Source organism: Rattus rattus, chromosome 6 (genome assembly GCF_011064425.1).
Source record: "Rattus rattus isolate New Zealand chromosome 6, Rrattus_CSIRO_v1, whole genome shotgun sequence".
Classification (NCBI taxonomy): domain Eukaryota; kingdom Metazoa; phylum Chordata; class Mammalia; order Rodentia; family Muridae; genus Rattus; species Rattus rattus.
Genome location: NC_046159.1, coordinates 58756005 through 58900183, shown reverse-complemented (window position 1 = coordinate 58900183; position 144179 = coordinate 58756005). Strand labels below are relative to the sequence as shown.

General features: G+C 46.5%; 2 protein-coding genes across 2 annotated transcripts; one reads left to right on the top strand and one right to left on the bottom strand.

Moving 5' to 3' along the window:
- Positions 1-4345: 4345 nt before the first annotated feature.
- Bmp10 (bone morphogenetic protein 10) lies at positions 4346-9892 on the top strand. Its single transcript, XM_032905087.1, has 2 exons — positions 4346-4679; positions 8961-9892. The coding sequence occupies exons 1-2, from the start codon at positions 4346-4348 to the stop codon at positions 9890-9892; spliced, it is 1266 nt and encodes a 421-aa protein (XP_032760978.1).
- Positions 9893-30363: 20471 nt separating this feature from the next.
- On the bottom strand, positions 30364-105992 carry Arhgap25 (Rho GTPase activating protein 25). Its single transcript, XM_032906153.1, has 11 exons — positions 105559-105992; positions 71506-71705; positions 65521-65608; positions 61441-61557; positions 45082-45289; positions 40759-40891; positions 38642-38715; positions 37169-37290; positions 36211-36407; positions 33713-34245; positions 30364-31103 (listed from the first exon to the last, which is right to left on the bottom strand). The coding sequence occupies exons 1-11, from the start codon at positions 105617-105619 to the stop codon at positions 30890-30892; spliced, it is 1947 nt and encodes a 648-aa protein (XP_032762044.1). The 5' UTR covers positions 105620-105992; the 3' UTR covers positions 30364-30889.
- Positions 105993-144179: the final 38187 nt, after the last annotated feature.

Here is a 144179-nt window from a genome sequence, read left to right as displayed (position 1 = left end):
TTTTTATACTTAAGAAGCATATTTGAAGAGAACGGGACATCTGTCTAAGATTCTGAACGTTTGTGGTGTTGACCAGCCCGGACCGAATTTAAAACGGGTGATGTTGAAAAAGGCAAGATTTTTGTTCAGAAGTATGCCCAGCGTCACACTGGAAAAGGGAGACAAACATGAGACTGGACCAAACCTCCATGATCTGTTTGGGCGGAAGACAGGCCAGGCTGCTGGATTCTCTTACACAGAGGCCAACAAGAACAGAGGCATCACCTGGGGAGAGGATACCCTGATGGAGTACTTGGAAAATTCCAAAAAATACATCCCTGGTACAGGAGGGGAGAAAGGGCAAACCTAATAGCTTATCTTAAAAAGGCTACTAAGGAGTAATTCCATCACCTTACTTATTACAAACCAAGTGTCTCATGGCTTTTAATGTACACCACAATTTAATTCATGCACCAAATTCAGATCATGAGTGGCTAACGGTGTTTTTGTTGGACAGCCCTGATTTAAGTAAAACTGACTTGTAATCAAAAGAAGAAGGAGAAGGAGAAGGAGAAGGAGAAGGAGAAGGAGAAGGAGAAGGAGAAGAGAAGAAGAAGAAGAAGAAGAAGAAGAAGAAGAAGAAGAAGAAAAGAAGAAGAAGAAGAAGAAGAAGAAGAAGAAGAAGAAGAAGAAGAAGAAAGAAGAAGAAGAAGAAGAAGAAGAAGAAGAAGAAGAAGAAGAAGAAGAAGGAGGAGGAGGAGGAGGAGAAGAAGAAGAAGAAGAAGAAGAAGAAGAAGAAGAAGAAGAAGAAGAAGAAGAAGAAGAAGAAGAAGAAGAAGAAGAAGAAGAAGAAGAAGAAGAAGAAGAAAAGCAGCAGCAGCAGTATATATTTGGAAAAAAAAAGTATTTCCTCTAAGAACAAGGATGTCTATTAAGCTACAGGCAGTGCACTCTCTTGTCCCATTCCTGCCGAGCATGTGCTGCTGAAAGGATGCCAAACGTAATCAACTTGACTTGAAGCGCGTCCCGAGCACCATTCCAAGGGACATCTCCACTGTCAGGTGTTTGGAATTCAGGCATACATTTTTTTCCCGAGATGTGACCTTTCTTTTCTCCTTTTTCTCTTGAGAAAGCTGGCTAGGGAAATCGTCCCTGTCTTTGCCACCCTCTAGGGTTGGAGCAGCGCCAGATGTAAGGATAAGAGAACATTCTCACGGGGGCTTCTCCCTAATCGTCACAGTTTCTCCTTTATAAAAGCTTTTAATCTGAACTTGCTATTCTGTGTGGAGAATGGCATAGGCAATTGATATTTCCAATAAGTGGCCCCTTACAGTTTATCAAACTTTTGTTGCTTCCTCTATGAGCTAGGGTAACAGCCATTTTTTAACTCATTTTTCTAACTTGTAAATCTTTCCCCAGGCTCCTTCTTTCTGTCTTTTGGTCTATACTTACCATGTGGTGGTGTAATGAACGTCACTGAGTTTTGATAGATCTTAATATTTGGCATGAATCTCCCACCTAATTTTACCACATCTACACAGCTGTTTTTAATCTTGTTCTTCAATTTCTCCTCTCTCAGGAGTCTTGAGGGTAGACATGGGATATTCACCCAGAGTCCCCCAAGTCAACTAACACTTGCTGGCAAGGACATTTATCAATGAAGCCCTTGTTAAGAAGAAAAAGCATGGGAAATCTAGTCAAAAAACAATTTGACATTGTATAAAATTGGGAGTTTTACCTACTAGCCAATAACTCCATTCCTGTGTTTGTTTTTGTAGAACGTAAATTGTATCCACACTGTCCAGAGTGACAGCTGCTAGCCTCACTGATTGAATAATATTGAAAAATAAAATATTTAATAGCATAGCTATTGAAATGCCAACGGTTGAAATAAAGTAAAAATCAGATTCATGACATTAAAATACAATTTTGGCACTCTAGCTGTGGTTCAGAGTCTGGTATCCAGGCACCTCAGGGAACACGGTGATGGATAGAAAGTTCTAGCAGTTGGCGGTCCTAAAGAAGCTCTTGAGCAGGAGAATAGCAGATCATTCATGATAGAACATGGAAAAGAGAGTTCTATTGACAATGAACAAGCAAAACCTCATATTTATAAAACTGGTACCAATTTAATAGTGAAAATCAATGAATAACAGTCATATCTGGGATCCAAACATGCGTGTGTGTGTGTGTGTGTGTGTGTGTGTGTGTGTGTATGTGTGTGTGTGTGTGTGTATGTGTGTGTGTGTATCTGCCCTCTGACCTTTGATATCAGTGCACCCCAGGAACTGGAGTGCAGCCACGTGTTCCAAGGCCCTGTGGCAGGTGCACATTGCACAAATGTGCCTGCCATTGAGAATTGTGGAGTGTGTGTTGAGGTGTGGTGTGTGTGTGTGTGTGTGTGTGTGTGTGTGTGTGTGTGTGTGTGTGTAGACAGGTGCTTGTCCTGATCAGCACATGATCCAGGAGAATTGCTGCACTGCTTCCCAGAACCTCCCATTAACCTCATCGGTGGTATAGTGGGCTGTGAGTCTGGGACTCGCCGTTTGTGCACCTCCTCAGGTTCGATCTATTTCCAATCTACGATCACCATTTTGCTACCTGAGCAGAAACAGGCACCGAAACATTGGATTTCAATCAACTGCCAGACAAGTAGACAATCAGCAGCTACTAAAGATATGATCCCTCCTAAGACAGCTGAAAACGAGACAAAACAAACAAAACAAAAACCTACTGTGAAAATCTAGGAGAGAGGAGAAAGAATCCATGGGCGACTAGAACTAGAGGAGGTAGTGAGAATGGTGAGGATCAGTTAGCCTATTAGGAAGAGCGCAGAAAAGCTTAACTGAGACTCTAAGTGGGCATTCTAGCACACCAACGGTTTAGGCACTGTCCTCAGAACACACAGGAGGCTGCCTGAAGAATTGCACAGAGAATGCACTGAGCAGGCAGAAGAGATTCCATTATAATTGTCCCTGCAGGAAATAACCCCTTAGAGCTGTCTACAAAGCCACTGTGACAGCACCGTGCCTCCCGCTGCCACCAATTAGCATGGCCTCAATGGTCAGCCTGGTTTGTTACTCCTAAACTGGACACATACTCAATTATACCAGCCCCACACCCCTCCCCCTTACCAAGATGCTTGGCATTTTTTATCTCTTTAGTAATGCTATGTGCTAAGCTGGTGGAGCTTTGGGCTTAGCCTTGAAGGTGAACTTGACAGAGGTTCTGGTCGTGTAAGTAATCGATATCTCAAGCATAGGACCTGAATGCACATCCAGGTACCTGCCTCCTCACTGACTACCCGGTACAAGTGGGCTGGGGTGGCTATTTCCATCCATTCCTGATCCAATGGAATCCAGGTTACAAAGTCTGGAAGTTTCTGCTCCACAATAATTAGACTGCCTGGGTTTAACTCAAGGCTTCATGACTGCACAGGTCAGTGGCTTCCGATCAGCCATGGGACCTCAGGACTCTGTGCACCTGACAGGGATGAAAACAGGGTTGTCAGACAAAGCACGCTAGATGGTTTCTGAAAACTTCATCACTCCCCTCCACTCCAAAACTGACTGTAATCAGGTGCTTACCTTCAGACTGATCAAATCTGTAAGAGAGAGAGAGTGAGAGAGAGAGAGAGAGAGAGAGAGAGAGAGAGAGACAGAGAGAGACAGAGAGACAGAGAGACAGAGAGACAGAGAGAGAGAAAAGAAAAGACCATGACATTCATTCTTTCCTGTTTCTAAAAGCAAATGCTTCAAAATTTGTTTAGGAGTGAACAATGTCTCCTTGACTTGACGTCATTGGCTATGTCTATTTAGTCCATCTTTGGACATGTAAGCCCCATCACTTGAATCAACACGCATGACTAATAATAAACATTCTGTTGATTCTTAATATCTGTCATACACACGTGCAAAAGTGAATCCCATAAGCCCAGAATCCAGGCATTCCTACCAAAGGAAGTCAAATGGGAAGAAAAGTAGCAGAGCCTTTGCAAAGACAACATTGTCCTATCTCTCACCAGTGTCAGAATGTAGAAGTGTTTACAAAATGCTCATTAAAAGAAAAGGGGGGTTGCAAGATAAAAATGAAATCTGGTGTACAAGTTTACACTGGGGAGATAAGAGAGGCTAGGCCCTATAGGGGATTTTGCTAACCAATTACTGCAACCTGACTTTTGGCGGGGAAGAGGGGGAGGAGGGGCAGGAGAGAGAGAGAGGAGGGGGAGGGGAAGACAGAGGAAGAGTTTCCATACTTGTGTCGTGTCCAGTGACACAAGACATTTACACTCCGCAAGATAAAACTGCCAGTTGCAGCTCAGGGGAGTTAAGCCTTCCTAGGTTGGCCTGGGGAGCTGAGCAGAGTCATGGGTTCTCTGGTTCTGCCGCTGAGCGCCGTCTTCTGCCTGGTGGCTCGTCTGGCTTCTGGCAGCCCCATCATGGGCCTTGAGCAGTCGCCCCTGGAAGAAGACATGCCCTTCTTTGATGATATCTTCACAGAACAAGGTGATATTGACTTCAACACACTGCTGCAGAGCATGAAGGACGAGTTTCTCAAGACGTTGAATCTGTCAGACATTCCCGCACAGGACACAGGCAGAGTGGATCCACCGGAGTACATGCTGGAGCTCTACAACAAATTCGCCACAGACCGGACCTCCATGCCATCGGCTAACATCATCCGGAGCTTCAAGAATGAAGGTAGGCTGGCTGGTGTTTGCACCTAGGAGACTGTCTTTGCGTTTTCTCAGGAAGAAATAAGGAGGCGTCCATGTGGGGATGAGGTGGGAAAGGGTGATTCGTGGAAACCCATGGCTCAGACACAGTGCATCAGCTGCACCACACGATCCTCCTAGAACTCCAAAAATGCTGTAAAGTATCTACCAATGAAAACCCACAAAATGCCCATCACTTTAATAGCACAACAGGTTCTCGATGTCATTTTAATCTGGACACTACATATCAAAAAAACCATAAACGTCGATCTGTTGTTCCATCTCCTCTGCCACTTTCTAGACGGGACTCAATTTCCACCTGGTGTTGATAAGAATTAGTAAATTACTTTTTAGATCAAAAATGATGAAAACAATAAAAATAGAAATTTTGGGCTTTTTAGTTGGTTCCAACTCTAGGCGAGTTTTTGTTTCTGACTTTATTTGGTCAGTGTCCTGATAGGACAGAACTGTATTTGGGAGATTCTTCTCGTGTTGTGTTGTGTTTGATAAACCAGGTTCCCATGTGGAGCATTGCTTATAATAAGACTCCAGGAAGTGCGCAGGTGCGGCGGACTGTGACTGGATCTCCATGAAGAGCAATATACATATTTCAAATTGTTCATTCCCCTCAGATTTCTAAATGAGTCAGTGAGCTAATGCTAGGTTTTTGTGGCAGTAGAAAAACGTAATGTTGACGGCAGAGACCGTGGAGATAAAGAAAATGGCTCTTTGTTATTTACTAATTGTGCTCTTAATTATTTACTAATTGTGCCCCTGGATGAGCTAAAACGAGATTTGAAGAATATTTACCAGACGCTCTTGGAAGCAGAAGGCGGTGGCACAAAACCGCTCAGGGCTGCCGAGCGTTAGCGGCTTTGGGAAGTTGTGAGGAGCTGGTCTAAGTGATTGTAGCCTCTGCTTCCTCCTGTAAAGCAGAAGCTGCTTGGTGCAGATGAGGGAATCACAGGCAGCTCTAGGTAAGCGAGGGCTCACGGTGAGGAAATGCTGGACAGACCGTGGCGACTTTCAATGAATTGCCTAATATTCTAGGAGCTGGAGTGAAGGCTGAGTGGATTTTCCTCTGGTAGCAAGATAGTATTTGCTGTTAGAATTCAACCTATGACCGCCATGTCCACTTAGTAACATATTTCTGGTAGAAACAGCGAACTGAAACTTCAGATTCCTTTGGGGGCAAGTCTGGGAGAAAAAGAGCAACCTCCCAAGGAGCCTGCCTCAGATTCCTGCTCTGAGCCATGGTCTAGCTCGGGCACGGTGGGGAATGCAGCCTAGCTCACACACAGGGCAAACATGGTCTAGCTTCAGGCACGGTGGGAATGCATGCTCCTTGCTTCTCCCATGGAAGAGCAGGTGATAACGTTGAGGATGTGACCCAGCTTACCATTACTGGAGATCCATGGGGAAGCCTCAGACTTGGAGACACCCAGCTACTCACCCCTCGCACCTCCGCCAGCCTAGAGGAAGACTCACACAGCAGAGGACCTGTGTGCCCTCAGCAGACTCTCCCTGCTGGCTGCTGTCATCCACATACTCACCTTTTGTGTTTGCTCAGTGCTGTGCCCTAGGCGATGACCCAGAGGGCTCCAAACCTAATTCGTGTTTGAACTAGTGCAGCATGCAAGGCGGAAGATGGGACTTCAGTTCTTAGCCTGGCTCCACCCTCCATATTGTCTAGGAAGTCAGATATGCACTCGATGGTTTGATTTCTTCCGGGTACACAACTAGAATAGGATCCACGTGTGCATTGTTGGAGGTCATTATAACAGCCACACAATTTGCAGAACAACCTGCATGTGAAACGTGTGGAGGACATTATTTTTCTTTCCCTGAAATGTGACTTCTCCATGATCTAGTGTTATATATGCAAATAATTATGGATAGTTTTATTTAGTTAGTTAAGGGTTGGTTGGTTGGTACGTGTATGTTGTGCTGTGTTGTCTTGTTTTAAGCTGGCTTTGAACTCATCATGTAGCCCAGGCTGGCCTTGAAATACTCATATTTAAGTTTTTTTAAAGTTATAAATAGCTCAAGCTCACCCACCCTCCTGTCCAAGCCTCCTGTCCAAGCTCTAATGTGAGCTTAGTTTTTAAAAAGTATAACTTCACTGGATTATAGCTGACATACATAGAACTATGATATATTTAACATGTATAATTTAGGTGCTTCTGTGTGTAAACATCCACCAAAGCCCCTGCCTCGGCTAAGTCAGTGAGCATGCCCACTTCCCCCAAGGCTTCCTTCATTCCTGAGGGGAACTGCTTCTCTCATGGAGGAGCAATGAACCTGTCCTCCCATTTCTGTCCTCTATGACAGCAAGTGCAGAGTGGGATAAGCTTTCAGAGGGAGACTCAAAGGCACCAATGTCTCAGGAAGGAGGCCAAAGGTGGAGAGTGGATATGAGGGAAAATGGCTTTCTCTTCAAGAATCAGAAGAACATCCTCAAAGGTTCACAATGAAGAGACGGAAGGAGTTTTGTTTTTTTTTAAGTGGGAAAGTTACTAATCAATAGGGCAAAATGCTCATTCAATTGATCCATAAATATCCATGAAGCAACTGTGGCATTCTGGGTACTGTGGAGAACGGATGGGAGCCATGGCTTGGCTGAGATTTTAAGCACTGGTTACAGTTGCCCTGGCCACACCTGTGAGGTCGGGGCAATCCCATAAATCGGTATCCCCCACACCACTGAGAAGATGCTTTCAGTAGCACCCAGAGGAAGCTGTGAGACATGTACAATAACTACATATTTTATTTATGTAAATTTGAGAGCCCATAGGACTATGAGCTTATGGGCAAGCCTTTTAGCTCTTTTCAGAGTAGATATAAAGCAATCAACTAAAGAAAGATGTCAAGCACAACGTATCCACTGAGGTCATGAGTTAGGGAAAGGTTAGGGAAAGGACAATAGAGAACGCTCCTTGCAGGTCTCTGACATCTTCGGTGTCACAATCCTTGGATACTCTGGTGTCAAGCAAACCATCTGGAGCACAAGCACACAGGAGCTTTGGGTTCTCTGTAAAATTCTCACGTAAAAAGTTAATATCGGGCCAGGCACAGTGACACATGCCTACAATGTCTCTAGGAAACAAAACACGAGAGGACTAGTTTCGAGTTCGAGGCCAACATGCTCTACATAGTGAATTACAGATCAGTCAAAGCCATGCAGTGAGAACTGTTTAAAAATAAAGTCAATATAGAAGTATTTGGAGACATGCTTCTGATATAAAGGACCTTTAACAAGCTATTATGTGAAGTCCCGGGTGGTTTGTGTGTGCCCAACTGCACACTGACTGCTAGCGAAGGTAGCAAAGTAATGTGTCTATCCTAAGACTCACCCTCTCTCTCTCTCACTTTGAGAGGACTACACACCTCAGGACCAATCCCTAAGACTCCTTGTTTTAAGATTGTTCTGTTGACCTTGCTAAACTTTCTTATGTAGGGAAAGGGTCAACAAACTTCCTCTGCAAGGCCAAATAGCTCATATCTAACCCTGCCTCTGCTGGGCAAAAGGAGCCAGAGACACTGCAGCAATACCAGAGCGGGGCTCTGGTGGAGTTTTCTTTCCAAAGCATGTGACAGTCCCAGTTTGACCTGTGGGTCCAAGTTTAACAACCCCTGGTCTATAGAGTTCTGTGAAGACCAGGGCCCAGCCAACTTCATGGAGGTCACCACCTGTTACAAAGATAAGCTGTGAAGTCTTCAATCATGAATAGTTGGAGAAAACAATCTTGACGATCCATTTCGTAGCTTGTTACTGGTTGGAAAAGCAGAAGGCTCTTCCAAAGCTCCAAGGTTCCTTCCAGTCCTGTCCCTATGAGGCAGCACAGTCTGGGTGTCTTACTCAGAGTTTTACTGCTGTGAACAGACACCATGACCAAGGCAACTCTTATAAGGACATCATTTAATTGGGGCTGGCTTATAGGTTCAAAGGTTCAGTTCATTATTATCAAGGGGAGAACATGGCAGCATCCAGGCAGGCAAGGTGCAAGAGAAGCTGAGAGTTCTACATCTTCATCTGAAGGCTGCTAGCAGAATATTGACTCAGAGGCAGCTAGGATGAGGGTCTTAAAGCCACAGTGACTCGCTACTCCTACAAGGCCCACCCTCTAATAGTGCTACTCCCTGGGCCGAGCATATACAAACCATCACACCGGGCAAGTTTTCTTTCCTTTTAATACTTAAATAAGCACCTGCTTTATTATGAAGCATACAGCAAGCCTGCTTTCTCATAAGTATCTTTCTTTTTCAGATCTGTTTTCTCAACCAGTCAGTTTCAATGGGATCCGGAAGTATCCTCTCCTCTTCAACGTGTCCATCCCTCACCACGAAGAGGTCGTCATGGCTGAACTGAGGTTGTACACACTGGTGCAGAGAGATCGTATGATGTATGATGGTGTGGACCGTAAAATAACCATCTTTGAGGTTCTAGAGAGTGCCGATGGTAGCGAGGATGAGAGGAGCATGCTGGTCTTGGTATCAACGGAGATCTACGGAACCAACAGTGAGTGGGAGACATTTGACATCACGGATGCCACCAGACGTTGGCAAAAGTCAGGCCCATCAACCCACCAGCTGGAGATCCACATCGAAAGCAGACAAAACCAAGCTGAGGACACCGGAAGGGGACAACTGGAAATAGATATAAGTGCCCAGAATAAGCACGACCCTTTGCTTGTTGTGTTTTCTGATGACCAAAGCAGTGACAAGGAGCAGAAAGAAGAGCTGAATGAACTGATCTCCCACGAGCAGGATCTGGACCTGGGCACCGACGGTTTCTTTGGTGGGCCCGACGAAGAGGCTCTCCTACAGATGAGGTCAAACATGATCGATGACTCTACCGCTCGGATCAGGAGGAACGCCAAGGGGAACTACTGCAAGAAGACTCCACTGTACATCGACTTCAAGGAGATCGGCTGGGACTCCTGGATCATCGCACCTCCTGGCTACGAGGCCTATGAGTGCCGCGGCGTGTGCAACTACCCTCTGGCGGAGCACCTCACACCTACGAAACACGCAATTATCCAGGCCTTGGTCCACCTCAAGAATTCCCAGAAAGCTTCCAAAGCCTGCTGCGTGCCCACGAAGCTGGATCCCATCTCCATCCTCTATTTAGATAAAGGTGTTGTCACCTACAAGTTTAAATACGAAGGAATGGCCGTGTCTGAATGTGGCTGTAGATAGGGGAGGAGAGGCGTCCCATAGCTTATTTAATAACTGCAAATGTGTATATTTTGTGTTCTATTTAATGAGACTATTTAATGAAGGTGTACAGATAATAGAGGTGCCATTAGGAACTGGGCAGGTCAGTGTGCTGTAGGAAATTTGCATTTTGCTGAATAATCCTGTCCCGCCCAGTTATCTTCTTTGGATTCTCCTTTCCCAGTGATACCATCTCTAATGACAAAACACAGGCCCGTACCACTTATCCCTTCAGTCTGTTTGGAAAGAGCCAGCCATACAGGAAATAGCGTCAACACGCAAATATTTGTGCACGTTCATGCAGGTACACGTGAACTTAGGAAAATCTTTTTGAGCAGCAGCGGCAGACCATATCTGTACATGTGAGTGGCTTCCCCCAGAATGTCTGTATTATAGGATATGGGATTTAGGCCCAGAAAGTTCATATTGGGAGTTTAGCCATCTAGAGAAGTGTATTTTCCAAGTGTTCTGGGAATGTAAATGTAGTTCTCTGCACTTGTATCCACCATGGCTCAGAGCGGTGGACTTGATGAGCCTGCTGCAGGTTCAAGATGTGGATGGGGTTGTCAGATCCGCAAAGCAAACAGCCATGCCAGGCAATGGTGCCAGAGATGCCCTTGGGATATCAAAGAATGGGCCCCTGGGCCGTGTATTCCTGAGGACAGTACCTGGTCAAGAAAGATGGGGGTGGGGCGATGGGGTGTTTCAGGACTGGTCCTCCCTTAGTCAACAGGAGGCAAGGCCACATGTGCCAGCCCTTAGTGCTACAAAGGGCCATGGAGGTGGTGAAGGGAGAGAGGGGGGAAGGGCACGGATGTCCTCAGATGTGGTGGTAAAACCATCATAATTCTAATGGGATAATTGCATCTTTTTGGACAAAATAAAAAGATCCAAGACTAAGAGGACTTGAGAAGGAAGCTGTTTGATGGGTGCAGTTGAAAATATTCCTCACTTTATGACTTCCTTCCCTAGCTGGCCACCTCTTCCTTCTCCTCCATCCTCTTCCCTTTGTTCAATTTCTGTCCCATCATGCCTCTCGTCTTCTTGTCTTTCTCTCCTTCATCACCCATGGTGGTGGGCCAGAAGGAGGCACCAGACATGCCATGACAGGGGCACCCGAAAGCATTTTCCCTGCATGTGAGATCAGCTAGCAATCTGACTTCTAGACTTATTCTGGAAATTTGAACTTGATTTGATTTGAGTTACCTTATGCTATGTTTGTCATGAGGCATTCAGAAGACTAGAGTCCAAGCAAATACACTCAAGCCCATGAATTAGCAGAGACACAAGCAGACGACTCAAACGTTCAGCTTGAACTTTGAAATCAGCCTTGATCTTGGAAGAAATCCGCCCCCATTCTTTTGGCTCCACCCTCCTTTCCATTTGAAATTCTTGACGGTCAGGTAGGTTGTAAGGACAGAGACCCTGGTGCTGGCCCTACTGTGTCCCACTAAGATCTTGGGCCTTGTGTAGGAGGAGCTGGAGGAGGCAGGTCCCAAGTCACCCCAGCATCACACAAGTGGCAGAGTGACTCCCATGAGAAGCAGGAATATGGCCCCAGTATATTGCCAACCTTACCCTATTGGTATATTAATAATAATTGATATATATGTTAATGCTGGGCTAGCTATTAACTTCCTTTCCATAAACTTCTTTGGCCTATATATTCAGATCATTCTGTCAAGGACAGGTATTTTGTGACTTTGGACTTCAACTCTGTATATCAAGTCAGTCAAAATAGAAATCTCAGAGAAACTGTTGCACTGGAAGTGGAATATCTTGATCATCAATGAGAACATGGTGAAGGACGTTGTGTTGGCTGAGATGACTAGTCAACTAAGAAGCATCCATGTTAGCCCCGTTCTGACACCATGTGTTCGAGTGCATGCATGAATCTGTACGTGCATAGCTGGCATTGGTTAGCCAGGCCAGCAACCCTGAGGAAATGGTACAGCCTTCACACTCTGTGGTACACCACACCTTCCCATACTCCACGGTACTGCGGATCCTTTCTCAAGGATGCTATCACAGACATAATAATACAATTTTAGCTTAGTAGGAATAGTTTATTCTAAGTTCTAGTCATGTCTCAGCTTTGTCATCTCAATAGTTTAGATTTGTCATGTGATGCCAAATGGCTTGCAGACCCCAAGAAAACAGGGCAGCCAGGTCCTCAGAACTGCATGCTTTCTGGCCACAGAACCGCCACTGACATTAACATTCTGATACTAGAGGTGTCAGCTCTTGTATCCTGACATACCCACTGTGCTTGCCCAGGCAGCTCCCAGAGAGACTTTGTTGAGCTACTGAAGAGAGGTGACAGTTGAAGCTGTCGGCGTACCCCACATGCTGCTATTAGAGCGCACATGTAGGCGGTGTCTTCGTGATGGTCTTCTTGTAGAAAGGTGTGCAGATAGCCGTGGGTTGGATGTTCAAGTGTTACTGTCTCCATTATTGTTATGAATTTGCTTCCTTATCAGAAAGTAGAGTGGCGAACGCCATAAATAGAAGCATTCCTGGGTTTCTGTCCTATTCTCCCTTCTCCCAGCACCGCTTGCTGCCTTTCCACTTCACTGACTTAACCTGAAGCCACGGAATGGGTAGGTTCTCAGGAAATGGAGACGTAACCGGTGCCTGCCCACGCCGGTCTTGTTTTCTTTTTATTTCTCATGCTTTGATGGAAGAAGCTAATAAACCCAACGATTCTTGAGGGAAACTCCAGCAGGGCCGCTCGGCAGCCCCACCTCCCCACCCCCACCTGCATGGTCATGTAAAAGTTTCTAGGCTTCTTACTATTTATTGGTTAATATATTTATTTTTGTAATATAGTGTAGAATATTAAATATTTTATTTTTATGCGTGTGACTCCCTCTTGAATAAAATAGCCTTTTCTGCAGCTCACAGTGTACCCTTTCCAGGAGTGGAGCTCACTTAGAATTTACACTCTATGCCCACCTCTGCTTTTTGCATCAAACTGTCCTGTTACTTTAAGGGATCCGGCCATGGCTTTGTGTATTTGTGTCTTGTGGGCAAACTGTGAGCCCCTCCTTGTATTTGCTGATTTGTAAATAGCAGAGTTTAACTGAAGTGCAAATGTTTCTGAGGCATTTTGTCAATAAATGGTGTGCCATCCCCTAAGTCACCATGGTTCACCTTATTGTGAGAGGGAAATGGTGAGTCATAGGTGAATACGATTGTTACTCCATTAATGCAAGTGGGATTTAACTCAACAACCCCCAAAGAAGGGGTCTCTTTTCTGAAAATGCCCATTACCTCCCTGATCTGCCAATGCAGGCAAACAATTGTACCAAAAAGTCAGTGCAGTGGCTCCTCAGAGTGGCCCTTCTAGCACCCCACCCTCTCCAGTGTAAAAGTCTGGGAATTTAATGATGAATTACTTTTTAAAAACGGTTACTAGAGTTTTACCATTTTTATATTCTTCCTGTGAAAACTATGTTCATCTGAAGGAATTTATATCTCAATTTTTCCCAAATTCATAAAGTGCTGGAGCGTGTAGGCAAAGTCTCTTGTCACTCATTTGTAGTGCGGTTCAGATCCCCTTCCGTCCGCAAGCCCCACTCCTGCCCACTTCCCTAGAGCATGTGTGGTAGAAAAGAAACACTGGCTTTCTGTGTGTGTTTTCTTGTTCTCGAAGACATTTGATTTTCCACTTGTAGCAAAAGGATGGGGACTAGCACATGTGGAAACGTATCTACTCGTAAACACCCGTGGAGAATGACCATCTACAGGAATCAGTCTGTTTCTATCACACATGCACATGGGTATTTGTGAGCGCCTGACCTAACCGCGGTGGGGAAATTGATGCTCGATCTCGCCAATAGGCTCCAGAGCATCCGGGAAATTAATTGATACTGGGACATGTCGATTCAGCTGAGCAGCCATGTTCTTCAGTAAAGCAAGTTCACCATTCATGTCCAGATTACTAGAAGTTAGACTAAAATGAATATGGAAATAAATATTTTACACTCTGTTCATTAAACAAACGTGTACAGTAGAGTCATCCTGTTAAATAAAATGGAAAATTATTTTGACAATAATCTTCAGCAGTTTATTTTGTAGATGCAATCTCTCCGTCTATTCTACCCGCTTGGTATATTTCCACATCCGTGTGTCCAGGTGAATACAGCTTCTTGCTTAATGAGTAGAAAAGGATTTGAAGAGACAGCGAGCTGCCCTGGGACTTTTGTCGTCTTCTCGTTTTAGATGATCCTGTGCAAACCCCAGGAACACTAGCCACAGAGAAGGAAACCAATTGGCTCTTCCTTGCTAACAACTGGAAAAATGCTTCTTTAAATCCTGCAATGAATTGGGAAACTATTCAGGTTAAATTCGATTGATCTTTCATTACTGAACTTCAGATGATCTCAGGGTTGAAAGGGGACCCTTCCAGCCAACGGGTCTGCTTTGTTCTCTTGATAGACATCAAAATGCAGGAGTGTCCTGACTTCTTAGAGGACTCTATTGCTGTTCTGTGCTCATTTTAACCAATAGTTTGGGTCGTTGTGTATGAAAGAACTGGGGAAGCACAGAAAGTCTTTATTAGAGCCCCAGGAAACGCACGCCAAGTATCTGAGCGTGTAAGGCATGAGGCTCCTTCCTATGCATGGGAGCATGAGGAAGGCTGGTGGAGGTCTAGAAGGGAGTTCATTCCCATGGCAGCATGCAGGGCTGGAGGGGTAGGGAGACAGCCTATGGAGAATGCAGTTTCTCCTGTAAGACCTTCTGCCTCTCCTGAGTGGACTCTAACATCCTGGCATCTGGCCTGGGTGATAGGAAGCTCAGCCCTTGTCCTCAGTCCTGGGAGGTGTGGGGTGGGGAGGAGGACAGCGCTCCTCAAGGGCTTGCGCTAGGCCTGGACTGAAGGAGCTAGGGAAGTAGTTCTCATGACTTGGCTTTGAATTCTTTAGCAGCCTATACATTCTTCTGTAAATAATTCCGTTCATTGATCCTCTCATGGTGTGGGGCCTGAAGCTTTTCTCCACGTGTGGTCTGACCTGGGCAAGGTCACTCTGACAGGCCACTTCAACCTGGATTTTTATTTTAAATCGAGACAGCTAGGAGGCTCTGGACAGAAACAGACTGGCAAGCTACTTTACAACGTAGCTTATAGCAAAGTCAGAGAAAATGATGTTCAGAGTTCACACACACACACACACACACACACACACACACAATGTTAAAACCCTGAGAACGACACCTGTATGAACTGATCTTTGTGGGTTGTGAGAAACAAGATATGGGAGCCCAGAATGTGACTCTGATCACGTGGACAAGAGCCCAGTTTTGCACAGAAGTGGCTCTTTGTAAATAAGGGGTATATTTGGAGGTGAGAGCTTGTTAACTTGGCAGTTATAAATGGATTATGTGGTTATCTTGGACTCACTCTCCTCAACGGTCAGCTTACAGAAATGGCTCCTGCCCTCTCTTCCCCTTCCTTGGTCTGTCCACACAGACCTCCTGTATCTCATCCACCCCAAGAAAGCTGGGAAGTGCATTTTTACTTTAAAAGGAGATGCTGAGAATTTGACAAGAGTTTAGACCACATGGCTCAAGTTAAGATTTTCTGATGAGGGGCACAAAGCAGTGTTGTCACATCACGAGCAATTTCATAGCAGAACACTGGATTTCCTTGAAGGGCCCCCGAGATGTTTTCAGCAAGCATACCTTCTAATTATTATTGTTGCCTAAAGAGCCTGATTAATCATGAGGAAACATCGCAGGAACCATTCTGCAAAACAGACAGTTCTGTTTAAAGATAAAAGTATAAGGAAAAAGGCGACATAGAACTGAGGAGCTGTGAGGGGTTAAAAGCAAAAAGTCCTGAGGCACCATGGATACTGCCAGAGTGGACCAAGAACCTCGGAAGGGGCAGAAAGGACACGTTGTTGTGGTTGTTGTGGTTGTTGTTGTTGTTGTTGTTGCTGTCATTGTTGCTGTCATCGTTGTTATGGTCCTCCTCCTCCTCCTCTTCCTCCTCCTCCTCCTCCTCGAGTTCTCTGCCATGGTGGTATGTCGTCTGACTTTATCAGCTACACCTTCTCAATGAAGCTTACCTTTACAAATCCGTAAGGTGACTTCACTTTCTCTGAGGAGGCTTGACCAGGCTCCTTTCTCTGTATTCCCTGTGAGGCCTAAGGTGTGTGCAAATGAGACCTCTGCCCTGTGGGCAAACTCAGCAGAAGGATGGGCTGGGAGGAGTGTCCCTCAGAGAGAAAACCCTGCTGTCTAAGGATGAACCACAGCCATCTTCCTGAAATAGCCAAGTTCATCACCCCATCCCCGAAAGGAAGAGTGCTTTTCAGGCAAGAGACCATCTGTTGCAAGTGTTTAAAGAACGTTCTCCAATCGCTGGGAATTTAAACTTCCTCACACCCGGTTCAACGTTTGATAAGGAAAGGGCGCTAACAGGATGGGAATTGAGTTACTATATTAAGAGATCCAGGCAGAACAGAAACCAGCCCCCTGAAGTTATTTTGTTTATGCTCCATCTGTTTTAATTAACATAATATTTACATGAGACCGACCTCTGATACGTTTTTTGCTGCAACTGTCACATGTTTTATTCTTTCCTTCTTTTTTGAAGTTTTTGCAAAAAAAAATTATTTATTTATTTATTTATTTATTTATTTATTTTACAAAATCTTGTGAGAATTAGACATAGCCTCAAAGCATAACATTCCGGTTTGACGCAGCGTGAGGTCAGACATCAGTTCCAAGTGGCTAGTGAAACTCAACCTAAGATAAATAATGTGTTTTTACTATAAACACTTCTCAAATATTGTACAAGGCGTACTTATTCTAAAAGACTTCAGTGTTTACCTCAAGTTCAGATTTAATTGCACGTTTTTTATTTGTGGAATCTGGCAGCCTGCGCACGATGGCTCAGAAGGCTATAGGAGTGGAAAGAAGATTGCCCGTGCACTCCTGAGGGGCTCTTTGGAGGACCCACAGTCAGCGCTCAAGGCTGAAGAGCGTTTGAGATTAGAGGTAGAGATGTGCTTGACCACAACACTACAAACCCAGGAATTCCTGATACCTTTTCGGGTCACTTCACATCCTCATTTCAAGCTTCTCTCCTTGGTGAATTCTTCGGAAACTTGCAGGAGGCCAGTGGCCCGAAGGCAAGTTGTTGACCCTGCTGTGTCCAACCCAGCTTCTTGTGTATCAATGTCCCAGTCTTGCCTGTAGCTGTATCTAGTTATTGTGAGCCGTTCAGTGTGACAAGCCACACCCAGGAGGCTCATAGATAATGACAACCATTTCTTCTGCTCATAAACCTTGGGTTGACTCAGTTGTGAGGGGACTTCTCTGAGATGTCCTTGGTCTGATGGTGGCAGAGAAACCATCAAGGCACCTGGGATAGAGTTTTGGGGGTGGGGGTTCTCCATCTTTTTCTCTCCATGTTCTCTCCACAAGGCCACCTTGGGGATAGCCCAAAAGCTCCAAGAGTGTATCTTCTTCCTCAAAGGCTAAGCCTTCCCCACTTCAGCATCCTTTTGGGAACGTGTGAGTCACTAAGCCAATTCAGACTCAAAGGGGGAGAACAGAACTCTGCCTCCCGCTGATGGGCAAGCAGATGAATTCAGGGAGGTCTCTAAAACTCAGTCAGGAATTAGGAGATCTCCAAAAGACGGTGACAGGCACACAGGTCACGCATGTGAATAAAAGGGTCCTAAGGTCCTACCATTTTCCATCAGTCCCGATCACCCACTTCTTCCCACCCCAGATTTCCCGGTTGGGGGTTTACACTTACAACCTTCAGGTCTCTTCTGTTTCCAAATACAAGGACCAGACTCCAGGACCACACCTTTGAAGCACAGCTCATTCCATTTGACCTGAGGGACAGCTGCCCCTTCTCCCTTTCATTTTACCTATCAGCTAAGTAAATTGAGATACATCAGACATGAGATAACAGTCACAAAAATCAACTTTTATAGAAGATTTGTAGGCATGGAATTTTCTAATAGCATAACAGTCTCTCTAAGTCAAACAATTTTTAGTTTAAATACTTGGTAACCTAAAAACATCTTAAAAATACACTCAAGCCAGAGGTATAAACCCCTTTCGGTGTGCATGCGTGTGTGTGTGTGTGTGTGTGTGTGTGTGTGTGTTTTGTGTGTCTGTCTGTCTGTCTGTGAATTTTCCTTTTTGGAAGTACAAAATTGTCACCACCACCACCACCGCCGCCACCATCACCACCACCAATAAATCAGTACCAGTATCGATCCTAACACTAGATTTCTCATCATTTAATATGAAGCCTCAGCCTCATGCAAACAGGATATTTCAGTGAAGTTTTGTCCTGATACCTGCCCAGTACCTTACTTTCTGATGAGGCATAAAACAATGAATTCCAAATTCTATGTACTACAATTCTTGTTGTCCCAAACTTTGGTGAACATGCTTGAACAAAATGGCAGGTATTAACAAATAAACCCAGCAAATAATGTTCTGTTTTATGCAGGAGCCACACGGTACAATCGAGTGCCGTCTGCTTGAGGACTTGCAAAGCGAAGAGCAAAGTGCTTTTGAGACAGCCCAGGGCGTGGTGTTGAAAAGCTCTGTGCGGAGAAAGCCAAGACTGACGGCTGTGTATCCCCTAGGACGTACAGTAACGAGTCCCATGACCTGTCACCTTTGCTTTGTTGTGGTTCGCCATGACAACGTCTTATCACTGATGGATGTTTTTGGCTCCAGAGCTGACACTTGAGGAAGTGGCTCTACTCAACGAACTTGGCCAACGGTGACTGGATATTAAAAGTCAGCCCCGGATAAGAGATCTCTGCAGGGCAAATATTGAGGGGACACTGTAAGCAGCACTCCCCATGGCCATCCCACAGATACCAAAACAAGGCATTGCTGGAAATCTGGTAACTCCAAAGCCCCAATATCACCAATTAGATGTAATTAATCAGTCACCTGCAGTGGTAGCTAATTGGTTTCTACGGCCAACTTAAATGCCTTAAAGTTACCACTTCGGTTTTTACATAGAATCTTAAGATGAATGCCTAGAGGGAGGACCTAGATGTCACTAGCTAACTCCAGCTCCCCAGTGACTCAGTCTGACCTGAGGCCCTGGTGCCAGACTCCTTGTCTTTGTGGCTCTGAGACTGTACAGTTGTTTTCCTGGCGTTGATTACAGCTCCCACCCCTTAGACCATCAAAGGATTCCAGGGCTCTTCATGGGCTGTCAGAATAGACAATCCCAGGAGCCAGGCAAATAATAGAAATGACACTGGAGAGCATGGCTGTACAATCCAGGTAAATGACAAGATCTCCCAGTTGTAAAGATAAAGTAGAAATGGGGGATTTAAGAATTGAGACTTGGAGCTGGAATGATGGCTCAGTGGTTAAGAGCACTGACTGCTCTTCCAGAGGTCCTGAGTTCAATTTCCAGCAACCACATAGTGGCTCACAACCATTTGTAATGGGATCCGATGCCCTCTTCTGGTGTGTCTGAAGGCATCTCATATAAATAAAATAAATCTTAAAAATAAAATAGTTGAGACCTTTTCAATCTGACTCCGTCAGTTAGAATTCCACAACGCACATGAATGCTTGCTCTTTGGTTTATCTCACTTGCTCTCTTTCTATCTAATCATTTGAGACACGCACCCTCCCACTGCTCTGATTCACTTTGCTGTTTGAGTCTTAGCTGCAGCTGACAGTCAGGCTTTGGGCGGATGTTTCCTGACCTCCCCACCCCATTCTAAGCAGTTGTCTGTTTTTCACACTGATGTGCTACCAGCATCCTTAAAGCCCCAATGAGCCTGCTGAGAACCCTGATTCTACCACTGACGCAATGGTCCTTCCTCTAACCAGGCATAACCAGGTGTTGCTTGCTTGTTTGTTTGTTTGTTTGTTTGTTTGTTTGTTTTGAGCTAGGTTGTAAATTGCAATCATCAGAGGAAAAGTTTTTGGTTTTTCTTTTTTTCAATTTTTTTCAATTTTTTTAAAATTAGAATACAATTATGTCATTTCCTCCATCCCTCCTCTCTCTAACCTTTTTATCCTCCCTTAACTTTACTCTGAGGAAGAGAAGTTTCCTGATCATGCAAGGAAAAACCACTCTTGGTCATATACATGTCATGTAGGGTAGGAAGTTCTGAAGCACTTTCTTCTCAGGGTTCTTTGATCCCTTTAAATATTCCATTACTCACCTTAAAGAGTTTGAAAGTTTTAAGGGTTATTTCCTTCGATATTTATTATGCTAAGAGCTAATTTTTAAAATGTAATCATTAATCTATAATAACAAACTCATTACATATACATATAAATAATTCATTTTGGTAACATTAAATGTGCAAATCAAAGTTGATAGAGAGGTAAGATTGGATTGGCATTGCTCCACAATTTTGCAAATCTTATAAATGTCTGACTGGGAGGCAGGTAGGTGTGGCAGCATCCCACATGCTGCATTTATTTTGAATACACTTTGTAAAGAAAATCTGGCTATGTATGAATTTGCAGTTGACAAAGGGAAATATTTTCGAAGTCTGCTTAGTTAGCTGCGTATCCTCTTCAACGGTAAACGGAAACTTCAGGGGAGGAGGGGGGGACAGTTTCTCAGATGCCAGATGCCTGGCAGAATCTCAAAGCACAGGAGCGAGTCCTGAGCAGTTAGTTACAACGAATCTCCTTGAATCCAGAAACACAGGAGTGAGTCCTGAGCAGTTAGCTACAATGAATCTCTTTGAATCCAGAAACACAGGAGCGAGTCCTGAGAGTTAGCTACAATGACTCTCCTTCAGCCCCCAGCACTAGTTTACTCAGGCTGATTCCAAACTGTCAACTGTCAACTATCTGACAATTCCAAATCAGTCTGGTCGCCAGCAGTTTAAATGTTGACACATTTCCTTATGTTATCGTCACACTTCATGTGACATCTGGAACGTTTCACTGCCAATTCTGAGAGAGAATGAAAGCATAAAAGCAAATTGTGTCCTCACATTGAAAGGAAATTAAATGTGAATCTATGGACCTTCCTGTAAAAAGAGGAGTCTTCTTAAGAGGCAGGTCCTTGGAACAACTATAGGCTGTCACTGATAGCTGAGGGGCTATACAAAAATTCCTCCTTTTCCTGTAGTTTGGTTTCCAACTCTTAAAGGGGAAGCCTTAGACTTGAACCCATGTCTTCCTACAGGAACAGGGTTGGCATTTGAGACAGAAACAATTGCCATGAAGACCTGTACCTCATGTTATTCTGGTTTTTAGTTTTTCAGTCCCCTTCAGCAAGTAACACTCACCCGACCCTCACACGGGACAAACCTAAAACCCTTGAGAGAAACCTCGAGAGGTCAGATCATCTTTCACTGTGACCTAGCAGATCCAAGTTTAATTACTGCATACTTCTGAGGCTGATGCCGTTACAAAGTGGGCTTGAATGTTTCTTCTGTTCTCCCTGTGGGTGTATCTGTTAGGGTGCTGTTATTGGTATTCCTAAATATATGTGATAGGGACAAATGTTTGTGACCCTCACGGAAAGTAGCAAAATTAGAAGAACTAGAGGTGGGATTAAGAAGGGGAAAGGAGAGGAGAAAACCCTCAAATCTGCTGGCCACAGTTTTACAAACGGAGGATTCCTGAAACTTTCAGTACTTGACAGTATTTTACCCAACGCCTTTCAAAGCTCATCTTACCAGGAGGCTGGAGAGGAAAAGTGAGATTCCCCACCGGTTCCAGAGCTTTTGGAAACATACAGATGTCCACCCCGCCATGGCGTGCTCCCTGGTCTCCTGTTCTGAGGTAAGAGGCCGAGCAAAGGAGCCTGCCTGTTCTTCTTGAACCCTAGCCTTGCCTCTTCACGGCTGCATTACCTTGTCAAGAGAATACAAGTGCCAGCCTCGTGGGCAAGTGTGAGGATTAACGGTGATAATCCTCAATAAAAGCCTGTGCCAGTAGTGAGGGCCACAGGAGCCACCTCAGGGCATCACCAGTGAGGCCTGTTCCCTCCGCTGAAGGCTCTGACTGCCTCGGTTTATGCAGATTCCCTGTGACGTGGTTTTATTCTTTTCCCACAGGGAAGGGCTTATCATACATTCATACATTTGTTTTTGACAAGGTCTCATGTAGCCCAGGCTGACCTCAAACCCACCATACAGCTGAGGGTGACTTTAACTTGCTGAACTGTAGCTCCATCCCCCAAGCGCTCAGACTACGAGTGTGTGGCCCTGCGCCTGCTTCATGCAGGGTTGAGGATGGAGGCCAGAGTTTCATGCTTGCTACCCAAGTGAATTAGCAACACCCCAACTTACCTTGATTATTGGTTTTAATGGGATGAGCTTCTTCATAAAACTTCCTCTTCTCTGCTCCCCTTTGCCTCCCCCACCCCGTGTGTGTGTGTGTGTGTGTGTGTGTGTGTGTAGCAGGGTTCATCAGAGTCCTTGGAGACCTCCTTTTGAACACTTTCAATGACAGCAAAGTCATTTCAGCTTCCTGGAGTAGGCACTCTGGAAGGGCAAGGGATTGGTCTGAAATGGTCTCTGGCAGTGAAAGTCCCATAGAAGGAGACACAGGAGAAATCTCTGGTATTTTCCAGTGACTGACTACTGGGCCACTTCTTGTTACTGTCTGTTCCCACTTGATATGAACAGCTATTATCTGCCATGTGCTGCTATTACCACAATGTTTGACTCAAACATACGGAGCCAGGAAACCATAGATGAGTCCTGTTAAGACCATGAGCTAAATAGATCTTTCCTCCCTGGCTTGTCAGTTTTCTTGGTCTCGGCTATGCAAACGCAGCTAATAGCTCCCATAGACCCCCCAAGTAGGTAGAAAAATGTGGGCATGGTTCTCGGAGGAGTGATTTTACCCCTCAGGTCTTCCTTCTTATCCTCCAGAAATCAAGTTTGGTTCACAGTTCCTTTCTATTTCTTTTTGAATCCCCCCTTTGATGTCCAGAGACATTTCACTTACAAACAATAAAAGAAAAAGAGCGTCAGGGTTATAGGAAGCATAGTGCCATCCGTGGGTTTATTGTGGACCTCTGTGTGGACCTCTTGGCTTCCAGTTAACTCATATTCATAGAGAAAATTGGGACCGGAGGTGGCTATTTCCTTTAGTGCTGTACAGATGAGGGGAATTGATGTCATGGCGAGAGAGGCTTCAGTGGTCTGTGTCTGAACACACAGCACAGTCTCAGTGGGCTCCCTGGTGTGTTTCTCATTGCCGTTCCCTAGTTGTCTTGGCACTTGGCATCTCTCCTCAAGACTCTACTATGACCGGTTAAGTGGGGTTTGGCTCTTGGTCAGGTGACTTGAGAACATTTTATCACCTGTTGAGTACTCAGATTTAAGTATTTGTGTTAGATGTGGCTTCAAACTCCATCTAGTTTCGTCCTGGAGAGGCTGAATGGATCTCCGAGACCAGGAAACATCTTCACGGCAGGCTGGCTGGGAACTACCGAAGCATGAGCTGACTACCGCGCCCACAAGTCACGCCATTCAACTTGAAACATTCTCTTAAAGTTTCGGTTTTACCCTAAGGCTGGCACCGAGACTTTTCACCGCTCACACAACACTGCATGCCCAGCGCAGTGCCTGGTAGAATAGGAGTCAAGAACTATTTGTTCAATGGATAGATAAATGAATATCAAAGATAAATACGATGTTTCTTCAAAAGTTGTCCTGCAAAGGACTGCTGCTGCTAGAACACATCAGTCTATGGGATACATATCCTGGCATTAAAAGTAATGAAGAGTTGGCCTCAGAGAAGTTGTTGGTATCAGGTAAAGGTGTCTCATTGGGAAACACTTCTGCTTATTTCCAGAGTCCAGAATATTTTTAAATTGAGTGAGGGAGGAAGTTGAATCCCCTGGTCCTCTCTTGGAGGCATGATTCTTTCCCTTCCCTACGGTAGGAATTCCATACCTGTACAATCTTTCCTGTCTCCACATGCACAGTCTCTGAACCCTGGGACCAGGTCAATTCTTAGGCACATGGGCCTCTGCGCCTGCCCAGTGTAACACACTACACTCTAGATTGATATGCGTCTTCCCAAATACACGGTTTCTTTTACTGCCTGGTATTCTTATTGACCTGCCAAGTTGTTAAAAACACTGTTTGCCTAGAGTAGACCTGAATTCCCAGAGTTAGAATGGCTGGAGATGCCCCCAAACCTGGTCTCGTTATACAAGTCATTCAGCCTGTCAGAGAAGCAGCCCCTCTCTTCACAGCACACACTTGGCAGCGTTTCCTGCTGCCCACATGAATTCCAGAGCCAGACAGCTGTGGGTCAGTGACTTCAGACCCAGAGGCTGCCTGTTGTGGTTCAGACTCTTTGACCGTCTCTTTCCCGGAATTTCCAGATTCCCCTGGTGAGAGAGAAGGAAGGTCAGGGGAAGAAAGGAGGTAAAAAGTGAGATAAAGATCTAGTCTGAGGTAGTACAGGTGCCTGAAGTCAGGAAAGAATGAATTCAAGAAATGCGTTTAGTAACAAAACCGATTGGCTTCATGAAGAAGCAGTTCTCCTGGGAAGGAAGGTGTGGGGGATTCCTGCTGGTTCTGAATGGCGGTTCTGTTGACCAAGACTGATGAATACACTGTCAGTGTGGGAATCTGAAATGTCCTTCATGGCTCATGTTGTAAATGCTTGTCCCATAGCCTGTGGTACTCTTCGGCAGAATTCTCATTGCTTCCTGCCTTCTTTACTTCTCCTAACTACCATGGAGTAAGGGAGTGACCCAAGCAGGCCCTGTAGTCCACAATCCCTCCAGGGCATCACCAGCTGTCGGTGAGGCCCATTTCAGTCAAGGGTATTGTAAACCCATTGTATGTGTTATGGGTATTCTAAGTCCTTTATGCTCTCATGCCCTGAGGCACTTGTCCATTTGCAGCACTCATCTGCCCCTGCAGGTTCTGTGGAAAATAAGGTCCCCTCTTCCGCATTGTATAGCATGTATGGCAAGCCTGCCCCAGAGAGAACGCAAAGGGTTACTCAGTATGCCTGGCTGTCACAGCAAAGGGTGATGAGACAGAATAAAAATGATTAAGATAAAAATAAAAAATAGTATCTAACACTTACTAAAGCTCTTAGTAAGTGCCAGGCAGAGTTCCAAGGGTGACACCTTGCTTAATCCTCATGACAGCCTTATGAAGTGGGCAATGTAGATTCCCTGTTTGTTCCTGCCTCTTTGCTAAGCGAGCTCAATTTAGTTCATCCCCATGGCAAGGCAAAGGAGCCAAGATTAAACACACAAACCTACCGATCTCGAGAATGATACTGAGAAAAGATTTCGGTATCCATGAGGGAAAATGTAGAAGATTCAAGATACAAAAGGCTGGGGGTGTGGCTGAGTTGGTAGAGAACTGACCCGGCACACGGGAACTCCTGAGTCCAGTCCCCAGCACCACATAAAACAAAGTGGTGCACACCCGTAATCCCAGGACTCTGGAGGCGGAGGCAGGATCAGGAGTTCGAGGTCTTCTTCAGTTACCTGGTGAGCACAAGGTCAGTCTCGGATATGTGAGATGCTGTCTTTTAAAAGAGTTCTTTTGGGGATACCCCTAACATGGAGACAAGCCTGGAATTTCTGCCTTACATATATAGCTCTGTTTCTTCACAACGTCTCCAATGCTACACAGGCTACCGGTGGTGAGCAGCCTGGCCTGTGGCATGATAAATTAAGCAATAAAGACCAGGAACTTCTGTTTGACAGATGTCCCTTCCAGAGTAATCATTTATCCTCCAGAATCCTTGGCCCGACTCCAACTCTTCTCCACATTGCTTTTTACCCACAGTAATAACTCTCCAGGCCATCATCAGAAGCCCCCTCATCAGCACCAGAAGATCCTTTCCACGTATCTACCATGGACCTCTACAGACAGATCTCTCTCTCTCTCTCTCTCTCTCTCTCTCTCTGGAATCATCTATGCTATCTATGCTTTAATAACTTAGGCCTCAGTGACTTAGTAGCTGAATAGATACATGCAAATGGAAGGAAAAGCGATGGCCCTAGACTCTCGTCTGTAAATAACCACCATCTGGGAGCTCTTGCTGTGTTCTGTGTGATTTCTCAGACCTGGAACTTAGGCTAAGCATTGCCGTTCTTGTTCTCTGTCCGTGTGCTTTGTGTGTGTGATGCTTGCTCTGCTGGAAGGAAGGCTGGCAACCAAAGCTACAAGAACACACAGCCAGCAGACTACCTCCCCGCCCTCTGTGGGTGTCAAGGGTCACTGAATTCCTCTCAGAAGTGAGAGCTGGTGAGATGGCTCAGTGGGTAAAGGTGCTTCCTTCCCATGCCTGCGTGATGATCTAAATTTGCTCCTCTGATCCCACCATGAAAGGAGAGAGCGGACAACTAAAAGCTGCCTTTTGACCTTTACACGTCCTCTGTAGCACGTAAGGACACGTTCACACACATGTACATGAGCACTTAATAAAAATAATAAAGTACATTTTAAAATGTAATGCAAAATAGCACTATGCTCCTCTAAGTTTGCTCTTGATACAGTTTGGGAATCCCCAGTATCATTAACTTCCACATACCTAGATCTCTCCAAAGTACCAGGTCTAATGCAGTGACACAGACACTGCCTGGGTCTCATAGGTGAGTAATGAGGCCAATATTAGCAAGATAATGTTACTAATAAACACATCTGCATCTCTGCTCTTCAAACCTAGGAGTTTACGGAAGGAAGGTTGAGCAGTGACTCCACACGCCTTATGCCAAACGGCTGTCATGTTATAGGACTCCCAGAGCTCACACTGCACGGAGGAGTTCACACTGCACAGGAGAGCTCACACTGCATGGAGTTCACACTGCACAGGAGAGCTCACACTGCACAGGAGAGCTCACACTGCACGAAGGAGTTCACACTGCACAGGAGAGCTCACACTACACGGAGGAGTTCACACTGCACAGGAGAGCTCACACTGCATGGAGGAGTTCACACTGCACAGGAGAGCTCACACTGCATGGGAGTAGCCTCTGGTCTCTTGTCCTCTGTTCCAAGCTGGCCAGATACCCTGGCTCTGGATTCCAGGCCGCGGCCGGAGTGTGCAGTATGGGCCAAGTGTTCCCTCTAGTGGCCGTGGTAGTTCTTACCTTAGTCAGCCGTAGAGAGATGGCTCATAAAACAGCTCATAAATATTGGTCATTTCTCCTTTGTATTCAGTCCAGACCTCCGGCCAACGGAATGGTACCTCCTACACTTAGGGTGGCTCTCCCCACCTCACAGCCTGAATGACGGGAAAGTGTACTGGCTGTCAAGTGTACAAGTGTACTTGGTTGTCAACCTGACTACAACTGGAGTTAACTAAAACCCAAAAACCTATGAAGGGACTTTGCTTCATTTGAAGTAGGAAGATCTACTTCTAATCTATGAGGTGGGAAGACAAACCTTTAATACAGATCTTGAATCGGAAGACACATCTTTAATCCAAATCTTGAGATGGAAAGACACATATTCAATCCAGACCTTTTGAGGTGGAAAGACCACCTCTAATCTGGGCCATGCCTTCTGCTGGAGGCCTATATAAGGACGCAGAAGAAGGAAGCTTTTGCTCTCTGCCGGCTTGCCCTCTCCTTGCTAGCAAGTCCATTCCTTCACTGGCATTAGAGCCTTCTTCTTTGGAGTTCCAGTTCATACTGAAGACCAGCTGAGACACTTGAACTGTGACTCAGAAGCTCCTGTCAGTGGGTTTCAGTCCACAACTGAGGTTTAGAAGGAAAGAGTCCTCGAAAGATGCTAAGAATCTCTGAGGGTTGTAGGTTCCCCACCTCCCCTTTGGAAACACTGGTCGGTCAGTTCATGTTCCTCAATTTCCCTGTCTACTGCTGCAGGTAGATGCCAGCTGGGATTGGCACAGCTAGCACTCCATTCTGGGAAACCCCTCCTCCTTTTATGATGCCTTTAAAAGCCACCCACTTTAGTGACAGTATCAACCTCCAAGTGTTCCCCGGCTCCCTGGTGAGCACATGGCCTGGTCCTTGCTGGTATCTGCACAGGAAGTGGTGGAACTCAAGACATTTACCCAGTGTGCATACTCATGCATCTTCCTTTGAACCTGTGGACCCCGGCCAGCAGTTGCCGAAGCTCTTTGTCTCCTTTCTTACCAGTCTCTAGCTGTCTCCTGAGTCCTATTTCCCTGAGCGGAGCTGAAGGAAGTTCATCAGCTAGCACTGAGGAACCAACTGAGTTCGTTCCTTATATCCCGGTGTTGCAGGCTCTGTACTGGGAATGCCACACTTGCTCTCCCCAGGTTCCCAGCCTGCCCAAATCTCCACCAGGAGGAGATTGTTACAGACAAAGCCTTGCACACACACACACACACACACACACACACACACACACACACACACACACACACAGACAGCACTACGTCACCACGTTTGCCTTCCACTTACAACAAATATTCACCAATGCATGCCCAATCCTGGGAGGGACAGGAAGTGTGGTAGGCAGAGGCCAGGGCAAGGCTGACACAAGAGAAAACAGGGGAAAGTGGGGGTGTAGCTGGAAAAGAGTCTATTTCCCACAATCCTCTACTGTAGGCAGGGACTCCCAGACCTGACAGAACCTTATGTGAGTCCCGATCCCTCTCCTGCGTGCCCAGTTTTAACAAAGGTGGAGTTGCTGCGCCGCTGTCTCAGCACCAGTGAGAAAAGGGGGAGAGGCACTGCTAGGTCAGAAGCCGGAAGGGTTTCAAACACAGCACTTTTGCTCAGCCCGGCTCTGCCAAATCCACACTCCCATATTTCAGACCTTGAAAGAGACTCCAGGGACCCTTCGTTGTGTTTTAGGAAAAATATCCCATGTGGAGTTGCAACACTGCTCCGCCAATGAGAGAGGACATGTGCCAGCAGAGCTCCTTCAGTCCCTCATCCATTCAAATCGGATGGCCTGTGCATGGTGCCATGGTGTGACTACAACTTACAGAAGAGAAGTTCCTAGGAAACCTGATGTTTTACTGCTCCTCTCTCTCTCTCTCTCTCTCTCTCTCTCTCTCTCTCTCTCTCTCTCTCTCTCTCTCTCTCTCTCTCTCTCCTATATATATATATATATATTTTATATATTTACACAGGCATGTATGTCAAAGGACAACTTTGTTATGTTTCTCCTATGGGTCCCAGGGATTTCACAGTCACACGGGTTTGTGAGCACTTTTATTCACACACACACCACACCACCCACGCTGTTCCACTTAACAGTGCCTCTCACTCTGTCTTCTTTGGAGGTACAAAACAACTCTGTGCTGTGCTGTGCTTGCTGTCCTGTGCACATGGCTGTGCTGTGCTGTTTGCTCTGTGCTGTGCTGTGCTGTGCTGTGTGTGCTGTGCTGTGCTGTTGTGTGCTGTGGTGATGCTCTGTGCTGTGGTGATGCTCTGTGCTGTGGAGATGCTGTGTGCTGTGGTGATGCTCTGTGCTGTGGTGATGCTGTGTGCTGTGGTGATGTTGTGTGCTGTGATGCTGTGTGCTGTGGTGATGCTCTGTGCTGTGGTGATGCTGTGTGCTGTGGTGATGCTCTGTGCTGTGGTGATGCTGTGTGCTGTGGTGATGCTCTGTGCTGTGCTGTGCTGTGCTGTGCTGTGTGCTGTGCTGTGCTGTGTGCTGTGGTGTGCTCTGTGCTGTGGAGATGCTGTGTGCTGTGGTGATGCTGTGTGCTGTGGTGATGCTGTGTGCTGTGGTGATGCTGTGTGCTGTGATCCTCTGTACTGTGGTGATGCTCTGTGCTGTGCTGTGCTGTGCTGTGCTGTGGTAATGCTCTGTGCTGTAGAGATGCTCTGTGCTGTGGTGATGCTGTGTGCTGTGGAGATGCTGTGTGCTGTGGTGATGCTCTACACAGCCTTCCTCCATTAGAATCATCTTTAGGGCATTGGGGCCTCCTATCTGTACTTTTTCCACTTTGAACAATAAACCATGGCCAAGGCAGGTGACATTAGGTATAATTGAGAAAACAGATAATAGTGCCTGATCCCCCTCTAAAGAATAAATAAATTCATTTTCATTTTGGTGAAGTAACAGCAAAAGCAATGATGATAATAACCAGTTATCCTGACTGCACTGTACAAATCCACACTCTTAAAGTCACCCCTAGTTGGAAACCTTTGCTCTTAGGCCTTCCAGACAAGTTTGATCCACTGGAGGGTAACTCAGGATGGAACTCAGCCCTGGTCACACAGCCATGGACCATGAGAAAAGATCCACCTGCTTCAGGCAGAAATGCCTTTTACTGTTTTTATGTATGTGTTTATTTATTTGATGTGTATAGGTGTTGGCTTGCATATCTCTTTGCACACCATATGTATATATGATGCTCCCAGAGGGTGTCAGATCTCCTGGAACTGTAGCTACTGTGGTTCTAAGCCAGTGTGGATGCTGGGTCCTCTGAAGGGGCAGTCAGTGCTCTTAGTCACCGAGCCAACTCTCCAACCCCCTTTTACTAATTCTAATCAAAGTGTTTCATAGACTGTCAACATCCTCGCTCAATTCTTGTTTTCTGTTTTCTTTATTTGAATATATACTTTTCCCACCAATTTTGCTTTCATAAATATTATTTGATTCTGGTTCCAACAGTCCAGCCTCTCCAAGCAGCCCTCACTTGGTTAGCACTGGAGAGCTAAGTATCATTTTCTGTCCATGTTCCAGAGCTGACCAGAGCCATCTGACCACACAAGTCAGCCACATAGAAAACGAAAAACTGAGGCCTTTGCCTAGCTCTGGCCTGGGGTCCTGAGATGTCACACACCTTAAATGTCTCCTTTGGACCTGGTCGTGCACTGGAAGACTACAGTTCACTCTTCCCACAGTGGAATAACACAATCCTTTGAGCACAGCACATGGTCACAGGTGTCCTGGCGAGTTCCTGCTCTCTCATCTTCCCTTTACTTGCTCAGGATTGTGGTACACCCCCTCAGATACCTTGTCCATCCTAGGAGGTGATCCTGCTTCCTGCTCATTAGGAACATGAAGAAATGGAGTGGAGTTGACTCTCCCTGTCACATGACTCAAACCCTCAAGCATCGGTCTTTGTCTTGGACTTCTCCATTGATTTCACAAACTCCTTGACTTCTTCTTCCAAGACTCTGTTCCTCTTCTCAACGTCCTCTCGGGAGCGCTCCACATTTCGAAGGCTGATTTCCAGGGCCTCGAATTTCTTCCTCTCCCTCTCCAGTTCTTCATTGAGCCTCACCACCTTAGCCCAGACATCATAATTTTCCTTCTCCAAGCTGCAAGGAGGGAAACCAAGGGAACAGCAGAGTGTTAATTCTAAACCCTTCCTCCACGGCCCTCCACCCACGTTCACGACCTCTTGTCCCTTTGCCCTTCTGAGACACACGATGCCAGTCCAGCCATTGCCTCTTGTGTATGTTCTTCCTTCCAGTAGAAGACGTCACAGAAAACTCCAATTCCCAAAGCACCCAGAGCCCCGCTGTTAAGGTGTTAACCCTGGTGACACCTCCTGGGTTACTGTGTTTCGTGTCAGTTTATGTATTGTATCATATCTTTAAACAGACAAAATGTTTGAAAGAAGGAACCATCTGTAATGGATCTGTGTTTCCACTGTGTAGCACCTTGTGTTCTGCCTAGTTCAGCTACTAAGTTATGGATTCTCCACATTCTAGACCCTCGACATCTCTGCACACGGTGCCTCTCTACTCTACTCCAGTGGGTAGGCATCCTGGACCGAAGCCCTTCCTAGCCAAGACCCTCCTGGGGCCAGGATTTGGAAAAGTGAAGGGAAACATACTTTGGAGACCAGGGATTCCACTATAATTCTAAATCCTGCTTGGGGTAGGTGAACTATAAGTTTCCTGAATTTTCATGACATTCATTGCTACTGGCTAAAATCCAATACAGTCCCAGGTGCTCTCCCAAGCTGTGTGGAACTAAACCTTAGAAGTGGATGAACACAGTCTATTATTCAAGCCTAGGGAGGAAATTTCTGATCTGTGGGTGAAATTCAATTTGTGTGATTGGAAATTTGCTTCAGAACGTCATCCTCTGGGTGCTGCCCTCTTCCCCAAGCTCATTCTGTGACTACTATCTCCCCTCCTCCCCAAGCAGCCTCCCCATGATCATCTGCAGACATGAGTTCCCATCTGGGAACACAGCCTCAGGTTCTGTGTTCAAGGGCTGGCTCTCTGTGGACCATCAGAGCTGTGCCTGCCCCTGTCTGTCTTGCTTTTCCTACGGTACTTTTCCTCATTCCTCCTATAATGTGAAAGCCTCACATTATAGATTCAATCTTTTCTCCGGCTTTTAACTCCCTCCTGGCTTGGGGAAAGTGGGATGCTGGGTTGGAATGCAGTGCAGAGTAGAATCTTCGTGGACTTGAGAGCCGGGCTGACCTGGGTTCAAGGTTCAAAACCCAGCCTTGCACTAATCAGATGTGTGGCCTTCAAGAATGTGTTGATACTTCTGGAGCCCCCGATTCTTCTGATAAATGGGGTGCTTCCTATGTGGATTGAATTAGAAGGCATTGCCAATCTGCTAATTGTCCTTCCTCTGCCATGGATGGGCTAACGGGCGACTCAGAGACCCTGATTGATGTATTTGGGAATAGCAGACGTCTCCATGGCAATCCTTCTCTTGCTCCTCACTGGCATTCAGGCTAGGGCACACTGAGAGCCTTCTCTGAGACTGATTTGCTACCTGATAAGGTGTCACAGATGTCATATAACTCCACAAATGGTTGATTTCAGGTTATCAGACAAAGAACATGTTTTGCTCAAGGGCCATCATCCTCCCTTATGAAACAACAGATAGAGACTCACAACAGTCTTTCTTTCTGGTACCTAAATCTTAATAAAAGTATCCATAAATATGAAAGGCTATTATTCTCATTATGACAAGTTTCCTGTGTGTCAAGTTGGACAAGGTTACCTCTCTGAGAAAGAATTTTCGAAGGAAGAAAAATGGGGAGGGAACCACCACAATGACTAACATGGTATGACGACCCTAAAGGTGCTGTAGTGTCACACACACCTAAGCAGTAACCATCAGCTAGTTAACCATAAGACTCACCCGACAAGAGGGAAACCATGCCTGGTACAGAAGCCTAGCTAACCGCTGAGGGCTAGTGAAGTCATGGATCTCAGAGGAAAACTATAACCACTACTTTACTAAACCAGCATAATCCCTAACAACAATCTAATTTCTCCTGACACCCACAGGTAAGAGTAGCCTTCGCCCCTCATCAAGGAAGCTTCCCTCTTTGAAACAAAAGCCATCACAGAAAACCACAACCAATCAAAATGCAGAGTTGTGGGTCCTAACCCCAGTAGATAAATCTATAAAACACTCCCACACCGGAGGCTCAGGGAACATTGTGAAGGAAGAAGGAGAAAGATCGTTAAGAGTCAGACAAGGAGGGGGTTTGCCTGGGGATCCTGTTTCCTACCATGCAGAAGCTAAAGCCTCACCAACATGGCCGCCCAAATGTAAACATTACGACGCGAATAGGGTGAGCCCACAAGACCTCCACCCTACACAAAGACCAGCAGGCCAACTGTTGTTCAATACGAGACGGTCAGGCCTGAAAGCATACACCAATAGGGAGCATGAAGGAAAGTCCCTAACTCGGTTACACATATTCACCCTTGAGACCACGTGGGCTTCATAGCTACTTTTCCATGGATCTCGTCAGACGTGTAGGATTGTCATTAACTTACCTGTCTCATCTCTCTCCCTCTGTCCTTTATTAGGGTTGGCTGCTACAGATAGATTGCTCTGTCCCCTGAAATATTTTATACTGTGACCTTTTGGAAGGTGGGGACAATATCCTTCCTTCTAAACACGGAAGTCAAGTACACTTGGCGCTCTGCACATGACTTACTTTTTAATCTGTTCCTCATACATCTGCTTCTGAGCTTCTATTTCCCTTTGCAGGTGCTGGACCGTCCTCTGCAAAGAATCAGGGTCATCCTCGCCAGAGTTCTTGCTTCCAGGCTCCATTTCAGAGTCTGTGCTGACAGGAGCATCTCTCTTAGAGTCACTGGCAGGGGGAGAGAGTTCACCTGCTGGGTTCCCTTGGGACACTGGTGGGTTGGGGACATTATCATAGGTAGAAGTCCTCTGGTCATTGGAAAGGTGGCGCAAGTCTTGAGACATAGTTCTCCTGTGCCCTTCTCCTGCCTTAGCCTCTGAAGATGGAGACCAGAACTCATTTTTAAAGATTTCCAGTTTGCTGCTAGTGGTGCCTTGGAATGCGGATGTCAGGAAACACTTCCGGTTGGGGAGCGTTTGAGTCCTTTTACGGGATTGCATCTTCCAGTCTCCTGGGTTTTCCTTGGGGGCTTTTCCACTGTCTTCCTGATGCTGGTCACCTGGCTGTGGTCCAGTAGGGCTGGTGGCATCAGGGCTACTTGCCTGGAAAAGATAGCCATAGATGTTACAATGAGGTTGTTTTCTTCTGTGTGCCCTGCTCCTAAGATAAGGATTCCAGATGGGGAGGGAAATATTTCCGGGTCACACACCTGTGACACCCTCAGTACATCACCTCAGTTAATTTCTTGTGTGATAATTTGCCAAGTTAGGGATAGTATGGTTAAGAGACTCTAGCCATTCACGATCTAGAAAAGAAGCATGAACTAAAATCATCTGCATGATTGGTGTGAAAATCCCAAGCCTTTCACGAACTTAGGAGGCTTTGTCAGTTGTGACTCAAGAGTCCAGGACCCATAAAGAGATGTTCAGTAAACTCCACTGAATATATTTTCATGACCTCTAAAACTAAGACGGACAAAACCACGCAAACACGACATAGGCTATGTGAGAAGCCAACAGCAACAGCAAGCTGGCAAATGCCTTACAATGTTTCACAGGCAGTAAAGGTCTCCTGCTGGGGACTCCGTGTTGTTCCAAGCTTATATTGATTGGAGAGGAAAAGATTCAACTTGCCAGACTCTAGAATCACTATAGGAACTCTCCTTAGGGCCGGAAAGAGTAATGGAGGTGTGGGCAGAACCAATCCTGGACTGAAGAGAAAGGAGAGTGGAAGCTGGGCAACAGCATCCATCTCTCTGCTCTGCTTCACCCAGCACCTTGAGCCCTCACTGCCATGGCTTCTCTGCCATCGTAGACTATAACTCCCAACCCTTCCTCTCCTAAGTAGCCTTACACTTGTCAGCCAATTCCTTTCTACGATTTGGTGCTTTTGAAACACGTGGTTATATATAAAACCAAATTAAGAAGAAGAAGAAAGAAGAAAGAAAATGAAAGAAACAAAACCATTTCCCTTCCCACATAAGATGGGAAAGTCAGGGATTGAGGTGTCCTGGGCTTCATTTGGAGCATGTGGTCACGCAGTGGGGACAGGACCCGGGACATGAAGTCCTGCTCTAGAGTGTGCTAGTGCTGACGCCTTGGGCAACATCTCTTGCCTCAGATGCTCAACCAAAGTAAATGTGTGTGACACACTGCCCCCAGGGTTGGGGTGTGGACTCCAGAGCCGATCCATTTACTTTCTCAGCACAGATTGTTGTCCTGTCACTGCAGGCCACTGTCAAAGGAGCAGCACCTTGGCTGTCAAGGACTGCGGGTGACTCACTAACAACGCTTCGGTGACTTTAAATCATAACTCAGTTTAGAGCACTGGTAAGATGCATGTGGCCATACAAAACCCATCTAAAACAAAACTACAACCACCACAGTTTACTGCCTACTGCCAACCGGCATCTTTAACGACATCATAGGTAGCCCTCTTGGTCAACTAGAAATTTGAATTTTATTACTTGGCCCAATTTTTTTTAAAAAATCAAGCTGCTATTTAAAAAAAAGTCTACAAATTCTTCTTAAAAAACATTTGTTCCTATAAATACATGAAAATATTTGACCTTTGTGAGTTGTCGCCCTCTAATAGTCTACCCGCTGGAGACTGCAGAGTCTGGTGACTCTGCGAACGTGTGCTCCAAGCCTTCTGTCCAGGCGGGGAGCTGACACTGCAGAGGCAGCTTATCAGGGAATGAGGAAGGCTACACGGACACATCCCTGCTCTGAGAAAGGAACCACGTCCATCATTAGCAAGACGCCCCTCCGTCCCCTCTGGACTGTCCCTCAGAGCATCAGCAGCTCTTACCCAAGCACATGCAATCCTGCGTTTATTTCCTCTGTCGAACTTCCCTGGGATTTTGTCTTGGAGATGATTTTAGGAAAGACCCAAAGAGCCAGCCTGCGGACAGTTCTCACACGTGTCACTAGCCCAGGCTTTCCCAAGGTACTCTGACAGGTCATTGCCAGCTCTACACATGGCCCCAGCATCATCCATGGCTCCCCAAACAGCTGCCCCGAATGTTCAGACTAAAGGAAGGGACCGAGGGGCAGCAGGCATCTTACGGTGTTGTTGAAGCTGTCCGTCCTAGAAAGTGGTGCGTCTTCGGTGGCGTCCCATCCCACAGAGCTTCGGGGCACTGGAGCCTTCTTGGCATCGTTTTTCTGGGCAGGGGGTGACAGTGGTGCATCCTTAGACTTGGGGAAGAGGACTTCGTGGTCTCTGATCATCATGGTCATCACTCTTTGGATCTGAGGAGTCCCTGAAAGAAAGAAGAGATTTGCCACGCTGGTGCATGGAGTAGGAGCCCGGAAGGACTCAAGGGTTACCACCCACCAAGAGGGTATTTTCACATTGGCCCTAAAGCCACAGGCTTCGTTTGCTCTAATGGGGCCCTTTGAATTGTTTGGGTAGAATATTTTTAGTGGGAGGATGAACTAAAGTAAAGATATATAAGGGGGGTGAGCAATGAGCCACTGAGGACACTTCCCACCTGTATTCTCTCCGTCAGATTTTAGCAGACAGTGGGTGTAATAATAAGGCAAAGGTGGGGGGGGGCAGATATCTTTCTCTTCTCCTCTCCTGTGGTCCTCAATATGATCTGTTTTGCTCCTGAAGCAAATGGGTGTCAGGAACATTTCCTCTCCACATGCATGCATAAGTCCTCTCGGCCAGGACCTTTGCTCGTTGAGCCAAGACAAAGCCTTAGAAAGCGTTTCAGCCTAGTTGTACAGCAACCTTTTTGTGAAACCAGCTTGTAAAACAAAACCCTGTTTGTCCTTCTTGGCTGAGGGTATGTTAAAGTCATAAAACGACTGGGGAACACTAGTTAATTGGTTTGAGGTTAGACTGCTGTGCTCTGTGACCATTGAGCTGCCGACCTCATGGGAGCTGTTAATAAAGTCGGAAGAGGAAGCTGGGCAGGCTCGCTGGGTAAGCTGCAGAACATCAAACAGACACTAGGGGCAGTGTTCTCGTGGTCACTTCCGGCGGGCCGCTCCCCTGAAGGATCAGACTTTGTACCTCTCATGATCACAGCGGGGTCTTCAACCTTCGACCTGATGAGGTTCACACCGATCACAGTGGCCAAGTTGTCCACGCTCATCTTGTTGACCGCACAGTTCAGCTGGATTTCATGCAGAAATCTGTGGGCAACAGGAAACCCCATCTTAGACAATGGGAATGCAAAGCGCGTGCGCGCATGCGCACAAGAGAGAGAGAGAGACAGACAGAGACAGAGAGACAGACAGATCCTGAACTTAGCAGTACATTTGTACATTTGTTGTATTCTAGCTCTTTCCCCTTAAAGTTTCTGGAATGGAGTGAACTCCTGTAAGTTCACAGACCAAGAAGAGATGAGGAGCCATAGATGGCTCAGCTGCCAGGGGGTGGGGGATGGGGTAGGGTTGGGTGGGCGTGGCGGGGCAGGCTGAGGTGGAGAATTTTACAACAGGGGTTGCTTGGGAGGAAGAGGTTACTCCAAGAATTCAGATGGGTGTGTGACAGCTTCAGTGATTTGCCATTATCACTCCCTGCTTCCGGGTTCCCATCCCACCCACGTCTCCAGAGAGGAAAAACTGTCAGTGAGGAGGTCTTAGACACGGAGGGCTAATCCATGGTACCTCCTATTCTCACCCCAGAGCTCAGCAGCTCTGGGTTCTACTACACTTTCACTCATCAGAAGCCTGAAATCCCTAGATTTGTTGGAAAAATAAAAACATCTAAACAGATCAGTAAGGGAATTCTGGATATTTCTTAAAAGCATTTAAAAGTGGGTAGACTGAAATACCATAAAATGTAGGTTATTTATAAAATTTATTCCATAAGAATTGTATTTATAAAAATTAGGAGAAATAAGAATTATATGTTCAAATGATGAAAACTATGAGATTAGGGAATAATTTATTTTATGATAAAGGACATGCTTCTCATGGGTATAAAACCATTCTCCTGCAGTTTCACTGGTATATGAGAAGATTCATTAGAAGATAAAACACCCAAGAGAAGGAAGACATACTGGACGAGGGGTTGCATCTAGTGTTGGTCCTTATTTACAAATAGTTCTAGTCTCTTTGTGGTCTCCAGGTTAAGTCAGAATCATCTTTAAAACTAGGAAATTACGTTGCATTATTTTTGGAAGACAAAATTGAGGTGCGTATGGGGTGAAGATGTCTGAGCTGGTCCACCCGCAAGGTGTTGCCACAAGGACCTCACACAGTAGGTCCTCAGGCCTGCAGGAAAATATAAAGGGTGGCCTACAATGACTGTTTCCCGGGTGTTAGTTTCAGGGATAACAGGCATTTCAGGTTCTTGCACGCCCTGGGGCAGGTCTGAAGGAAGGAGTGCGTGTATTCTTTGTGCAGGATCTGAGGGGTTCCTGACAAGCACTCTGTCAATCATATGCAAATAGAGTTGAGCTTCCACAGTTCTGGACCAGAATCTGTGGCCTTAGGGACCTTCCTCTCCAATTGGGGCTTCTTTCTGATATGGCCTCACCTGCAGATGTAGCTCAGGAGGTTGTAGTTGTCACGGGGGAGAATGGAAAGCTGCTTCACCAGCTCCTGCTGAGCCTGGAAGAGAATTGTGACACTGGTAAAGGAGCCTACTGCCTGTGAGTCGGCAATGGGGGTAGAGGCAGAACTGGCGCCATCTGTATAGGAAGAGCACTTTGGTTGTCTCTCCTGCTCCCACGGTTTTGTGAGTTACAATATTTGGAAGTAACTATGAATTCTCAGAAAGTTGAAGCCCAGACTGGTCTTGAACTCCATAAGTAGTCAGTGGTGAACTTCGACTTCTGATTCTCCTGCCTCTCTACTTCTGGAGTGTATGCCGCAAGTCTGTGCTGGTCCAAGAATCGGACCCAGGGCTCTGTGCACGCTAGGCAAGCACCCTACCAGCTGAGATATATTCCCAGCTATCATATTTTTTTTTGTATCGTGCATTTAGAAAGTCTATTTGTCAACCACCCACTCCTGACCTCCTAACCTCCTGACCTTGAGCTCCTGTAAGTTCTGACTATCTGATAACTGACACTCATGATAATGTTCTCAATGAGTGAGATGCAAAGATCCAATAAACAATCAAATCACAATCTAATATTTCAAAACTGCCTTAGAAGTAGTGAGCAAGTGATTCTGCTGAGAACTTCTGGGAAGCAGGCCAGACCGGCCATGCGGGAAGGCAGGCACTGGGATGGCAGCTCACATTGTACAATAGCTGTAGAGTCCAGATGTGGCCATTCAGAGATCCCATGTGCCATGGACAGGAAGGACAGGACCCTCTGCGGACCACAGCTGCCTGCAGAGTCTGTGATCACGCTCTGACAGCATATGAGATGACATGTATGTAGCATGACTCTTTTTCGGTATTTTTAAAGCTTTATTATTCACAAAGGAGATCTGAAACACCCCTGTAAACCAAGGATTTTTATATCTTCTGTCAACCCTACAATACCCACAAATCAGGTACAAATACCCACATCAGACTATGCAGCCTGGCTTGGTTTTCTCTTGGAAAACAGCTACCCCTGTCGGTGAATCATTGACGCTCTCTTCCTATCCATTCCCTTCCTGTCCTGGCTTTGAAATGTAGAATAGTCTTTTGTGCCAGAATCCTTAGAACCATGGCTCCCACCAATAACTCCAATAACTATTTTTCTCACTGGCCCAGGTGTCCTGTCTGTGACTCAGACTATATCACAAACACCCAAGAACAGAGAAACTGCTCAACTACAAAAGAAAAAAAAATGAAAAAAAAAAAAAAGGGTTGGGGATTTACAGGAGGCCCCCTCTGAAAAAGAACCAAAAAAAAAAAAAAAAAAAAAAAAAAAAAAAAAGCTAAATTAGTTTCATGCCCTGTAACGCACAGACATGACAATGGTAGAAATATCATGGAACGATTTAAATGTAAAAATCAAGATTTTGGCTTCTGGTCAGTATTAACTATATTTTGTGCACATGATATCACTTGTAGCCAGAGGTCAGCACACGGACAAGTGATAAGAGTGCCTCACTATGGAATCCTCTTGGTTTAAGCAAATACACTGAGCCTCACAGAATATGCACAGGTGGCTACTCTTAGGTAGCAACCTGACTGGGTTTAGAATGACCAATAGATACATCTACCAGAGTGTTTCGGGAGAGGGCTGATGCGGTGGGAAGACCCATCCTGACAGCGAGCTCCTAGGAATAGCCCACAATTACGGACTTTGGTAAGAGGAAGAAAGCAAGCTAAGCACAGGCCTTCATCTCCCTCTGCTTCCTGAATGCAGATGCGGCATGACCAGCAACCTGTGCCCCTGCCTTCTCCACCACCACAAACTGTACCCTGAAGCTGAGCCGTCCTTACCTCGCTTCCGTCTGGCATTCTGCCATGGCAATGAGGTAGTAACTAATACACTGCATCATTTACCCAATGGAAGAATGGTAGTCATACCCAAGGCCTTTGCAGTGTTTACCAGCCCCACCAGCCTGCCACCGCTGCTGCAGTATCAATCTGACAAAATATCCTACCAAGGGGTGTGGCCCCCTCTCTCACCTACTAGAACCCCTTTTAGAAAACCAATAGCTTTTTGCTTTCTTCTAAGTAAGGCAGTCAGCTAGGGAGCCACCCACCTTGGCCTCATCTGCGTTGGTGAGCTGTCCACAGAGCAGGAACCCCTCATACTGGCTCCAAGGAACCACAGGCTCTGGCAGGTCTCGGAGGTAGAGCTTTAATAGAGAGGCCACCGTGTGCACATCTGTGTCCCTGAAAGAAAATAAGCTGTACTTAGAGCACAGGACCTCCCACCTACCCTGAGGGACCACTGGGCCAGAGCATGAACCAGAGAGGGGCAGGTTACAAAGGACCAGTCATGTAAAGTTGAACCGGCCCCAGACACCAGCTTCAAGAACAACTCTAACTCACTTCTCTCTGCTTCCACACAGATGCCTCACAGGTAGCATTAAGGCTCCCCTTTCATTATATTCTCTTTAACTATTTTGATCTTTTCTGCTTTCTTCAGACCACTTAATACCTTATGGTTAGCGATGTCTTTCTATGATTTCAGTAGTAAACAGAGGGGTGTACCTAGATCTATCAAGCCACAGCCCTGAGAATATACACGTTACCAAACACTGCGGTGGATGCTGGGATGTGAGAAGAAGCCCAGGACAAACTCAGGAGGTCAGAGTGTAGGAAGGGACAGCTTGGGAGACACAAGTGACTCCAGATGAAGTCAAGTCAGATGTTGGGCATGGGGCGAGATCTGAAAAGCACAGGCCTGTCTTCTGGATAGAGGAATGGTGCACCGCCCCTAACGGCCTGATGGTATTCAGCTGAGTGTGGGCAAGCTTCTGTGGTCCAGCTTCTGATATTTATAGCAAATGTCGCCTCAACCTAGGAGGCAGATTTGGCCCAGAACCTACATTTTTGTATAGGCTGCTCGCTAGAAATTATTACTACATTTTTAAGTGCTTGGGGGAAAAATCAAAAGCCATCTATCCCATGCATGTGAAACTTATACGTACTTGCACAAGGCTACAGTATCAATAAAATAAGTTTTGGAGGAACGCAGCCCTGTTCGTTCACTTCCATACCGCCATTGCTTCGTTAATGTGAGAGAACAGTAACAGTGACAACGCCAGTTAAACTGAAGAGTCTACGTATGCACCCATGACCCGACCTGCAAAGCTGGCTGGCCCCTGCATGGCAGGGGGACTGCATTTATTCTGCTACTAGAGAAACTAAACACGGTAAACATCAATGTGTTACTTAATAAGGGGGTACATTCTGAGAAGTGTGGCATTAGGCAGTTTATGTATGATGTTTATGTATGATGTTCACAGACCCAGTGGGATAGGCTGCTCTTCTCCTAAGCTTCACGGGGAGTACTCTTGTGATCCGTCACTTAAAGCATTTGAGGCAGTACAAACAAGAACACCAGGACTTGAATGGGAGTGTGTGCATGTGCTTACATGCCTCTGTGTGTGTGTGTGTGTGTGTGTGTGTGTGTGTGTGTGTGTGTGTGTTTCTGTTCTTGGTTGCCAAGAACTTTGACTGTGACTCCTGCACCACCCCAACCCCACCGCACCCCATTTCCATCTCCCCTGCATAGAAAACTATCTGTACTCCAAGGCAGGAAGTTTGGGCCAGGGAATGTTTCCTTAACATGGATATTCAAAAATATCCTACCCTATTGAGTCACTGTCTAAAAATATCCCTGAGAGAAACCCACTGGGGAAACCTTTTCTGAAAGCACCTGGGTGGGTGACAGAGGACTCGTGACCTGGCACTCTCGGGGGAAGGATTCTCGGAGATGTCCCCTGGCACAGTCTATCTGGTGTCTTTGCCCTCTCTAGGGACTCAGGCTTGTTTGTGGCCTCTGCTCTACCCCATCTGCAATGAGGCTCCTGTATCCTGATCCTTCATCTCAGATGAACCCCTCACAGTCCCCTTTCCACTGCGGACCTGAAAGCCACTACCATTCCCAAGCCCTGTCCTTCCATCCTGTCCACGCCAGCATGGCCCCCATATACGGAAATCACCTGTAGGACAAGTAGAGAAGAAAAACTTCAGCAAGAAGCATGACATCAGAGAGAAGGAGGAAAAGGAGACTCTTAAAGAGAAGCCTCGGGGGTTGGGGATTTAGCTCAGTGGTAGAGCGCTTACCTAGCAAGCTCAAGGCCCTGGGTTCAGTTCCCAGCTCCAGGGGAAAAAAAAAAAAAAGCTTGGAGAGAGAGAGAGAGAGAGAGAGAGAGAGAGAGAGAGAGAGAGAGAGAGAGAGAAGCCTCTGCTTTAAAAGACATTTTGTCACAAGAGACTGAAGATGACAAAGATACCCAGCATTAGAAATAGAAAGAGAGGTGGTGGCTGTGGCACACACCTTTAATCCCAGCACCGGGGAAGCCAGGGGCAGGGGTGGATCTGAGTTCAAGGCCAGCTACAGAGTGAGTTCCAGAACAGCCAGGGCTACACAGAGAAATCCTGTCTCAAAAAAATCAATAAAGAAAGAAGGAAGGAAGGAAAGAAAAGAAAGGAATTATAGCCACAGACACAACAGGGGAAATCTGAAGATTATATTATATTATATTATATTATATTATATTATATTATATTACGTTATTAGAAAGCCCAATTAATATTGAAAGGATGATGCTGGCCATGCCAGCTTAGTTGGCTGACTGCTCACTCTGATTTACTGGATCTCATCATCAATGTCCTTTTTCCTGGGGACTTCTTGAGTTCCCCCAGACCGTGTCAAGCCCTCCTCTAAATTCCCACTGTCAGTGCTGACTCCAGGGTCACCCTTAGGGTCTAAGTCTCCAGGATCATTTCTTCTGAGCTGGCCATACCTCAAAACCAAAAGATCAACCTTAAGTGACTTTCTTTTTCTGTTCTGAGTCCTGAGCCAGCTTAGCTGACCCTGCCAGGTTCCCTTGGAGCCTCATATATGATATGCGGCATGCCGGCCTGTTCTCACAGAGAGGCACAGGGTTGGGGCACATCGGTGCTGTGACCAGGAGGCATCCAAGCCTAGTAAACCCTGACAAAAACATTTAAAAGACTGTCTTTGTGTGTGTGTGTGTGTGTGTGTGTGTGTGTGTGTGTGTGTGTGTGTGTGTGTGATTTCCTCCTCCTCCTTCTAAACTCTGAGTTTCATGGGAATTAAAGACTCTAGTGCCACCACCCATACCAACCTGGCTGACTTTAAGCTGGCATCGAAGCATCATTTGGGAAATCCCAGCACTAGTATCTTTCCTTTCGGGATACGGATGTTACTTTCCAAGCAGTAATCTATACACATACACATCTTTTGATCAACTTCAATGTAATTGAAAATTAGGAAGAAAACCGGATACAGTGACAGTGAGCCCACTGGAATGGGTACCTGCTTATAAAATGTAACCCACTGCACTGGTAAAAGGGCCCCTAACTTGCTATATTCCTATGCTAACTATACTGCTGTTTGCATAAACGACATGAGAAATTAGCCTATGGTATACTAAGGGCAGGAGCGACAGTTCTACAGCAGATCAAACTAAGACCGAGTGGGCATGGAGAGAAATAGATGGTCTCAGAGATGCTCCAGTGAAAAACAAAGACAGTTTGGGTTGGTGAAGAGAATGAGGCCGGAAGGGAAGAGCGTGAGGCACAAGGATGACTCAACCTCCATAACTTTCCCCTCTGTACTCAATGACTCTAGGGGATTTCAACATTTGTAAACTGGGTAGCATTCAGGCCCATTGTTCCAAATCTTGTTGGGTGAGCTGCTAATTTGGAAGGAGTGGTTGGCCTTAAGCCAGCAGTACAAGTGTGTGCAGGGAACTAGGTACTACATAGTCAACAGAGCATGCAGTGTGCGGTGGGGCTGTACCAGCTAAGTGTGGCAGAGAACATCCTTGCCAGGGGCCTGCACCTGGAGAAGGAGATGAACTGCAGGAAGTCACCACGCCACATATGCTGCAAATAGGGCTGGAAACATTTGATGAGGCTGCCATGGGTGTGTGTGTGTGTGTGTGTGTGTGTGTGTGTGTGTGTGTGTGTTCACTGTAGTCAGAAGGCTGAGTTCAGAATCACATATGAGAATTAATAGTTCTAGCCACATCTGGAATGTTGGAGGGGGCACAGATGTGGTGCTCCTCCCTCACACGTTTATGTAGCTAGTGCTGTTCTTCATGATTCTCGTCTTCATGACAAGGATGTTCTTGGGCGAAGCCTCAGCTTTCCCCCCATGTTCTACAGCTCATTCTCTCACATCCTAAGCATTGCTTGAATACCCGGAACAAACACTCACGTAAACCATCTGCACACTCTCCTAACTGTGCTCAGGCCCCCAAATCCAGAGTGGCGAGCAGAACAGACTCCCCTATCTATTGTGAACTGCAGCTTCAGAATCCCCTTTGGAGGTTCCCTGGATCCACTAGGTCCTTCTCCTGAATCCTGTAAGGACAGCATACCTGTCAAAGGAGGGCCGCTCCCCCGCATCGAAAGCATCTCTCAGCTGCTTCACCAGGTTGTCCTGCCCCGGCAGGCGGAAGATGCCCTCTTCACTCACACCATGCTCCAGGATGAACTCCGAGCACTTCTCCACCAGGATGGGCACCAGGTGAGGGCCAAACTTCTGCTCATAGGCCACAGTCTCATCCAGACGCTGGCCAAACACCGCTGGGAAGAAGAGATATAGAATCCCTGAGTTATCCCTTCGTTAAATCAGTGGGTAGTCAGGGTCTGCACATTTCTTGTTTTTAAAAATCATCATCACCATTATTATTAATTATTAATTATTATCAGCATTGCTGTTACTATTTACATGTATGGGTGGTTTTTGCATGCATGTCTGGTCACCACATGCATGAACTTCCTTGGGGGCCAGATGGGGACGGTGGTTGTGAGACTTCCTTGTGGATGCTGGCAATCAAATCCAAGAGCTCCTCTGGAAGAGTAGTCAGTGTTCTCAACCACTAAGGCATTTCTCCAGACTCATTTTTCTTTGAAAATGTTATTTTTCATTTAACTTTTGAGAATTTCATCTATGAATACTGTATTTACATCATTTCTACCCCCACTCCTCCACCTCCAACTCTCTCCATGTGCCCCGCCCCTCCCTCAAATCCATGGCCATTTCTTCTTTACTTATTGTTCCAGACACACGCGCGCGCACACACACACACACACACACACACACACACACACACACACACACGCACAAGTGCACGTGCACATGCCTGAGTGCACACACAAACACATCCGACTAAATCCATTAGTGTTGCTCTGTGTATGTACTTAGGGCTGACCACTTGGGATTGCAGAACCTATCAGGGGGCGTGTCCCTGGGAAGGCTGATTCTCCCTGTCTCATTGGCTGTTGATTGACTGCCAGTAGCTCTGCCCAGTAGTGGCAGAGTCTTGTGAGATTTTCTCCATCAACACTGGCAGGTCAGCTGGTTTTGTCACTGTTCGGGTCATGTTTATTTGACCCTATTTTTGAGTTTTCATGGGTACACAGTCCCTATTCTATACAGCAGAGAGTAGTATCTCACGGCAGGTCCCCTGGTCTTCCGACTCTTACAGTCTTTGGCTTCAGAGTTATCTTAGATGTATTAGTTGGGGTTGGGCAACACATAGTCAGTTGCTCTCTGGGTTTTGGAACAGATGTGGACTTCTGCAATGGTCTCTGATTCCTGCAAAAAGAAGCTTCCTTGGCAAGGGGTGAGAGCTACCTTCATCTGTGGGCGTCAAGATGAGTATTTAGGATGCAGTCGGTTAGAAATCATGTTGATTTAGGAAAGCGGCTGGAGTAGACTTTCCTCTAGGGTCCAATACCTCACTGGCCATCAGTAGTTGGCTAGCTTTATAGTATCAGGCATGAATTCCTTCCTATTGAAGAGGTCTTCAATCCAGCTTAGACAGCTGTTGGTTGCCCCCAAAATATGAGGGTCATTATCGCACCCTCGGGGATGTCTTGCTATCCTGCTCACTGTTGTGGCTTCACAGTTGGGCAGGAATATTGATTACTTTCCTCCTCTGGCAGGTTGCATAACACCTTTTGGTACTAAAAGCTGGTCCTCAGGGAAGAGAGTCAGGTCCAGCTCAGCTCTACTAAGTCTTATAGCTCATGTGTGTGGTGTCTTCAGAGATAGGATTTTAACCCCAGGGAGGAAACCAAGAACAGTGCAATAGCTTATATTTGGGGAATCTTTTCCACTGTCCTGACCAATAGCGCTATGCCTGGCAATGGGGATTTTATCAGATAGTCTATGGCTCTTGTGGGGAGCATCCTTGATGGAGCAGGAACTTAAAGTAGTAGAAGTGGTATTATAAAGACTTACTAGGGGTTGGGGATTTAGCTCAGTGGTAGAGCGCTTGCCTAACAAGCACAAGGCCCTGGGTTCAGTCCCCAGCTCCAAAAAAAAAGAAAAAAAAAAAGAAAAAAGAAAAGAAAGAAAAGAAAAAAAAGACTTACTAATAGGTTTGCTTAGAGGCATTCAGTCACACAAGTACAATAGAGGCTATAGGGGCACTGCCTCCAAAATATCCCTCAGATTAGTAGTATGCTAACCAGGCCTGTTAGCGATTAGTGAAATTTAGGGTGCTAGGATATAAATGTTTATTCCCTAGGATTAACCAGCCATTAGGCTCTATGGTGGCTTGAGAGAGAATGTCCCTCATATTTTCATAGATTTGAATGCAGGGAGTGGCACTATTTGAAAGGATTAGGAGGTGTGGTCATGTTGGAACTGTGTCACTGGGGGTGAGCATTGAGGTTTCAAATGCCCAAATCAGGCCCAGTGGCTTGCTCTTCCTGCTGCCTACTGATCCCAGTGTGGATCTCTCAGACACTTCTCAAGCACCATGTCTGCCTGCACGCGACCATGCTCCCCACACCTTGATGGCAATGGACTAAATTTATGAAACTGTAAGCAAACCCCCAATTAAATGCTTTCTTTTATGAGAGTTGCAGTGATCACGTTGTCTCTTCACAGCAATGGATCAGTAACCAACATGTACCTCTAAGGGGCTACTCAACACGGGCAGTGCAGGGTTCACACATTATTAAATCCTGGCCCACCATTAGGTACCCTGTGTTCTTATCAGGAAAACCATTAATTCTGCCAGGGGACCACGATGACCCTGGGTAACAACTACTTGGGAAAGAACAACAGCAGTGTGCTTAAAATAATCCTAGCAATGTGTGATATCTTTGCTGTGTAAATCTCCTATCTGCCTAAGCAGCCAGAATTGTAATCTCCCGTCTCTGAATTATATGAAGGGGTTGGGACCTGAAAGAGACTTAAGGATGGCAGTGTGTGAAAAACGCATAGGCCTGGGATGTGTATGCTAGTAAAACCTTCTCTTAGTTGGCCACTCACTGTTAAAGAGCTTTCCTTCATCTCGGGGAGTGTGGATTGACTTCTCACTGAGAAAGCATATTATTTCCATTAACTACAACAGACGGCACAATGCATCCCAGGGCCTCACTGCCTGGGTGTGGCTTCCGGATATGCCCCGCCCCAGCTACTGATCTGGCAACTTTACCAACACCTCCGAGGCTCAGGGTGGTTGGCAGTGAAGTGATTGTGACGGTGTTGTCACCTCAGGGTGGCTGTCAAGACGAAATGGATGAGCAAAGGTAGAGCAGGGCACTGACAAGCTTGTGGTACGAGACGCTCGGCAGAGGCTGGGTCATCACCTCTTAAGTATGCATCTCAAATATGTGAAAATGTCGGTCAAAACTGGAGACTGGCAGAAAACAGCCCCAAGAGACCGTTCGGGAAGCACGAGTGGTCTGTCTCTTGGGTCTTATTTAATGTCATTGTTCTAAATTCTTAAAAGGTGACACAGGTGGGGAATCACTGAGTTCTTCTGACGTCATGGTGCATCAAAGGATGAGAGCCCATGGCTAGATTGTCTCATAGCGAATTAAGCCATTATGGCATTTCTCAGAACATCGATTGTTTGCTCTGCTATGTAGCTTCAGCAAACAAACAATGTCTATACCCACAGGCATAGCATCCGGTTATTGTTGAGTTAATTAATTGGTGTTTGGATAGGCAACTGCAGATATTTCATGCTGTCAAAGTATTTTCTTGGGGCAACTTTCTGCATGTTGAACTGGGGCGGGGAGGGGGTCAAGTGGTTTGACCCAATGGTATGCAAGGTGCTTTGCAAAAATATTTTTCCAAATTACACAGCCTCCAGCAAAGCAAGAGTAGGCGAGCTCCACCTCAGCCCTGTCAGCACCGGGCTCCGTAATTCCCCCACCCTTCTGCCTGACAAGATTAGATCTAAATGAAGACTGGCACTGCCCACGTGTATTTCCTACGGCTCCCGGGCTCCTGTGTAACCTTCAGGTTCAGAAGGCAATGGTTTCAGCTTTGTCCAAATCTTTGTCCTAGACTTTGTGAAGTCTCTCGGTTCTCTGCCTGACTCTCTGGCTGTCCTCTATCCAGACACTAACTAATATGGATTCCATCTATTAAAAAAACTGAACTGAGTCCTGATACCTGGTGTCCTCTGTGCCTCTGCTCCAGTAGCTGGCATTTTCAAAATCCTCTGCTGCTTAACTTTCCAGCCCACTGGTCTGTCCCAGTACCAGTACCCTGGTTTTGAGGTCTTAACCTCTTCCCCATTTGCTATAGCAGTGTTCTTCTATTGGCCCCAGTGCCTCATGGCTCCTCCCTCATGGTATCTGGTATTAGAAGTTGGCAGTACAGTCTCTAATCCCAAATCTGCCCAGATGTTGCCTGTTTGACTTTAGTGCATCTCAGTGCTGGCCTGACATCCACCTGCCATTTTATTTGACCCACTAACATGTATTCAAAAGCACCTCACCCTGATGGTCCTAAAACTTGGCGCTCTCCAGTTCCTATGTCCTCAAAATCTCTCCTCCCTCCCATGTCTGCCCCCTTCCCTGCCTCCTGAGATTCTACTTGTCTTTCCTGGGCTTTTTCCAATGTCATCGTCTCTGCCAGGCCTTCTTGCTCTCAGATAGAGAGACTACATTCCCATTCTGTGTGCCCTTCTTCCTCTTCTCCCATTCCGCGGGCCTCACATTGTGCTATCATAACTTGTGTGTCTGTCTGTGCCTGGGCATGTGACTGTAAGTTCCTGTGGCTGGAAACGTGGCGAAGGTCTCTTTTCTTCCCCCAGCAGGACTGGCACAAGAAGGATGGCCAACAGACTTTGCTGAATGACTTGGTAGGTTAATATCTATAAACAAGTGTTTTCCAACAGCTCATGGTTATTTCACCATTTCTCTGGTTGAAACACTAGCAGTCATCTATCATGGAAAGTAATCCAGTTTCCCCCACTAACAGTCATCAAGTGTCTTTCAAAAGCTGACAGCAGCCATGTGGAATGGCAAGGGACACAAAGACCTTCCCATTGCCTCCAATCAGTCAACTTCCCATTATGGAAACGAAAGGACCATTTGATAAACGACAAGACAATCAGAATGTTCAAGACCACTCAGAACTGGGTTTCTGTTTGCTATGAAAGGAGCTGGATACATAGGTCTGCCACACCAGAAGATTGTTATTAAAATGATCTGACTTAAAACATAGACCATCGTGCCACACTGGGACATTCTCTTTGAGAGGTACAGAGAGCCACTGTCAGAGGGAAGGGCAGATGTCTTCTGGAGCATGTGTGGGCACAGATCCTGATGGGGACAAATGACCCAAATGTCCTGAGAGCAGAGACAAGTCTGACTCCTCTCTTCCGCAGCCACTGACCTTCCCTCTGCTCTCTTCCTGTGTGCCTTCCCCAGTCTGCTTCCCCTCACGTTGCTCTCACGCTGCTCTTAGCAGGATATTCATTTCTCAACTCTCAATATTACTTTTCCTTCTAACATCACTACTGTCAGCTCCCATGACCCGAATGTCTAACTTTGTCAGGCTTCTGAGAACTTTGAGGGTGTCATATCATACAGAGACAGTGCTGTATCCTAGAACCGTGCCATACCCAGTCTTCATGAGACCTTGGCTCTGAAACTCGGCTGTTCCTAAGCTCCACCCCCATTGTGCTCACTTTCCTGCCCTTCCTCCCTGCCTTGGCAAGTATGGTGGCTTGAATATGCCAGGCCCAGGGAGGGGCACTACTAGGAGGTGTAGCCCTTTGGAGTAGGTCTGGCCTTGTTGGAGGAAGTGTGTCACTGTGGGTGTGGGCGTTGAAACCCTTATCCTAGCTGCCTAGAAGTCAGTCTTCTGTTTGCCTTCAGGATAAGATGTAGAACTCTCAGTTCACCTAGCCCCATGTCCGCCTGGATACTACCATGTTCCCACCTTGATGATAATGGACTGACTCTCTGAACCTGTAAGCCAGTCCCAATTAAATGTTGTCTTTATAAGAGTTGCCTTGGTTATAGTGTCTGTTCCCAGCTGTAAAACCCTAAGACAGCAAGTCAAGTGACTCCTTCAGGAGGGAAGTAATAGCCTACTCCTGCTCCCCAGACCCTTCCTCCTCTACAGGAACGTCCCTCTCTGTTCTTCCTCTGTTTGCTGCTTTCAGACCTTGTCAGTTCTATCCTGTCCACCTCTTCCAAGACTTACTCTTTGCGTGATAAAACTTTCTCTTTGGATATAAAGAGTCAAGAGCTTCTAGGTTGTTGCCAGTTTATTAAAAATACTCCTTTACCTCAGCCATTGCAAATCAGCCATTCTTGCCTCTTTTTCATTCACTGCTGTACTCACAACATATTTGTCTCCCTCTGAGGAGCATTCCCTCCCTCACAGACCACTGAGTTTATTCAGGTCGCAGCCTCTCAACCCATCATAATTTAGTTTCTACAACTCTACTCTTTGCCTCAAAACTTCTCAGTGATTTCTGATGCCCTCCCGGTGACAAAATCCTATCTTGGGTGATCCCACACCTGCTGGTCTTCTCCAAACACTGATAGTGTTGCTTTTCTTTTAATACCATTTCATGTGCCTACAAAATTCTCATTCTCATCCCGACAGCCCCCCCTGCACCTCCTTTACCTGTCTCCATACATTTGGGTACCATCTAAAAACTAGTAACCACTACAACTGACCCCACTCTCCCTCCCTCCTCTATTTCCCTAAGTCCACATAGACTAATGATTCTTTCAGTGTCTTCTTCAATCCCATCCCCTCCTGTTTTCTCTTAAGTCCCTGCTTCCCCTACAGCATTCCTTACAACCCTCAGCATTTAGACAGTCAACAAAGTGCCAAGCACCAGGAGAACACAAAGCCCCTGGCATCAGGTACCTAACCCAACTGGACCAATCGCAAGACTGAGAGCATCACACTGGAGTTATCCCTAAACATGTTCTCCCGTCAAATAGGCCGCCCTCCCAAACACTTTAACTTGCTCTATCCTCATGGCCACTGTCTGCTGTATTATACAATCTGGAGGGAGGGACACCTGGGTTTCTTGAAAATTTCTTCTGCTAAATTCACAAAATCATTTATTAGAATAAAAAGTACCCCTGTACTTAAAATCTCTCAAGCTGATGCCCGGCCTTGCATGCTCCTGTAACCCAGTCCGCTCGCATTTGGACGTCTTTAGAGAGGAGATGGAGCCCTCTCTGGATCCTCAGAGCTCCCAGGCCAGCCCCTCTTTTATCGCCTCCTATGTAGTTCCACGATGATTTATTTAAACAGCACTCTTCCACTGGGCTGTGAGCGCCTCGGAGACAGACAGCCCGTCTGGTTCACCTTCTATTTTTATCTCCTGGCACAGAGGCTGCCTTAGTCCTCAGGAACATTCCACCTGCTGTCTCCCATGTTTCCCACTCTCCACACTACCCCTCTGGTCAGCATTTCTCCAAGCCCCGTCTTGTCAAGGAGACCGATGGCCTTTACACTTTTTTAACTGAGGAATTAAGTTTCTAGAGCTTTTCTCAGCGGCTCAATCAGCAGCCAGGGGTACAGGAGGTCACATCCCCTCTTGCAATGATTTCTAGTGGCTTCTGAACTACCCTCTCCGGTTCCTCATTCATACCGTTGTCTGCTCTTACCCTCCTCCAGTGCTTCTTCCTCTCTCCCTGACCTTCATGCATTAACTTCCTGCAGGCACCCTCTTCCTTGTCTTCCCTGCATGCCTTAGAAACTCAACCTTGAAATCCATCCACAGGATGGAGTCTCCAAACTTCATGTCCGTAGCGTAGAACTCAGCCAAAGCCATTCCCTCTAGGGAGAGGTCATCACATGCCTTCCAGACACGAGAGCCACTGTGTCCCTTCTTCCATGAAACAAAGCATTCTCTGCTTGTCTTGGTCAGGTTGTGTCCTTTCCACATAGGAGAGTGGCATCCAAAGCAGTCCCTGGAGTCTGACACCTGTCCCCCCAGTACCCCCTAAACTGCTCCGACTGTACTGGTCTCATTCTCTGGGTCCTTGTTTTTGCCTCTGTTTTCAGATATCCTGGATATGGGGACAGAAAGAGAGGCAGCCCAAAGACCAATAGCCAGAGGCCAGTGAAGGAAGAAGACAGTGGGGCAGGCGCTGCTCAAAGACAATACCCTGGCCTGCCCAGGCTGTGCCTACTCCTTCAGGGCATCTGGGTTCCACGGTTCTGCTCTTGGCAGCAGTGAATTAATACCTAATCAATTCATTCACAAGAGCTTATTGTCACTCTGAACCAATCAGCAGAAATGCTTCTGTCTTAAGAATAAGAAAAGCCAACCTATTAATTACAACCATCCTATCAGAGTAAATTTCATGATTGCTAAATACAATACAATCTTCACGGCGACTGACGGGGTAACTTTTTAACTTTATCATTTCAAACTTGCAAATAAGAATATCACATTCCAGCTGGGTGGTGGTGGTGCAAGCCTTTAATCCTGGCACTTGGGAGGTAGAGGCAGGCAAATCTCTGCATTCGAGGCCAGCCTGGTCTACAGAGCGAGGAGTTCCAGAACAGCCAGGGCTTCACAGAGAAACCCTGTCTCAAACAAAACAAAACAAAAGCAAACAAAGCTGGGCCCGGGTGAGGAATTTTTCCTAGACCTGTGTTGGTTGACAAATGCCAATTCTATCTGTTCATTAAGCTGCACAGGCTTCAGGTCCAGCTGTTCTTGAGTGTGACAGTTGACTGATTTAATTGAACTAATGTGAAACTGGAAATGGAGAAACTGAGCATGGATTTAGAGTTTGCCTAAAACTACATCCCCCGCCCCTGGGCCTCTATGCAGCAGTTTAAACAGTTTTTATTAAAAGTCAGTGGGAAATCAGGCCACGGTCTTTTTAAAAAAGAATTAAGAAACCAAAACGGGGAGATAGGTCAGTGGGTGAAGCATTTGCTATGCAGGCATCAGAACTGGGAGCTTGATCATCAATCTTAGTCCTAGTGGTGAAGACTGTCGGGTCTCAGGGCTCACTGGGGAGCCAGCCTAAGCTACCGGAGTCCCAGATGTGTGAGAAGCCACATCTCAAAACCCAGGTGGATGCCTCCAAAGGAATGACACCCAAGGTTCATCTCTGACTCTCTGTTCATGCACTCAACACACACACACACACACACACACACACACACACACACACTTTTAAAAAAAAAAAAAGATGGGAATATAGCTCAGAGCATTTGCCTATCATGCATAAAGTTCTGGGTTTTACACCACAGTGCATGCTCTCCGAAAAAGTCACTATAATAATATCTGAGCCATCATCCATGTCCAGGGAGGATCCAGGGACAGGAACTCCTGGTGCTTCCTGCACAGTGCCAGCTCTGGCTGTGTCATTTCGTGTTCTCATACTACAAACAACATCAACACCTCCACAACCATAACCCCTCCCCCTGTACTCCCCACCCCCCACCTTTCTCCAGTCCCTAGACCTAAGTCTTTGAACAGAGGAGCCTTGTCCTGAATAGCCCCAGGACAGTGATATCTTATTCTCATGGATGACAGAACTGCTCCAACTGTTCCCTTTCTATCTTCCACGGTCAGCCCCAAAGATCCCTCCCCAGAGTGACTACAAAACCCCAGGGCACCGACAGTTTAGGAAGTGAAAATGGCTAGCTCAGCTGTGCCCTCTTGCTCCTCCTCTGTTATCCCTGAACTCTGAATCCCTCCCACAGCCAGCCAGACCCCAGCATAGCTCCCGTGGTAGCTTCCCATTTCCCAGGACCCAGTCTCAGATGCATGCCCTATCCTGACATGAGAGCAAAGAGCAGTCCAGAAAAGTCTTCCTACCGTGGAAGAATGATAAAATAGGAAAGAAATACCTTTCTTTCGGAGCTTGGGGGCTCTCTTCCTGACGTCCCAGCAAAAGAGCAGCGCCAAGGTGGGAAAGCCACAGCCCAGCCCCCAGTGCGGCATCCTGGGGACGTGAGGCATGGCTACTGAGCCCTCCGCCTCTGGGAGCCAGTCTGGCCTCTCCTCCTGCACTGCAAGAGCTAACTGTCCTCGCTGCTTCCAGATCAGCACATGCTTGCAAAGGCCGCTCAGGTTCTGACTCCTGGGAGGAATCCTAGGATGTGTCAGCACCTGCCCGGCCCTTTCCCAACATTTCTCCCTACTCACCTTTACACACAAGAGGCTCCCTTGGCTTTCAGAGAGTAAACATAAAGCTGTCAGAGCACAATAAAAATAAGTGCCTCCTTTTACTTAGCAGCTAATTGTCAGCCGCCATTCAGGGGACAGCTCTGAGGTGAGCTAAAAGAAAGAGAGAAAGGAAGAAAATCCCACACGCAAGCGTTTACCAGCACTGCACCGTATATCAAGCTGTCTGGCAGGAACACAGAACGGCACTTAGCCTTTATGAAGCCAGCCCACCCTCTCCTGGAAAGGCTTTCAGAGATATGCAGGGCTCAGTCAGGGTCTTCTGAGACAATGAGCTCAGAGGTAGGCTGGTGGGTGAAGCGAGCCAGCTCCCGCCCCTCCTGTCAGGAAGATGGAACAAACCTCCCGCAACTGACCCCAGCACCCTAGAGACCCGCAGAGATCCAGGCCAGGAGAGCCTTGCCAGGGAGGGCCTGGGGCAGTCTCACACTACCAACCAAGCATCCCTCTACCATTCCCCAGCCAGGAATCGGGACCCATCTTTGACACCGTCTCCTGCCACAGGGAATTCACACCCACTTCCTGGCAGCATCACCTCTGGAAAGCTGTGCAAACCTGTTTGATTCTCCCAGCTCCGCCGTCACCTTCCTCTACAAGCTGCCACCCACCCACTCTTGCCTGGATGACGGCTCCAGTTTCATTTCTGGTCTGCTGCCTTCTCTGTAACTGGATGCCCCCAGCCAGGCCATGATGCACACAGCATCGACAGTGATCTTTTCAGTATAATCTGACTTTACCACCTTGCTTGAAACTTTCTCCTGAATGGCTACCCGTTGCTCCTAGTAACCACCACTAGCAGTCTCTTCTGCTACCCTCACTCCCACCCCCACACTCACCTTTCTGTCTCAGCTGCTGTTCCCTCTGATACAGACACCATTCTGCTTCCTGATTCTCTGTCTGGTTCACCTCCCCTGGCTATTTGGGGCTTGGCGAATCATTTCCAGTCCAGCCTTTCTCACCCTTCTTCACTTCGTTTCGTGTATTTTTTTCTTTGGTAATACATCTTCGTTTCTATTTTATGAGGGGCAGGTTCTCATTCTAGCCCAGTCTGATCTGGAACTCACTCTGTAGCCTAAGTTAGCCTCGAACTCACAGGACTCCTATCTCAGTGAGAAATCACACCCAGCTTCACGGTGTTTTTCAAAGTTATTTTTTATACTGTAACTTTGGGCTTTAAAGTTGAATTTTGTGTCTTTTTGTAGACTGCGAGTTTCTTGAGGGAGTGATTGTATTCTTCTCCCCCATGGGAAAGACCACCGGATCTTTCTCCCTCATGTTGGCATGAGATCAATAAAGAGTTTTAGAATAAATGAATAAATGTGTGTCTTGCTTATATTTAGGAGCTGGGGGAATGGGAGATGAGATATTTAGTAGAAATAAATAAGAATTATCAGGCTTAGCTAGAAGGACTAGGTCACACAGAAGCAGAGTGTTTAGCAAGGACTGCACATCCCACACGTTGTGCTAAGCTATGGATTGCGAAATCGTGCTCTGAAGCATGTGAAACAAAACAAAAGCAAAAGGCCAGAGGAAGAAAAATTCCTTGGGGCTCATAATAAGTAGATGTTTACGTGGCATAAGCCTTGGGATGGCAAATTCACAAAGACACTTAGACAAAGGAGCTGAACCCTGTCTCCAAAGCCCTGTCTCTGGAGCAGCAGAGAGGATGAAACTTTATCACAACTCCTGTGCCCAGAAGCCACTGAACAAGCAAACATCCAGAGGGGAAGAGAGGCCAGGCAACAGAGACCCCATCTGCAGCCAGGACAGCCTGCTCCTAGGGCACAGAAACCAGATTTCCACCATGAGGACCTGAGGATGTGATCTCCGTGCTGAGAGGAGAGGGTCTTGAGGATACAGGCACACACACACACGCACGCATGCGCACACACACACACACACACCCCACATGCACACACACACACACATACACACACACACACACCACATGTGCACACACACACACCACATGAACACACACACACACACATACACACCACATGCACACACACATACACACCACATGTGCACACACACACACACATGCACACACACCACATGCACACACACACCACATGTACACACACACACACACACACACACACACACACACACACACACACACCACACACACATACCACAAACACACACACACACACACACACACACACACACACACACGCGCGCGCGCCCCGAAAGTGTGGCCTGGGATAAGCTGTCAGAAGTTAATGCCTCTGGTCTCTTTTCCTGCTTAACTTTGCAAGACTTTGAGATTACATCCCCAGCTTCCAGGATACGGCTGCTCCAGCCTGTCCATCTAGCTGGTCCTCTTTAAAGAGGACCCACTGAAAAGACACCATGAAGCTGCTCCCTGAGGAGACATGAGGACCAGGCAGAGCCTGTCAGAAAACAGGGACACCTGAGAAGCTAGGAGACCTGGAGGCCACCTCTTTGGTGACAGGAGCAGAAAAGTGTCAGTTCTTCCCAGAGTGGCTTCTCCCCTTTAATGCTGTCACTCAGGTGGGCTACAGGTGTCCCAGGACATTGTACTGTGGAAGGCCACGCTTTTCACGTCCAGTTATCATTCTGGCCAGTTTCCATGCTTCATTGGATTTTCTAAGGGTATCTTTGGATCAAAAAGAACTTCAGCAAGGCTTGCTGTGGACATGCTCAGTGGGGAATAACTGTAGAAGGAGCCGCTTACTTCACTGAGCCCCTTCGTGGCTATGCATTGGCCAAGCCTGGGAGAGTGACCCAGAATGACTGCTGTGGAGGACCTCTTCTTTAACCAGGTCATTGAACATAAGCCACTCACCATGGTAATCCTGAGACACACACACACACACACACACACACACACACACACACACACACACACACACGATCAAGCCATGTAGAGGATTCCAAACAGCACATAATGTGCGAGAGCCCTGAGGCAGGAGCATGCCTGTGGGTCTACGAGGAGGCTGATGACGGTACAGATGCTGCTGCTGGAGTGGAACACGCAAGAAAGAAGGGTCTAGAAAACAGAACAAAGAGCTAACTATGGGAACACTAGCTTTTACTTTGAGAAGGGGAGGGTAGGAAAGGTTTGAGCAGAAGGGCCTTGACATGACAGTTGCCAGGCTCACTCTGATGAAGTGACACCAACATGTCAGAGGGCAGATACGGCAGCTTAGTCAGGGCGTTTGAGCAGGGAAGGTTCTTGACCAGGCAGAGGAGTGAAGGTAATGAGAGGTGGTCTAGAATAACGTGGGAAACATCGAGCTGCCCTCGGGTTGGAAGGAAAGGCCAATGTGTCTTAGTGATGTCACCATTTTTTCAGGAGAACATTGAACAGACCCCGTCGCAGTTCACTGATGGTGCTGTACGAAGAGTCCTGGCCCCGCCTCTCTCCAGACAGTCTCCTGGGGACGGCCATCTATCTACTCTTGCAGAACTGGGGTTCCCTGCCTTAACCTGGGGAAACCCAGTGAGTGATGTCTCAGACTGCGGTGAAGCTCTGTGGTCTGCAACCTGTACCTGGTCCGTGGGAATGAGTTTCTTAAGAATGGCTGTATATTTGCCTTCACAAATCAAACTCTGACCTCACCTGCACCCAATAAGTAATGGCTTTGAGCAAAGAGAGAACGATGTGTTCATCCTACATACAAACTGTATCCCCAGCCTGCTTAGAATCAACTGACTTCTAAGTAAAACAACCTAATTGGTCTTACTATACTTTGGACTCCTGAGGTGCCCTGCTACCTATTTCTCCTTCAAGGCTCAGCATCGCCCTGACTCAGAACGACAGATGTGCATGGAAGATGGTGTGAGTAGATGAGGACCAATTGCTGAGAGTGGCAGGCCCGTGAAAATAACACCCCTCCATCCCCAATGATGCAAATCACACACAGGTATAGACTGGTACTGATGGCTGTGGCTCTGTGCTCTTCTGAGTCAGTAGGACCCTAGAAACTATTTTGTCCCTTTGAGGCTCCTATAGAAGATTGATCAAGCCAAATGTTCCTCCTTCCTTTCTGATGCTCTATTCTCTGTGGTTCACTAATACTCTGTGACACGGCCACATTGGTCTGGTGATTGGTTCTCACATCAGAGTTAACACTGTCCCCTGAACAAGCCCACAGCGCAGTCCCCTGGCTCTCCACCCCACCCCCACCCAGTCCCATGCCCAGGACTTAAACTCGGTTTCCTTCTGGGGTGGGGGTGGTGGCTGAAGCTTTGATGAGAGGAACCCTTTGAGTATGAGGACAGAGCGCAGCTAAGACTGGCAGAAGGCACAGGTCCCAGTGAGAGCACAGAGATAATCTTGAGGCAAAGCAGATGCAAAGTTAGACAACACCCATGACCCCTGCCGTTGGCCAAAGCCCTTCAATGGGAAAAGGACGCATCAGCAGGCTCTTGACCTTCAGTCCAGGGCTTAAGGAAGGTCGTGATGAAGCTATTCCAGACAGGGAAAGCACAGGACCAGGTTTTTGCATGATAAAAAAAGAAGAAAACCCACTTGGCATAGTTACCATAATAAAACTGTGTGTTTAGGGCTTGGGAAGTGGCCAGGGAAACCTCGAGCTTTCTGTGCTCTGGTGAAAATGTTAGTGACTGCTGGGACAGATGCGTTCTGATTCTAATGGCGTCTTTCTCCAAGCCCCACTGGTGGGCCACAGGACCCAGGTCCCCAGACGGACCAGATGGAATCCTGACCTCAGCTGAGGCATGTGGAGCTTCTCAGGAGTTAACAGTGGGGCTGCGGAGGCTGAGCCAGTGCTGCGGGGAGAGGCAGAGAGAAGGTGGCTGGCATAGGAATATACGTGGAACAAGTGTGGGCATGAGGTGCTGCTGGCTGGTCGGAAACAGGCGGATGTGCAAGGAAAAGTGAATGGGCCCATGAGAAATGGATACAAATTCGATTTCCCAGTTCCTGTCCCTGTGAGCCCCATGGCAGTTCCTGTCCTCGATGTATCTACCCGGCAACCCCTTCTGCTTCCTTAACATCGCTGGACATGATTTCTATTCTGCATTAAGACAATCCCGGAATGGCTCAATAAGATCCTATGAGAGATGAGAGAGGGATGGCTCAGCAGTTAAGAGGCAATTGCTCTTGCAGAACATGAGAGCATAGACCCAGCGTCCACGGGTAGCCCGCAGCCCAGAGCTACAGCTCCTGGAGATCTGATACCCTTTTCTGCCCTCCATAAGCACCATGTGTATGTGCATACACACACACACACACACACACACACACACACACACACACACACACAGAGAGAGAGAGAGAAATAATAAAAATTAACCTTTAAAAAGATTTTATAGTAACCTAAGTTACAAGGCATATAAAGTTTCATACATTCCACATTTCTCTTTCAGGAAAAAAAAATATGTGCATGCAACCCTGGTTTGAACAAAGCAGCATTAAAATAATTCACATGACCAATATTCTTCAATTTTACATAATATTATTTTGGCGTTCTTATAATTTCTGAAAGAAACTGTTGGGAAATCAAATCAATATTTAACCATGAATGCTCCCATAAATGAGCTCTAAAATAAGAGACAACATCAATAATTAATTGCATATTTATAGTTTTCCTGGAGTCAACACAAGTAGTTCATTTTTCTAAAATGTGTGGGAAGTGGTATTTTGTGCACTTATCCATTTGAGCTACTCCATGTTTTTATAAAATGAAGAGAGCGTGCTAAATTCACATTTGTTGATTTCATATATAGTCTGCACCAGGTTTTTGTTGTCTGTAGTCAGGCCATTGTCAAGCGTGAAAATATTGCAAGAATGCTCACTCAAACACCTTGTAGTCCCTAGCAAGGCCTGAGTGCAGAATTTACCACACACCTGTAAGACCAGTAGAGGCTCCCACCCCGAGGGCAGCTGTCCTTGTGTCCTGACCAGCCTTGGTTGCAAATCTTGTCATTAGCCCTCTTGGGTACATAACGGGCATACCCACGGTGCAGTAAGAGTTGACGACACAAGGGACCCAGAGCAGCTAGTCCAAGCTCTTCATCTCAAAGAGCATACTCTGGCCAAAGTGGAGGAGAAAGCCCTATTTTGGGGTGTCACAGTCATCTATTCTATTTGATCTGGAGTTGGCCTTTTGAGGTGAGCTGAGGCTAGCTAGATATGTAGAAGCCTCTTTTCCTCATACTCAGCAGAGGACCTATCCAATGGCCCCAGGGGATCTCTGATCTCACCTCTGAACATTGCATAGAGAGGTAGTGCATGAAGCCAGCTTCCTCCTCCTACCCAGAGGCCTGCTCAGAAAGGGTTGTGAGAGTTCTTACCTCCAGAGGGCGTGCCAGCAACTCTCCTGAGGAACTTAACCCACTCCTCCATCTCTACCTGGGAACTGGCCATGAGGACATAGGAGTCTTGTCCAGCGCGGTTCTGGTCACTTGAGGCTGGAGGAAAGAGTTGCAGGTTGTAGAGTGGGAGGAGCCAGAGCCAAGGGGCGGGGGAATAGCTGAACCTGACTGGTTTCTTAGCTCAGTGAAATGTAGACAGTAATCGAGTTCTCTAACCTTGCTCAGTGGCCCTGGACCTCGGTCCATTTTTATGGCTTTGGCCAATGACATATTTCTATTGACAAGTCACTGAATGTGGCTTTCAGTTGCCCTGGCTTTGGCAGAGAACGGCTTCCACAGAGGTCAGATTTGCTACTGACAGGAAGAGCAACTAAAGCATTCGGTTAGGCATTCAGGGAGACTTCTGGTCTCCATACCCACAATGGATGCTTCCCAAGGCAGCCTGAGCTCAGCTGTGGAGACCTGGAAAGGAACAAAACCCTAGGCAAGAGGGACAAAGGCCACTAGAGTGCCCGTCTCATAGGACTAGTGTCTCCTATCACCGGATGTTCAGACCACACAGAGCCTTGCTGAAGGTGGGTTTCCGATACTTAGTTCCAGGGCTCATGGAGATGGACAGGACCTTGTTTACCGTTTCACTTTAAACCTGAGTAGAGCTTAATGTGTCAAATGAGCAAATGACAGAAAAGACAGAGGTGGCAGCAAGGGACAAAAATGAGGGAAAGTGACAAAGGAAGAAATGAGGGGGAGAAGGAACCTGACGTCTCCCTACACCTCCTCACAGACAGAAATCTGCAGATACAGACTTTATTTTAGTCGGTGAAGGTGTTAGTGGTAAAGGTGTTAGAAGGGACACAACCCACAGAAATCCCCTCAGGTACAGGATGCTGTTGAAGCCGGCTCTTCCTACAGTGCCAGGTCATCTCCAGAGAGCTCACTGCAGCTGAGCTAGAGGCCAGCCCTAGATTTTCCCGCGGAAACCGGCTTTCCAGTCCCTTTGCTTCTGACCTCCTCCACTTAGCTTGCAGTCACCACGCCAAGCGCCTTTCACCCTTTGAGATGAGCTGATTCTAATCCAGTTTGTCATTGCCTCTTCTCCGTAAAAACCTTTCCTGTGGGTATCTCCAGGGGTAGAATTGGAAAGGGAGAACCAAAAATGGCCTGAGTAACCGCAGGGTCCCTTTGAAATGGGGTGGGGGTTGTGCTGTTACCAACCTGTTAAGAGTTATTAAGACTGAAGCCCAGAGATGCCAGGTGTCTGCCCAATGGGGCCCAGCCACACACCAAGCAAAGCTGCTGCTCTCGTCCTCCCTGTGGAAGCCCTGCTGGGGAGAATCTGTCTGCTGTTCTTCCCCACAAACACACTGCAGTCTGCTGTCAAAAGACATCTTGGTTTACTGGTTCCTGGGAAATGCTTCCCTCTCTGATGTCTCATGGCGGGACCCTCCCCACTGGTACCCTGCTCTGTCCTCAGCCCTATATTTACATTTTATTCTCGACTCACATGAATTTTAAACATGAGCTGTGTCATGCCACTGTATCTAGACCTCCCCAGCAGCCTACCATCCTTCTAGAAGCTCAATTTCTTAGAGTTGCTAGGAAACGCCTGTCAAACCTCCCCGCTTCGGCAATCAAGTCAGCCGGCCACATTCGTCCACTTGGAATTCTCTGGGTGCTGGGGGACACTGCCCTGGCCATCCCTGTCCTTGGAAAGGCTCCCTCTAGGTGAACACTTTCTCTGTTGGCGTCTTCATAATTTTACCCCAGTTCCACGTTCTCAGTGACACATCCTGTCTGCTCCACTATCAGTGACAAAGCAATTACCTTCACCCTGTCTCAGTTAGAACAAGTTCTCTCTGTGCCTTAATTTCTTGTCCCCTCAGGAAAATTATGCAATTCACCCTGCTCTTTAGCCTGCGGCAGGACGGTAGGTTGCATGTGTTTCTGTTCTTTGCTGCCCGTGGGCCCTGCAACCTCACTGACTCTTAGCAGATGCTGCTGACAAATGGGAGCCTATCCTGAGGAGCCATGTATGAAGGCTGATGAGGTGCACTACACAAGAGCAGCCCCCACACTTGTTGTCAAGCTAAAGGTGGAGGGGATGGGGCGGTCGAGGGGAGGGAGGGGACGCTCACCCTCGACAGTTGCCTGCTGTAAGTCTAAAATCAAAGGCACAACTACAAGTGCACAGTATGTGTGCCCCTGAAACTGGGGGCCTCTGAGATAGGGCCTTGAATAGAAATCCTGTTTCTTGTGGCAGCATGACCTTCCGCAAGAGGAGGACAAGGAGACGAACGGACAATTTTAAGTATCGCAGACCAGGCTGGAAGGAGCATGGGAAACAGCAGCACTACAGGAATGGAGGCTCCGAGTTTGGGATTGCTATGTGATCACTTGTCCATACGAGGGGTTCAGGTAGAGGAAGATACTGGGACAGGAATAGAACAGAGACAGAAGGAAAGGCAGAGAGACAGAAAGAAGACAGAGAGAGAGAGAGAGAGAGAGAGAGAGAGAGAGAGAGAGAGAGAGGGAGGAGGGGAGGAGGAGAAGGGGAGAGAGGGGAGAAAAGGAGAGAGGAGGAAGGAGAGAGAGGAAGAGAGAAGAAGAGAAAAGGAGGAAGAGGAGGGAGGAGGAGGGAGGAGGAGAGAGGAAGGAGGAGAGGAGGAAAGAAGAGGAGAGAGGGGAGGAGGAGGGAAGGAGAGAGAGAGAAGGAAGAAAAGAGAGGAGAGAGAAAGAGAGAGTGTGAGCACCTAGGAGCTCCTGCAGGAGGCTGTATTTATGGACAAGGTGATGAAGACGATCGGGCTCTTCCTTTCCCTCCCTCAGAGCAGTCCTCTAGGTAGTTTATAGGGAAAGCTCACAATGCATCTTCAACCGGAGCCTTCCATGGAACTTGTGGGTAGAAAATGCAGCCGCTGGGGCACACACTTTTGTGCGTGGTTGTATTCCAGGAGTTGCATCAGGAAAGAGAGAGCCTACAGGCTGAACAGCTCAGGAGGGAGAGGGATGGGGTTCTCCTAGATAGAGGAGAGTGGCTGGAATGGCAGGAAGAGGAAGCTGGGTCTTCAGAGTAGAATACAAGAAAGAACCCATGTAAACCACCTGGATTCATCTCTCCTTTTCTTTGGTGTAGAGACAATGCCCGCTAGATGTCCCCAGTACGCATGGCCCATACTATGTACTAGACATCGAACCAAACATTTTATTCAGTCTTCTCCATTTAACGCTCACTGTCATCTTTGTCCTCATGATAGGTAAATCGGAAGAGTCAGGGAGAAGTTAGAGGAGCTGCTGTACAGTGAGAGGCTCGGCCAGGATTCGGGTGTGAGCAGGTTGGCCAGGGCCCTTTTCTCCTTCGCCACACTGCCTTCTCCACCCATGTGAGCAAGGAAGGGTTTAAATGAAAGGACCTCATGGCCTTGTCTGCTGGGATCAAGGCTGGGGCAACCAGCCAGCTAGCAGTGCCGGCATTCCTGGCAGGACTTGGGCTGTCTCAGAGCAAGAGACAGGAGGAGGAAAAACCAGCCCCAAGGTAGGGGCAAGATATGTGCCAAATTCCCATTGCTCCAATATGTCCAATATCACCAATTGGAACGGGGACCTCCCAGCATACAGCTCATGTGCACAGGGACATGCAGTGCCTAGCATGTTTAAAGTTCTCAAAAGCTGAAACTTGGCGTTTCTCGTTAGATCCTATTGGAACATTTAGGACCACTGATGTTTGATCACTGCACCTCATCCCAGGGGCGACCTCACCGCTCCGAGCACATCTCAGCTGTAGGGTTCTGCACTGTGTGAGTGTGGATGACGACTGCTCACAGAGAGGGCCCAGAACCTCACGCTACAGCTCCTGTATCCAGCCAGACTCCTGGAACACTCCTGGGATTGCATCAAATGGGCCTTCATTTGTCATGGGCGACCCTTAAGCCCTTGATGATAGCTAGTCACCTGGGGTAAGTTCCCTAACTATATGAAAAGCCACTGTAAGTTCATAACGTGGTTGAACAATGGACCATCACCTTGACTTCTAGGCACGGGATGGAAATGCGGGCTACCTACCTGGAATAACTTCAAAGACAAATTTCCCAGCTTCTTCCGGGTTTGTGGCGATTTCTTTGACTGTGCTGCCTGGCAGATACATGCATCCCTGAAAGATCAAAGGTTATGCTTTTTATATAATGAGCAGCTACCTTACTAGGAAGCCGTTAAGTTGGGGGGACAAATGGGATGTTAACAGTAGGGTGAAGAGGGGGTAAGCAGAGGCACATGAAAGCTGCTTCCGGTATGAAGGGCATCCCTCCCACTCGGGCCTTGGCAAGATGAGGGGCAGCTGCCTGTGCCGAGGGCAGGCAGGGCAAGGTCCTGCCTGGAGGCCGCCTGTCAGAGAGCCAAGCCACTTCTACATCGGGCATACTCAATGCTCCAGTCATTGCACTGGGCTTTCTCACAGGGCATCCTCGAAGCACCCGATCCCACGATTCAGATAAGATTTAGACTTAAGATTGGTAGCCAATGACTGAAGTGACAGAGCCAACATTTTTTTAGATTGAGTCATTCCCAGTCTCATTCTAAGTTGTCATGATTCTGGAGAGTCTAAACAAAAAGTCAGCAACAGTGACAGCTCTGAAGGAACGGAAGCTTAAGGGTTTTCCAGAATAACATCTGAAGCCTGGAAGAAGAACGCTTCCTGCAGTCTAGGGATAGAGATGTGTGAGAGAGAAAAACAGAAAGAGTAAGAAGGAAGAGGATAGAGAGAGAGGAAGGGAAGGAGGGAGATAGGGAGGGGGGAAAGAAGGGAGGTGGTCAGGGAGGGAGGAAAGGAGGGGGAAGAGAAAAGAAAGATGACAGGGAGGAGCAGAAATAAAAAGGAGAAGAGACTTCCTATCTATAATGGGGAGCACTGTGCTCTTGTCTATAGTGGGGAGCACTGTGCTCTTGTCTATAGTGGGGAGCACTGTGATCCTGTCTATAAGGGGGAACACAGTGATCCTGTCTATAAGGGGGAACACAGTGATCCTGTCTATAATGGTGAGCACTGTGATGCTGTCTATAAGGGGGAACACAGTGATCCTGTCTATAAGGGGGAACACAGTGATCCTGTCTATAGTGGGGAGCACTGTGATCCTGTCTATAAGTGGGGAGCACTGTGATCCTGGGGGAACACAGTGATCCTGTCTATAAGGGGGAACACAGTGAGCCTGTCTATAAGGGGGAGCACAGTGATCCTGTCTATAAGGGGGAGCACTGTGATCCTGTCTATAAGGGGGAGCACTGTGATCCTGTCTATAAGGGGGAACACAGTGATCCTGTCTATAAGGGGGAACACAGTGATCCTGTCTATAAGGGGGAACACAGTGATCCTGTCTATAAGGGGGAACACAGTGATCCTGTCTATAAGGGGGAACACAGTGATCCTGTCTATAAGGGGGAACACAGTGATCCTGTCTATAAGGGGGAACACAGTGATCCTGTCTATAAGGGGGAACACAGTGATCCTGTCTATAGTGGGGAGCACTGTGATGCTGTCTATAAGGTGAAGCACTTGACCCCTCATTGGTCTTTAATCCTGTCACCTGCAGGTCCTCACTGTCTGGAGACCACCTGTCTCACAACATGACCCTCGTGCCATTTGACTACTGTACTAGGTTAGGTTAGTACGACTCCAGAGGGAAAAGCTGTGTCCTCTTTATTCAGGAAGAAATGCCACCAGGAACGGAAGTCAGTTTCTCTAAACTGTCATTTGATAGCCCAAATCACCTCATAGCAAAATTGTAAAAATAAAGTATTGGTATTACTATATCTATATCTATATACATTATACATATACATATATACATACATATAATTTATTGAGCAACTGACAGGTGTCAAACTGCTCACTGGTCCTAACAGTACAGCAGATCATCATGAGAAATCTAGAAAGGACTGTTTTTCCTGACTGGAGAGGTCAGGAAACAAGGTTTAGAGAAATTAATTAGCTGTCAATCTGATTAACCACAACAGGAAAACAGTAGATTGTATATGGGACAGTGAGAATCCAGAATTCCTGACCAGAACTTCCCAACCAGACTTAGCTCAAAAAAGTAACAGAGTTCAAGTCACTCACACTGGGCATCAACACCCATGACAGACTTCCCTGTCCCTTGGATGTCATAGGCAAACAGGAGGGTGACTGGAGGAAGACACCCTGAGGGTAAAAGTGGGGCAGTGAGAAGGAGGAGGAAGGATCCAAGTGGTCATATCTACCGTCACTAACTTTGCCAGCTGGCATGGGTGGACTCTGAGTGGAGATGGGGCAGAGCTAGAGGGCACAGCCATCGCTAACACTTACACTATGTGAGCGCATGGAAAATGGCTTCCTGTGTGGGGCTGGAGAGAGGGCTCAGCAGTTGAGTTTGCTTACTTCTCTTCCAGGATCGTGGTTTGATTCCCAGCACAAGGAACCATAATGTCAACTCCAGGGAACCTGATGCCCCGGGGCTCCTTGGACACCTGTCTTCATGTGCACATAGCTCCCCACAGCATTTTAAAAAGTAAGGAGATAAAAGATAATGTTATCCCAAACTTGTCATTTCCTGTTCTTACCACATCTTTCTATTTGTGCCTGTGGTATTTCTATTTATCTCTGTGGTAGAAATTTTATAGAACACTGAGCTCCTGGCATCACTGACAATACGTGGTACTTTGATCTTTTTAGTTTAATTTTGATTTATGTGTATGAGTGTTTTGCCTGCAAGTATGGCTGAGTACCACATGCATGCCCTGTGCCTGTGGAAGCACCAGAGGGGCTGGAGTGACAGACAGTGAGCCACCACGTGGGTTCTGGGAATCAAACTTGGGTCCCGGGGAAGAGTAGCCAGTGCTCTGCTGAGTCATCTCGCCAGTCCTCAGGATGTACTCTGAACCAATCATGAAACGAATATTTAGACCACAGAGACTGGCAAATTCTACACAGAAACGAAGTCGCTATCAAAGAGCCTGTTGGTAGGCATTTACTAGCACACCCCTGGCAGGCCTGTTACGTTAAACTCCTGCACACCAAGATGTGGGACAAAGGTTCTCTGTAAACCTTTACCTTACCTAAGGTCATCAAACTCTTCAGCTATGCACGGTGTTCTCCCACTTTGACAAGAGGACATGGTGGCTCATTCATGAGCACTGTATAACATTAATTATTACCGAGATCAAAGTTTTAATACATGTTTATTGGCCATTGTGTTTCTTTGGTAAATCTGGCCATTTTCCTATTGATTGGTTTGAATTTTTCTTACAATTTTCAAGTACTTTAAATATTAAGAACATTTGTTTACCAAACACACACACACACACACACACACACACACACACACACACACACATACACACACAGCTTCCCATTTGTTATTTGAAGTTCTATTTTCTTACATTGACTTTTAATTATGAAATAAGGCAATCATTCCCTTGTGCTACCCTGGTTGCTTTAAAATCCCATCCCCTAAGCCCATGCAGACAGCGGCCGTTTCGTTTGCTATCTCTGCAGATGTGTTTCCCACTCAAGTCTTCACCCACATCCAGGAGTGTGGAAGTAGAGCCTTCCTTGTTTGCAAAAATCTAGCCCTCACCTACAGCTTCCAGTTCATGTCCAGATATTTTTCAGGACTCCCCGAAGTGGGAACAAATGATAGTGTGGTTAGCAGAACATGAAATGGATTATCTCTATTTTAGTGAGATAACGGAGACTGGACGAAGGTTGACAGAGAGTCACCAGCTCCGGCTTGCGATAATAATATGTGACCATCGACTCCCAACTAAGAAATCAGTTTTTAAATTTCAGAAGCTTTATACAATATATTGACTGCCACGATCACTGGCTCGCTGAGTAGTCACACTGTAGAACAATATCCAACACCAAGGAACAACGTTTGTGACCTTTTGTCACTTTTACTAAATCATGGCTTTACTTCACACTTCCAGGATGACTCTCTAAGTATCTGTGGACAGGGAATGCTTGGTTGAGGCAACTACTTCTTGATGAGATTGTGAATAATGTTTAATTTTCTTAACTTCCTACAGTGCAGCTCTTACCATCAAACCTACCTAGCAACACACAGCAAAACAAATCCTTCAAAAGGAGTAGCCATCTATCCCTAGAATTTTATTTTTTCGATCTGCAATGAGCATGTTTGTTTTATCAGTCACCTGGAAGGGGACTGTCGAACTTCCTCTCTTGCCCTCCTGCTCTAATTACAACATTAACAGATCTCAAATTATCCTTGAAGACTGAAGAACGACATTGCCTACTCATTCCCGGTCAATTTGGTCCTGAGAAGCCGTGAGTTTCTTACAAGGGGAGAGGCCAGGACTCACAGGTGATTCTTCTACCCCTTGTTACTGTTACTTGTTTGTTTTTACACAATGGGTTTTCATGTGTGTTTTACGTTATTACATCATGTGACGAACACAGGCCAGGCAGTGCTGTCTCGTTTTAAACAAGAAAGGAGGATCCATAAAAGGAAACCGTAATTGCAGTGCCATGAAAGAACGCAGGCAGCGTTCCGTGGGAAACACCGTTCGCTTTTCACACTGCATGGAGACAGCCACGACCCAGCGGCTCTTTCCGAGGGCCTGGGTGACTGAAGAGACTTTGCATCTCAGAGTCGTTCATTAAGAACAGGAAGTCCAGCTGTCACACACAGATGCCTGGCTCGGTGGGATCTCGGCGACTGTCTCAGTTTGGTTCTCCCATCTGCTTGTCCATTCATCTGCTTAGCCACCCCAATATCCATCTATGTCTTAGCCTCACCTTCCTAATTGTTGGGAGTCTGTTTTCTCTAGTAAATTCTAGTTAAGCCCTCCCACCTCACTTCCGTCATCACGGATATGAACTCTAAGTGGGCATGTAGCCTTCTCGGGTGTTAGAGACCTCAGTTTACACTCGGGATCCCAAAGTCATAGCTAATTGTGGCCCATCCCACCCTCGCTTCCCACCATGAGCATCAGCATCGGGGAGATGGTGAAGAGCCCAGGCCTGAGACTGGAGATCACAGCTGTCTTGCAGACTTATCCTGGCCCTCATGGGGGACTCTGTTCCTCTACTCTCAAACTATATCCTGAACTTGACCGCTGACCTTCAGCCCCCAGCTTCCTCTGGCATTCCTAGCACTGTAAGCGCTTATCCATATCACCTGTGTGCTGCTGCTTTAGGGCACACAGAAGCATCGGTTTACAGCAAGCTAACGGCTGTCTCCCCTCTGTTCAGAACACTCAGTGGCTCCCAGGACACTCCGTGTAACTGCCCAAGTGTTTTCAGTGACATTCACAACCTGACCGCTCACCTCACTTCTCTGACCTCTCCCCCTCTGCTTCTCGTCATCAGTTCTGTTCCCGCCACCAGACCCCCAGGGGCTTCCCACACAGGTCACACGTGTCCCTTAAGCCTGTTTGGCTCTTTCCTCTGCCCAGGAGGCTCTTGTCCCACCAAGCAACCCCCTCCTTAGTATTGCCACCACCTGCATAAAGTCAGTCTGTGCAACCCATTTAAGAGGGCAACATGTCTCCCAAACTTCTCTCTCACCAGATTCTCCTCCTTTCTCTCATAACTCATCTTTTCAAACAACCGCACACTCCCCTTACTTATTGTAGCAGATCCTTTCCCTGCTTTACTCATTGATTTATTTCAAGGGTCTACAATGGAATTAGTATGAGAACATTATGAGTTTGGAATTAAGTATAGTATTTGTTCAGTACATATTTACTGACCCCCCTCCCACCCCAAATAGCTAAATCAGGTCTCTTAAGCTACCAGGATGGGTTACTGTCTCAATGCCACCATTATGGTGTGAGGCTGGACTCGGGGTGCCCCAGAAACCACACTGTACCAGTGAGAACGATTCTGCCACCCTCACTACCCAGGGAAAATAGAGAACATCTCAAGAGGCATGGCACTGCCCCAGGTGAAGTGTCTGACCCCAGGGCCTATAGGAATGATAGCAGCCAGTGGGCTCCTGCCTGAAGCAAGCCCAGGTCCTCTGAGGACTGAGGCAGGGGCGCACACGCGGCAGGTACCTGTGGCTTTGAGTCCTCTTCGTCCTTGTAGTAGTAGAGCTGCCGAGCTTTCAGCACGAAATACCGCTGCTGCCAGTTTTTCACGATGGACCTCTGCTTCTTCAGCCAGCCCATCTTAATTGGCCTTTCCAGGGGGTTGGGAGTGGTTGGTGGGTGGAAGGCCGCCATCTGCTCCCCGGTCATCACGCTCCTCGACCGAGCTATAGAGAGGAACAGACAGGCAGGCTGACCGAGGGACATGAAGCACAAAGTCGAGTGGGGGTGGGGTGGGGGGAGACTGAGAGGAAGCCCTGTTGTCCCCCCGCACCCTACAGGGTCCTGCTCCTGAAAGGAGCCCAACGGATGATCAGCCCCTGCAGTCCGGCTGCCTCCGGCCCTGCGTGCTGCAAAACGGAGATTGGCTGGAGCCTCTGAAGAGGAAGTGGCCACAGCATCTGACGGAAGGTGCTTCCTTTTCCTGCGTGGGAGTATCTGACAGGGGACAAAATAATGCCCTGCTCTGTGCTCAAGAGTAAGGCCCACAGCTGCAGAGACCACCGGAAACTGCCTGGTTTTCCTCCATGGCCTTTCTGGGGAGCCAGCTTGTAGCTTGGACCTCACTGCCCAACACGGTCCCTCCAGCAGACCATGCTCACATGCCAGGCCACAAGGGCTTGGCACCTCGTAAAGTTTCTGGCCAAGTGTCATCTAGTGCCCTCCAGTGCCCTGCCCACTGTGTTTGCCTCACTTTGCTGGCCCAAGGGCTTTGGATGGTACAGTTGTCTTACCTTTCTAGTTCGACTGTCACCACTAACAGAAACAGAAGCAGGACTTGAGGCCAGATCCTTCCACCCACTACATGCTATAATTATCTTTTAGCTTCCTACAGAGTTCTGACTATCATTTGCTTGGGTCCTGACTTGCACCTCCATGGTGACCCCCACCCAGAGCAACTGTCTTCTTCCTTCCTGTACCTCCAAAGTGACCCATTCACCACCCTGGTTTCCAGCCAACCCTTTCTTCTAACACCTACCTTCTCTCTTCTCTAGCCAGCTCAACAGTGACCTTCCAATCAGTTGCTGCCCCTCAAAGCCTCGACCTTGTGCTGACACTCTGTCCTTGCTGATACCGAGTGCCTGTGCCTGCTCTGCTGTCGAAGGAAAGCTCCTACCTCTTGTTCTATTAGTTAGCTTTGGTTGATCCCCAAGACGTTAATAACACGGTGAAGGTATCAAGTTCTTCCTTATCCTTTTTGTCTTACCTAACTAGAGAGACCTGTCCTTCTCTCCTTGTTTTTGACCAACGTTTCTCTTGGCCTCAGTTTCCACACTAGTTAAATTGTTGATGACAGTCCTTACAGTGTAGAATTGTGAAGATCAACCAAACAACACATAGAAACCACTGACCACATGTGCCCCCTCTTAATTTTGTCAACAGGTGACTACGCCCAGCTATAAGGATGGAGACATCTTTGAGAGTGTCTCTCTCTCTCTCTCTCTCTCTCTCTCTCTCTCTCTCTCTCTCTCTCTCTCACTTCAAGCTCAGAGTTCCCATGTTCACTCATTCTCACCCTTAGCACATTTAACCAGAAACTTCCCCCAATGCCTTTGATTCCTGTTTGCCCGACTCCTAGGCCCATGGTTCCTGGTCTTTATTCATGTTCCCAGCATCCTTCGAAGCATGAGTATTTTACACAGGATGGTGGTCTTTCCTCCATTCACTCCAGCTGTGTAGAGAGCTGTCCTCTGTATCACACAGAGGGCAACAACTGGGCCCTTCACTCCTGCAACCACTCTGTGTTCCTATAAGACAGTTACACCTCCATTCCTTAGCTCCCGTTAGGGAACTGGAAGAGTTGCAGCACATGCTTGACTGAGCTGTGCATTGGAGAGCCAACAGCATGGGGAAAGCATCTAGACAGTGGTGGTGGAAGATAGCTTGTCAGCTTGACGCCCATTTGATTTGTAAAGAGATCATTTTGTATCAGCATGTCTTGACACCCTCACCAAAAAAAGGAGGAGCAAAACCAAAACCAAAACCAAAACCAAAACAACAAAAACAAGATAAAACAAAACAAAACAAAATCCCTAAACCTGAATTTCCTATCTTTCATCTTAGCTATCTACTATTTCCAGAGTCTTTCCCGGGGCTGACCACTTACTCCAAGGACCCACCAGGGGGATGAGATGATGAATAGGCATTGGCCATGGAGCAACAGGAGGAGTAGATGGGAATGAAGGACTAAAGACTGTGCAACATTGTATCCTTCTATGTCAGGGTGTATCTCAAAAAGACTCATCTGTACTAGAAAGAAGGTATACATGGACAAAAGCGAATGTGTCCTTCACAAAAACACTGTTGAAGAAGATGAAGAGTGAGGTAATCAGTGGCCTCTGTGTAAGCCCATCCCAGCACGACTCTTATTGCTGCTTCTCTGAAGCACCATCAGACACGGGAAGAGGACCCCTTTCTTGCAGGAGAGTGATGGAGAACATCCCTATAACCAAATAGAACCAACATGAAAAGGGAAAAAATTAGGTAAAGGCCACATGATGTCTATGAAGATTTAGGTCTCATGAGCCGCTCCCAGAATCCCACAGACCTTATTAGAATCACTGCTAGAGGCAAGAGAAGTGGAAGATGTCAGAAGCATCCAGAAATGGAACAGGGATTAGCAAAAACTAGAAAGACACTGTAGATCGGAGGGAATTTGATGAACATGGAGGCCAATGGTTAGGGTATTCTATACATAGTTCCGAGGAAATTTCATGGTCCTTCATGGTGAAAACGAACAATAGCCAAGCCCCAAATGATCACCCCCTAGAAACACGTGTGCCCTGAAGAATGGACTGGGAAAGTGGGAGGATGTGTGAATACTTGGTGTTCTTAAACATGACCCAAAGAGGACATGACAGCCATGCGACAGGGAAGCAGCACCAAGACAGTGCCTAAAGTGACACCACTCACCATATATGTACCATATAGCCAGTGTTTCTTTTGTACCTGCTGTCATCCCCCTATCCTCGACATGGCCATATGTCCACGATCACGCACCGTAAGTTAGAGCACGTGGAGAGATCTGTACACATCGTATACAGCTGGAAGTCATCTACGACAAGTTGCCCAATGCACCAGCTACTCAGCAGAGGAGCTTCCTGCCCCACCTTAGCCCCCAGACCTGGCCCACCAGGCAGGCCTCTTACAGATGACCCAAGTGTGGGAGCAGCAGCCTGGTGGTCTTGGCTTTGGCTCCCATTCTTTGTTACTTTTTTAATACAGTCCCTCTTCAGAGGTGACCTGCAACCACCAGCGTTCATTCCTTGTCATCGCAATCGTCACAGTGACAAACTTTGCTGTGACCTGGTCTTCACACTCATGGTCAAGAATCCCCGCAGGGAGGAGGAATGAACTAGGCATGGGCTACAAAGCAAGCCATAGGGGGACAAGGGCAGGGGACAATTCTACAAACACTGAAACCGCAGCTGCTCCGTGTTTGTGGAATTCTCTGGAGCAAGAGCAGGACGAGGGTTTCCATGAGGCCAGAAATGCTCCCTTACTCTAGAAGAAAACCAAGCCCCCAGCTGGCACTGTGCTAGACAACACAGCAGTCACTGTAGCCCCTGGCTGGCACTGTGCTAGAGGACACAGCAGTCACTGTAGCTGGGTGTGGTCAGTTAGGCAAATAGGATTAAGTAAACATACATTTACATCAGTATTTCAAGCACTCAGTAGCTGAGGACTAGGGCTCCCACCCCCCAGAGGTGGTGGCCTTGGGTGTAGAGTGAGGCTTCAACCTTCTTCTGAGAGGAAATGGCAGCCATCACATGTCACTGACAAGGAAGGCAGGGCTCTGAAAAACATGTTGTGCAATTAGATTGCCCATGCTGAAATTCAGACTGCAGTGAAAGAGACACAGAAGAGATACAGTGTAGACGGGTCTGCAGTGGGAGAAGGGGGAAGACCAGAGGTGTACCAGGAACCCCAGGTTCTATTTCTGCAGCAGAAGTTAGCTTATTTTTGCCCCAAGCTGGAACAAGAGAAAATTAAAGAAGGAAGTATGGGCAGAGAAGTCGCCTCAGAGACACTGTCACTTCCTCCTCGTCTTCCCATCTGCTGACCCACTGACCTGAAAAATAACCACAAACTTTCCTAGGGGCCCCTCTGTAGCACCTCAGCTATATGCTCTCCAGTCACCCTGGTGGACGCTCTGTGTGAGGTGGAAAGGGGGGAGGAGGTTCACAGGGATGGAAAGATGGGAGGGGCTGCTGGTGTTTTCCTAGATGAGCTGAGCATCACCTCGGAAACCTGTCTGAATGGGTTAGAAAGGGGAGGAGAATTCCTACGGCTCCCCTCCAGACCTCTCTAATAAGTTGCAGACCCATCCTCCTGGCTGCTTGCAGGCACTGAAGGAAACTCTAAAGTTTACCACTGTGCTAGTCAGGCTCACCACCCTTCCTACTTCTTACTGCCTTCCATCCCCGTCCTGTACTTACAAACATATCCCAGCCTGCTTCTCTCTGGCCTCTACAGCTAGAGTCTCTATCACTGACCCAAGAGGCCGTGGCTCCTGCAGTCAGCAGATAAGAGACTGCTGGTGCTGTGGCCTTCTGAGGTACAGGCTTACGTTTGTCTCCTGACCACAAATCTCCCATGAGCCTCCATGGCTCGCTCCTAGAAAATCAAGCCTAAACAGGCTGCCCATATGACACCTGGAGTCTTGGTGGCTTTTCTGTTCTTTCTCCACATCCACCCTGCAAGACACTGTGCTCCTTGCACTCATTCCCTCTGAAAAGTTCTTGTCTACCCTTTGAGACTCAAGTCAGGCCACACCTCCATGAGAAGACCTTGTATCTCAACTTGGCAGTTCTCCAGACCTGTCCCCTTTCACTAGCAATAGGTATGTGGCACGGTGTTTGTCACCACGACTGGCAGCTTTCCCCCCACCCCACTCCTGTCTCCCTCTCCACTTGCAGTGTGACAGAACGAAGATACTGCTTGTCCCTGTTCACCTTATATCCTGGCCCCCAGTGCAGAGAAGAGTCAGCAGGAAGAGGTAGAGAGGAACACAGACTTCTGTGACAGTGGCCATGGCTGAGTCTCAGGCTGCTCTCCGGTTTGTTTCTTCCTCCATGAGTGTCAGAAGCTCTTTGTGGCTGATTAACCCACAGGAGTTAACAATGGCAATGGGTTTGCCTCAGCCAGTGCCTCGCTCTAAAACCCAAGAGTTGAAAGAAGCCGTAAACAGTATCATTATAAATATGGAGTTGATTTAATGTCAAACGAGATGAAGGACTGGGGAAGGTAAGGGGTAAAAGGAGGGAGAGAGGTGGGAATGGAAGGTTCACAGGACTCCACCCAGTACGCCAGCTGTACCAGAAGGTGTTAGTGGGAAAGACTATGAGATTCATCTGAGAGTGGACACGCGTGCTGGGTGTAAAAGGAACAAGGAGGGGCCAGGGCTCTCTGTGAGGCTTGGAGTTTGCATACCTTAGGTAAGCCTCCTCACCGCCCACACAGCCCATATTGCTGAGCTCTTGACAGACAGCAGGACAGTGTCAGATCCCAGCCCATGCACCACCCATCCTCCAGAAACTCACAGAAGCCCAAGATCCATCTGCAGAAGTGACGGGGGCTGGAATTAGAGCACAAGAATGCTTAGCCACACGGTGATAGTCCAGCACAGGGAGAGTGCCACACAGACAGTGCCACACTGAGTGTCACAAAGACATAGTGCCACACAGAGTGCCAAACAGAGAGTGCCACACACAGAGTGCCACACAGAGACAGTGCCACTCAGAGACAATGGCACACAGAGAGTGCCACACACAGAGTGCCACATAGAGAGTATCACACAGAGACAGTGCCACACAGTAAGAGTGCCACATAGACAGTGCCACACAGAACAGTGCCACATAGTGAGAGTGCCACACAGACAGTGCCACATAGTGAGAGTGCCACACAGAACAGTGCCACATAGTGAGAGTGCCACACAGACAGTGCCACATAGTGAGAGTGCCACACAGACAGTGCCACACTGAGTGTCACACAGAAAATGCCACACAGAGACAGTGGCACTCAGTGAGAGTGCTATACTGAGAGAATGCCACATAGTGAGAGTGCCACACAGACAGTGCCACCCAGAGACAGTGCCACACAGAAAATGCCACACAGTGAGAGTGTCACACAGTGAGGGTGCCACACGGAGAGTGCCACAGAGTGAGTTTCACACAGAGAGGGCTACAGAGTGAGTGCCACCCACTGAGAACACTGTATCACCTGTAATAAGGTGTCTGGCCAGCAGACAGCCATTGGTGCATATTTAGTGAATGAATAAAATAACATTTTAGGATGTATTGGTAATTACCATCAAGGGGTTTATATTTGTAACAATAATGGAATTTTTCCTATTCGTGGGACTTCTGAGTGTGTTCGCTTGCTTCCTTGCAGGTGGTGGCTGCTTGTTGCCTACTCCAGTAATAGCGGCCAGTAACAACACATAGCAAGTCCTTACAGGTACCTGCTATGGCGCAGGTCTCTGTTACTTCTGTGCACAGACCAGCCCTTCAGTAGGTAGTACCTGGGTGCGACCTCCATTTTAAAGGCAAGGGTCTGAAGTGCAGAGCTGGAGTGATTGTCTCCAGCTACTGACTTTAAAGCCAGCTATCCATACTTAGGCCCAGAAAGGAACGGCATCCTGTGGTGCCAAGAGCTGCCCACATTACAAATCAAAGTGGTTATAGAGTAAGAAAGCGTGCAGAGCACAGACAGCCCGTCCTTCATCTGGGTAGAAACAAAGCCATGAGGACCGACCACAGGAAGCTCCTGGTCTTTGTCTCTGCTGCTTAACGGAACACTTGCTGCTGAGTAACTCACCCAGCTCAGAGATCACTTGGTTTGCAGTTCTGGAGACTGCACATGGCACCAGTCTCTGAGCTACAATGTCCTACAGCGAGAGGGCTAGAGGAAGGAGCAGGCAAACAGGAGAGGGTTGGAGTCTTGTAACAACCTAATCTCCAGATAAAGACATCCCTCCACGGGGCATCATCTCCTCTTGGGAGGTCCCGCCTCCAGACACTGCTGCACTGCAGATCAAATCCCCAATACGTGAACTCTGGGGGACAGACTCAAACCATCGGTCCCCACCCAATTTACCTCCAACATTATATGTAAACAACCTTGTGCTTCTACTTCCGCCAGTGTGTCATAGGTAGCACTCGTCAGGCCTTGAAAAACACTGACAGAAAAATAGTACTGAAACCTCAAGCCTACCACCCAGGCTTTGTTGACGTCAACAGGAAGATGGACATATTAGGTAATCCTGCTGGTCGTCCCTGCTCACTGCCCAAGCTCATTAGAAGAACCGTAGAGATGCTGGTTGAAGCCTTCTGTGGGCATGGAGTGGGAAGGAGAGTGCTGAGCTAACCCAGACCCATCCCCAGGTTGAGAAGAAGTTTCTGGGGTACCCTAAGAGCAGCAAAGCCCTTGCTGCCTCCTGCTTCAAACAGCCAAAGAAGTAATGACATTTCCAATTTCACTTCGGTATGAAGAACATCACAGAGGAGCCGTGAGACTGGAGGTGGCACAGAGACGTCTGCTCTGTGCTCTGAACTCTCACAGGAGCCTTTCCCACACACTCACTCACCCCTGAGAACAGATTTATAGAACACCCACAATTGTCCTCTGAATGCGTCTTCACTACCCAGGACTAGAGTGCACCTCACTTTCTATACTGATGGAAATGTCTTTCATGTTAGGCAGGTGACCATGACAACTGGAAGGAGCAGAGCCCACCTTAGAAAGGAATTTGGTATAAATAGTGATGAATTCTGACAGAAAAGCCAGGCACAGATATTGTCTCAGTGGTCACATGGGGGTTAGTGGCAGAGAGAGGAAGTGTGTGTGTGTGTGTGTGTGTGTGTGTGAACTAAGGGGAAGAAGAGAAGAGAGAGGTGGGGAGGTGGGGATGAGGAAGGCCTGGCTTTTTGCTTCATTTATCCATTTAGCAGCTCTAGAAACCCAGGCTAGGAACAAGCCTCAGTCTCCAAAGTCTTCCTGCCTTCAAGAAAATTCTCCTTAGCCTATGGTGTCTCCTGGGACCCCTGGAACTGTTCATATTTGGGGGCTTTCCTGTTTCCTAGGACTGTGGAGTTCCATTGCCTCTCCTGGGTCAGCATCAGTTTGCTACAGCTCCCTGGTGCATTCTCTCTCTCTCTCTCTCTCTCTCTCTCTCTCTCTCTCTCTCTCTCTCTCTCTCTCTCTCTCTCCTCTCCTCTCCTCTCCTCTCCTCTCCTCTTTCTCTTCTCTCTCTGCACATCTCTGCATAACAGGAAACCAAGTGTAATAACAAGAAGCTTTGCAGAGCTGTGAGCACTTCCTACTGAGCCCTGTCTCTTCCTCAGTGCAAACAAGTAGAGATTTAGCAACAAGTGACAAACAAAGCAGAGCAGACCAGGTGGCCATGTCTCTGACTGTCCAGAAGCTACCTGCCTCCCCAGCATGAATGTGAGGAAGAATGGCCCACACCTGTAGGACTGTGGGATAATTAGAGCCATGAGTTACCCAATGACAAGAGTAAAGAGATCTATGCCCCTTCCCAGCATCAAGACTAGCCATTTTAGGTAAGGGTCTTTGCTTTATAAATTCAGTAATAAATAGTGTGCTGAGGGGCTCGAAGGATTTTCATTTTATACATGTGAGAACCCTATCTTTTATGGTCAGAGTCCCTCCAGGGAAACAACACCCCAGGCCCATCAAGACGTGAGTCCTGGAGGCCACAGGCCTTTGTCCTTCCTTGGACATTGCTTTAGTGCGCTCCAGGGACCATCTCTGGTCTTTGGGAAGATTAATTCTTGCCTTGAACTCTACCCAATGTGTGAGCAACACTTTGGATGTGATGGCCAATGATACAGCCTCACAAAAGAATCCTACGCCCCACTAGACATGGAAATAACTTACCTATGATCGGAAGTCTGATAGCATAAGATATTGATTAGTGTTGTTAAGCTTCACCAAAGTCATACAGTTAGGAAATACAGTATCTGCATTTCCAAAGGTGCTCACTTTAGTATGAAGCAAGGGGCTACTTTGAATGTGGGATTAGCTTTAAAATATCTTAGCAAAGAAGAAAGAAGGAATAGATTCAAAGGCAGCAAACTCATAAACATTAAATTTCAAAACTGGAATACACAGGAATGGATGTGGGAGAGCACGCTCACTCTTTCAAGATTTTATTAACACCCCCCCATACCTGGCATCTCATAACAATTAGCCATTGCCCTGAATTTCATCATGGTGATTTCCCCAAATCATCATTTTCAGACCCTGATGTTGACTACTCACCCTTGAATCACTGAGATGACCCAGTGGTCACCTTTCCCTCAGGTGAGATGGACCTGCTTCCCTCCCCTGCTGCCATCATTTAACCGGATAATGAATGGGGAGCACTGAGCTCCTGGTATGAGGAGTGCTCCCTGCACAGTCACTCTGCTCAAGCACAGAGGCCTGAGAGAAAACTCACGAAGGAAACGAAGGAAACTCAACTGTGCTTCCCTACTCCAAAACCTGTCCTCACCATTACACATCTCTGGCCTCCAGTGATAGCTTTCCTTTTAAAACAACCAAGGTTATCTTAGCAATAGTAAGAAGGAAATCTGAAAAGTGGGAAACAGAGTCTGAATGTATATGTAGTGAGGAGAGAGAGAGAGAGGTAGATTACTGCACACAAAATACAATGGAAACAGTGGAGAACAAGAATGGTAAAGAGAAGAGAATTATTTCCAATGAGATTTATAAAGCTAATTTACTTCATATACAAAGTCTCCAAAGATAGCCTTGCCCATCTTCATCCATGTCAAAACTCTGGAATATTCTATGAAGGCAAAGATACTTAAATAACTGGTTTATATTATCCATAGTTGAGTCCTGTTTTGGAAAGCTCAATGTTCTCAGAAGACTGGGAACTTGTATTCAGTACGATCAACACCAGCCTTATTGAGAGTAAATAGTGAAGAATGGAGGACTCCATGTTTGGCTTCTAAAGGCTACGTGATCTGTGTGGTGGAGCGCTGCTATGCTCACAGCATCTATAATCACGTGTTTTTCCTTTTCCTTCCTTCTGCTATGTGGTTTGTCATATTGATTGGCCTTGAGTCATCCTGGGTTCCAGTAATGAATCCCATCGTGACAACACATGTGAATTCCAACTTGATTGTACTTGGTTGGGGGTGTTTGCAACAGTGTTACAAAGGATAATGGTACAGCTAAAAGCACTGACTGCTCTTCCAAAGAACCAGATTTATTTCCCAGCACCCACCTGGTGGCTCACAACCATGTGTAACTCCAGTTCTAGGGGATTTGATGCCCTCTTCTGGCTTCCAAGAGTACTGGGTGTACATACATGTAGGCAGAACACTCAACACATAAAATATAAAATAAAAATAAATATAAAAACATAATACTTTGATGGAGTTCATTGGTGAAGTATCAGGTCTTTCTCTCTCAGGTTTGTAATTACTGATTCAGTCTTGACCATAGTTGTAGGTTTATTCCAGGCCGAGTGTCAGTAGTGGGACATAGCGGAGATGCTCCTCCACCTACCTGTTCCAGTTACTGAGGTGGCTGGCATGTAACTGTCCAGTGTACCAACAGATATCATTCGTGTGTCTGTGAAACAGGTGGTGCTGTCTCCAATTCCAGTTTTGCTTTCATTGATTCGAGTCCTTGCTGCTCTACGGATCCACAGCATTTCCATGGCTGTGAGGACAGTCGTCCTTACTTCAGTTAGCATTTTCAGGGAACGTATCTTAAAGCTTTCACTTTTAATCTACTCTGCTTTTGTGCACAGACAGTGTATTATTGGGTCGTGTTTTCTTCTCCATTCAGAAGAAGCTCCATCTTGTCATTTGCATTCAAAATAAACATAGGTGGCAAGGGACTTAATCCTGTGCATTTGCCATTCATTTCTCACGATCCTTGTAGAATTTGGATCTTCATTTTCTGAAGGACTGTCTTCTTCAGTTGAATCTTTACAGCAAGGGGTTTAGATTTCTTGTTTTCTCTTGCATATGTTATTTATTTATTTTATATTGATTACAGTGGAATTGGGTTTAACAGTCCAAGCTTATTCTGTTCCACTTTTGATTTATCCCAATTTAACTTTAATGACATGCAAATGCTGTTTTTAATGCCTTTTGTCCCTATGTCTTCGGTTCTTAAATGTCATTACATTGCATTTTTATAACTTGTAATTCCAAGAAAATTACAAATTTTTAATCTTAAAAGTCGTACCTCTCTTAAATTATTAAGAAGAGTGTATAGTTTATAAACCAAAATTGCAATTATGTTAGCATCTAGAGTGAGCTTTAACATTTTAAATTATGCAGAAATAAGGGTATAGTTTCACAGCAGTGTTATAGGTTGCTTTAATAATTGTAGGTCACACACACTTCTTGAGGTCTGTATGTCTTTGTTGCCCTTGAGTTATGGTAAGTAACCTTCCATACCTCATTTATCACTTCTTGTAGGATGAGACTATTGAATTCCCCTAGCTTTTCTCTGGGAATGTCTTACCTTCTCTCTCACTCTTTGTGTGTGTGTGTGTGTGTGTGTGTGTGTGTGTGTGTGTGTGTGTGTGTGTGTGTGCGTGCGTGCAGGCGCGCACGCACACACACATGCACAAGCTTCATAGAGCACATATGAAGGTCAAAGGACAACTTTCAGGGGTCAAGTCTTTCTTTCCACCATGTGGGTTTCAGGGATTGAGCTCAGCTCATCTGGTTTGATGGCAGGCACCGTTATCTGAGCCGAGTTAGTAATTTGGCTGGGTATAAGATTCTTGGTCAACAGTTCTTCTTTCTAGAAGGTTGGATTCATCATCAGATCAAAAGCTTCTGATAAGAAATTCCCATGACCTTATTGAGAGTCCTTTGTAGGTGAGCAGTCCCCTCTTCCACTGGTTTTTAGATTTCTCTTTATCACTCTTTTCTGAAAGTTTGGCTGTAACCCATCTTTGTGGGCCCTAAGCTCATCCCACTCAACTCAGCAACTTGGTTCTTCATATTCCTGTACTTCATCAAGTGTGGGAAGTTATTGCTCTTCAGACGTCCTCTCTTCCCCTTTCTCTCTTCCCTCGAGACTCAAACAATGAGTGTATTTCTCTGTTGACTCATGTCCTGCAGACTCTTTAAGCTCTGAGCACTTTCCTCTAATTTGGCTTATGTTCCTCAGACATGACGACTTCCAATGCCCCACCCTTGAGCTTGCAGATTCTCTTTCGTCCTCCTCATATCTGGTTTCGAAACCCTCTAGTAAGATTTTCATTTCATGTATATATGATTTTTAGCTTCAGCATTTCTCTTCACTTCCTTTTATGTTTTCTATTTCCTTTTCGTGGATAGTTTATGCTGATCTAGTTTTCCCCTTTGAATGGGCCATACTTTAATGTTTCTTCACGTATTTTGTTATTTTGTTGTTCTTGTCAAAAAGGGGGGGGGAGACAGAGAGACAACTTGATAACACAACTCTGGAAATCAGACTTTCCCTCCTTCTCCAGGGGTTCCTGGCTTTTTAAATTTTGTCTGATATGAATGTCATAGGCTATTTCATTTGCAGGAAAAAAAAATCCAAAGAAGTTTGAAAATGTCAAATCAAAGGCATGCATGGGCCTTTAAATTTTCCTGAAAGACAATAACCAAAGAAGGAGGGCTCAGAGAATGCTGGAGTGGAATAGAGTAAACAGAAATGATCGTCTCTGGTTTGCCTGGAGCACAGATTTCTGTCATTTGATGATCCAGGCAAAGTGCACAGGCTGCTCAGGTGATGTATTCCCAGCTGCCTGGCACAGGGGTGACAATGACAGGTAGGTACTTGTGATGCCATTCTTGGTTGTCAGCTTGACTGTATCTGGAATGAACTGCAATCCAGAAATGTAGGGCACACCTGTGAGAAGAGATTTTCTGCCTGGTTTGAAGTAGCTGGATCCACTTCTAGTAAGGACCTTTGAGGTAGGAAGACCCACACCTTTGATTCGGATCTTGGGGCGGGAAGACACACCTTTAACACGGATGACACCTTCTGCTAGAAGCCTATACAAGAGCATAGAAGAAGGAAGGTTTCTCTTTGCCTGTTTGTCCTCCCCTTGCTAGCACATGCATTCCTTCACTGATATTGGAGCTTACTTCTTTGGGATTCCAACATAGGCAGAAAACCAGCTGAGACGCCAGCCTTACGGGACTGAGCACACAGCTCAGTCATTGTGAAAGGAGCTGGTCTGACACCTGAAGGTCATTCCAACAAATTCTCTTTATAGATAGATAGGTAGACAGACAGACAAACAAACAGACAGACAGGCAGGCAGGCAGGCAGGACAGACAGATTCATTCCACAAGCACTTTGACTCTGGAGAATCCTAAAACAGTACTCATGTTTCAAGATCTTAAATTTACCAAAATTAAACACAATTTACCACCCAAACCTTCTCCTGGAAAAATGAAGCCTCCATGAGACACCGGAGTTTCAAGATGGCTGTGCTAGATGGACTCTGCCAGGTTTCTGCTCGTGTGGGAAAACAGGTTCTGGTGCTTCTGTCATTGGCCCAGTTTCCTCCACGGGTTATGTTTTAGGTAATAATTCCGTTCAACTAAATCCAGCCAAAAAATGGAAATTTATCAAGAATAAAACAGCTTATACATTGTATAATAAACTGAATTGGGATAAATTTAGAAAAACAGCAAGTGTTTATTTATTTAGTGTGTGTGCGTGTGTGCATGTGTCTGTGTGTGTGAGATGAATGTGTGTACTCATGCCTATGTGTGAGCATCTGCGCACTTGTCACAGTGTATATGTGTACAAATGGAGGTCAGAGGACGGCTGCTCTCGCCTTCCTCTGTACAATCAAGATGAAAGTCAGACTAAGGTCATCAGGCTTGTGTGGCATGTACCAAGGAGCCATCTTGATGTCAAGAGTAAATATTTAGATGTGAATTGAGGAGACGAGGGAGAAGCAACCATGTCTGTGGATGAATCATTGGTCTCTTCCTTTGACTCTTCGCTCAGCCACTGCCTCCTCTCCTTCCCTTCCTCGGTGTTGCCTTCTTATACCAACTGTGAATGGAGCTGGCTTAAAGTCAGATCCAGGAGGAGGAGGAGGAGGAGGAGGAGGAAGAGGAGGAGGAGGAGGAGGAGGAGGAAGTTGCACTTAGATTCAAGAAAAGCTTCCAAAAACATCTGTCCCTTTCGTACATAGGAAGATGTTCCACAGCACAAATATAAACAGACGGGCAGTTTGGTGCCTAAAATCTGAAATGCCAGTTGATATGTGACTGAGTTTTGTTATTTTGTGGGGAGAATATTTGGGGCATGAACTTCCAGAGGATGCAGGGATAGCCCAGAGTACTCTGCCATGAAATGTGCACTGACCACTCCACCTGAGAGGTGAAAGATACTTTAGAAAATGTGGCTTTTATGATCATTGTGAGGCCTGAGAATGGAAGGCCGAGAGTTCAAATGGGAAATCCATATTTGTTATGCCTAATTGTGGATGTGTTCTTATCGGCAGTACTAGTGTGGGAAAAAAGAAGGAAGATGTTTATAAGCCATCGCAAGAAGTAGCTGAAGGAAAGACTCCGAATCCCTAATATTCATGGAATGCATTTGTTCTTCACAGAGTATCCTGGGCTGAGATGACCCAGACCAACTCCTGACACTAAAACCATAATCTTTATGGGAAAGCTTTGATTCTAGTTTCCACCAAGATCAACACTTTTCACTCTGATATCCAGAAGAGATTGAAAAGCAGGTACAGAGAGGGAGAAAGTCCCTCCGATCACACATCTGAGTAAAGGTGTGTTAGAATCTTCTTTAGTGGACTCTTGACTGTAGGTGGAAATCCATGTACTTCTCAACCTGCTGCCCTCTTACAGCACAGCAAAGAAGAAAAAGGAGAGGGAGAGGAGGAGGGCTGAGCAGGAGGAGGAGGGGGAGGAGGAGGGGGGAGGGGGAAGGGGGGAAGAGGCACTCTCAAAACTCATCCCTGAGAAAACAGGCCAATTTTCAAAATATTTGAACTGACAGTGTCAGATGAAAAGACGCTATATATCATTAGTCAGTACGATATGTAAAATAAAACCACGGTGGGGTACAAATACAAACATATTAGAATAAATACGGTAAAATTTAAAGGCAGCCTTACAGCAAGGACTGGCAAGCAAGAAGCAGCAGGCGCTTTCTGAGGAGGCTGGTCAGACAGGAAATGGTGCTGCCACTTTGGCAAACAACTGCTGACAAGTGTCTCATAGAGTTAAACTCAGACTTATCGGTGTTCCCACTCCTCAGCGTGTACCTCAGAGAGACGGTGCCATCATGGTCACAGAACACCTCCAGGTAGATATTTATGGCAGTTCATAGTAGTCTCTATCGGTTAGAAACAACCCCCATGCCGTTCTCTCTTCTAGATGTGCAGATGTGGAGGGTGATTTTTTTACTTGTTCTTCACAAGAACCAAATATGTGACCCCAGGGCAGTACACACACTTCCCTCAAGCGTGAGGAAGGGAAGAGCAACAATAAATGAAATTCAATATTCAACCCTGTACTACTGCAATGTCTTAACTAAGAGACCGCCGGCCACCTGCACAGGCTGCCACTCTGGGAGGCTTGCTCCCACCTGGTGGCTCCTGCCAGCATGGGTTCACAGAGGCTGCCAGCGATGGCCAACTAGAACCTGTTGGTCACTAACCGACTAAAAGCAGCTGAAACAGTCCTATGACCGTCCTCCACCAGTTGTCATTCTCATTGGTCCAGTCCATCGAGTCTGGACTAGAAAAACATAGACGGAAATAGGAACCCACGTCATGCTTTCCCAGCTGCCTGGTCTTTTCTTCTGTGTTCCCTTACATGTGACATCCAGAAGACACCCTAGATGAGAGGTGGCAGCCACTTGTCCAGCTTGTAAGGGCTTTCTTTACACTTAGACACACACGGCAGTGTTTTTAACCTTTGGGAGGATATAAACCTCACTGGGAATTTTTGTGTTCATATGCATTTCCTCATGCAACTTCTGGAGGGCATTTACTACTGAAACCAGCCCATGAGCCCTGACTATAGATCTGATATTAGTGTTATCTAAGGATCGCGTAAGCTACTCAGATACCATTTGGAACAGAAAGGGAGCTATCAGGTGATGTGTATGAAAATGAAGGGGCGCAGTGTTGCCCATTAGGGGTGGAACTTGCCTTAATGGTCCTATGATGTACCAGATGCCAGTGTGACTCTTAGTCATGTCTGTTTATGCTAAATCCCCTCTTGCCCTGAGCACCACTTTCCAGTTTTGCACGCTGGAGTTTCCTGGTCTCTCCCACCCCTACTCTCGGTTCTATCCAAAGTCCTTGGCCATGAGGTTTGGGTTGGGATTAAGAAAACCAAACAAACTCAGAGAAGAAGCCAACAGCTCTGACCACCCAGTGTGTAAGCAAACCTCAGGCTTCTCTGGGCAACTGAGGACAAACATGTCTTCATCCCTATGGTGGGGATGCAGAGCCTGCACACCAGTGAGAAACAAGGAAAGAGCCTTAAGTGGAGTGCGTGATCTGAAGTAAGCAGTGTGGGTCTCAGAAGCCTGCAGTCCGTTCATGGGTAAAGAAGGTGAGCAGAGCGCCGGAGAGGGAAAGGGGTGCCGGAAGGAAAGGGGTGCAGGAGGGAAAGGAGTGCAGGAGGGAAAGGGGTGCAGGAGGGAAAGGGGTGCAGGAGGGAAAGGGGTGCAGGAGGGAAAGGGGTGCAGGAGGGAAAGGGGTGCAGGAGGGAAAGGGGTGCAGTCTCCTCCTTTCCCTGGATCTGTCGACATAAGCATGGCTCAGTGATGTTGTCCCTTCATACAGGTGGTGTTTGAAAGAAAATGGCCCCCACCAGCCAGCAGGGAGTGGTACTACTAGAAGTGTGGCCCTATTGGAGGAAGTAGTCACTTTGAGGTCTCAGATGCTTAATGAGACCATGCCCAACATGGCAGTTCTCTGCCTGCTTCCTGGAGATCCGGTTGTAGAATTTTCAGCTCCTCCAGCACCACGTCTGTTTGGAGACGGCCACACTTCCCACCATGAGGATAATGGACTAAACCTCTGAACTGTAAGCCAGCCCCAACTAAATGTTTTCCTCTATAAGAGCTGCTGTGGTCATGGTGTCTCTTCACAGCATAAAACCCTTACTAAGACAGAAGTTCGTGCCAGGGACTGTGGTATGGTTATGATAGGCCTGGCTGTGTTTTCGTTTGGAAGAATGTGGACTTTGGGACTTTGGGTTTAAAAAGTAGTTCAACACTTTAAGTGGGGCTTAATGGGCCATACTAGTAGAACATGGAAAACAGCAGTCTTTGAACTGTGGGGACCCAGCTCTTGAGGTTTCAGAGAAGAATGAGTATGTGGCCTAGAGACCATGCTAGTGATATTTTGATGGAGAACGTGGCTGCTTTTGCCCTATTTGAAAAGTCTGCCTGAGGCCGAATTGAAGAGTTCTGGATAAACTGTATTAGCACAGGAAATTTCAAAACAGCCTAGCATTGACTCTGGTGTATGGTTATTTAATGTTCACTCTTATGAAGATCTATAATGAAAAGGAAGGAGCTGAGCGAGGAAAATTATAAAATGTACAATTTGAGGAGAAAGGGGCACCAGGAAGTGAAATAGAGCTGAGTCCTGTGTTTCAGGTGATAAAATCCTGACATTAAATGGAACAGAGGGAGTGGTGACCTCAAGGCAAGTTCCCACCCAGCCAAGCCCCCAACTTGTAAAAGGGAATAAAGAGAGCTTAGAGCCAGGTCTGAGGGTACACGCTGTAACCCCAGCAGTCTGGAGGCAGAGGTAAGTGGATCTCTGAGTTTGAGGTCAGCCTGGCCTACAGATTGAGTTTCAGGACAGCCACGTTTAGGCAGTGAAGGAAACCATCAAATCTAGAACGCTGATGAAGATGTAACAGAACAAGGGAGCCATGCTCAAGCCCCAGCAAGCAGCAGAACTTGGCAGACTTGGCTTTAGAGGAGGGAAGAAAAGGTTATGGAATCTCCATCTGTGACTAAGGAAAGCCACCGAAACAGGCATGAGTCAGGCCTAGAGAGGCCATTGTGAGAAACTGTGAATGAAGGTGAGGCCGAAACCAGGCATGTGTCAGGGGTGTCCCTGCATGGAGGCCCAGAGAGGCCATTGTGAGAAGCTGTGATGAATGACAGTGAGACCTGAACTGCCTTGGAGACCCCAAAATGTCAGAGGCATCAGAGCGATGGGATACCTGCTGAGGAAAGCTGCTGACGGGGAGTGGAATTGGCTGAAGAAAAGTGTGTTACAGTAGCACAATTCATTCACCTATCACACAACAGCAATCAATTTAAACGTTTTAAACCTCTGAGATTCTAGTTCCTACTCCAGATCACTTCAGTTGATATCTCTGGCATGGAACTTGTAAGCAAACTTTCCTAAACTCCTAGGGCAGCCAAATTTGCAAGCCAGTCAATCAGAGGAGGGGTGGTGTTCATATCTACAGCCTAAAGCTGCCATTGCTGCCTGATTTGCTGGAGCCTGGAGTAACTGCACTGAATGAAAGTGTTCATACATAGCAGGCACTGGGGTTCTCACAGGAAAAGAAAATAATGAAGTACGTAAACAACACAGGCTAGAGGTGGTCAGAGGCTAGCAGTATGAGAGAAGGGAGAGAGAATTCATAAGAATGGTAGTCACTAATTGGAATAGGGAAGGCTAAAAGATGACCCAGTTTCTAAAAGAACATGGAAGAATATTGGGATTGTGTGTATAATTTGTAGGACTTGGTATTAAATGAAAACACTGAGCCCTTTGTTTGGAAACTATGGAAATACAAGACAGTGGCAAGAGAACACAGGACCCAGCATGGGCCCCTCATAGTGGAGCTGGGCACACACCGTGGAGCCCACATTGTGGAAAGGGGATCTTGGTTATGAGTGGAACAAGAGACCTAAGTAGAGGAGATAGGTACCTGAGATAACCCGGGGGGTGGAAGGTGCTACAGTTTCAGGCTGAGATGTCCTGACAGGCTGATATTTGAATGCTTAATTCCAAGCTGTGGTACCATTTTGAAGACTGTGGAGCCTTTAGTAGGTAGAACTTACTGGGCACAAAGAGATCCTAAAGTTAGGTCTTTGAAAGTTATGCACACTCCTGGTTCCAGTCTCTCGTACCATTATACCTCCCCCCAATACACTGAACAAACAAACAAACAAACAAACAAACTGAAATTCCTTAAAACCATAAATCAGAGAGAACTTCCCTTACCTTAAGCTGTTCTGTTTATAACACCAATGAGAAAAGTAACTTACAAAGAAGGCTACCCATGAATGATCTCTCCATGTAAAGGCCCACATATGCCGGCTGGACTGGTGTAGATCTTTTCCTACTCATAAGTGAATGATCTGAGTGGCAAGTGTGATGCTGAGACTATAGGTCCTGACTGGGTATTGAGAAGCCTGAAGTATTGCTGACTCTGGGGAAGTAGTTTGTGAAAGTGTGGGAGGGCATATTTGGGCAGAGAAGAGGGGAGTCATGTGAAAATTCTCTGCTAAGGCAGCATGCAACAGTGTAGGAGTAAGAGTTTAGTGCAAAAGAGGGAACTGACTTACAGAAGTCTTAGGTGAAATCTTGTAAAATGTTTGGAGGAACTAAAGGAGCAAGTTTTTTTTTATCCCCTAGAACACCTCCCCAAGCCATAGCATTTAATTCTTACATTGCCACCCTGCCTGAGGCCACCTGGAAGAAACTGTCTCACCATTAAGAAGACTGCCAATGCTCTGGCAACCTGAACACAGAGCTGGGTCTGAAGCTTAGCTGCTGGGAAATCTTGAGAGGTCTTGCTTGGCTCACCAGAATTATCCACAGCAGCCATGGTTGGAACTTCAGGAAGGCACCTTCCCTTATCTTATCTTCTAGTTTAATCAGCACAAGTAACTGGTTCCAGAATCCTAGCTGCAAGGGAGTCCATGGTTGGTTTTCCACCATGTGGAGTGAAGCCCTAGGGAAGTGTCTAGTGTAGCAATCATGCTGCCAGCAGTAATGGACAGACAATGGAGTTATTTTCTGAATATGTAGTTGATGAGTTCCACTTAGCTTCTGGTCTTGCTGAAAAAACATACAGCGGCCCCTCCCATTGCCCATATCACACCCTTTTCTTTCCCTCTCCCTCCCCCTCTTGGTTTGCTTTTTGGCCTCTTACACTGGATTTCTCTTCCTTCTCTGCTCACTCATTCCCTCCTCCTCATCTTCCTCTCCTCAGCTCATCCTTACTCCTCCTCTCTGTTGCTCATTTATGCTAACTAATCTGAACTACTACAAAAATGTTCTGTAGCACCAGTATTTACATTCCCAAGGGTCACTTTTCACATCCTCTGTAGTAAATGCGAATTGGTTTTTATCCAATAAAGAGATACATTATACCCGTAGCCCTCAGTTTATGGCTGTTTCCTGGATAGTAAGTTAGTAACCAGTGCCCAGTTAGAGAGGAGCAGGGGAGGAAGGCAGATGAAAAGAACGCCCACAGACCCAGCTCCTTGAGTCTCCGGTAGAGGGATTCCTTGCTCACACTCTGAAAGACTTGGATGACAAAAGCAAGAAGTATTCCTTGTGACCCTAACCAGCCTTAGAGACTCTGAGAACTGAGGCTATTCAAATTCTCAGTTATCTCCCCAGGTCCAAATTATCTTATGAAGCCAAAAGACTGCCTCTCTATATACAAGGAAGCTAGAAAGTTCTAGATCAAGCCACTGTTCTGTCATAATAACAGCAGCTCGAGACAACAAACAATAAATAGGCTTTGGCCTCATTTTAATTCAATGTCATCAAGATGGAGAAAAGTCAGGAAAAAACCCAGCCATCCCACAGGATTTTGGGTGGTAGCTACCCCGTGAAGGCTCATCCTGATTCCTGGAGGATCTGAAAGTAAATTAAATAGACAAAGCTTTGACTTTAGGGAACTTGCAGTGCACTTGTGCAAATGAGATCATTTCAGACTTGAAATCACATCGTCAGGAAGAGACTGAGGAGGCGGGATGCAGAGACGCAGAGCACATCAGACAGTGCACCAGGTAAAGGCTCGTGGGAAAGACTGTATTTACACCAAAGCTGAACAAGCATCGGAGCAGACATGGTAAAATCTCAGAAAGGATATTTCAGGGAGAACAGAGGCCTGGCCTTGAGAAACCCCAAGCAGAGTACTTCCCGAACTGGCATGCCTAGCCTACAGATGGAGACCCTGGTTTTATTTTTAAATTTAATTCTAAGCACATTGATTAAAGGAACATATAGCATGATTTGATTCTTTTTAAGAAGTGTTGAGTTGGGTCTGGTGTGGAGAATGTGTTGATGGAAGAGTGGGAGGCAGCGGCGAGGGTGAGAAAATGCTGGGGTTCCCAGTGACGGACAATAGAGAGGTCAGACCAGAGACAGGCTGCTGAGCCCAGAGCTTCATCTGCTGGATTCAGTGTGAGATGGGGCAAAAGGGAGAATGACGCCCACTCTGCGTTTGGCTACAGCACCTATGTGAAGAGTGACGCCTCTGACTAAAGCCAAGAGAAGTGGTTGGGGAGAAAATCCAGGATGCTGTGTTAACCAAAGTAGGGGAAAGAAGCCTGTAAGGCATTCAAGCAGACTGAACTACACAGAATCCACAGGAGAGATCGCAGCTAACAATAGAGTGGCAACTGGAGAGTCAAGCCAGAGGAAGGACTCAAACCACCTAGCTGGTGGGGCTGGATGAGTAGCAGACTGGTGCCTTGAGTCCTGGTCAAAGTCAACTCCATAGACGTGCTACCTGTGCCGTGCAGTCAAATGCAGTCTAATGCAGTCTTGCCCTGATGAGGTTCCTGCCCTTGGTAATTCTTAATGCTTTCTGAACAAGAGCCCTGCTTGAACAAGTCTCCCCGTGAATGACATAGCCAGTGCTGCCTGAGACACCTGAGGTGTGACGGACGAGGGCATAGTACTGAGTTGTCTCAGAAAGAGTAGGCATGGGAATCGAGAACCAGAAGCTGTGAAAACAAACGAGCCCTGAAAAGCCTGTTCCAAGGTAATGAGGACGATGACATCTGATGGCATCCTGAGGCCGGGAGGTGGGTGGGGCACAGAGTCTGGGTGATCACGCTCCCTTGTCTTCCTGCCTCAACCAGACGAGACTGTGGAGGCCCACTAATGTGCAGGTCTCTGGATGGGCACCTGCTGCTCATGTCTGAAGGCAGAACTAGAGGAAAAGGCAGGAGCTGATGGAATCGTGACGGGAAAGGGGGGCAATTCTCTTTTAGCTGCCACACTTTCCACTTTGAAATGTCTGAACAAGAGTATGAGGAACCTTGAGGTAAGGCTTTGAGGTAAAGGCATTGAGTGGGCTCTCGTATCAGAGTTTAAACCATCATGGGTGAAGAGGACACAGGGCAGAAAAGCAACGCACTCACGGTGCACAAGGAGCAAAGAGAAAATAACTACCACAGAGCCCTTCCTCCCCCCATTTTAAATTCCTTCCAGGCCCCTAGGACAAACTAGATAATCCTATTAGTTGATTATTTCTGGAAACTCCTTCAGAGAGACACAGCCAAAGGTGTGCCTTCCTCATCTCATCTCAGGGACCCCAAATCCACTGCCCTTTGCAACAAGAGTTTGGGGCAAAAGAAAAGTAACTCTGGTAGATGGATTCTATGGCTTGAAAGAGGAACATCCTTTCCAAATTCAAGTTGAAACTCAATCCCCAAAGAAGCAACGCCTTAGCAAGGTATTGAGTAACTGTGGTAAATTATTAAGTTAATTCTCCAGAGCAAAAGGAAGGCCTTCAATGGCTGAGCTAAGCCCTGAAGACACTGTGCTGAAGGCTTGGTCTCTAACTTGCAGTGCTATTGAGAAGTTCTGGGCCTTGAGGATGCTGACCTTACAGTGGATTAGTCCACTGACTCCACAAAATTGCCTGGGCCCTGGGGAGCTGGATCCTGGTGGAAGATGTAAAAGGGCCTCTGGAGGGTACATTTTGTCCTTGGTCTCTGACATATTCCCCATCTCTCTCCTGCCTCCTGCCCACTAGATGTGACCATGTTTGCTCAGCTACAAGCTGTCTTCCATGATGTTTGGTCTCACTTCATACCAAAAGAACACTGGTCGGGCATGGTGGTACACACCTTTAGTCCCAGCATTCGGGAGGCAGAGGCAAGTGGATCTCTGTGAGTTTGAGGCCAGTCTGGTCTGCAGATATGTTACACAGAGGAACCCTGGAGAGAGAGTGGGGGGAGGGATGGAGAGAGGGGGAAGGGGAGAAGAAGGGGGAGGTGCAGAGGGAGTGGAGAGGGAGAGGGAGAGAACTAAATGACAGTAGACTGAGATGTTCAAAACAAGGGATAAAATAAGATTTTTTCCCTTCAAGTACCTGCTTAGGTACTTTGTCTCTGTGGCGAACAGCTAACTGACCGAAGGCTCTTACAGAATGCTTTGAAGAGATGGATTTACCCTCTTCTGCTCCTCTACCCTCTGGAGTCACAGTGTGCATCTTCTTTACCCATCATGCCTGTGGTCGTACTGTATATTATGTATATGCAATGAGTTTCCCCTCCCAGCAATGTCAAAACCTTCACACTGGACCTCCTAGACTGCAGCACTGTAAGCGCAAATCTCTACTCTTTATCATCATACAAGGAACTGTAGCACAGAGAATTCAGTAGGGGGTCTCGGCCTCTCCGTGTGTGTCCACCTAGGGCAATGGGCATAAGCCAGAAGTAGAACCAGTCCACCCAATAGTTAGACTTTCTCCCGGGTGTTCAGAGTGGCAGGGGTTGGAGTGAGAGAACGGAAGGAAGAGGTAAACTGAGTACACAGGACATGAGGGTCACAGAGGTGAGGTCAGAGGTGGCACGGTATGCAGTGGCTGACCTGTGCTGGGTAGCTGGGGCTCTGCCTAACAACCTAGGAAGAAGCGGAGTGAGTAACGTCCTTCGGACACTGGTCTGTAATGTCCTAAGTCAGGGGTGGCAAAGAGCTGGTCTTGTAATCTGACCCATGTAAACGTGTCCTCAAGGGCTCTAGCATCAAATTCCATCCCAACCCCATCTCTACTCAAGGACTGGCTTCCCAGGTTAGGATCGTTCAAGAAACATTCTAACCAGGAGGCTTACTCTCTACTGAAGAAGACAGACAGGCCAGGCATCTACATTTCCCATCCATTATAATTCCAGGCATTTCAGGCCACAGAAGGATGAACCTTGTGGAAGCTTTAGGCGTCTGAGAGAACTGGTTAAATCCAGGGCTTTCCAGAGAAGTACATGGCAAACAGAAGTAGTTTGCTCTGTGGAACCACAGAACATTGTCTGTGGGCGCCCTCTCCTGGCTGTAAGTGAGAATGCAGTCGGGAAGTGGAAGGTTTCTTAGGCACAGAAGGGCGGGGATGTTACACATCATCATTTAGAGCCTTACGGAACAAACCCCCACGTTGGTTCTTTAAATACTGAAATGACAGTCAAACTTCTATGCTATGTCTGAATCTCTTTTGTGGGATAGGACTCTTTCCTCAGATAGAAGGCACTGTTGAAAATTTTTAGACAAATTGTAGTCTTTGAGAAATTTCAGACGTTTTGATCAAGTCCACCCCACCCCTCCCATTCTCCCCACCCCCGACTTTGACTTGCCAGATTCGCGTTTTCTTTTTTAAACCCACTAAGTCCACTTAGTGCTGCCAGAGTGCACAGATGTCCAAGCATCTACCGGCACGTGGGCCTGTGAAGCAAACAGGCTCTCTTTCTCAGTGCCTGACTGTCTATGGGCATAGGGCATAGGAAGTGAACAGGCTCTCTTTTTCCCAGCAGCCATCAGTTGTCAGTAGCTCCTCAGGGAAGGGTGGGACTTCATGAGACTCTCCCAGATCCAGGCTGGAATTGTGGCCAAGCTGACCTTGTCAGCAGTACTGTAAGTTCATGTGTAAAGCATCCCTGTTGCGACCAGGAGCCCCTCACAGCAGCTATATTCTACAGACTGTCAGAATCTTGATCTTTCCATCTCCAGGAGTCCCGAGGTGACTGTCTAGCACATGATAAACACCCAGTGATATGTATCTACCAGATACATATTGGAACAACTTCCTGGGGAACTCATCCCACTTGAGCAATTTGATTATTACACTTCCCAGGAGGGGGAGGGGGTAGCCATGGAAACAGAGAGGGCGGGACAGAGTTGGAAGCACACCCAAGAAGTAGGGTTGCAAACTTAGGAGCTGGATGTAGGATAGATACATAAGGTTGTGCATGATTCTGGGAAGAGACTTGCAACAGATGTGGCCTCCAGTGTGAGCAGAAGGAAAAATTTCTTAAAGCAAATGGAAGAAGCTACAGCAACAGTTTCATAAGCTAAGAAAAGAATTTGGGAGGCTTTTTGGAACCTGGGAAGTGGTTCCTGGTTTAAGATGCTTTCCCCAGCTCCATCTCTACCCCCGAATGCCATGGCCTTGTGAAAAAACTCAATGTGATAAACACACAAAATACCTTGAACACCCCCACCCCAAGGCCAGCTGACGGACAGGAGAACTTGGAATGCTCAGCGTGAGTTCAGAGCCAAAATAAAGATGAAATGTGGGTTTCGGAAGGAGCACAGGGCACTCAGGGCTGGACAGTCTGGAGGGGACAGGTGAACGTCTGTTATCACGGCGACTTGCGATTGGTGATGGGAGGAAGTGCAGAAATGATGGCTGCCGGAGATGAGAATCCAGCAGCAAGGGATCTGGAGTCATCTAGAAACCAGATCTGCCTAGTGCATTGGAGAAGGCTGAGGGGTGCAGGCAGGGCTCATCAAAACCCACCAGTCCTGGGGACGTGATCTGCTCAGTTTATGGAAGCTGGGAGAGCACATGCTCTTCAAACTCATCTGAGACAGATCGCAGTGTTCAACTGCTCCTGAAAAATACGAAATCTGAAAAATACGAAATATAGCAGGGGTATTGATACGGTGCATGTTCTTATAGGGTGTCTTCAAAGAAAGGGGTTTATGAGATCTTCGTGTTTACATAGCCAATCACTTTCAAAGAAAACTGTAAATTATGATGGAGGGCCAACAAGACAAGTATGCTAATTTATGATAATCAATGCTAATTATGCTAATCCATGGGCAGGCCTCTGGGGTGACTCAGCTTCCTGGAAGCAGGGTTGGAAAGAGGAACCCAGGTGCCCTATCAGGAGGGCATGCATAGGGTAAATCTCAGCACTGGAAACTCAGGAGGCAGTCTCCTGTGGAGTTCTATATGGGAGCTGCTGCACATGCCAGTCCTTGCTTCCAAACCAGGAAACTTTCAGCAAGTCTTGTAGTAAAAATAAAGCTGGAGAGTATCACCCTAAATAAAGCATGCTCCGTGGGCTTTCCCCTGTGAGGGGCCTAAGCTGGTCTGGTCTGAGCTTAAAGATGAGGCTGTCTATAAACAAAGGACCTAGATTTTTGCTGAGCACCTTACATATGTGATGTATAGGAAAGACTGTTCCTCTTCTTAACACGCAGGTGTTGCGATTCTTATCTGCAGAAGAAGCCATGTGTCCTAGATACGCGCCAAACTATCAGCATCCTCCAAGGCCATACCCTTTCCACACCTCATGCCTCACTCACCCCCTCCAGGTCTATCAGTCACCAGCAGATGGTCCAACCCTCCATAACTCTCACACCCACGCCAACTCTTTCAGACAACTTCGGGTCATCTTCACTTGTAGGTCCACAAAGTAAAGAACAATCTGTTGTGATAAAAAGCGACTGACTAGTTGTCAGGGCCGAGTTCACACAAGTTCAGAAGCATGCGCAGATATCAGCTCAAAGGAGTCAGCTTCTCTGCCGAAACGGTTCGTAAAGAACCATTATACCCTCTTTCCAGAGATTAGCTGACTCCTGGTGGACCCTGTGCCCCCTGCCGGAAGTGGGGAGAGAGAGTGAGGAACGTCAGCTGAAAGTCTGCAGCGGGCATGCTCTGCTTGGGAAATGCAAGACGGGCAGCCGCTGCCGGGTTCCATCACAAGCCCTTCTAGTCTGTTTCCTTTCTTGAAAAAGGAACATTATAAAATATGCATAAGATGCCACACAGTAAATTAACACAGGACGGACCGGAAGTCTGAGACTCGTGGAAGGATGCACACCTAGATCTTCTCAGACTGTGGTTGCAGCCCCACGCAGGTCCCTGTGACTGACGTGGGAGCCGTGGAAATTATTGCAACAGTAAAAGGTTTCTGAACCTGCAATGACTAAAAGTTAATTCAAACTCAAACACGTGGTGAGTGTGAGGTGTTCGGCATTCGCCTACGTTGTGTCCCGGGATTTTACTGCAGCCCTGGTTCCGAACATACGAGGTGCACACTTTGCCTGATATCACACAGCACACACTGCCAACACGCCTGGCTGACAGTCAAGACTGTGACAGGTTACTCATTGTGAGATTCTAGAACACATACAAAAATGTCCCCTTCTGTAGTAGCAAAGCGGTTCAATTAAAAACATCTTCCGACTTTCAGCCCTTGGCATATCAGTATATCTGGGGGCTGAATTGAATTAGAATCTTTGGTTTGAATTTTGTTTTGAATTGACTTGAGTTTCATTTAAAAGAAATTATTTTGTGAATTTTGGCTTACAATTGGAGCAGAATTTCTAACAATTTCTGAAGTGGCCCTAAACAACTTTTACCATCTTGCTTTCTATTTTTATATATATTTGTTTATTCTTATTTTGTGTGTGTGAGTGCTTGCCTGCATATGCAGGTGCACCGTGTAAATGGGTGGTCCCCTCAGAGGCAGAAAAGGGTGCTCAGTCCCCTAGAACTGCAGTTACAGAGAGTTGTGAGTTGCTTTGTGGGTGCTCGAAACAGAACCTGGGTCTGCAAGAGCAGACAGTTTGGCTAACCACTTAACCATCTTCTCCCCCATAGGCCATTTTATATTCTATATTTATGCAAAGTAATGTTCTCAGCCCTGACAGCTATAAAATCAAAATATTAATTAGCTCTGAAAACCCTTGAAGATCCTGTAGTTTGCAATATCAAATATTCAGCCGAGATTGAATTCTCTGTGCAAAAAATAAGCAAATACATCTTTCTCACTAGCGTGTAAATCTGCTCTCTTTTTTTAACAAGTGGTAAAATTATAGGCGTTCCATGACTTATTTGAAAATTTGTTTATAAATTATTACCAGGAAATATTGATTTGTATAGCAATTCAAAATACTTATATACCTGGAGTTGTGTGAATATTCCCTGGTCTCAAAAAGGTCTTAATCAGAGAAAGTTTAAGAAACAATGGTCAGTATCCTATGGAAGGATATGGTTGGACGGGGAAGATGGTGGCAGCAGACGTCTGAGTCACTGGTGTCCCCCATGACCCCTGTAGTTATTCTCCACACAGTCTTGTAGTTTTTTCCCTGACTGCCTCTACTTATCTGTAGGTTCCTATAGAGAGACTATCTTATGTATTGTATGGACGCATCACCTGTCAGTTCAAACAACCTGCGGCCTATAGGAAAGTGTAGAATAGAAGGTCGGGGGATGGGGAGGCAGAGAGGACTCTGGGATAGAGTGAGGCACGGAAGATTCCCCCCTGGGAAGATGTGAAGAGGCTGACTCATGGTGCCTGAGCACAGGTAACCAGCCAACGTGGTGGAATGTAGGCTAAAACACATGGGTTATTTTATGATCCAGTCAGAGACGAGCCTAGCTATACGGCTAAGGTATTCGTAAATATATTTTGAGCCTGGCTCTTATTTCTGGGGGCATGGGGCTGGGAGGAAGAACCAGACCTAACTTCTACAGGTTCTGGAGAAATAGACCAGCTGCCTTTACATCTGGCTGCGAATCCTATGAGTCTTTTTTTTTTTTTCAAAGAAAAGTGATGCTGTGTAAAGGGAAGAGGCAAATCATCTTTTCTCTCTGTGACTTTCTTATCTCAGTTCCTCCTGAGGTTCTGCAAAGCTTCCGCTGCTGCCCTCTGTGACGCCTTCTCAATGGTTTGTGTCTTACTGTTGTATCCATGATTTCCCAGCTTCCCCCAGTGGTGCAGTTGGCCACAGCTGCTATGGTCACAGCCGGGGCCTCCTTCAAGCTTTTTGTGCCCTCCCATGCCATATCTCATGCTACCTAGGTAGCCCCAAATGGTGCCATCTCGGGCTAAGTTTTCTCTTTCAAGTTATCCCGTGTGTGAAAGGATGGTTGTCACCAATGTATCCTTTCCAGCAGATCCTTAGATCCTCATATCTGTGGATGCTGTGTGGATCCCCATGGAGTCCTCCCAGTGGACACTCTGAAGATGCTTTGCAAATGGTCACATGCCAGACAGATACACAGCAACACCATTGTAGCTAATTAAGCCATCTCAACCCAGATTCGTTTTAAGAAACTTGGATTCTGAGAACCACTGAGCTTCCCACTCAGCTCCTAATCTAGCACAAAGTGCAGACTGCTCCGTGTCTGCAGACAGCATTCAGTGTGCGAGCGGGTAGAGAGTGTAGAAGACGTGTCTTCCCCTTACCACTAAAGTTCATTTTCTCTGCTACTGCTGCTGCTACAGGAGACCCAGAGGGGACATTCCCCAAGTGACCAGAAGGCTCTCAGCCTAGACAGTGACATTTAACATTAACAATTTAAAGGTAGGTTGACAATAGCCTGGGGACAGTTTTACTCAAATAAGGGACGATGAAGTAACCTCTATGGAGAGACAGGTATGGGGCCCTGGAAGGAGCGCCTGTTCAGTGTCAGTGAAAGAAAGAGAGCTTGAGCCATGGCTCTGCCTGCGAGGTAATCTTCAGCTTTCGGGGACACTGAGCTGCACGCGGAACATAGTGACAAGAGCCACAGAACGTAGACTACCCTGGCTCAGACCCAGGCTTGAGCAATGTGTTAAGTTTGACAATTAAGTGTAACGAAGTCTCTAAAACTGAATTCACAAACACACTTGTCTCTGGTAGCCTCAGTCTGCGAGGTGTCAATGTGCCTCACTGGGGAGCAGCAGCATTTGGGTGTCCAGGTGGACTCAGGCAGGCCGGCCCAGCACCTGTGGCGTGATGGAGCTTTGGGAGCGATAGGGAACAATGTATCTGGGACATCTGTGGGATGTGCAACAGACATCGGGGAACAGCAAGTGCAGGCCCTAGCTTAGTGGAGCCTCTCAGCTCAGGTAGGGCTGTGTGGAGCCAGCGGCTGGGTTGTGTAAAGACCCTGGCCAATTTGCTTGGTCAAGAACTTGGGAATGGGTGCTAGCATTGGGTATTTTTGACAATACAGTAACACTTGCTCTTGACACCGAAGATTTAGAATAATAATGTATCACGGATGCGTCTTTTCCTATGCGTAACCACTGTTGACAAACCTTGCATGTTTCTGGTGGTTTGTGTGTATCTGAATTTGTTTTATTGTTGCTCCTTTGAGATATAACCACACTGTGGGTCTTGCTGACACGGGACCTTCACAAATGCTTTTTCCATCCTTTCTCTTCCAACAGAGCAATAACCCTGAATTTCATGTGCTCTCATTCTTTGTTTTTCCTTATAGCTTTGCTACAAGCATGTGTAGTTTTTCAACTTAACCTGGATGGATTTCACCCTATCCTTCTGAAAACTCCAATATTAACGTGCGGCTCAGTTTCACGTGGACATAAACTAATAATGCCCTGCTCTTGTGCAGTGCCCCATCTTATAAAGACGCCACTGAGCAAACCCACTCCCTTTCTGATGAACACGCAGACTTCTGCACATTTCACCCAGAGGTGTGCACAGCTCTTCTCTAGGGTGTGATCTCGGGAGAGAAACACAATAAACTAAGATGTGCACGTCAATCAGAAGGGCTCTGGCAAGCTGTCCTCCAGTGCTGGTGTGCCTGGCTTGTGAGGCCTTCCCACACTGCATCATGGACAGCCCTTGGAATGATCAGATTTCCTCAGTTCATTTGATTTAATGGATGACAGTGGGTGTTCCGGGATGCGTCTGACTTGCACTCCCTGAGTAATAGGATTGTCTATTTTCCTGGTTTTGGTCAAGTATTACTATTTGTGTTTTCTATGTACTTTCCAATCATTCATAGGTGTCCTCTAGACTAAAACAGGTGGGTAACATTTGTTACCGACCACATTTGTGTGGTGTTGAAGGTCCCAGCTCAGAGATCCACACACCTGGTTGTATATCAAGCAAACAACAACACCAGCAACAACAACAACAACAAAATTAAATCCAGGACAGTAAACCATAAAAAAGAAAAAAAAACATACAAGGTTTGTTAACAGTGGTTAACTATGGGGAAGGACTTTACCAGTGAGATGTACTCACACATAGATTCATTATTATCCCAAGTGTTCTGCTAGACTAAGGTAGGCCATACTACATCTAAGGAAGAAAGACATGTTCCTGGTCCCACCTCAAGCCCATACTGATGCCCTTTAACCTTCTATTTCTAATCCTTGTTCCCCATCAGGATTGCAGGGTGGCCTAGTTCTCAATCTCCCACTTCTGCACCAGGAGCACCCAGGCCATGCTGGTGGTCTACTGGCAGTTCTGGTACCCTGAGGGTACCCGCCATTCTCTGAGGAAGAGCATAGCCTCAGAGTCCTCCCCCAAGTCTAGGAGGTGTTGGCTTTCCCTCCAGCCCTGGTTCAGCACTCAAGACTAGAGAAACTGAACAGACAAGCCGGCCCCCTGCTGGGGTGGGGAGTGGGGGGCTTGAATTTTCTTATCCAGAGCCTTTCTAGAAGTGCTCAAGTTTTCTCCCATGCCTTTCAGATCACATCTTAGTTAGAGCCTCCTAAAAACTGAAGTAGAAAGTGAATCGTGATGTGTGGGCTCCAACCCCCTCCCCACTGTGGCCTTATAACTGCAACTCCTTGGTACAGTGGTCTAGGGAGAATATTACTGCCACCTCTCCCTGAGACATTTAGCAATCTGGAGCCATTTTTGGTTGCTACAGTGGGTGGTGGTAGAGGGTGTTACCACCCTCTAGAGGGTGGAGATCAGGGATGCTGCTGTCTTACGATGTGCAGGAAAGGCCCCTGCAATCGAGAATTACCCAGTCAAAAATGTCAACAGTAACCAGGCTGAGAAGCCAGATCCTTCTATACCATACTACCCAGGCTAGAAAGCCATAGTCCCTGGCTTCCCTGTGGGCACTCCCAACTATACCGCCCTTCCTCTGGAAGTGTCTTTTCTGGCTTACTGATGAACCGATTCCTACCGCTGTATCTGGACTTGGATGTGAGAGAAGGGACTGGAGACCTTGTAACTGAGTCAGGCACTTTCTCCTCAGGGGGTTCTACCTATGATCTGGATCCCAGTTCATGTAATACTAGGCTACATGGTGACAAACATGTAGACGGAATGCGTAACAGTAAAGACTCTTCTAATTACTTAGTAATTGTAATTATACGCTATTAGGTGATACTAAATAATATTGCTGTCCGGTAATCAGTCGTACGTGGTTTGCACAGTGGGTCCAGGGCTAGGAGCCGTGCTTAGCTCAGGGAACTGACAGCTCATCAGATAGAGAGAGAGAGATGCTCATTGAAAGGCAGGATCCTGGGTCCTCTCCTGAGGGTCTGACTTCACAGTCAGAGTGGGCTCTAAGAGTCTGTGTTTTCAGCCAGGAAGAAGGGTGTTCTGCAGTAAGCAATCCAGGGGGTCACCCGTAAGAACCCCACTCAGTCTAATCCTAGGCTTGAGAATCGAATGTGGCGATTCTCTACATCTCTGGGAAAAATCTAACATTTATTTTCTCAAGGGTCCCATTTTTAGCTGAAGTATGGAAGGTGGGAGGCAGGATGCCTTTATGGTGGGGAGGTGGGACACTTACCAAGGAGCAGAGGGACAGACATTCTACCTGAAAACTGAATCTGGGTGACTTGGAGTGAGAGGTGGACGTACATTTGTATGGACAGGAGGGAAGGCTCTTCCCTGCTTCTTACCTTGGAGCTGGCCTCAGCACACAGTTCTAGCTCTGTTTGGAAATGAGAGTTCTTGATCACCAAAATAAATGGCTTCTCTGGTTACTTTCAGTTTCATTTCAAAGCTCCTTCTTTTCCTGACTGCTTCCTATTTGTGAGTTTTCAGTGGGCCACTTACTTTAACACACCAAGCACCGTGGACCCTTCAGCCAAAACTTTCTTCTAAGCAAAAATCCTGTTTGCAAGCACCTCCACACTAAAGTCAAGAAATTATCTCACTGAGTCGTGTGTGTGTGCGTGTGTGTGTGTGTGTGTGTGTGTGTGTGTGTGTGTGTGCGCGCCCGCGCACCTGCTTCATCTGACTATGATCAATTTAAAATTAAAATTTAATAACAGGAGAAATATTAAGTATTCGAGCTATGCCAATAATCCAAAGACTAAAGTAAAGCAGGTGGGTCTCTGTGAATCTAAGTTTCCATAGCAAGTTTCAAGCCAACGAGAGCTACAGATCTAGACTCCATGGGGGTTGGCGGGGGGCAGCAAGAAAACAAGACATCTATATAATAACAAACTATAATTCAAAGCAATATATCCCCACTGTTAGGGGAAACGGTGTGAACATCTCCAATCACCCGTAATAACTAACTAAAGCCTATCTTTTTCAGTTCTCCTGAGTTCTCTCACGTTCTGCTCCTTAGAATAGTGCTCTCATATTTCAAAAGCCTCTATATTCTCACTCCATTCTCCCGGTCTACTTTTAACTGTAGGTAGCCCCTCATTGGCCTCTGGGCTCACAAAAATGTGACACTCCCTTGAATTCATCCACAGATAAATCACATCAAAATACTCCCGTCTCTGTCCTCTTGCTGAAAGTCATTCAACAGACAGACCGAACCGACTCTCCGGTGACATGAACAAAATCTCAGTTGTGTGTCCAAAGCACAGCCTAAGACCATCCAAAGTTCCCTTGACCCATGTAGCCCACCCCCAGAGAGAAGAGAAGCCGTCCCAGCATGCCGGAACTTCACAGGACACGTCCACCTGCATGCACATTTCTGCCAAGCTTGGTGTTCCTGTGTGGTGTGCTTTGGCCGACTGAGCTCCCACAACCCAGCATGCAAATAGTGGGCGCTCACGCATAAGAACCCCGAGGAAAAGCCTGGACCCTGACCTCACCTATTTTCACAGCCTCCACTTTCAAGTTGAAATCCCAGTTCCTTGGCAACTTGAGGGACATTTTGCTTCCGACGTGGGTGAGTAGCTGGTCAAGTGGCCAGTGTGTCACAGGCTGTGCCCGTCTTGCTTTTCTGCTCTTCCCTTCAGTTCCTCTGACTTCTCTGCCTGGAGATGGCTTTGCAGTCACTCTCACGCTCCAGACCGATCTGCCCACGTGTCTCCTCCTTTCTCTCAGATGAACCGTCCATCCATCTGTCACTCGGGGATGGCACCCAAACTCCCCAAGTCCCACCCACAGTCCCCCAGGGACTGACGCCCTGCTTTGCGTTCAGATTTACCAGAAATATCCCCGTTGACACTGCCTCTTGGGAAGCTGAGTCCCTGCTCAGAAGAATCTCAGGCCTTGCTGAAGTGAAGTTGTGATAAACAACTGCTTTTTTTTTTTAACTGTCTGCTTCCTCGCATTTTGAGGAAGTGGGCGACTGTTCAGTGTTGTAGCGTTATGAGCACACTTTCTTCAGAAGACGTTGTTTAGAAATTGTGTTTGTGTTATAAGGCTGTGGTTTTAATTAAATAGAAAGAGAATCCCAAGGCTCTCACCACATGCCTCGATGCCTGTCTTCTCCTCCTCCTCGACTCAAGCTTTTGGTGTCTAAAAGCGGCCAGGCAGGCAGCCAGTGTTCAGCCCAAGTTACCATCTTTAAAAATCCCTGCTGTGTGAGGACCGCGTAGTTCAAATCTGCTAGGGTAAAAGGTTTCCAGTGAGCCCCAGCTTATGTGTGCTGGGCTGGGCTGCACTCAGGGCGTGTGTTGATTCCAGCCAGGCAGAACCAAAGGTCACTGCTTCTTCTCCCTTGTTCTCCTAGATGCTGGGGAGTTTACAACCAGACCACCATGTGTAAAAAAACAAAAACAAAACAAAACAAAAAACAACTCAGTTTTCCTCCCCTTTTAACAGACTCTTCCTGGGCCTCCATGTCTTCTTCAGAGAAACTGGATCCTTAACAACCGTGGGGTAAGAAGTCGTTACCCCACGAGCACTGATTTGACCTTCATCCTATCTAGTTCAGTTTGTGGCAGGTTTTTATATCTTTAACTGGGTCAGCTTAAGCTAGCGGTTACGTTTCTAGGCCTTTGAGCCAGACTGCTGTGTTCAAATCCTAGTTCTACCACCTTCTGGCTGGTCTGATTTTTTTTTTTTTTTTTTTTTTTTTAGGGTTGGGGACCGAACCCAGGGCCCCTTGCCTTGCTGGGCAAGCGCTCTACCACTGAGCTAAATCCCCAACCCTGGCTGGTCTGATTATTTTCTGTTTCGATTCTCTCATCTGTAAATGTAGCGATTAATAGAGCAACTGCACGGGGTTTTCTGCAGACGGCAGGGTCCAAGCATAACCACCAGGCACACCACGTGCCTGGGCTGCTCACTTCAGTTCCCCTGGACAACGGTGCACTTTCCCTCACCTCCCTCCCACAGGCTGTCAGCAGATGACCCAGCTTCCGGTTCCCTCAGCCACCTCCCGTCTCCCCCAGCTCAAATTCATCCCCTCTTTCTACTTCCCCTTGGATCTCTCTAATCTAAATTAGCATGGCAATGTTTTTCACATCTGCAATAAGAAAGAATCTCTTGACACCACTTCCTCCTTTGGCTATAGCCCATTTCTGAGAATTAAAAAAAAAACAAAACTAAGGACTGTTGAACTTGCTGTGATTTCTCCTTTTTTCTTTCCTGGATTTCTCCCACTGAAGCTCTTGCTCCCAGGACCCCATAGAATGGCTTCTCAAGGACACCAACAGCTTTTCTGTCACTGAACCTGCAGGTCAGGTCTCCATCTCACCTCACAGCCCTGGCATGCAGTTGGACATAGGTGGCCTGCCAACACACAACTCAAGCACTCTCATCCGCCCTGCAGGGGACTGTGGCTGGTCTGGTTGTCTGCCTCTTTTCTTGATGCTCTCTCTCTCTCTCTCTCTCTCTCTCTCTCTCTCTCTCTCTCTCTCTCTCTCTCTCTCTCTTCTCTTCTCTTCTTTCCCTGTAAGTCATGATTTCACCAGTGGGCTCCTCATACATCTTTACTATCTTGATGAGCGTGGCTGCCCTAAGACAGTTACCCCATGTAAATAATAATAATAATAATCATATATATATATATATATATCCCACATATAATGTATGGAAGTTTCCAGAATAGACCGCTTTTGAGTTCCAAGTTATGCACACTGCTGCTTTCATCTCCAAGAGGCACCACAGACTAATGCTATGTGAACACCGAAGGCCTGAGCGTGGAGACCCCGGGCATGTCCTTCTCCCTGGGAACTAAAGGGTTACACGGACCAATAAATGTATTTCAAGTCTCTGTGCTCATCTCCTCAGCTTACATTTCATTGGCCAACATGTCACATGAGCAAGCACACATCACAGAGACAGGAAGTACACACAGCTACTAGAGAAAAGGGACTGCCTAGCTTACCCGCTGCCAGCCAGTGCCACAGACGTGCTGGATTCCTTAACTTTGGCTCTGGCTCTTGGGGACTTTGGAGTCTCTAATCTACACTACTCCCTGACTGACCCAGCACACTGTTCCCTCTCTGACAGCCACCCCTGAGCACCATCCGGTGTAGCAGCAGCTCCACGGGGAACATAACATCCAAAGTTTCAGTCCTGGGACCTTTAACTTAGAAATTCCGACAACATTCTGAAGGTGGCCTTTAGAGACACATAGGGAACTTCCTGGGCTCTTTGGGGTGAGTTCCTGTGAGTCTTGGAAAAACATATGACCCATGGGGAAGTTGGTGTGCACACTCAGAAAGTCAGCAAAAACAGCAGCTATGGAAGGGCTGCTCACAGCAGCCCACAGAGGCTGGTGCTGGGTGTCAGATCCTGAGTGGGGGTAAATGGTGTCAACTCCTGAGGAGAAGTAGAAACTTGGTGTGGCCTTTGCTGCACATTTCTGACCTTTAGGGGAGGAAGAACTCGATGTCTATGAGTGAAGACTGAGTTAGCATTAGCAATAAGGAAAGCAAACCTCCATGCGTTTGCTCGTTCGTCCTAACCGTTTATTAAGATGTGAACGTCATGCTGGAGGAAAGTTCATGAACAAGCAACTTGGTTTCAGCCTCTCTCCTTCCTTTCTCTCCCCTCACCTCCCAGATGCAACCAATAGGAAGGAGAAGCCCAATTCAATGTCCAGCTAAATATAACAGGAAGAGGGATACGCTGAGGAACAACGGGGAGCTGTGAAAGGTCGTGTGGGAGAGGCATGAGTAGGACTGCAGAGAGAGGGAAGGCTTCCTGATGCAGCCTCTCTCACACTCTGACGGAAGGAAGGACCAGCTGTGCTGGTTCACACCTGTAATCTGAGCACGCGCAGGCTGAGGTGGGCAGATGGCCCCCAGTTTAAGAGGAGCCTGCACTTCAAGAGTCAGAGCCTGTCTGAAAGAAAGAAAGGAAGGAAGAAGAGAGAAAGAGAGAGAAGAGAGAAGGAAGGAGAGAGAGAGAAAGGAGAAAGAAAGAAAGAAAGAAAGAAAGAAACAAACAAAACAAGGAAGGAAGGAAGGAAGAAGGAGGAAGGTGGGGAAGTGGGGGGGGGAAGGGGAAAGGAAGAGGAAGGGAGACTGAGGGTTATAAAATGCACTGTCAGATCCTGAATGGGGGTAGAAACTTGGTGTGGCTTCTGCTGCACATCTCTGACCTTTAGAAGGGGTGCATTAGAGGAAAGGCAGGCTGGGGCTAGACGGTGCTGTATGCAGGGCCCAGGAAGCATTGGTGGAGTTTTGACTTCCAGGGGAATGGAGATCACCAAGGAGACCTCAGCTTGGCAACATCCCAAGTGAGAGGAAGGGTGGGAGAGAGGGCTGCACGTGGAAAGAAGGAAAGCCACATAGGAGTCTACTGTGGGGATGAGAAGCCGAGGGGGGGTGGGGGAGTCTTGCACAAGAAACAGCCGTCCTGACCCTGACTCTGGTGACTGGGACAGCGGCAGTTCCCTCCACAGATAGGAGATGTGCAAAACAGGCTGAAGCTTGATGTGGGGTCAGGGATTAGGAGCTGTGGACTTGGTGTGATGCCAGGCACAGAAGTAGGGTTCTCATAGGCTATGGTGGGGATAGTGGGGACCAGGTCTGTTTGGGGGCTTCCCTGGAAATGCTACCCCAAGAGGGGTCAAGAAGCAAGGGAGCAGGGATAAAAACACTGTCCATAAAAGAAACATCCCAGCAGTAGCCACTAAAACATGCCATCCACCCTCCACGCACAATCAGGGAAGCATCTGGAATGGGGGGAGGGGTGGTCAGAACTGGATAGATATATTTATGTATTTGTTGTCAAAAACATCACAAGGTCTCTCTGTGCAACTCTGGCTGGCCTGCAGCTCGCTGTGTAGACCAGGTTGGCCTCCAACTCAGAGATCTACCTTCCTCTGCCTCCCAAGTGACAGGAGTGCCACTTGGCACTTAAAGGCAAGTGCCACCATGCCCAGCAGGATGACACAACCTTTAAACATGCCATGCCTTTCCCTGTGATTTTTGAATCTGTGATTTTAGAATCCCACAAGTGATCTTTCTTAACATTTTTAATAAGCAAAAACCAGCCGTTTTCCCTTCACATGGACAGTGGTCCCCCTTGCTAAAGTCTGGTAGCCTCACCAAGTTCCCGATACTCCAGATAGCAGTAACTACTTCTACAGGGTGTCCTCGCTCTCTATGTGCTTGTTTACCATAGGTCTGGTCTATGAATGAGGCATGGTAGCGTGAGAGTAACCGTCATCCCTAACCATGGGATAGGACAACTATGACAGAGCCACCCCCACTCCTATGATCGACAGCTAACTTGAACACAGCACGCAGTGCCACAGCTGACGGAGACAGCCAAGCTGACCTTGCTGGTCCCTAACTGGCCAAACCCTCACACTCCTGGGGGCGGGGCCAAGGGTCCCTGTAGGCGTGCACTGCTGCTTTCTTTGAGCTCCTGTAAGACAGGTGAAAGCTCTGTACCCACATCTCACTTCAAAGTGAGCAAACGTGCAGGCTGCCGTGGGAGCAAATGCAGCCTGCTGTGGGATGCAGTGGGACTGAACCCGCGTCTCTGTGGATGTGAGTCCACCCATTGCCCCAGCTTGGTTGTATTTCATGGCTGTTTCCTGCAGGGATTAAATGCTGCTCCTGCATTGTGCCGACCTGGGACAGTGGGGGACACAACTTTTAGAGCCCACACTGTGTGTTAGGGATGAGCAGCTGCATCTGGCCACCTTGAATTGCAGACCGCACCGCGTTTGTCTTCTAAAATGTGCTGGAGATGCCAAAAATCTTTTTCCACCCGGATTGTAGCACACTAGCTTTAAGAAAACTGGGATTCTATGGCAGGAAGCTCAGAGTTCCTTTCTATTCTCTTGGCTAAATGGAAAAAGACTGTTGCAGAGTAAGATTTCTGCCACACTGGGTGGCCACCGGGAATAGCCTCCTTGCTCTGCCACAGAGTCTTGTCCCCGCCCGTGTTCTGGCTCATTGGTGACCACCACTATTTTCCCGGCCTTGGATCTAATGTCTGGTTAGTTTTGTGGAAAATTAAACTCCAATTTACCAAACTAACCCATAGCCAAGAATATTTGGAGATGTGGAGGTCTGAAAGGCCGGACCAGCATTTCTTGTACTGATGACAGTCTTCTAGAAGGTCGCTGTGTGGATCAAAGAGCTGATAGGAGACGTGCAGATGTTTTAAAATGGTGAAAATCCCCCAGCCCCACAGCCTCCTTGAACAGATTATTATGGGTTTCATTGTACTTGGTTGAGCCACACAAAACAGCCATACTCAATGGCTTCTTGACTTGCAGGGTTTTTTTCTCTCTCAAAATTTGCAATGGTTCAGTGAGATTGGGCTGTCTACAATTCAGCCATACAGCAAATGCTAAGGGAATCTTTCCCCTGTGGTGCTGCAGGCGCTGCCTGGGTGCTGAGAACGCAGCCAGCGCGGAGAGGGCAAAGTCTCTTGGAAGCTTGTTGTATGAGAGGAGACAGGCAATAAATCAAATAACTGTGCATGAGGGTGCCTTAGTTAGGGTTTTACTGCTGTGAATTGACACCATGACCAAGACCACTCTTCTAAATGATGACATTTCATTGGGGCTGGCTTACAGGTTCAGAGGTTCAGCCCATTATCAAGAGGAAAGCATGGCAGCATCCAGGCCAGCCTGGTGCAGGAGGAGCTGAGAGTTCTGCATCTTCATCTGAAGGCTGCTAGCAGAAGACTGACTTCCAGGTAGCTAAAGTGAGGGTCTTAAAGCCACACCTACAGTGACACACCTACGCCAACAAGGCCACACCCTCTAATAGTGCCAGTCCCTGGGCCAAGCATCTAAGGACCATCACAGAGGGCTTCTTAGCCAGTGGGGAGTAACTGTATGAAGATGGAGACTTGTCAGATTGGTGGGGGAGGGGCAACATGGCATTTTAAAGTAGCTGGATGGTAAAGTCTTCACCGACCAGAGAGCACTTGAGAAAAGACCAGAAGAAAGAGAGAATGAGACAGGTAGACATAGGTGGATGAACCGCACTCCTGAAGAGGTAGACAAGAGCTGGAGTGTTCGAGGGACGGAGTCCAGCCATGTATCTGGAGCTGAGAAAGGGGAAAGACCTGCTATCAGCCGTCTTCTACCCTGGTGGGCCTACCATCTCCTTCCGTGTACTTGGTTGAGCACCATCCATTCCACACTGGCACACCTTGGTACAACCTTGGTGCAAGGCTGGACTCAGGTGCCAGAGAGCCAGCATGTATCTGTGAACTCTAGCCTCTCAGCTATGAGTGGGAGCCTGTGCTCCTCAGAGGGACAAGGGATCAGAAAAGCAATCAGAAAAGCAAAAACCTAAGGAGGCTTCGGGCGTGTCAGCCATCGTAGTACACCCAACCACAGACTGCAGAGACCTGCAAAATCCCTGCTGAGACCAACACAAATATAACAACTAGAAGTCCCACAAGGAATCTGATTGACAGAGAGATGTGCTGCTCCCTACCTAAGGGGGTGGGAGTGGGGTCTGCATTCCTTCTGGGACATCAAGGTTGCATGTAAACAAAGCAATGAAATTGCCAGCCCAAAAGGAAAGCACAACCTGCCATCACCTTTGACCACAGCAGAGAGAGGAGGTGTCGGAGTCCCTCTGGCAAAGCTCAGACCAAGAATGCCTCCCCAGGCTTAGAGAGTAAGGCATTTCTGTGTCTGTTAGCCTGCTTGTGAGTGTCTGCACCACGTAACACTGGCCCTTGTATATGCTTGCATAGTGCTTTGCAAATTTGTACTTGAGCACTACTGAGTCCACAGGCAATCTGGAAAGGATGTGAGTTCAGAAGCCTGGGGTAGGATGAGAAATTACAGAGACCAGGAGTCTGACAACAGACTTCAAGGGCCCCAGTTCTATTCCCTCAGCTTTGCCCTGCAGGACACAGAGACGCTGACTGACCATTCTAAGCTTAACTGCTGTCTTGCGCAACAGTGAGTCGGTTAGCTCTTAGAGCAGTGATTGTGACCCTTTGGAGGAGGTCAAACAACCCTTTCACAGGGGCCACCTAAGAGAACATAGATATTTGCATCACAATTCATGACAGTAGAAAAATTACAAGTATGAAGTTGCAACAAAAATAATTTTATGGTTGGGGTCACCATGGCATGAGGAACTGTGTTAAAGGGTTGCAGCGTTAGGAAGGTTGAGAGCCACTGTCTTAGAGCTACCAGGGTCAAGTGAGATATTCCACAAAAAGCACTAAGTACAGTACTTAGCATATTAACAGGTTTTTTAATGCACAGTAGACAAGAAAATAATACTCATTGGTAAAATTATGAATCACGAAGATTCATAATCACGAAGATGGCTACAGTGTGCCATCTCTGCTCTAACTGGGGGAATACAGTCTGCTCTTCCTTTTTCCCATCAAAGCCACTCTGAAACAGATGCAGAAGGCCTGAAACAGGAAAGAGGAAGGGCGCTGTCCACAAAGCACTGTAGCGTTGAGGTGCTTAGGTGGTGGCTACTTCTAGACCACAAACCACTGGTGTGGTTTAAGGCCCCCCTCCTTGCCTGCCCAGTGGCCGAGCACATGTGCAGGCAATGACACACCCAACTGATTGACTTGGACATACTGGGTGAGAGGGCGGGAGATGTCAGGTGGGAGAAAGCCAAAACCTGTCAGAGAAAGGAGAGACCTGAGCCACAGAAATGCATACTTGGAATCCCGTGCACCTCAGGCTCCACAGAAAGGAAATGCAGTGTGATATTTGGAGAACTGCAATTCTGTTCTGACAAACGGTCTCATGTGATCTTGAAATTCTGATCTTCCTGCTTCACCCTCCCAAGTGTTGGGACTGCTAGTGTGCAGCACCAGATCCAATTTAGGTGGGGCTGAGTCTTGAATCCGGAGCCTTGTGATGCTAAATACACATTTTATCAACTGAGCTACATCCCCAGCCTCCAGAGAATGACCTTGGTGGATTTTGGTATTGATTTTTGTTTTAGTTAGTTTGTTTTTTTTTTTTGTCTGGGGGAAACATATATATGATCTATATAATATATAAAACATATACATATGTATAACATCATATTATCACATGCATGCCTAGTATCTTTGGAGGCCAGAGGCGGGTATCAAATCCCCTGGAACTAGAATTACAGACAGTTGTGAGTCACCATGTGGGTTCTGGGAGCTGCACCCAAGTCCTCTGCAAGAACAGCAGGCGCTCTCCCCTGTCTCCCACCCCAGAACTATGCCGTAAGGACAAATCTGGACTGTTCGGCACCAACTTGGCTGTCCTGAGATCATGAGATCCACAGCAGAGCTCTGCCAGAACAGGAAGTGACAACAGCTGATTCCAGAGCTGATATGAAACTCTGAGGTTCGAGTTGAGTAACTGCACATAGGAGAGAGAGGCTGGGGGACGGGGTGAACAGAAGCTGAGAGTTTCAGGGATGGCAGGACAGTGCACTGGCTTCCCAAACACTCCTCCTACTCACCAGAGCCTGGGTGTGTGACAATACTGACGCACACGGTTCTTCCTGCTTTACAGAACCATGTGGGACAGAAGAACAATTTGTTTATAGGGCGGGTCAGAAATCTGTATTCTGTTGGAGACATTCTTGGGGCCCTAGAAATATTCAATGCGATCCCTGAAACATGCAACATGCAATATACTCTGTAAGGAAAGGAATTAACTTGTGATTGATTGTTCTGATGGTTAAAGAAAAAAAGCAAGTGTTTTTTGGTCATTTTGATAAAAGAATCCTCTCTGGAGTTTATCCATTATGCAAAAAGGCTCTGTTTATGAAGTTTGAAGTGGTCATCGAATTGAAACTTGTGTTCATCTTTCATGTGAAACATAAGCATTTCCCCTGTGAACCCTAAATCACATTGGCTAAAATTGCTCCCAAGAAGTTTCAGGAGTGGATCTAGGTAGATGTGCCTGAGGAGGAGGAGAAAATAGCAGTGAGACTGTTATCCACAAAAGGGTAGGAAGAGGCCGCAGGGATAAGTCATTTGATAAAGTGCTTGCCACACGGGCCTGAGAACCTGAGTTCAATCCCCAGAACCACGTGCAAAAGCTGAGAGAAACGATGTTCACTTACCGTCCCAGTGCTGGGGGTGGGGAGAGAAGAGACAAGTAGATCCCCAGGCCTCAGTGGTCAGCCAGCCTAGCTTGCCTAGAGAGCTGCAGGCTAGAGAAAGACATTAGCTCAAAAACCAAGAGGTGCAGCTCCTAAGGAACAACGCCCACTGCTGTCCTCTTAGTTTTTATGTAGTCCAGGGTTCCAGCCCAGGAAAGAGTGAGGTCCACAAAGGGGAGACCATCCCATCTCTATTAACCTCATCAAGATCACCATCTGCAATGTGCACAGAGGGTTTGAGGACTTTGCCAGGAACCAGGAAAACACACACACACACACACACACACACACACACACACACACACACACACACACCATCTCAATTAACCTAATCAAGAAAAGCTTCTGCTCCTTCCAGTCCAAACCTGTGTCCTGAGCAGACCTGGGGCACTGGCTCCAAGCCCATTCCCACAACACCCAGAGGGAGCCCAACTCCCAGGTGCTCTGAAACAGGATCATAGGAAAGGCCACAACATCTACCCCAACACCTAGAGTAACTGGATCCCCCAGGGTGTAGGGACACAGGAACTCCTGCCCAGCCAGTGGCATGGGTTCCTTCCAGTCTGAATCTGCATCCAGAGCAGACCTAGGGTGCTGGCTCTGTATCCACTCTTACAACACCCAGAGGGAGCCCGACTCCCAGGTGCTCTGAAACACCCAGGATCACAGGATCACAGGATCATAGAGAAAGCTGGACTCTGAGGAGTTCTGACACAACCAGGATCACAGGAGGAACAGGCTCCAGGCGGAGACAGCAAGGTCAGGTAGCACTAGAGATAAACAGATGGCAAGAGGCAAGTGCAAGAACATAAGCAACAGAAACCAAGACTACTTGGCATTATCAGAACCCCATTCTCCCACTACAACAAGTCATGGATACTCCATCACTCCTGAAAAGCAAGATTTCGATTTAAAATCACATCTCATGATGATGATAGAGGACTTTAGGAAGAACATAAATAATTCGTTTAAAGAAATACAAGGGAACACAGGTAAACAAGTAGAAGCCCTTAAAGAGAAAACACAAACATCCCTTAAAGAAATACAGGAAAACACAACCAAACAGGTGAATGAATTGAACAAAACCATTCAGATCTAAAAATGAAAATAGAAACAGTAAATAAATCACAAAGAGAGACAACCCTGTAGATAGAAAGCCTAGGAAAGAGATCAGGAATCATAGATGCAAGCATCACCAACAGAATACAAGGGATAGAAGAGAGAATCTCAGGGGCAGAAGATACCATAGAAAACATTGACACAATAGTCAAAGAACATGCAAAATGCAAAAAGATCCTATCCCAAAGCATCCAGGAAATCCAGGACATAATGAGAAGATCAAACCTAACGATAATAGGTATGGAAGAGAGCGAAGATTCCTAACTTAAAGGACCAGTAAATATCTTCAACAAAATCATAGAAGAAAACTTCCCTAACCTAAAGAAAGAGATGCCCATAGACATACAAGAAGCCTACAGAACTCCAAATAGATTGGACCAGAAGAGAAACTCCTCCTGTCACATAATAGTTAAATCACCAAATGCACAAAACAAAGAAAGAATATTAAAAGCAGTAAGGGAAAATGGGCAAATAACATATAAAGGCAAACCTATAAGAATTACACCAGACTTCTCAACAAAGACTATGAAAACCAGAAGATCCTGGAAAGGTGTCATACAGACCCTAAGAGAGCAAAAATGCCAGCCCAGGTTACTGTATACTGCAAAACTCTCAATTAACATAAATGGAGAAACCAAGATATTCCATGACAAAACCAAAGTTACACACTATCTTTCCAAATATCCAGCCCTACAAAGGATAATAGACAAAAAAACTCCAACACAAGGAGGGAAACTACACCCTAGAAAAAGCAAGAATGTAATCTTCTTTCAACAAACCCAAAAGAAGAGAGACACACAAACATAATTCCACTTCTAACAACAAAAATCACAGGAAGCAACAATCACTTAACATCAATGAACTCAATTCCCCAATAAAAAGACATAGACTAACTGACTGGATACATAAACATGATCTAGCATTTTGCTGCATATAGAAAACACACCTCAGTGACAGAGACAGACCCTACCTCAAAGTAAAAGGCTGGAAAAAATTTTCTAAGCAAATGATCCCAAAACAAGCTGGAGTAGCCATTCTAATATCGAATAAAATTGACTTTCAACCAAAAGTTTTCAAAAAAAGGTAAGGAAGAAAATCTTCCACAATTTGCACAGAGGGTTTTAGGACTTTGCCAGGAACCAGGAAAAGACGAAACACACACACACACACACACACACACACACACACACACACACACACACACACACTGATTTCACAGCATGGTAGGGGACTTGCGGACATGAGTAAGCCAAGGATACTGTGATAACAACATGCCTCTGGCTTGTCCTCTGGGCCCTGATGGTAATTGTACGGATCCTTATAAAGGGAACAGAATATATGAGTAATAGAATATGAGGAGTGAGGCAGAACAGAGGACCAAGGGATGGCAGAAAGGAAGAACAGGACAAGGAGTATGGCAGATTCTAGAGGCTGAAAGTGATGAGGAAGTGCTTCCCACCTCATGTTCTCCAGAGGGAAGCAGCCCCAGTGACACTTCACTTTAGCCCATAAGACCACCCAGCTTCTAGACGACTGGAGAACAATGCTGTGACCCGGGATATTCAGTTTGTGCTTTTCGTTGATTCCACAGGTAGAACCTCGTACAACATTATAAAGTTAACTTGTTTCAAGGGTCCCTGTGGCAACTTCCAGCAAAACACTTTTCAATTTTCTTCAGAACAATATTGTCCTATGTGTGTGGCATATTTACTTTGTGCCAAATTCGAAAGTTGGTGTGTCTGTCAACAGGGAAGACACAGACAGTGAGAATTGAGGTTCTATGGCAGGCTATGGGAGTTTGAATGAGAAATGGCCCCATGGGCTCACTTGTCCCCAGTGGCATACTGGCGCTAGGGGTGATGGGATTGTTAGGACTTGGTGTTTTGCTGGAGGGAGTAGCTCACGGGAGCGCTTTGAGAATTTATAGCATTGCCCGCCCACTTCTAGCTTGTGCTTTCTGTTTCCTTTGTATAGGCAGACTGTGACAAGTTTTCCACTTCTACCGCTGCTGTGCTTTCCTTGCCCTATGGACTCTCACCCTCTGGAACCATAAACTGAAACAAACCTTCTTCCTTAACTTGCTTTTAGCCGTGGTGATTTATCACAAATTTAGCAAAGTAAAAGCTACCCAGACCTACATCCATGCTTCTCTGTGCATTTGAACCATTGGGCTTCTTGTTAGAAGGAGGAGAAAGGGTGGGGGAAGAGGAGAAGGAGGGGAAGAGGGAGGGGAAAAGAGAAGGGGGAGAAGGGGAGGGAGAGAGAAGAAAGGGAAAGACAGGAGGGGAGAGACAGGAGAGAGGGGGGAGGGGAGAGAAGGAGGAGGAGGGGGAGGGAGGAGAGAGGAAGGGAAGGGGGGAGGGAGAGGAGAGGGGGAGGAAGAGGGGGAGGAGGAGGAGGGAGAGAGGGAGGAGGAGAGGGAAGAGGGGGAGGGAGAGGGAGAGGAAGAGAAGAGTTTATTTCAAGAAGGCCCATGATTGATTATGTCCCAAATAGCATGATGTATGTCATTGGTGCCCAGACTGTACATAACCAGGCTCCAGAGTAGCACTGTCAACTGTATTGAAGAGCTGCGTCTATCAGATCTTCCCTTTAAGCTTCTCTGTAAAACTTCTACCTGGATGTCAAGTAGTACTTGCAGCTCATGGTTAGTTGTTCCTTTCTATGCCCATCAAATGAATCACATGGATTGCCCAAATGATGCCCAGCTAAAACTTCTCCAGGTAAAATCAGGTACTAATTCTAATTCTATAAGTAGGTCAGTTAAGCCAGTGAACCTGAGTGCAAAGAAAGTGGGACTCTTTCAACAAAGTCCAAGGTGATATCGTTAGAAAAAGAGAAAAAATTCAGATCACTATAAAATAGGTCTGTCACACACAGGTAAGAAAAAAAATCTCCACACATGGAGGTACTTAAAACGGTGTCTCCATTTTCACTCACACTTTAAAGAAGTCTACGATTTCCTGCCAGTGCCTCCTGGATGCAGTTTGTACATGGGAAATGGTAAGATTGCGTATCTAATTTTTAAATTAAACTGTGAAAGATTGAGTGATTGCTGTCAGCCTGGAGCAGTGATGTAAGCTGAGGACACGCAAAATCTGCCAGGCTCTGATTAAACTCTGGTCTTTGGCAGGGATCGAGGCTCACGCACAAAAGAAAGCAATGAATTGGCTTGGTTTTACAACTAATAAAAGCCTCCATGCCTTGGCCCTGAGCCAGATCTGGAGTCTCCGTCCTTTACATAGGTGGCCTTGGTTACACATAGCATGGGAATTAAATTAACATATATCTGACTATAACAGGCACTGAGGGATGCACACAAAGAAATGCTGCTGGACTGCCAAGGACCAGCCTCCGTTTAAAGAGGGGTTCTGAGGAAGGGGTATTTAGAAGTGACAAAGAGAATGACTCAGGTCAGTCATGGGGTACAAGCTGACAGTCTTGTGTTCTGCTCCAGGCAAGGCTCTCAGGAGTTCTCCAGATAACTTAATTCTGCAGAGCTGAGTCCTTTATTTACATATCAATTCAGTCATTTACTCCAGGTCCCTTTTTTGTTTATCCCTCAATCAGTATTCCATGACCCCAGTCTCTTGATTCTTAAAAAGAGACAGCAAGCACATTTTTTTTTAACCTTGGAAATGAATTCAGAGATCTGCCTGCGTTTGTAAGTACAGACAATAAGCTAACTGGGGAAATCCTGAGATTACCATTCCCACTACAGCCTGAGTTCAAACTAGCTCTGTCCCAGGCTAACCTTGAACTCAGGAATCTGACTGCCTTTATAAGCATAAACAATTAACTTAGCTTGCTGGGATCTTCTCCTGAAATCACCACTCCTCAAATCTCTTTATCTTCTTTCTTAATAACTTTCTGACAAGTGTTCATAGTGCAGCTGCCTCTGTTCTTTTAGCTCCACGAAGCCCCTCATATAATTCATATTACATCCTTATAGTTTACATAGTTGAGAAATTACACGTTTTTGAATTCATGTTTTCAGAGTTCTTTCCCACAGCCTTAAGGGTTGTCCTGAAGGTCGTGGTGTTCTACCATTTTGCTGAGACATTAGAGACACCCTTGCCTCCCAGACTCAACTCATGCTGTCTCTGATTATCATTAACCTTGGGAGAGGACATAGCCTGATAACCTTGAGAGGAGAATATTGAGAATATTTCCCAAAGAAGGAAGGGTGTGTGTGTGTGTGTGTGTGTGTGTGTGTGTGTGTGTGTGTGTGTATTATACAAACAAGCTCATTTCCCAACAACTGTCAACACATGTGGAAGCCCATGCCCTTCTGGCTCTGTTCCTTGGCCCAGACCATGTCATGCCATCCATTCCATGATCATGCAGGACTCAGCACTGGAAACACAGAAAGCCATAAATTAGGAGGGTGTAGGATATGCCAGTGTTGTGTAGTTATGATCAAAGAGAAAAATAGGCTGGAGCAAAACCTTACTGGGTTGAAGGAAGTTTGGGTCCAGGACTCTATAAAGTAGAATGCATGTGCCTATTTGGCATAGCCCCAGAGACTGTGGCAGTTTCACCAATCTGTCACCTAAAGATACCATCACATCACACGGTGAGGGTTTGCATAAAGCTCTGCTCACGTGTCCTGCATAGATGTTCTTCCTCAATCTGTACCAGCACTGAAACAACATTTAAAATAGAATTGTGAAAGTAAAGAGACCCACATTCCAAATCTCCTGAGTTGTTCATGAGAAAGTTGCTAATTCAAGCTCCACTTGTTACAGACAGGGGAGTCCAGGAGCCACCCCTTATCCAGATGATACACTGCAATGTTCTACCTTGAAGTGCCTTTGTGGTGTGTAATGGTTAAGACTAATTATTGTGTCTGTTCACAGCACTTGTACACTCACTGGAGGCTCTGTTCTTTCTCCATGATGTCATCTTTCCTTCCTCCAAAACGAGTTACCAAGGGCAGTAAATGCCATATCACAACACAGGCAAAATTGTACTCCTTTATCTAATTTCCCCAATTCCCACCTAAATGGAAATAAGGGAAAATAAGTAGGAACAAGGATTTTAAAGGGTGAGTCTGTTGTTTGGGGGAGGAACAAATACCATATATTAGTATAGCCCAATATATGGTGGAATTCAGCATAAACTTGAATGATAAAATTCTCATCTGGGGTTTTGTTCCATTCTCTGGGTATGTGGACAAGTGACTGTCAGGACCTGCTCTCTAGCTTGTGTTTGAAGCATAAACTTACTAAACTTACTGTTTCTATACCCCAGGGCTCCCACAGAACAGGACTGGGGAAGCCGCAAGATGTATCTTTATTTAGTCTTAGCAGGCACAGGGCTGTTTGTGGCAGGATTGGGGGTGTAGAATGGCTGTTGAGGTACTTACCCCAGTCTAGGTCAGCTTCACAGTAAATATATTTAGAGACTCATATAAGTGAGTGGGAGAGGCAGCTAGGAGAAGGAACACCTCAGGTTCAGTCACTCATTCCTCTCGTTTCTGAGGCCAGACATGGCTCTGACTCTTCTCTACATTACCCATTTTTCATATTAACCATGTGGATATAAAACAAAAAGCCCCCAAGTGGTGTGACTACTGTATCACTTAATTTTAGGAACTTTCCAGGTACCGTCTCATGTCGACAAGCTCAATATGCTAGCTCTCCCTATGATGTAGACCAATGAGAGCTGTGCCCTCAGCCAGGCAGGAAACCAGCTAGACTGAGGCAGAGCAGTTCCTGCATCATCCTCTACCACCCCTTCCAAAAGCAAGAACCTTTGCCCAGAAGCCCCCACAACAATCCCTCTACGGAGTCTCAGTGACCAGAATGAGGTCACATGCCCACCCAGAAACCAGTCTTTCGCAAGAGAAATGAACCATTTGCAGGACGAAGGGAGTGTCTTCCAGCTGTGCATCTCACGCTGAAGAGCAGCATCAAAATCACCTGGGTGAGACTCACCTCTCACCTCGAATGCTTGAAACCCTTAGTTTAATCCCCAGAACCCAAACTAAAAGCTTGGATTGCTAGCTTCATCCCAGAAATTCTGCTACTCTGGAGTGGGGCAGTGGATTGGCTCTCAGGTGCCACCGAAGGTGCAGGTCTGAGAACTGTATCAGAGGAGGGGACCAACTGTGAAAGGGCCCATCCTCTTCCCCAGATTTCAAAGAACTGATTTCCTGCCACAGGCTTTAGGTTGTGCTCTGTGGTGCACACTTCCGGCTCTCGTGTTCAGAGCTTAGTCATTGCTCTTGGGCAGGGACACTGTTTAACCGACGCAACATCTGAATGCTGAAGTACTCAGAAAAAACCCTCGGTGGGAAAGGAAGCAAAGCAGAAAGGCACTCTGCTACTGTTTTATGTCTCTCTGAGTGGATACAATTTTTCTTTTAATCTGTTTGGTTAGAAATACTTTTGTAGCCAGGCATGATGTCGAATGTCTTTAATCCCAGCACTGGGAAGACAGAGGCAGGTGGGTCTACAAAGCAAGTTCCAGGGCAGACAGGGCTATACAGAGAAACCCTGCCTAGGAAGAGAGGGGGAGGGGGAGGGGGAGTACAGGGGGAGGGAAAGGAAGGGGGAGGGGGAAGAAGAAAAAAGAAATACTTTTGTAGTGCACATTTTCCTATTAAGGAACTTTTCCGGGTTGGGGATTTAACTCAGTGGTAGTGTGCTTGCCTAGCAAGCACAAGGCCCTGGGTTCGGTCCTCAGCTCTGGGGGAAAAAAAGGAACTTTTCTCTCCTTTTTTTCTTTTCTTTGAGTTTTTCTTTACATCAAGACCAAAGATATGAGTGGAGCTTTTGCAGGTCAGAGCAAGTGTTCTTACAAAGGTCCCAGTAAAATAGTTAGACTTGTTATAATAAAACTGAGAAAATATTGACTTAAGACTTGCACCAAAATTTAACTTAATAAGACAGGTCCCCCCACTAGAAAAATACTAGGAGAAAGTCTAGAGGAAAAGCTCACCTCTATACCTCCCACAACCACCATGGAGGTCAGTGCCTTTGAGGGGGAGCTCAATAACCTGCGAACAGGGAGTAGCATTGGACACACCTGCCCCAGGACTCCGTGACACCAGGAGCAGGGAAGGAAAGGGAGAGGCACGGTGTCTCAGAGAGGAACAAGGCAGGCTGCAGCCTGTGCAAGTCATTTTGCTGTGGTGGAAACTAAGAAGCGAAGTTTCAAGTGTGACGTGAGATGGTTCGGAGGACGCAGGATCCAAGGAGGCAGAGGAAACCCTAACTACCCTTATACTTTGGAACACATAGCAGAGGTCTGGAAGTTTATCCACCAAATGCCAGTTCCTAGGGAGTTTGAAGACATTCCCACCTGTGTCCCAACAGTTGCGTCCTAGCTGACTCCTACTTGTATAACAAGTCTGTATGGAGAGAATATGCTGCAACCTGGCGAGGTCACCAGTCAACCCAGAGAGTGTGACCTGGAAGGCCCTGTCGTCTACCTGCTGCACAGGCACTCGTCTGGAAGCCTGCAGGATGGAGCATTCACTGTGTCCAAAGTCACCGGGGCTAGAAGTAACCGATGGCTAATAGTTTGCTGTGTGCTCAGCGGGAACAACTCTGAGAGCTCTTGGGCTGGAGTTCACCCATACAACTAGCCAGAAAGGCTAGATGTGACCTATTGGGAGAGTTTCCAGTGAGTAAATAACAACGCTGTAATTGCTTTCAGGCAGATTCGCTCGACAGTCACTATTTTCTTACAGTCTGGGGAGCAGAGACGGGTCCAGGTGCTACTTAGGTTCCATTAGGCTCTGGTTCTTCTTCACTTAGGACCCAGGAATGAATCTGCAGACCCTCCATTAGTACAGAATTATCATTAGTATTCCATTTACCCAGGAATTTAATGTATTCTGTTCATCAATTTCTTCTACCATCCCAAAACCACGTCTTTTTTTTTTTTAAAGAGTGTTTCCCTTTCTGTTTACAGCCACGACACTTGGTTACATTATTATTATTCCACATTTTCTGTGGCCTATTCTCCTCTTTCATGTCTCAATTACTAGCTGGACCGTTTGCACCCAAACATAAAATCAACTCGTACAATGCATTCTGGGTAACCAGCTGCCTCCTTTACAGATCTGATGGCCGGCCTTGTCACAAGACTTCCAATGAAGCATCTCTCAGAAAGTATAATGCTATTACCTTAAAGGAAGCCATTGTTTGACTTATTGGGGGGGGGGGCATGACGAGAAATGCATTGGCCATTTAGACTCATAATCCAAAGTTCAATTGAATTTTATTCTCTTTGTCTCCAAGGAGGCTTATGAGGTAGGGCAGGCGTCCACGTCAGTTGACCTATGTTGCATTTGTCTTCCTGACCCTCGCGGAAGAGGACCTGGCAAAGCAGGACGGAAGTGCCACGGGTGCACCTGCCAAATTACAGGACTTCTGGGCTGACTTAAGTCTGCTGCAGATTATAACCGTGCAGAGGAAAGCTTTCTGTCGTTTTGTACCTGTAACTGCTGAGCTGACTTGGCAGAAGGAAGACTCTTGCTTCTTAGCTCCCCCTGCTGGACTTTTAACCACTTGTGCTTTTTCTGTGGGGTTCCAGGTTTGGTGCCATACAGAAAGCAGGTCTGCAGCAAAGAGGAAAGTGAGCCTCCTTCACTTCTCAGGGACCCAGGGGCTCCGGGTGAAGGAGGATGGTCCTTTCTGGACCAGGGATGGTAAGCCGCATCACTCAAGTGTACAGAAGTCCTGTTGTCCTTCCGTCCTACTCTCCAGCACTCAGGTAGGCATCTAAGCTGTGGGGGAGCTCGGCAACAGCCACTGTGTTCTTTCAGTTCCTACCTCCCTGGGTAAACATCTTTTTATACGGTGCGTCCTCTGTGATTCCTTCCCTCAGACACCATTTCCCAGAAGTTCCTCTCAGTCCCTCCAGTTCACTGGAAATACCCAAGTGCGTCTTAACCCCTGTCCCACCCACCCCTGCCCCGCCCCCACAAGACACAGAGCGCCAACAGGAAGACGTTTCCTCACTCCCATCCAGTCAGGTCTGGGGACCAGCTGACCTGACATGTTCAAAGTCTTCACGAACAGCAGCACCTCCCACTGCCCTTCCTATTCTGAAAACGGTTTTCATCAGTTATCAAACCGTTTCCCACAAAGGATCTTAGAAAATACCAAGCAGCACCAGATGCTCCAAGCGCGATTGAAATCACTGCATTTAATTTTACAGGGCTTCCTCACCAGAGTGGTGAGATGCTGGAGGCGTTCATGTTCAATATTAAGAACAGGGAAGAAGGCCAAATAATTTAACCAGGAAATTATCTTTACAAGTAATTTAGGGAAACAAAAAGAAAATTTTAAAAAATTTTTACAAGAAAAATATTTTCATTTTTAAGGGATGGTAATAGTTAGAAATAAGGAAGTGAGAATGAGACATAATTCAGGGTGTGCATGATGTAATCGATCCCAGAATCCTAAGTTCTCGTATCTAATTTTCAAATATGTTTATATTTTTTTATGTGTATGAGTGTTCTGCCCACAGGTATGTCTGCCTAGGACGTGCATGCCTAGTGCCTGTGGACGCCGTAAGCTGGCATTAGATCCCCTGGAAATGGAGTTACAAACAGTGGATGCTGGGAATTGAACCTGGGTCCTTTGAGGAAACAGTCAGTGCTCTTAACTGTCCAGCCAACCAATCCTCCAGCCCTTCTACGTCTTTTTTAAAAAGGTATAAAAGGGTTGTGCATATTAATTCCTGCTGTTGAGATTTGATGGAGTTTGAGACTTTTTGTGCGTGGGGTGGGCAGTGGGTGGGGAGCGGGGGAGGACTTCATTGCAATTCAGAGAGGTTGCTGCTTGCTTGCCTTTGATTGTGCCAGGGCTTTCCACACACGTCTCCTGCAGTGCTGAGCCTGGCTGCAGACTTACATCCTTCCCCTTGCCTGCTCTCCTCACTAGAATCTCCTCCTCTCCTGCACTTCAGATCCCTCCCACGCCCACGTGTCCGTGTCTCCGATGACATTGGTTCCTCATTCCTCAGTGATTGCCTGCATCCTTGAGTCAAGTCCTTCAGGTTACTTAGATATCGAAGCTCTATTCCCCAACTGTGTACTAAAACTCTTCCTTTTAATGGGAACCCAACAACAGCTGTCTGGGGGATACAGGCAAAACTAATCTAAAGTCCTCAGTCCCACACCCTTGAAATCCACGTCAGCTCTGTACGGTTTCTGTGAATCTCTGTTGTTCTCGTCCTGAGTTTGTAGGATTTGCTGAAGGTGTAGAGGCTCATCCCACAGCACCTCTACCACCTCCCGTGCTCCTCACACTTCCTCCCTCTCTGAGTAGGAGTTTGACTGACTGTTGGAGCCCAGAGGGATCCTCTACCGTACAAAGTGCTTCAGAAGCAGTTAAGGATAATGTTCAAAGAAGTGACAAAAGTTTACACTTAGGGCCGGAGAGGTGACTCAGAGGTTAAAGGCATTGGTTGCTATTCTAGGGACCTGGGTTCGATTCCCAGCACCCACACAACAGTTCACAACAACCTATAACTCCCATTCCAGGGGATCCAACACCCTCTTCTGACCTCCACGGGTACTGCACTCATGGGTTGCACAGACACATATGCACCTAAATCCCCCATAGACATAAAAATAAAAAATGAATGAATTTCTCTAAGGAAAACATACACTTAGGTATTCAGAGGTAAAGTCAGAATTCTGTAGCATCGACTGCAGGTGTCTGATGACTGAAGGAAGTATCCCTTAAGTGAACACCAGTGTAATTGACTCTTCCCCCACCCAAAGCGGAAAGATCATTCCATGAAAGACTTCCATAAGAGACACAAGCCATATGGAGAGAAATGGGTGAGCAGTGAGTGGTGATCTCATTTCCTGCCTGAATTGCTCATTGCCTAAACCTCTCTTCTGTGACTAGTCAGTCAAATGATAACATCATGACAATCAGGAGGAAAGCCCAGAGACCATTAAATGCAACACTCAAGTCAGCTGCTGCAGACCATGCTTCAGTTGGGTTTATACACAGTGTAGACCCCTTCATTAAGAAGATGGGTATAACTATAAGCACCTCCTTTTGCAGAACTTTTCAGCTTCTGAAGAATCCTGGATGAGCTGGAGTTTCTCCTAATCTTAGTCTCCAGTCACCTTCCTCCCTCTGTGACCTAAACTAGCATAAGTGGCTGTGTCTGGTGCAGATGGGAAGAAGGCAGAAAGGGTTGGTTCCTCAGAAGTGGTGCTTCTGAAAGCTCTACAATTAACCAACACTCCCAGAAACTGACACTCCATCCCTCCAGAACCCTGACAATAACACACATCATGACTCTTCCTCTTTTAGTAACAGAAAGATTGATGAGTTGCAAGACCAGCATCTTCTTCTAAATCTAACCTAGCTGTGTGATCCTTGCCTCAATGACTAATCTCATAAGATGCTCCTCAACTTAAAAGCAAGCAGGCTGGATGAGGTGGACTGTAAGACGTCTTCCTGGGCAGTATGAGTTCCATGGCATAAAAGCATTTCCATGATCCAACATTTCCAAGGCTTAAACATGGTAGCAACCCAGACTGCAAAGCAAGTAGCTTGTTGGCTAGAAATGGCTGCCTGCAGGGGTTGGGGATTTAGCTCAGTGGTAGAGCGCTTGCCTAGCAAGCGCAAGGACCTGAGCTCGGTCCCCAGCTCCGAAAAAAAAGAAAAAAAAAAAAGAAAAAAGAAATGGCTGCCTGCAAATGTCATTCCCCTTTCCCATTATTTAAAACATGGTGCTATTTCAACTTCAGTTACTATATCTGTTTGACTATAAACTTTCACATAAAACAGAATTCTAGTTTCTGATGTCCATTCTGCCACATTGCTAGACAGTGAATGGATTTGTGATATTTCTTCAAATCTATTCAATTAATAAGTAGAGAGTAATGGCTCAAAGTTGTTTTGGTGGGCCAGCACAATGGCTCAGCAGTGTGGAAGGAGAGGCTTGCCACCAAGCCTGATGATCTAAGTTCAATCCCCAGAAACCACATGGTCGAAAAAGAGGGCTCCAGCAAGTTATGTCTGCCCTCCACCCATATGCCATGGCAAAAGGGCGCCTGCACGCACACATGCATGCACACCAGCATGCACACCAGCATACACATAAATAAATATTAAAAATGTTCATTGCTTTGGGATACATGAACAATGCAGTGTTTTCTAACCAATTCTTTTTTTATATATTTTGGCCCTGGTTGTCACATGAAAGTGACAAACCCATGCTTCCTCTGCCTCACGGTAGTGCAGCATAGCACTGACTGGGCTCTGGGAGCGCAGGAAGGGTTCATGACCTAAGCTGAGAGGAAAGGTCACAGAGCAAATGCTGGAAGGCAGGGGACTTGTGCTTGGTCTTATTTTTAAGTGGCTGTCATAAATCTGGTTCTGTATCAGCGCCTTTCCTACCAAACACACAGCAGCTAGGAAGTTGGTGGAGTGAGACAAGACAGGACACTCATGGACAGTTGCCCTGGCTGGCTTTTCTGTTACTATGGACAAACATCTGAACAAAAGCAACCTGGGGAGGAGAGGGCTTATTTGGCTTCTACTTCTAAGGTGTCCCTCACTGAGGGACCTTAGGGCAGGAACTCAAGGCAGAAATGTGGAGGCAGGAACTGAAGCAGAGGCCATGGAGGAACGCAGCTTACTGGCTCGTTCACTGTCCCATGCTCGGTCAGCTTCCTTGTACAGCCCAGACCACCTGCATAGGGATGATGCTGCCCGCAGTGGGTAGCCCCTCTCCCATCAACCATTAGTCAAGGCAATTCCTCACAGACACAGACACAGGCCCGTCTGATCAAGGTGACTTGTCAGTTGAGGCTCTCTTCCCCAATGACTCTCTGTTGCAGCTTCAAGTTGACTGACAGAAGAGACATGAATGGCTATCCAGAAGAGCAGGTATGTGTTATGTGGTAACAGGGACCCAGAAAGAGGTGAGGAAGGAGGAGTCATATACCAGGGAGACAGACTCCAGAGACCAGCACTGAGGCACAGATCTATTGTATTGCTCAATGGCAAGTATTTTTTTTTAATTTAACTTTTGAACCAATGGGGAATCAACATGAGCTCTGGAATAGCCAACCATCCCACTGGCACTCTGAGGAGATGACAGGCCACCAGCACCCGGGTGGACTTCTATAAAGATGTACCGGCCCCACTCTGGGGCTCCACTAGTCTTTCAGGATCCTCTATTTTGTGTCACACATTAGAGCGGTGTGGATGGAAGCCTCCTTCACTGTCCTCTAGGCCCCACCCACCGTGTCATGACTGTTTGGTGGCTCACGTGAGATACTGCCCTTTTTCTGGGAGACCATGACTATAGAAAGCCACAGAGAAGAATCACAGAAGACATCATCTTGCAGGAGATAGCACACCGTTTTCTGTTTTTACAAACAGTACATGAATGCTGGTCTTCACCATCTTGGTAATGTGTTTGTTACAGTTTCACCATCCCTGATTGTGAGAACTGGAGAGAACTGGAGTCTCCTTGAGATTTTAGTTAGCAGTCCTTTGCTAATAATACTGCTGAGGAATTTTTATTGTTCTTATCAGCCATTAATAATTTTCCTTTGGGAGCACTGTATTTGCACACATCACCTGCTGCACTGTGACATTTCCATGCTATGTATAACTTGCTTTAATCATAATTGGCCCACTATTGCCACACCTTAGGCTCCCCTGCACCCAGACATTGCCCACAGGTGCCTAGATTCCACATGTGAGAGATAGCATGAGATAAGCATCTTCCTGGGCCAGACTTACTTTGCTTACTATGATAATCGCCACTCCCATCCATTTTCCTGCACACCTTTTGTTCTCCTTGTTCACTGAGTATATGTTCCGCACTCTCTGTACCTGTTCATATGATGATAGGCACTTAGGCTGGCTTGGTTTCTTAGTGGTCATGGAGAACAGTGCATGATAGACAGACAACTGTCTCTGCTGTCTGCTGACTTGGATTCCAGTAGGAATCCACTAGGAACAACGAAGCAGGATCGCATGACAGTACTACTTTTAATTTTTTGAAGCCTCCATACTAATTTTCATCATGACTGCACAAATGTGTATCCACACAGGCAGGATTACGTTGCAGGTAGCTTTGCTCTACCTACCTTTGCTCTAGGAAGCAGACCGCATGACCAGCCTCCCACCCTCGGCTTCCCTAGAATCAGTAGATAAAAGACAAACACATAGTTGTTCCTTTTCAACTTTTCTTCTTGGCACAAGTGCTGGGTGCTACTATCTCCTGCCTGGAAAAAATGTGCCTTACCATTTTCTTATCTCCCTCTCTCCCACCTGCCCTAAACTCCCCTGACCACCTTCCTGTAGGATTGGCCTGTGTGGCCACTGCATTTTGAGATCTCACATTGCTGCTTGGTTCTTCCCTCTCCAAAGCATGGTGAACTCTGTTCTCCTCCCTTGTGTCTCCCTGCCTGCCTCCAGGGACCCAGAAGTCCCACCTGTCTCTTCCTCCTGACAATTGTCCCATGGCTTTATTTACTGACAGGTCAAGAACCAATTGGGGAATAGGACCTTAACATCAGAACTGCCCCCTACAGGGTTACACATTCTTCTCCCCACATCCTTGTCACCATTTGCTGTTTTGTTTCCCCATTGATAGCCATTGAGGACATTACCACATTTGATTACTCATCCATTTACTAGTGGTTTCTCTTCTTGTAAAAATCATATGTTCAATCAAGTTCTCGATTTGTTGACTGGATTATTTGTTTAGTGAGTACTTTTTTTTTAAAGTTCTTTATGTACATGGTGCATCAGTCCCACACTGGTTGAAGAGTTGGCAGGAGATTTTCTCCCATTCTGTAGCCTGCATCTCTAGACGCGCATTTTAGTTTGACGTAATCTGGTTGGTTGGCCCTGACTGTTATTTCCTTCACTGTTGGATTTTTCTTCAGAAAGCTGTTGCCTCTGCTTCTGACCACAAGTGTTTGCCTTTGCGGCTTTAACCTCATATTTGTAATTAGAACTTTGATCCCCTCTTAATTCATTGTCATGCAAGCTGAAAAATATGGACTTTTCCCCCTCATTTTGCATGTGTGTGCCCAGTTTTCTCAGCATCATTTGTTACCGCTATATTTTATGCAGTGTATAGTGTGTGTGTGTGTGTGTGTGTGTGTGTGTGTGTGTGTGTGTGTGTGTGTGTGTGTGTGTGTGAGTCTTCCCTTTCCTTTAAGGCTTATTCCTAGCTCTGAGGCTGTTGTGAACCGGAACGTTTTCCTGGTTCCTTTCTCACTGGGCTCATGGTTGTTATATAAAGAAAACACAGTGACTTTTTATGTTGATTTGGTATCCTCCTGCTCTGCTGAATGTATCAGGTCTGTTGGCATCTTTTGGGATTTCTCTAGAGTCATCACACCTTCAAATGGGAATATTCTGACCTCTTCTTTCTTTACAGGTCTCATTCCTGACGTTGGAGCAAATCCTTCAGTTCAACCCCATTCAGTCAGTACCACCATGGCTGTTGATCGCACTTTGCACTGTGCACTGTGCACTGTGCACTCTGCAGTCTGCACTCTCCACTCTCCACTCTCCACTCTCCACCCTGCACCCTGCACCCTGCACCCTGCACTCTCCACTCTCCACTCTCCACTCTCCACCCTGCACCCTGCACCCTGCACCCTGCACCCTCCACCCTCCACTCTCCACTCTCTGCACTCTGCCACTCTCCACCCTGCACCCTGCACCCTGCACCCTGCACCCTCCCTCTCCCTCTCCCTCTGCACCCTGCACCCTGCACCCCTGCACCCTGCACCCTACACCTGCACTCTCCCTCTCCCTCTCACCCCACCCCTGCACCCCTGCACCTGCACCTCTCCCTCTCCCTCTACACCCTGCACTCTGCACCCTGCACCTGCACCCTGCACCCTGCACCTCCCTCTCCCTCTCCCTCTCCCTCTCCCCTGCACCCTGCACCCTGCACCCTGCACCCTGCACCCTGCACTCTGCACTCTCCACTCTCCACTCTCCACTCTGCACCCTGCACCCTGCACTCTGCACTCTGCACTCTGCACTCTGCACTCAGCCACGGCCTCAGCCGGTTGCTGGTCTGAGGCTTGTTACGTGGATCTTTTCTATGTTGAGATACAACCCCATGTCCTCACTTTCTTCAGGAGTTTGGCACGTTTGTTGAGTTTCTTTAAATGACTTTTCTGCTTGCTAAGCTGGTCCTTGATTTGACTTAGTGCTCCATTATAGCTATTGATTTGTACTTATTGAAATAGTCATTCATCCTGGAATGAGACCAACCTGTTCATGGGGATCAATCTTTTAAGTGTGTTGTCAAATTTAGTTTGCAAGATTTTTGTTGAGAACTTTTTCATCCATATTTTCTGTCCCTTTCTAGTCCTTGTCTGGTTTGGGCAATGCTGGCTTTGGAGGATGGGTTAAAGATCACTTTCTCTTTCCATTTTATGGGCATGTTTCAGGAATGTTGGTGTGTTGAAGTAGTACACTTCGGCTGCAAACTCCTGTCTCCTAAAGTTTTCTTTCTTGGGAGAATTGCTATTACTTCATTGACTGTTTAAGAAATACATTCTTGGTTCAATTTTTAAAGGTCATCTGAGTCTAAAGTTTTATCCAGTTCTAGAATTTCCAATTTATTAGAGTATAAGTTTTCCAAATATCCTAATGATCCACTGGATTTCAGTGGTATCTGCTGCTTTATCAATTCTTTTTCCATGTCTTATTCTAATGAGTCTTTCCTTTACTTTTTAAAAAAAGATTTATTTATCTAGTTAGTTAGTTTTATGTATATGTACACTGTAGCTGCCTTCAGACACACCAGAAGAGGGCATCGGATCCCATTACAGATGGTTGTGAGCCACCATCTGGGAATTGCTGGGAATTGACCTCACGACCTCTAGAAGAAAAGTCAGTGCTCTTAACCACTAAGCTATCTCTCCATCCCCTTTCCTTTCCTTTTCTAACTTGTTTTTGAGGTTTTCAATCTTGTTAATCTTCAAAAAAAACCCAACTCAATAGTTTATCAGCTCTTTGTACTTCATATGTGTTCTTCTTTTAGACTGTTTCACTAATTTCAGTTTAGATCTTTATTATTCTTATTCTTATTTCCACTGGGTTTGTGTTTGGTTTATTCTGGTTTCTCTAAGATCTTAAATACATCATCAAATTTGTTTGTACTATATTTTCATTTATGATATGTTGAAGTCTTTTCTTTGATTGTTTTTGTTTAGTTTTTATTTTTAATTTTAATATCCATTTAAATATATGGATGTAAATCCTGTTGTAGGATGTTTATTGTAAGCTGTGCCCTTTTCCCCAGAAATAACAACTCTGAGACTCAAATATATTTACAAATACCTAGGCCATATAGCTAGGTTCATTCCCTGACTAGCTCAGAACATAGTAACATGTTTATGTTAATCTAAGTTCTGCTGTGTGTCTGGTTACTTCTGCTCAGCTTTCACATCTTCCCTCCTTCCCGTCATCCTGGGGCAAACACACAACCACACACACACACACACACACACACACACACACACACACACACACACACACACACACACACACACACACACACACACACACTGCATGCACTTGTTTGGCTCTTTCTTAGAATCCTTTCTGCCTACCAGATGTCCCACCTCTACTCTATCCTTTCCTATAGGCCATAAAACTTTTTATTGACAGGTGATGTATCCATACAGTACACAAGAGATTCACTCTACAAAATCCTTTCAGAGATACATATGACAAATGTTTCCTCTTGGTTTGTGGTTTGCCTGTTTGTTTTTTGTTTGTTTGTTTTTTGTTTTTCCTGGTACCTTAAATGAGTAGAAAACTTTAATTTCAGGAATTCTAATATATCAAAATTATATTTTTGGTTAAACTTTTTATGTTCTGTCTGATCAGTTTGATTCCTGTGCCTAAGGTTCTGAAGACATTCCCTGATATTTTCTTTGCAGTTTTTACCTGTGTTTTAAATCTTTGTTTCATCTAAAATAATTTTGTTGACACTTTAGAGAGAAGATTTTAAATTCATTTCTGTCTTAGGGTTTTACTGCTGTGAACAGACACCATGACCAGGGCAACTCTTATAAGGACAACATTTAGTTGGGGCTGGCTTACAGATTCAGAGGTTCAGTCCATTATCATTAAGGCAGGAGCATGGCAGAGTGCAGGCAGGCATGGTGCAGGAGGAGCAGAGAGTTCTACATCTTCATCTGAAGGCTAGAAGAAGACTGGCTTCCAGGCAGCCTGGATGAGGGCCTTAAATTCCAAGCTCACAGTAGCTCATCTACTCCAACAAGGCCACACCAACTCCAACAAGGCCTCCAAAGAGTGCCATTCCCTGGGCTGGACACACCCAAACCATCATCACAATTTTCTTCTGTTTAAATATCCAGCTGTTTCAACAACATGTCCTGAAAAGCAAACAAAAAGCTATTTTATATCTTTAGTTGTCTTGGCACTTTTTCAAATGAATTGCCTATGTTGACCTGTGCGGAGTTTGTTCTAGACTTCCTGCCTTCCCTGATGCTCTGCCTAACTGATGCCAACCCCAACATTTGTTCATTCGTGTGGTGATGCTGTATAATGTGGAGCAGGGTGCCATGTGTTCTTTAACTTTGGTTCTTTAATTTTCCCAAAATCTAGAACTGCAGACATTTGTATGAATCTTAGGGCCCATGGGGGCAGGAGAGATAGCTCAGATGAGCTGCTCTAGCAGAGGACTTGAGTTCAATCCCCAGTACCCACATTGGGCAGCACACAAGTGCCTCTAACTCCAGCTCGAGGGAGTCCTATGACCTCGTCTGTATCACATGACTCATGTGCACACACCCACACAAAGACTCAAATAGATCTTGAGGCTGAGCATGAAATTTTCTATGGAAAAAAGCTCTTAAGATTTTAAATGGCACTCAAATGAATTCACAAAAAGTGGAAGGAGTAAATCTTAACAAAACCGAGTCTTCTAATCCACAAACGTTGACTTATTGATCAGATGTACCTATTTAAATTGTTCTTAACTAGATTTCAGCCCCCCTTTAATGATTATAGAGTTTTGTAGTTGTAAGCGTAGACAGGTACACAACTTTCCTTCCTAAATGTCTGATGGAATTCAATGCTGTTGCAGACAGTAGGGTTTAACATTTATATTTATTTTCCAATTGCTTGCTGCTGCTATGTACTTTAATAACTGAGTTTATTTTCAGTTTGACTAACGATCTGCAGACTCACTAAATTGAATTACTAATTCTAACAGGTTGCTTTATAAGTTGCTTAAGGCTTCTACAAACAAAACCAACTCCGTCATATAAATGATATCCGCCCCTCCCCCTAATCTTGATGCCTTTTATAGAAGTGTCCTGGTTCGGTGAAGCTTATGGCACAATGTTGAGTAGAATGAGACAGAGCAGGTGACAACCATGTCATGAGCCTGGTCTACGGGCAAAAGGTGTTCAGGTAGAAGCCCTTCTGCAGGTCGGGGATGCTTCCTTCTGTCAGCAAGTTCCTGAACCTGGAAAATCAATAACTAATGTTTTATTTAGCTGATCATACATAGGGTTTTATCATTTATTCTGTTAATGTGTTGAGCTGAGTTGGTGGATTTGTAAGTGCTGTGTCAATCTTGCGAGCCTGAGATAAATTTCAGGTCGTGGTTTTATTAAATCTCTCGTCTGGATTAACAAGGCACAATGAGCACAGTCTCCACCAGACCGCTGGCTTACCAAGTGTCCTGGACTAGAGTTTGGTGATTGCCGTGGTTGCTGTGGTTTGGTTTTGGGAAAGTCTTTAAAGAGGACAGGAATTTTTATTGCAAATTTAACTTAAAAACTTAATAAGAAGTTATTAAGATTTTTCCCGATTTTCTTTTGGATGACCTTTGCTAAGTTTTATCTACCCAGAAATTTGTCACTTACCTAAAATCCAAACTTAGGATAAAATCTGCAGTTCAGCACCCTCTGTGTCTTTTTTAAATCTATGTAGCGTCTCTCTGAAGCTATCTCTCCCTGGAACTGCATGATTGTGGGGTTTTCCTACTTTATACTGATTTGTCTTGCAAAGAAAATCTTAGTATTTACATTTTTAGATCTTTTTAACAAGATGATCTTTTCATTTGATTTTTTTCTCGCTTTTATCTATTTTTATTTCTTTTCCTTCCATTTTCATCATTGCTTTTTTTTCTTCTGTGTTATTTGGACATAATTTTCTCTTCGGGTTTTAGCACCTTTGTAGAAACTGATAACAGTTTTAAAGCCATTTCAAAATAATCATTTACAACTACAAATTCCCCCTAGGAACCGCTTCTGCTATGTCCCACACATACTGGTGCATGCTTTTACCATCGTCCAGTTCAAAATATTTTTAAACTTTCCTTGTAACTTTTTTACTGGCTCGTTTTATTTTTTCTTTTCTATAATTATTTTTATATTTGATTTTTGATAACTTCATACATGTATGTGATATACTGTAAACATAGGCACCATGTTATACTCTCTTATCACCTCTCCCACACCTAAGGACCCTTCCTTCTTCTAAGCTCTCCCCTCTCTTGCTTTCCAGTCCTGTGAGGTGGCACAGCTGTTGTGTGTTCATGATTACAGGACGACACTGTCACACCCAGGGCACAGCGTTTCCTATGACTCCTCCCCATCCTCAAACCCTCGCAATCTCTCTGTCCCCTTTTCCATGGGGTGCTCTTGGGGTCACTTTTTAATGTCTTGCTCAATCTCCAAACTTCGAGGAATTATTTTAATACCAATATTCATTTGTAACCTAATCACATTTTCAGAGAACATATTTCAGCTTTTTAAAATGTATTAAAACTTGTTCTATGGGCCAGCAAATAGCCTGCTTGGGCAAGTCTATTGAATGTGTATTTTGTAGTTAGTGAACATTTAGGCTTTTAGAGTACATTGCCATAAACTTGTTCATAATAGTGTCTCCCTACTGTTAAAATATTTATTACCTAGGTCTGTGTTTTCTCCTTGTCTATTATAGTCCATTCTACACATTATAGGGGGAGGGGACAGTTGTAAAGGCAACTTACTTTGGTCACACTTTTACTCAAAAAATGTCCCAGTCACTTCTTAAATCTGAGAATAACATTTGAAATCCTTCTGTGACCATGAAGATTCTGTGAAATTTGGTCTCTACCCAGGCGTCTGTGTTGTTCTTTTCTGTGTAGTCTCTGCCCCTTTCCTGGCTGTCCACCTTCTCATTTCAAGGATTTTTTTTTCTTTTTCTTCAACATGAAATATTTTTCATCCCAGACATCAGCACTTTCACCTTCAAACTAAGATGTCCATTCACATGCCACCTCTTCAAAGACAACTTTGTCCTTAACTTTAAAAGCCATCATTCGTGCGTTTTTTGCTCCTTGTTGGTTTCCTTCATGTTCTAGAGCATGAATGTGTGTATATACATCCTCACGTGTGTACATATACACACATACACTCATCCTTTTATTCATGTGTACTTAGAAAGAAAGTTTTCCTATCTCATCCAGAATATAAACTCTATGAAGTCAAAGCTTTGTGTGATTGTTCGTCCCAAGATCCCCAGTGCTCAGAGCTCTGTCTGCCACACAGTGAATTTGGAGCAAATAAGTTTGATGTCCTTGAACTAGTGATATCCTGTATGAAAATTGATATTTTTTTCTTAAAAAAAGAAAAAACCCTAATAACTGTTTGTGCAACCCTGCGCAAACGTCTAGGTCTAAACCACATTTTCCAAGAAATTATTAAGGTCTCTTTCTGATTGCGTATTATATATGTGGGCCTGAAAAGTTTCATAGATGTGTGTGGGGATTCCAGAAGCCCTGGAGTGTAAGGAGTGGATGAAGGAATGAATATGTCCTGTTTGGCATGGACACTGACGAGTCAAGAACCAAGACCTCGGAACCATAAGGTATTAGCAAAGCCCTTCCTTCTGATCAGACTCAGAGGGGTGCCAAAGCCTTTGCATGGTCCAAGTGCAAGGCTAATAATGTGAGCAAAACCAAGCAACTGCAGATTCCTCTTCTTGACACTGCAGACCTATGGAGATCACCTGTGGAGACCACCCATGGAGACCACCCATGGAGACCACCCATGGAGACCACCCGTGGAGACCGCCCATGGAGACCACCTGTGGAGACCACCCATGGAGACCACCCATGGAGACCACCTGTGGAGACCACCTATGGAGACCACCTGTGGAAACCACCTAAGCCTCCCCACAGTACTGCCCATAATTAAAGCACTGAAGTCCTGAGTTGTTTGTGCATCTCCATCAGAGCACAGGGCCCACCTGACTCCAGCGTTCTGGACTTGTGTTGGTCATTTCTTCATCCCTGGTCACCCCTACCCTGCTCAAGTTCCAGTCACTTGGACAGCAGAAGAAGTGCTTTTTGACTGAAGCGTTAACTAAGAGCATCCACATAGGGATATAGAATATCCAATGAGGAAGGACGGCCTCCAGTCTCAAGGTATCTCAGCAACAATTGCTGGGGTGGAGATCAGATCCATGGAGAACTGATCCGTCGAAGCTACCGATACATCTGCAGTGGCGTTTGCTTTTCTTGAGTGGAAATATCCATCATGTCACTCAAGTGTCATGAACATTTTTTCTCTGTTTATGGAAACTGACTTATTAAAATAAGGTGCCTCCGTCAGGCGTTAGCTGCTACATGACATTTAGTTGTTCTGCAGATACAGACAGCTGCTTTCCAGGTGAGGACTTTGGGGAAAACAAAGAGACGCAATCTCATGAGTTTCTGGGGCTCTCGGGCCCTTCCGCAAGAGTGAGGTCATGAAGAAAATATCTCCAATGTTATGACACCAGGGCTCCCATGCTAAGGTTTTGAGAAGAGACTTGGCCATAAATCAGAGAAACTTATCTCTTTGCTATGTTGTCTCCAACCAACTGTGTGGCTACCCTGGACCCCAGGCCTCCAGGACGTAACCAAGGGTTATGCCACCAGTTAGACATGATGTGTTCATACATGTGCCTCTGACCCTTTCTAAACCCACAAGAATAACTGTTCTGGAACGTTTTTTTAAACAAGAGAATCAAGAGGGGAAAATTGGCAATAAAGTTTGGAGTTGGAAACCAAATGGGCTTTTCTGTCCAAGAAAGTTAAATCTCAACGGTCGGTGCAGACAGATGAGGAGTTGTGCTTGCACCATGGGAGCCACATAGCGCCAACATCTGTGAAGGCCTGGAGTTTTTAGAAGTAGAGTTGAGGCTGAAACCTGAAAGATGGATAACGCCTGAGGGAAAAAAATATTGATTCCAGATTCCCCCATCTCTAATGAGCTGAATGCCTGTTCTGACCTCCTTGTGAGAAAACTAGAAGGTTGTTCTTTTGGAAATGATTAAGTCAAGGGATTCTCCATCTGGGCCACAAACATCTAATGGGGGGATATAACAGGGTGCTGGGATGGTGGGACTGGGCCACCATGTCTGCAGAAATTAAGGTGTTATTAACTCCATTGAGGAGGGGGGGAGGAGGAGGAGGAGGAAGAAGAAGAGAGGAAGAGGAGGAGGAGGAGGAGGAGGAGGAGGAGGAAGGAGGAAGAAGAAGAAGAAGAAGAAGAAGAAGAAGAAGAAGAAGAAGAAGAAGAAGAAGAAGAAGAAGAAGAAGAAGAAGAAGAAGAAGAAGAAGAAGAAGAAGAAGAAGAAGAAGAAGAAGAAGAAGAAGAAGAAGAAGAAGAAGAAGAAGAAGAAGAAGAAGAAGAAGAAGAAGAAGAAGAAGAAGAAGAAGAAGAAGAAGAAGAAGAAATTGTCATGCGACCACTAAGGAACTTGCCTAAAGTCAAGCAATTATTCTAACTAGGCCGTCTGACTTGTAACCATTCAGCCTGTCTTTGTTTGGGCTACTATTGCCAGGAACACGATGACCAAAACCAAGTTGGAGAGAAGAGGGTTTATTTTGACTTTTACTTCCTCATCCACGGTCCGTCACTGAAGGAAGTTAGGACAGAAACTCAAATAGGACGGAACCTGGTGGCAGGAGCTGAAGAAGAGGCCGTGGGGGAGTGCTGCTTACTGACTCACTCAGGCTGCATTCTTATAGAACCCAGACCACCAGCCCAGCAGTGGCACCACCTCCAATGTGCTGTGCCCTCCCCTGCTGACCACTAATTAAGAAGACACTCTCTAGGTTTCCCTACAGCCCAGTCTTGGGGAAGCGCTTTCCAGACTAGGGGTCCTTCTATTCAGATGACTGTAGCCTGTGTCAAGTTGACATAAAATTATCCGGCACCCAGCCTAAAATATAGTGGCCAGTAAATTAAATAAAGCATAGGGGCCATCAATAAAGACCACTAGGAGAACTTCAGAGAGTAATACTCTCTTGCATAAGCTAAAAGAACGGGCTGTATCTACAAAACGAGAAAAAATTACAAGATGCAATACTTAGAGAAACATCAGTCTCAGCAAACAAAGCTCTGGGAGTAGCCATGAAGAGCTTGAAGGGATGACAGTTCTCCAGAGATGGGAGTGCGAGCCTCACAGCTCACCCCAGGGGTTGGTACCTGGCTTGATGCACTTGGCCCCTCTCCACGCCATCTCATTGTTGTTCTAAGTTCCGTGAACCGAACACACAGCGCCAAACACTGATTCAGAACTGCAGCAACCCTCAACTTCCCAAGGAGAAACCATTCTCTTTCCTGAGGCCTGTGAGGCCCTGATGGCCAGGTATGTGACCTCTCAACACCTCTCTTCCTTGTCCCAGCCACAGAGCTCCCTGCTGTGCCTCGCCTCAGCCCCTTGGTCCCCTGTGCCTTTGCTCTTGCAAGCTTCAACACTGGAAAAGATGGCCAGGGTCTTTGCAGGGCTGGCTTCTTAGTCTTCATCTCTTAGAAGCCCCCGCTGTCCCTGAATCCAAACCACCCCCGATTATGCTGGCCCTTCCCCCCACCCCTTCATAACGCCTGCACAGTACGCGCATGCTCTTCTTTGGGTTATTAGATTGATGTAGAATTCGTGGAGCTGCATGAAGACAATGGACTTGCCTTGTTCATTGCTGAATGCCGAGTATCCCCCAATATACAGCAAACACTAAACAAATGTTTGTTAACGAACGATTGACTAACGCTAGGTGGTAACAATAGCGGCCATTTTCATACAAGTTCTAAATGTTTTTAATCTGCAAAATGATAAAGTAGCAGTTTGTTCGAAGTGAGGGAGATTGGTTTCATGTTGTTCGTTCTGCCCACAAGCCCCGGGGTGACTGCTGAGCGGTGTGCTAACAGCTCTCTGAGCCCCACAACCCCACCCACACACAGTTCCTTAAGCACTAGAGGGAGTAGCCCAGCACGGAGCTGACAAGAGTGTGTAAATAAATTTAAGGTTTGAAGTTGGCTAGAACACAACACTCCCACCGGGACAACACAGAGGGAGGGGCCTGCTCACCCACGAGAGCCACATCCACTTGCAGCGAAGTGATTCCCCGACCAAGGACTTAGAGAAAACACTGTGGAGGAAGGAAGGTCCTGCAGCAGAGCCACCTCTCCAAGTCCTGAGGACCACAGTTTGGGGCAGGGATGATTAGAAACCATGAAAGGAGGTTTTCTGAGAAAAGCAATTCGACTATGGCTCTTAAGGAATATCTCTACTGTAGTGAGGGGTGTAGAGAGAACAAGAAGTCCTGTGGTGATTCAAATAACTCATCTCATCATGAAGATCACCTCACTCCCCAAAAATGCCTTGCCCCAGGGAGAGACCTGTGTCCTCAGCACAGGCTGGCCCCAGGGAGTCCATCTGTTAGCCCAAAGCAGAGAGAGGCTAAATTGAGGGGCAGCAAAACCTATCTGCCAAGTCTGGAAGCAGAGCTGAGGCTGATGAAACTGAACCTCTCAGAGTGATCCCAAAGCAACCGGCCTGAGGGAGTTCTGTGTCCTCAGCACTGGAGGTCAGAAGTCCAGAGCCACCACACTGCAGCACAGTAGAATGGCCCACTCCTTCTGAAGTGCAGGGAGAGCAGTTGGCCTGATGTCTTGAGCAACTCGTCCCTTGTTTGTGATGCTTTTCCTAGTGTCCAGAGTCACATCATAACCACCCAAAATCACACAAAACTCGCCTTCCATTTGCGAGGGGGCTTCTAAGGCTGTTCAGGGCTCGCTAGGACATCTCTATCTAGACTCCTCGATTGCTATTGTAGTCATACTGGTCACATGAGGCAGCATTCACAGGTTCCTGGAATTTAGAACTCAATATCCCAGGGCCAAGGTTTTACCCATCCCAAGGTAAAGAGTAACATGGTGTGTGGTGTGGTGTGTGTGTATGTGTGTGTGTGTGTGTGCGTGTGTGTGTGTGTGTGTGAATGTGTGTGTGTGGTGTGTGAGTGTGGTGTGTGTGAGTGTGTGTTGTGGTATGTGTGTGTGTGTTGTGTGTGTTTCTGTGTGTAGTATGTTGTGGTGTGGTGTGAGCTGTGCTCTGTGTGTATGTGTGTGTGCTGTGCTCTGGTGTGTATGTGTGTGGTGTGGTATGTGTGTGTGTGTTGTGTGGTGCAGTGTGTGTGTGTTGTGTGTGTTTCTGTGTGTAGTATGTTGTGGTGTGGTGTGCACTGTGCTCTGTGTGTATGTGTGTGTGCTGTGCTCTGGTGTGTATGTGTGTGGTGTGTGTGTGTACACACATGCACATTAATAGAATACTCTCATGGAGAAGGTATTAATGTCTGACTGCTGATTTTTCAGACCAAATGGATGTGCTTTTCTCAGGGCAATCCTCTCTTCCTAGTCAGACTGTGTGCTTATATGGTAAAAACAGTAGACAATAGATGTTAATATTAGTAGATATTTATATATACATCTGCCCAAACATTAACTAACCCAAGTTCACATTATCAAGGTCATACACTAGGGTCAGCTCCTCCTTACTTCATGCCACACAAAGACTTCAGTACAAGATCCCCTAAGGGGTTATATGTGCTCCACTGCTAAAGGATGGACAATTCTCGGATGTGAAAAACTTTAGTAAGGTGCTGTTGATGAGGAAGAGATGAGGTATTCTGCCAAGCACCGTGTGCGTGACCTGATCCTAGAGGAAGCAGAAGCAAAGTGGCTCTAGAGGAGGAGCCCCTGTGGAGGATAGCAACCCACAGGCTGCCTGTCAGAAGCCATGGGTTCGGCCAAGCACTCATTCACAAGTCCAAGACCTTCCTCAGGTAACTCCTGGAAGGTGGGTGTGGGTGGGGTGTCTGACCTTCCTGTTGCATTGTGGACCTGTGAGAGTTAAGTACCTGTGATAGCAATGCCTGCTCATTATTGAGGTTAATACAGGATGACAGTGATGCCACCACGGTTTTGTGATGTGTTAGATGTGTTAGCATGTATAAAAATGATTGATTCCTGAAGCCACTTATCTGAACTCTCTTCTTGTAGCCTCTTTTTACCTGGAGTGAGGTTTGTTCTGCAAACTTCCAGCTTGAAGGTCTTTAGATTTTTTTTTTCTCTTGATGATTACAAAAGTACAGAGTGTCACTGAAAGGCAAATGGTTGTTCTTATTACAGGTTCTAGAAGTTTCTGTGTATGTCCACATGAGATGGCCTTTATCGTTCCTTATTTCTCCTCTGCTATTCATAAACAAAATGTACTTTTTGGGTCACGTTCAATTTATTGATGTTCAAGATGTTCTTGTTAGAAGAAGTCCATGGGAGACTTTTCTTGGTCACTTCCTAAATTAAAAAGCCAGAAACACACACACACACACACACACACACACACACACACACACACACACACACGCACACGCACACACACACACGCACACGCACACGCACACGCTCACACACACTTCTCACACTGGAAACTGTTCTGATCCTGGAGTTCTGCAAGCCTACGTTCAACACACCATCTACGTAGGTTAGTGGTATAAAGCACCTCAGAGAGCAGTTGTGAGAATGGTATCTA

What these genes read in the sequence shown, in the direction of transcription:
- Bmp10 (XM_032905087.1), top strand. Translation starts at nt 4,346, where the DNA reads ATGGGTTCTCTGGTTCTGCCGCTGAGCGCCGTCTTCTGCCTGGTGGCT. An exon ending in CCGGAGCTTCAAGAATGAAG is followed by an intron (nt 4,680 to 8,960) that starts GTAGGCTGGCTG and finishes TTTCTTTTTCAG; the next exon opens with ATCTGTTTTCTCAACCAGTC.
- Arhgap25 (XM_032906153.1), bottom strand. Translation starts at nt 105,619, where the DNA reads ATGTCCCTCAAGTTGCCAAGGAACTGGGATTTCAACTTGAAAGTGGAG. An exon ending in AAGAGGACTCAAAGCCACAG is followed by an intron (nt 65,609 to 71,505) that starts GTACCTGCCGCG and finishes TTGATCTTTCAG; the next exon opens with GGATGCATGTATCTGCCAGG. An exon ending in CCCCGCTGTGATCATGAGAG is followed by an intron (nt 36,408 to 37,168) that starts GTACAAAGTCTG and finishes TCTTTCTTTCAG; the next exon opens with GGACTCCTCAGATCCAAAGA.